Here is a 144179-nt window from a genome sequence, read left to right as displayed (position 1 = left end):
ATGAAAACTTTTTTTTTGTGGTCACCCATCCTATGACCGGCCTTTGCGAAAGTTGCTTAACTTCAACAATCGCAGACCGAGCGCGTTAACCGCTGCGCCACCGAGCTCCTCGATGTTATGAATATTATGTGCAAATATAATTATATTAAGTAATAATATTAGGTGCAGCTGAATATACTACTGTCACGGTACTTATCACAAACATACGCGTGCGACATTATGCTGCAACTTTATCGTTAGTAGAGAGAAAAACAATAACAACCAAACTGTTCCCCCATGCGCCACTCATTTCAACAAAAATTAAAATTTTGGTGCCATTTTCATTTATAAACGTAAAATAAACTTACAAATTACTTTTTTAAATTCGAAACTGCAATATTGTTTCACATCACTCGTGGAGTTAATGATTATCACATACTCAGCGGTGAAGGAAAACATGGTGAGGAAACCCACATTCCCGAGAAGCACATTGCCACAAAGGCATTAACTGCTTAGCCGAACAAATGGGGAACGCTGAGGGATGTTGCCTGGTACCAAATTTAATACAGGAGCGTCGTCTGAGAGGATTAAATATCTGAAACATTTAAGGGACTCTAGTGGGTCAATAGTGGTAAGCGCTTAATGAGGGAAGTTTTAAAATAAGGTGTAAACAGTGGCTACTGGAGGTTCAAAAAACCTCAAGCAATTGGAAATAACAACCTGATTTCCCCGAAAAGTACTTTCGTTTATTCCTCGCCAGTTGGTCGACCAAATTGCAGCATGGTTTATATTTATGTTTCCGTCTAAATTTTAATTTTAATTTCATAATAGTGTTGTTGTTTTGATAAAATGTTCTCGCGACGTCCAGTGTAGCGATTCAGTTGGTTATACAGGGGGGTGACTGAAAAGCAGCAGCAATGCTGAGGCTCATCCTTTTCGGCCACAACTGATAATGTGTTACATGTAATTAGGTTTAAGCAATTTTGTAAAATATTTGTGGTTGAAAAAACTTCTTTTATTATTTATTATTATTATGAAGACGTTGACCACGCCTGCGACCCGATAAGTAAATAGATTAATTTGGCTCTTGTTCTTACGTATCTATGTATATTATATCCACAAAACCCTCTCTTGTGGCACGTAAAAAGTTAGGTAAAAAGGTTGGGGACCACTGCCTTTTAGAAGCTGAACTAGAAACGAATTTTTTGCACTCGCCTGCTAGCTGCATTGTGAATATTCATTTTGGAGCTAGATGTGCCACAGGTGCCCCGCTCAAAATTGAAAACTTTTACAGGATTACCGTATCGGAAACCCTCCCTGGAGATGTTAGGCAAAGCAACGACAAAATTTCGAAGTTTTAAACCCAAACTTAATATACTCCTCTACGAGCTGTCGCTATATGATTTGTACTAACACCAACATACTCACGATTATATTTTAAAGAGGGACTGATCACCTGATTGTCCAAGTAAGGTGATCCGTGCTTCGCCGTTGGTCCCGGTTACTACTTACTTATTGATGTAAGTAAGTAGTCGTTACATGAGCCATGTCAGGGGCCTTTGGCGGCTCAATAATAACCCTGACACCAGGGTTTATGAGGTTGGTAATTCACCTCACAACCCACATGATAACAAGACTACTTACTGATGTAAGTAAGTAGTCGTTACATGAGCCATGTCAGGGGCCTTTGGCGGCTCAATAATAACCCTGACACCAGGGTTTATGAGGTTAGTAATTCACCTCACAACCCACATGATAAGAAGACTACTTACTGATGTAAGTAAGTAGTCGTTACATGAGCCATGTCAGGGGCCTTTGGCGGCTCAATAATAACCCTGACACCAGGGTTTATGAGGTTGGTAATTCACCTCACAACCCACATGATAAGAAGACTACTTACTGATATAAGTAAGTAGTCGTTACATGAGCCATGTCAGGGGCCTTTGGCGGCTCAATAATAACCCTGACACCAGGGTTGATGAGGTTGGTAATTCACCTCACAACCCACATGATAAGAAGACTACTTACTGATGTAAGTAAGTAGTCGTTACATGAGCCATGTCAGGGGCCTTTGGCGGCTCAATAATAACCCTGACACCAGGGTTTATGAGGTTGGTAATTCACCTCACAACCCACATGATAACAAGACTACTTACTGATGTAAGTAAGTAGTCGTTACATGAGCCATGTCAGGGGCCTTTGGCGGCTCAATAATAACCCTGACACCAGGGTTGATGAGGTTGGTATTTCACCTCACAACCCACACGATAGAAGAAGAATGAGGGACTTTTCAGGCTACGTTCACGAAAAACAATATAGATGGCGTTGTACAGCTTTAACGCGATAATTATCTATTTTCTCATTATTCGGATCATCATCAATTTAAGAGCCACGCTCTTGTCGGTGTAGCATTTTCCATTCCAGTCTATCAAAGGCCAATTCCTTAACTTCCCTATAAGACTCGACGTTAACCTTTTCTTTAATCTGTTCCATGTAAGCTCTTCTTGGTCTTCCCCTTCCTCTCTTTCCTTCTAGCTTTCCTTCTATGATGTTTTTAATGAATTCGTCGTGTCTTATTAGGTGTCCAATCATCTTGCCTCTTCTGTCCTCAATAATTCTCAGTATTTGTCTCTTTTCCCTTACTCTTACTAGCACTTCCTCATTTGTAACCCTTTCTGTCCAACTTATTCTTTCCATCCTCCTCCAACACCACATTTCAAAGGCCTCGAGTCTCTCTCTGTCCTTCTGTGTCAGTGTCCAAGTTTCACATCCATAGAGGGCTATACTCCATACGAAGGTTTTGACACATCTTTTTCTGATAGTTTTGGCAATCTTAGCCTTGAATATGCACCCTTTGTTATGGAAAGCTTGTTTTGCCATTGCTATTCTGGTTTTAACGTCTAAAGTACATCTTGAGTCATTCGTTATTATGCTGCCTAGATACTTAATTTATATTAATTATTCGGATATAATAATATACAGGGTGTAACGGAACGGGGGTATCAACCCGAAGTGTGCCTACTCTGTCACTATCTACAAATCACATGCGAGAGTATTGGCCGCCTAAATTCATATTTGCATTAGTTATGAGCAATTGAATTCCAGGTCTTCATGTAATAAATTCAAATTTGCACAACACTACGTAGCAATCAGCTGTTCAAGGTATTTAACTTTTGAGTGAACAGCTACCACCTCTTTTATTTATGCCTGCCCTAGTAAAGGGTAAACGTGCCAGTGATGGCCATATTAATCAATATTTTTTAAATTGTTTTGTTTCATCCTTCCAAGATTTCCAGACACAATAGTTAAAAAAACAATGGGCATTGGTCCCGGTTACTGCTTACTGATGTAATAAGTAGTCGTTACATGAGCCATGTCAGGGGCATTTGGCGGCTCAATAATAACCCTCGCACCAGGATTGACGAGGTTGGTTATCCACCTCACAACCAATAGGATAGAACAAGATGTGAACATACATAAATCACGGCTTTATCCCTAATGGACCAGACAGAGCTACAAGTAATTACACATATCTAATATCACACTTACTGCGCTACTGAGATGGGCAGAGTCACTTTGTTGTACAAGTTTTGTCCAAAAATGTAGTCGATTACCTACATTAATAGTTGATAAAGAAATGTACTTTACAATGCATCTCGTCTCCTTGTGTAGTATGCTTTATTTTATGATTACGTAATATCAGGCTCCCTTAACACCGTCATCCAGGTCAAATGGGCATCACACTAGCGGCGAATGCGTTCATGGCTAGCTAGGTACGGGACAGTTTCATTAGAATACTTTCAGAGTTTTGCAGGCCCTAAACAACTACTACTACTCATACACAGTTACCACCAATCACTGACTAAGGTGTGCAAATACTAACACCTCACTTTACAATGGATCAAAGGACACAGTGATTCAAGAGGTAACGACGCGGCGGACGAGTTGGCCAGAAGGGGAACGGGAGGTAACAGCCATCGGTCCGGAACCGATATTGCCGATCTCATTCGGACAGGTCCGCTCGCTGCTACGAACGAGAGCAGCCAACAAACACACCTTTTTTTGACGTGACTTATCGAAGTTTTGCCGCAAATGACATTAACTACTTGGCCGGACAAATGGGGAGCGCTGAAGGCTCTCACCCGGTACAACGTTTAAGACAACAGGCCTGAGGGTGCCCAGTTGGGCGCGAACCTCGGCTCAGGGCGTCGTCTGAGAGGAAAAATATTTGAAAGAATTAAACGACCCTAGTAAGTCGATAGCGATAAGCGCTGATTGAGGGAAGTCGTCGACCACGCCGGCGGTGTCGGTATCGGGGTCCTGAAATGTTTGTTGTCGCGAGCTGATTGGCTGATTCTATGGCTAGAGTAATCGGGTCGTCGGGATCGTATTACATACTTCGGACGCCGATGCTATTCAGTACCGTTCCTAAGCGGGATGTATTCGGAAGCCGCAACTACCAGGGGATTTGGTTGGTGCGGAGCAGAATCAAAAAAACTAATTTGAGCCATTGGGCAATGGTTGGCAGACTTAGGTCAATGTGCAGATTTTCATTGCGATGGAACCACGAACGATTTTGTATTTCCTGTAGACGGTGGATTTGAGAGAGACTCGCGTGAGCGAAAACTACCCCTGCATAGGTCATGATCGGACGGATGCAAGTCGTGTAGATTCCAAAGGGATAATTTACTACGCTTGTTAAGGAGACAATGAACACGGCCCATTACAAACGTGGCGCGATCGCGCACACGTTTGATATGGGCCTTGAAAGTAAGACGTCTATCTAAGACTACGCCGAGATATTTGACTTGCTCCTCCCAAGGGATCGGCTTGCCAGACATCTTGATGACTTAAGTTGACAGCGTGACCGTGACGTATTATAATAGCCCTTTGAAAAGTACACCGCTGCACTTTTCTCCGGGTTTACCTTGATTCTCCATTTGCGAAACTACTTGCCCAAGGCATTGGCGCGTTGGAGAATTCCGGTCATCATAACTCGACCACGGCACGAAGAATAGATGGCTGTATCATCCGCAAATAAAGCTAGTTCGGTATTAGGGTATTTGGGAATGAACAAACACACCAGACTATGAACCACCGTAAATAAATGCAGGCAGGCTAAGTTGGCACTACCCAACATCAATAGTTGTCTCTCCAAAAGAATTCTAAATGTGAAGAGGTCTCCACTAATACAGGTAACAGCTGCAGGTAGCAGGTGTAGCTGTGTGGTCACGGTGATATCAACAAACATCTGTTTACACTAGGTGTCACCGACAAGCCCCTGTGCAGAACCTGCATGGACGAGACAGCGGCCCATGTGCTACTGGAGTGTGAAGGAGCCGCCAACTACCGGGTCCGGCACCTTGGCCAGACGGGGTGCCTCCCTGAGGCGACCGGCAACGTCAGAGGCTTCTTAGAATTCCTTGGGGATTTACAACATAGTAAAAGCAAAATAAATTTCTCAAGTACCGTTGTGACTGCCTACCCCTTAGTGATACGGGCGTGATATTATGTTAGTATGTTCTGATTACTTATGGCTCTGCCCACCCCATTAGGGATACGAGCAGCTGCAAGTGATTGTGTATCTTATTAACGAGACATTAATGTTACGTTTACAACATAGTAAAGACAAAATCAATTTCTCAAGTAAAGTACCTACCTAACATAACTTTACTTTTACTATGACATGGTAAAAGTAATCTTAAAATAAGTACTTTCGTACAATACAATAATACTTTATTGCGTACAAGGAATTAAAAACACATAACAGTATTTTTTTAAATCTTTCTATCGTGTGGGTTGTGAGGTGGATTACCAACCTCATCAACCCTGGTGTCAGGGTAACTATTGAGCCGCCAGAGGCCCCTGACATGACTCATGTAATAACTACTTTCTTACATGAGTAAGTAGTCACCGGGACCAACCGTGCCTTCCGAAGCACGGAATTGCAAATTGCATTGGGACAGTTAATGGGATTTATACCCTGTACCAGGATGCCAGGGCTCGCGAATAGAAAAAGGCACGCTAGTGTTTCAAACTATCGATAGTTCAGTATCGATTATCGATCATAATCATTTTCAACTACGATTTTGATTGGTAGAAATTAAAAAATAGCTTTTCAAAAAATCTAAATCCATGGACTTTTGAGTTATTGAAATTCAGTTTAGACAATCAGCCCACTCAAAATAACCATACTATCGGAGTGTAGCAATACTACTGACTGAGGGCAAAATTATCGATAGTTTGTTATTAATCCGCAACGATACTATCGATTGTATTGCACTTAGGTAATAAAATCGAAAATGTTCCCACTTTCCGAGTTATCAATAGTCTTGCTATCGATCGACTCTCGGTCGGGATAGATTATCGATAGACATTTTTTGATCGGCAAGCCCTAGTGCACCCGAAATTCAAAATGGCGGTGCTGTTAAGGGGAAGTTATCATTAACCATGATAAAAAATATTTTTTTTTTTTGTATTTTTTTTCCTTCCTAAATTGTAGTCGTGTATTATCCAACAGTGAACAATAACATCACGCCTTTTTCCCATTGGAGTAGGCAGAGACTGCGGAATTTCACTTACCACTACACGCTCGTATCGCTACATGCCCGTACCAAACATACATACATAATATCACGCCTTTATCTCTTATGGGGCAGACAGAGCCACAAGTAATCATAACATAGGTACATAAATAATTATCATGCTCGTACCGCTAATGGGATGTTCTTGTGACTCTGCCCACCCCATTAGGGATACGGGCAGAGTGATAGTATGTCTTATTATTGACAGATTAATTTCGCCTTCTGCTATTGCGCGGGATATTTGCGAAGAAACGTGGCAATTCTGTGTTAGTGCCAGAGTGTGAGCGCGGGTGATCCTTATTAGATAAACGACTTTTTTACTTTTCTAGGTTCAAAGTAAAATACGTACCTACTTTCATAAAATACAATACATTCATTCATTCATTCAAACAATACCATAAAAATATTTTATTGCGCACAAAGAAATAACACACCCTTAAGTACCAGGATACTAGCATTCCAAAAGAGATAGAAACATGCACACGAAAGTAAACTGTCAAATTATTTGTCAGTGCTTGTTTACTATCTGTGGAGTGAAGTTCGAAATTTGGATTTGTTGTGATAACTGTGATCAGTGATAGTTCGAGGTGTCTTTGAGTAATGTAGGTTATTATGAAATGATGATGTGTGTGGGTGCCGGCGATGGCAACTTAAGTGAAGCACGGAACTTGTATCAGCGATTCATAGAAGGTAGACCAGCTGATGAAGCCAGGCAACTGCCTTCACTGCATTGCTTCAGGAAAATGGTCAATCGCCTACTGCATTTAACGGGCTCTTTCCACGCGTCATCCGAGACTGGCCGCTCGGCGACCCGTGATCCGGAGTTTGAAGAAGCCGTACTAGCCGTGCAGCCAACCCAAGGACTACCACGCGAACCTTACCACATGCAACGTACGCCCGAGCTAATTCCTGCTGATTATTTACCTCGTGTGGCATTCTGAGAATGGTACCGAGTTCAAGTGGAAAGCTCACCAGACTTTGCTTCGAAAGTGTTGTGGACAGATGAAGCGGCAGGTCTGTGCATCGAACGGGGATGACGACATTTCGAACCTTTCTTGTAAAACGTAAGTCTAATTATTAATTACCTACCTACTTACCCACACTTTCACACTTTTTTTCCTATTTACTATTAAATTAAATACCTTACCTAAACAAGTAGGTAATTTTAACTTATTTTACACGTCATAAAATAATGTGAGAATAGTTGTCAAAGCAAAATGACTCCAATTATTAGATGCTTTAGTGTCATTCTTGTTTGTTACAGTCGCCGACGTGCCGCCGACTCGGATTGTTCCAATCGGCCGCCGACTCCTTTTGACGTTGCCGCCAAAGCCGCCGCCCGCTCGAATTTCGTACCTATCGCGGCCGTGCGAGCGCCGCGAGTACCAGGCGACCAGGACGCGCTAGGAGATTTGTGTAGTGCCAATATTTGAGTGGATTAAGAACAGTGACCTCAATAGTGCTGTGCCGTGTTTTTTACATGCTGGAAATATTAAAATATTTTTTTAACTGAAATTGAAAAAAATATCAAAAGTGTTTTTTTTTAATTGAAATTTTGCAGATAAGATCTACATAAGGTATAGTTTTGTCCCCTTTCGGCTTGATACCCCCCTTCCGTTACACCCTGTATTGATTCGAAACGTACCCTGAGAAGTCCCTCATTGAGGTAGTCAGGTTATTTATATTATATTATTTACCTATTTCTCGCGATTTTGTCTCTGACAAAAGAAAAAATAACATTTTCTTTCAACCAGTGCTTTTATGGGCAAAAAACCCTAAGATATCATTCGCATTGAAAGGAGATCCGTTGTAATAACGGAAGTGCATACGAAAATGCACCCTCACGCACATTAGCTCACTCCATTTACAATATTATCATCCCTATATGTTGTATAATCATCTGCCATTAATACCTCGAAATATACAGGAAAGCTATTGTGCGAGAAAACGCAGCGTTTCTCGCGTTTGTTGTTGATGACTAGACCAAAAAATCAGGTATCTTTCCTTCTTTCCTTCCTTCCACCGACAGTAATTGGAATACCATTGTATTTTAGTACGTAATACAAACTGGATTAAAAAAAATAAATGAAAACATGAAACAGTAGGACTAGAGCCCTGTGCTGGGAGGTTTTCTAGCCACGTCTTTCCCTAAGCGTTACAGATTCCGATGTGGTAGTGCTTTTACAGTTACATAATAATGTAATTTAATTTTTGACGTTCAAAAAGCGCTAACTGTGTAAGTCAATTTTGAAAAATAAATATTTTTGAATTTTTTGAGGTAAGTAATCAGCTTAGAAAAATGGTAGAGTTATTCCATAAGGAAATAGTCGTGATGTGTATGTAGAGTCATTCTATAAATTGTCCTCATAAAAACACAAAATCTCCTTGTATGCCGATTTTTTAAAAAGCAACCGAACCCTGTATCTACGGTCTGTTTTTCTTCATTTTCCTAGGCGCTGTTCTGTGGAATGTTCCAAGGTGAATATAACAAAAGTTATGAAAACGGAGTTTTATTACCTAGCCTTTAGGCAGATAGAACAATTTAAATAAAAAATACAGACAGTGTCTTTACTATTAAAAATTACCAATTTGGGTAACATTCCCAGGCACATCACTGGGAGCATCCTAAACGCTGGGATTAAGAAGTTGATGCACAAAGTTTATGTATGTAGGACGCAAAGTTTGCCTGGAAGAATAGCTACAATAAGATCGCCTGTACTATTTTTCATAAATAAGTTACATTGAAAAAAGAAAATGTCCGTCAGTTTAAGATTTGTTTCTATTTAGTAATCAGAATTTCATAATTTATTTTGAACCTAGTACAGTCATGAGCAATATAATGTACCCACTTTAGGACTCTGTCGCACTAACACATTTGACATTTAGTGAGACTTCCAGTTCAATTTGTCAAAAAAGTTAACGTGACATGGTACCAAAGTGTAAACATATTAATTCTCGTGACCGTACACGGCCCAATTCTTACCGTGTGCGATACAGACAGTTTAGATAGACTAAAGCACACCCCGGACACTTCATACAAACAACCTCGTTTTACAAAGACACTACACATTGATTATCAACAAGCGCAGCTGTGTGTGTGACGTCTGAGGGCTGCCAATTACAATCCCTAATTTAATCGTCATTATGGTGCTAATTCCTGTAAATACCATCTCATTTTATTTTAAATTATATCTGTCATTTTCTTATTCGCCGAAAAGGAAAGGGACGGATAATCGATAAGCATAAAATTTATGGAACACACGTCAATTTTAAGCACAAATCTAAAACAACCGTCTAAAAATTTTACATTGCCCAATGACCCGACAGAATTATGTTGACAACACACGTCAAATGGTTTGCATACCAGCGAGATACCTTTTTGATTCGCCCGGGTTATTCATTCAATTACTCATTCTTCCTAAAATTAAGAGCTGTCAATCATCCGTCCCTTTCCTTTTCGGCGGATAAGAAAATGAAAGGTATAACTTAAAGTAAAATAAGGAGGTGTCTGCAGGAATCGGGGCCTATAGGTACTTAGGTTGGTAGTACTTTACAAAGGTTACCGTTCTATACCGTTCTATTCCTTATTCTACGACTAAAGTAAGACCAAGATTCTGTGACGTAAAAAACAAAACGCAGATGATCGGGCTATCCAAAATTTTTTTATCGATTATCCGAGCCATGCCAACGGGACCGCTTGCAATAACCTACCGTGTGTCCCCATATAGGGTAGGAAATCGTTTATAAATAAACACATTAGTGTGAAAGCCGGTTTGAGGGGCCGACAAAAGTTATGAGAATCACGCCTTGTGCTATTATAGATTAACAGTCTGCATTTTATTCTTGTCTTCTTATTGCCACATTTATATGAGGTTAATTAACCAAAGGTACCTAAGATATATTATTCGTATGGATTGATATCGTCAATTACTTCAAGATAATCAATCAATCCATAAATCCATTGATCTATTGATATCCATCAAACCACACTAATATTATATTCAAAAGGAACTCTGTCACTTTACACTTCACTTTTACACTTTTAAATTCTGTGTCGATGTAAAACTACATACATGATAATTATAATATCTTATACAGTGTACACCGTACCGAATACTGAGGGGAATGATTCACCTCATGATTCTGAGTTTTTCCGCTTGTTAACTTTTTTGAATTGAATTGGTGGGGGGGGCGGAGAGTTACAGTTCTTCATCATCATCACTTATTTAAGAGCCACGCTTTTATAGCATTCTTGTACTTAAACTCAAACTGAAAAATTGTTATTAATATTCTTTTTTCTACTCCTCTACTTTAATCTGGCATTTAAATAACCAAAAAGGCTAATATAAGTACATACATAATTAAACTCTTTGAAAAAGTGTACGCTCTATGGCCTATAAAAGCATTGTTTACAAAGTGTAACTGTACTATAATGTCGCCAAAAAAGCATTGTTGTTGTTTTTTTTTTTTGACCTTGAAACTGGCACCTTTACTTTGTTTGGTGCCATAGATATACTATAAAAAAAAGTATACATTTGCCGCCATTTTCCCATACCATTCAAAATTTACATCTTCATTTTTATAAATAAAATTTTTCTTTGTATAATTTTTGTTTCATTTAAAATTACGTCGTCGTAGAAAAAGTATTGTATGCAACGTTGTATAACTAGGTCAAAAAATGCTCGTGGCGTCTCTTATTGCGATGTTCGCCAAGGCTCACATCGCAACTCACGCCACTCGCATTTTTTGACCCTTCTTATACAACTGGAAGAGTTGCATAAAATACTATATTAATATTCTGTTTTCTTTCTTTTTCGCGTTTATTACTCAGTTTACTAACCATAATTATTCTATGTACAAACATACTCCCTAGTGTCCATATTTATTCTGGAGGTGGAGGCCTGGAGCCTATAGTACAGGGTAACCTAGTTTAGGCTCCAGCCTCTACAAACATAAGTTAATTAAGTCAAAATGTAACTTATTACTATTATGTTGTGGAGGTAATAAACGATTTTTATTTATCATTTTATTTATTTATTTTATTTTTTTATTTTTTTTTATTTGTCTAGAATATAGTCACATCACATCACTCTCCATGCTACTTTTTTTAGGGAAAAATAGGGCAGTGGTTCCCTCTTCCCTTTTCTCTTGCTTGCTGTTCTTACGTAGCATTATTCTTTATTCTATGATAATGCAGTGACAGTCGCCGATGCGACGGGAATTATGAGCAGTATTTCTATGTATAGAAAACTTATGTCAACCTGTCAAGCATTATGAACACGTGTGCCTTAATAAAGTTTTCCAATATATCCCGGACACAGACAGTTCACATCTGTCCTATAACAGGTGGGTAAATATGAAATATATTTCTGAACAATATCGGCACATCTACCGACTGCGTAAATGTTGTAAAACCCCTAGGGGTTATCATTATCTCGGTTTTCACAAGGTCCGCTTACCTAACCTGAAGATTTGACAGGACCGGTTTTTACAGAAGCGACTGCCTGTCTGACCTTTTAACCCGCGAAGGGAAAACCAGCCCAATACAGTATGGGAGGTCACATACCTCCGAAAATTCATTTCAAGAGGACCGTGAATGCATTACGTAGGCGTGATAGTAACTTATGAAACACCACCGTATTGGTGAGGCAATGAAAACGTTTATAATTTAAAATATTTTTACTTCTTATATAAGGACTGTAACCTGGAACCCGACAGAGTGCAGCAGTTACTGTCAGTACTATTCAGAGGCGGAGGACAGGAGTCCTAGTACGGCTTTGAAATAGACTAACTCTGGGCGCCATCCCACTCGCGTCAGACAGAGTACTGCGGGATGGAAGGCAAGAGGGAAACCACTGCTATATTTTATTTTTCTAAAAAAGTAGCATGAAGAATGCTACACCGACAAGAGCGTGGCTCTTGAATTAATGATGATATAAGTATAATATTTCTTCTCTCCTCATAAATATTCATTCAATTAATAATTAATTACTAGAAAAGTATTTAAGTAAAATCTTATTTCCCAGTATAATGAAGTGTGAAATTACCGCTTAAGTGCCGCTTACGAAATAACAAAACATACTTTATTGATATTCTTGGTGATGAAACGTTTGAAAAAACACAATGGATTCCAAAATTGATTATTCTACAATTATTTATTTATTGTTATTTTCTGTAACATATGTTATATGTGGGAGGGATTTCTATGTAGGTATGTTTAAGAAGAACGATTTCTTAGTTGGCACAGATCGTTTGTACAAAGAGAGAATACCGTTTCGAATGCAGTTTGCTAAGTATGGACGAGTTTTCAAATGTCCGGTATGTATTTAATTTTCTTTAACAAGTATAAAACCAGTGGCAACCCTGGGGCAGTGCTAGCGGTACGACCGCAATGGGCGCTGAAATAGGAAGCGCGGGGGGGGGGGGGGGGGGGGGAATCAACAAGACTGGCCCGCTCTGGCCAGCAGTCTCATAAGAAGGGAGCAACTGGGTTTTGTATTTTGAAGGGCTCACGGGCGCCACTTTGAGGTCTCGCACCGTGTGTCTTCTATCGTGTGGGTTGTGAGGTGGAGTACCAACCTCATCAACCCTGGTATCAGGGTTACTATTGAGCCGCCAAAGGCCCCTGACATGGCTCATGTAACGACTACTTACTTATATTACACCGGGAATCGAACCCGGGACCTCGGTATCGTGAGCCCAACGCTCAACCACTGGACCACGGAGGTCGTTCGGATTGTAGGAGAATATTTTGCTAGTACCACTACTATAAAACATACAAAGTCAGTGTCCAGCGGTTCATCTTCCCCACGGAAAACAGGTTGGAAGGGCCCAGGGAGCACGAAACGCGCGCCATACAAGTATGAGAAAAAGTTTATACTTCAACTTGCACTCCACTCCGCGAAGCTCCACGATAGTACATTAAAAGGTCTTCTTGTGCATTATAACTTGCAGGGCAAAACATCTAATATCGACTATCATTCAAGAAGGTCCCTCCTTAGGGAAGGAACGCTGAAAACCTTAGTGTGATCAGCTATTTATCAAAAACATACTTTTGTATGCAATGTCTTACGAATAGTAATGATAAAATTGCAGCGTATCATGTTAAATACAGGGTGTTAGTGGCATAGTAACGAAAACTTTGAGGGATGATTCAGGCCATGATTCTGAGTTGATATCAAGTGGAATTTTTCAAGTATAGAATTGAATATAATTTAAAAAAAAAAACTACGAATCACGAAAAAATCACGAATTTTCCATTTGATATTAACTCAGAATCATAGTCTGAATCATCCCCCTGAGTATTCGTTGTTATGTCACTAGCACCCTGTGTACATTGCCGATAAAGTGGCTATGGAATTTGAGAAGCAGTAGAACTATCATAGTTATCTGTTTTCAGTAGTAGTCGTAAAAGAGAGTGAGTTTGAAACGGCGACAGTGGTTCTCATACAAAATGCTCGTTAGAGCCTTTCCAATCTCTTTCTTCTTTTCCGTGGTCTTCTTTGACATGATGAGAGAACTGACAAAGGATTTGATGATGAGATGTGGCCAGTGGGTCGGTTATTTTGTACATTGGTTCATGATAATATCCAACTTAAGACTTCGCATCAAACATAACAAATAAGCTCACGACTATATCCCAATTGGGTTAGACAGAGCATCACAAGATGAACTCAATACCCACCCCTCACCGAACTTTCCGTTAGACCAACGAACGTGATAAGTGAGGTAACCTGAACCGTATCGCTGTCTATGGTGGTCGAGCCAGCTGTGTTAGTTAATAACCGCACTTAGATAAATTAATAACTCATTGGTGGAAGTCCAGTACCAGAGTTCGAACCGGGCGTTCCCGATGTTATCAGCCTGTCCATCACAGTGACTTTTAACCGGTGTGCGGGTGGACAACCACAGCACAGTGGCTATTTAACTGCGTACCAAAAGTGACTGCAAATTATCGTCTGTTTACTTGTGGGCGTTAGCTGTAGGTGTGCAGATAATTCCTCATTTATTTTTCCAGATAACCTACATACGTGTCGTCGACAGACTAAACTTCGGACGTCCACCAAAGACTCAAATAATCCGCGGTGGACTGCGCAAAAAATATGTCGTACTAAAAATTTCAACATATAACAGTCCCATATCTGTTAACATATACGTAGGCTGCGCTAACGATATTAAAACTACAAGACGGACTACCACTACTATGACTACTACTCCTACAGCTACTGGGGGAATTACAACCATAGCTGCGGAAGATGCAGGTGCCTCCACTGTTGCTGCAGAAGATGGTGCACCCGCAGGCAATGAATCCGCTGGAAATGACACAAATTCTACTAATACTATCACTGAAGCAGCCCCACAGAACGATATCTCTACGTAGCCCACCGCCGATAGTATTAGATCTTTAACTCTTCGACTCTTCTCGGTCACCTACCTTTACCTAACCAGAACCATAGCTAAATACACGCTATCTGCGGATTCTACTTTAATGCGCACTTAATTCAAATAAATTATTAAAAAATAAAAAGAAACCGTCCAAGTTATTCAGTATTAATCACAATCCAGAATACGTGGGTTTGTGGAAAGTGAACTGTATGTGTATTCCTGTTAACCAATATAATTATGTATACAATAAGAACGCCCAGCCAAGACTGAGTGAATCGATTGACAAGCAAATTATAATGAAGTTCAGATAACAATTAAACGTCTACCCGCAGCTTTTCCGTGTATTTACATTACGTTATAACAATTATGTTAATTAATCTCAAATATTAAACATAAAGTAATTAAAAAAAAATCTTAAAAAATAAGCCACGAAAATAATATGAATAGAAAAATAAGTTTTAAAACTAAAACCCGACTTCTGAAAAATTATGCTCTATAAAGTATAAATATAGTGTGAAACATAAAAATATTTTTCCGAAGTTCTTACCTACATACCTACACTTCCCACAGCTGGGCACAGGCGTTCCATCGATCGTCATCTCTGATACACCCTCGATGTATTCTCCGCCAAGAAAAGTAAATGGTCCCCTACATTTCTTAAAAAGAAAGGCGTGTGACCCGTATGTGACCTAAGCTGAATTAACTCAGGCTTTTCTTTTCTCTTGGAAAGTCAAAAGGCCACATTGAATTCATCTAAAAACCAATATTTCTATTTAACATTTGTTGAGATTGCATACTAAGTTTTATTTCATGTGCGCCAATGTCAAATTGGAATATTGCTTTTTAGATGAATTGCTTCAATGCTGCCTTTTTAGATTCTCTGATGACAGGCGTTTTTGGACAAAACAGATTCTGAATTAGTTACAGATTGATATTTTATTTTAAGTTAAACAAGGTTTAAAGAAAATCAGCTACAGTTTGTTAGGTTATTATTAGTCATAGACTTTAAATCGCTGGGTACCAGACAAAGTGTAATTTATTTTAAGGATGTTATGAAAATACATTCCCAGTGATACAATTCAATCATATATTAAAAATAAACTGGATCCAATCAGTATCAAATAATGTGGTATATATATATAACAAACTCCCGGTCAGATGATTCGAAAGTATCTATTGCAACACATCACAATGATAATTCAATTCACTGTGTCATTAGCACTTGTTTTAGTCAACGGCAAAATGTTATGTAACTTGCCAAGATTAGCTGAAGATTTTAAAATATTAACAGATGTAACCACACTGACGTCAGATATAACAGAAATTCCGGATCCAACAACAGAATCGACTGAAACCGACACTGAATCTACAGAAGTTAATGATACAGAAGAAACGGATGTGACACAATTCGATGAAACAACGGCCACAACACTTTCAAGCAAGTACTACACAAAAATTTTGTTTTCGAAGGTTACCAAATCAAATAAAGGATTCATATTTTCCAAGACAATAAAATCAGTTAAAGGTGAAAACAATGCCGCAACTGGACATGCTTTGTATTGCAAATCTTTTGACGATTGTGAAAAATGTGTTAGATCAGTGCTCTATGATTGTGGATGGTGTCACTACTATGGCTGTACACATATGCCTGAGAAATACTGCGGAGAAGCAAAATATAGGTACGAAGCAAATCTTAACGAGAGCTGCCCAATGATTATCAATGACGGACCAATTCTTGCTCATTCGGGTAAAATTAATATAAAAACGAAGATACAGATAGCAGATCCCATCATGTATAACAATGCATTAGTGTGTGAAATCAGATTCAGGGACGTTACGATGCATTTAAAAGGATGGATTCAAGATGACGAAATTTATTGTGAGACTCTAGTTGATCACCACCCTGAGCATGATATTGCGAGCGTACGAATAAACTGGGGAGGCGCAGGACCTCTTTCCAATGAGATTTCATTAGTTGTTTACAATTGTGAAGATATGGGTCAGAATTGTGAGAGTTGTCAACAAATCCTCCCGGAGTATGACTGCGGGTGGTGCATCAAATGGAACAAATGTACAACAGCAAATAGATGCAATCACGATCAATGGTTGAAAAATGATAAAGATGCTAGATATGTGTGTCCACAAACTGTTAAATCATCATTTAGGAAGGGCGTAAAGAAACTAGATACTAAAAGTTTGAAAAACAATCGAATGAAACAGTTGAAATAATGTGTACATAATAATCGAGAATGATTATTTGTATAAAATTACGTATATAAGTAGGTTTTTACCAGCAAGTAATTCAACTAGAAAGGCAATATTGCTATTTGACATAATTTGTTTACATTTCGCACTTACTTTTATATGCGCGAATTCCTTTGTTCCTTTTTAACCCCAGAAATAGCAAGATCGTTATCACTTGCTGAAATAATTAGCTCGCTAATAACAAGCGATTAACTAGGTAGGTGATTATTAATTATTTTAAACATTTTTAAGATAAGAAGAAGAATTATCAAAGGGCTTTTGACAACTTATTTAAGCTGCAAGCAATATTGGAATTTCATATTTGCGTTCAAAAGTAGCTTTGCGTTTTAGATGAATTGCTACAATGTAGCTTTTTAACCCCCGATTCATTCAAATCGTATGCACTGTCCGAATGTTCCGAAGTAAACAAACAAAAGTCGACATTATCTGTTGACAAAACTGGAAATGTCGACAGTGCCTACGATTCGAAAGAATCGGTATCTACGTTTAGGATGAAACAATATCGTTAGCTGTCTGTAATCCCAACTATAAACACATGAATCATCTAGTTGGTAACTTATATATGTATATGCGATGTAAGTACATTAATAAAGTCATACAGCCATTAATTTACAATTTTTGATCCTTGTTTATTTTAATAAACTTTAACAAAAATGATAATACAGGGTGTTAGTGACATCGTACGGGGAATGATTCAGACCAAGATTCTAAGATGTTATTAAGTAAGTGGCATTTTCCATCGCAAAATTCTATAATTTCCAATCCAATTCTATACTTTTGCGATGGAAATATTCACTTGACATTAACTCATTACGATATTACTTACACCATGTACAGTCATGAGCAATATCATGTACCCACTTTAGAACCCTGTTGCACTATCATATTTGACATTTAATGAGACTCACGGTTTAATTTGACAAAAAAGTGCATGTGACATGGTTTCAAACTGTATACATATTACCTAGTACTCGTGACCGTACAAGCACTTATAAGTAGCCATACGTATGAGTATTAGTGACACTGTAAAGAAAACTTCGGGGGATGATTCAGACCATGATTCTGAGTTGATATTAAGTGGAATTTCCTGACAAAATTAATGAAAATTTTAGTGTTTTTTGATATTATTTTCAGTTCCATATATTTGCGACGGATAATTCTACCTTATATCAACTCAGAAACATGATCCAGAAGTTTTCGATACGATTTCACTAACAACCTGTATATAAAACAATACTAATGAAACACGGGTAGTAAGAAATGAAGAAATGGTGGCAAGAAATGTTAAGATGATTTCTTTATGAGTCACTAAAAAACAAAATTAGACCAGGTGCTCGAAAATAATATACGTTCCTACATATTCATTCACTCCTTTTTTATTATATAAAATATCCAATCAAAAACATAAATGTGAAATGACAGCCAAGTTCAATATTATGTTAAATGCCTTGGTTGTCGACTTCAACGACAAAAGAAGTAAGATCTAAATGGGTGCCAAGTTCAATGGTCAGTCCTGAAATTTATTTATAAGTAACAGTATAACATATCATAACTTCTTATAACATAAGATAATGTATTGTAGCCTAAGGTCTGTCTTGGCTAGTTTTTATAAACCTACCAACGAATTATTATGTTCGATCGCTAGTTTCTACCAACAATCCATATTTTCGGAATTATAAAATAATAACCGACAAATACTTAAAGGTTTAGAACTTGCGAAGGCTATAATTCATAATTTTATGAAAACTAGCCAAGACAGACCTTAGGCTACAATACATTATCTTATGTTATAAGAAGTTATGATATGTTATACTGTTACTTATAAATAAATTTCAGGACTGACCATTGAACTTGGCACCCATTTAGATCTCACTTCTTTTGTCGTTGAAGTCGACAACCAAGGCATTTAACATAATATTGAACTTGGCTGTCATTTCACATTTATGTTTTTGATTGGATATCATTACTTTTTGTAGGTAAGTACATATCCTCGAAACGCCGTAGGTCCTTTTAAAAAGACAAATTCAAAACTAAAAGTACTTAGTGCTCTGCCTACCCCGATATAGGCGTGATTATATGTTATGTTATATGTTTAGTTAATCAACATACCTACCACATAAAGACCCGCTGTCATGAGTTTTGATTACTTACTGATTCTGAGATGTAAGAATTTACATCTTTAGTTAGGTACATACGAGAAGTACGAAGAAGGGAGACCCCACCATCAGATGGGAATAATAAATGCCAAGGAGAGAGAGAGAGAGAGAGTTCATAATAGAATCTAATTATTTAAAAATTGCCAGTTTTTTATTTTTTCCTTTGTATTCATCTAATTACCTATCAGCATACCAAATTTTAACTCTCTAGGTCATCTGGAACTGGGTTAGAATTTTGATCTATAGGTCAGTCAGTCAGTCAGTCAGTCAGTCAGTCAGTCAATGATAAAAATGAGGATTTTTGGACATTAATATCTAAATAACCGTTTGAGATAAGCTTGTGAAATTTAGAACACATATGTAAGTATCTCGCAAGTCTCAATGTATGAGCCAAATTTGATACGTTTATGTGAAATAGTTTTTGATTTATGAGGGGGTCAAAAGTGGCTCCAAATGGTTCGTGTAATATTACACACGGTGCGGCACGCCAGTTCTGTTTCTTTAACTTGGCTTGACACGCTACCGCGTGTCTAGATATATATCGATGCACTTTAGCCGTAAACAGACAATTTCCAAAACTAAAAACCATACACTGCCATAAATCGCGTTACGGCTCAGCGACCCCAGTAAAGATTGCAGGCGTAAGTCATATTAAAAAGAAAGAAAAAAAAGGGTTTTGAATATATAAACAAATGACGATGTTATATATGTAATGTCACGTCACTCGCGTGCGCGTTGTATTAGTCCATAATTATGATGATCATATTTGATTAGGTTTTTGTGTGTATTGTCTTTCTAGATAACAATAGGCTTGTTTACAAACTGAAAGAATTGGAAATGATAAATAAAAGGGCACTGCGACGATTGCTTCTATTAGTGGGTGGTGCTTCAGTGAACGAACATTTGCAGGTTAGAAAAGTCCGTAGTTATATCAGTAAGTGATCATAAATACATCTCAAATAAGTAAACATTTTGCATTATGACACGGTGCGTAGGACAGTTGTCAGATAGGTTCATTATTTTTCTCTTTCGCACTAGGCTGATCTCTATATGTCTATCCTGCTGTCATACCTACGCACCATGCTAGAGCGCAAGAACTTCACCGTTAAGTTTAAGTTTCTCATATTGAATACTACGGCTTGTTAGTCGTGGTTAATAACTATTTTGGTGTATTTTTTTAATTGACAGTTAAAAACCGTTGTGCACTTTAAGTCTTATGATATTTCTAAAGATTTCACACGTATAATACCAATCGTCCACCAACCTGCAGTAGAACAGCGGGGAGGAGTATGTTTGTACCCCCCTCCACTCCAGTTGAGGGGAAGTCTGTAGCCAGGATGGGGACGTATACAGGCTGATAGTATGTTATGTAATACCCATACCCACAGGTACACACACAGTACTACATACAGGTGTAGTTGGGCGTCCCCCTCAGTATTCGGTACGGTGTCATTGACACCGAATATTGTCACTGATATCCATACCCAGCTACGGTTACGAGTACTTTCTAATATGTATACATCACGATACCATGTCACATTAACTTTTTTTGACAAATTAAACCGTTAAATAACAAATATGATAGTGCGACAGGGTTCTAAAGTGGGTGCATGATATTACTCATGACTGAACAGGTGCATGCCCCGAATACTGAGGAGGATGATTCAGCTCATATTTGATAAACAAACTATATTTTTCAGGCAGGATAATGAAGTTCCCCAAGATGTATAGTGAAAAGCTTTCAAGAATTCTACTACTAGGCCTCGTCCTGTTGGTATGTTCTTCGCTAGCTCAGCATTACAACGAGAGAGCCGTGAGAAGACCAAGTCTGCACGCGTATTGTCGTTCCTTTAAGAGCTGCCACGACTGCATCAAGTCCTCCGTCCAGTGCGAGTGGTGCCACGACTTTGGATGCACAAACCATGCTCGCCTACATTGCCCTAAAAAGGCCTTCCTAGACAACGTGTGGCGCAAAGATAGCGTCGACCGACATTGTACTGAAATCGAAACCAAAAGCCCTCTATTTCTCCCGGCCAACATCCGACAGTACATCAAAGTGGAATTAAGAGTGTCAGACATGACTCTCTATGAACGTAACATCGTATGCGAAATCAACATTGAACAAAAAGTAGTCCAAGTAGCTGGATCCCTGGACCAGAACACTGTCTATTGCGACACCTTGGTCTTGAAGATTAACAAAAATATCGCTATCGGATCTCTGAGGCTTATATGGGGAGGAGCAGAACCGTATTCTAATACGGTACTTATTATAGTGTATAAATGCCAGCACATGGCGCAATCCTGTAAAGAATGTCAGTCTTTGAATAGAGAATTTAGATGTGGATGGTGCGACGATACGTCAGCCTGCACTATGGTTGAGGAATGTCCAAGACAGTTCGGGTCTTGGATTAATAGGAACTCTACGTGTGGCAGAACATCCCGTTCCACGCCCTATCAGAGAATGAAGAACCTCTGGTACAAATGGGACTAACTTTATCCTACAAGGAAGGTCCTACAAGAATTTATTTAACACATCCAGAAAATCATTATGATTATTTTCAAAGTATTCTTATTTGCACGATATTATACGATAAAGAAAATATAAAGAAATTAAGGAAGTGTTGTTTTACTTATATATGCAAAAGACGACCAAGGCTGGACACACTTAGTTTCTCTATTAGGGCTATAGATTTGTCTTCGGAGGTCCGTCAGAACTGCAGAATTAGTTGGCTCCGTTTGCTTCATACTATATCCTTTTCTACTCATTAAAAAGTTACAGCAACACGATTCGTGACGGAGTCTCATTTAGCACTTTCAAGAACAGAAAATCTATGACGTTCCGATCCCAAGGTGTCATATTACCTATTATGAACCATCAATGACCCATGATCTCTGTCCGTGAAAGAGTTAATCGGAGAACCACAATTGTTGTAAATTCTTAGGTATACATAAAATCCTTAGGCGCTCCACATGTAGTTAAATACCTTAATATTGTGCAATATGTACACATTACAACATTACATCCATCACAGTACTATTAAAATGTTTGCCACACGAATACGACGATGGAACCCTGACAGCCAAGTCACAAATTTTCCACTTCATTTGGAAATCAGTAAGTTTTGTGCTATGTTCCCGTATGCCCTATGTAACTATTATTTTACTGTCTTCTTCTCTCGTGTGGATTGAGAGGTGGATTACCAACCTCATCAACCCTGGTGTCATTGAACTGTAACTTGTTGCCAATAACTTATTTTTGGTTTACGAAATATCTGTGTTCTTACTATCAATAATATCAATGAACACAGCTGGAGACCTTAACGTTGAGACAAGAAAAAGACACCCACAGACAAACTTTTCACAATCTTTTTCAATCAAAGGACCGTGACCGTAACATATTCCAATTTCCAATTCAACAATACCTGCCAACATATTTATACGTGTTAGTGATTTCATTAGTATCTGTAAAAAGACAACCAATTACTTTGAACTTCAAATTCCATGGGTTTTAGAAATAAAATAAAAAAAGGTTTCTCGAAAATCTAAATTGGTTGAAACAACGATGTACCAGGCGGTTTCCAAAATCGTACTTAAAAACCGGAATTCCGGATAAACCCCGCGTAATTCGAGAAAGGCGCCATGGCACTAAAATATCAACTCAAGACGCTTCGAATGAGATATGTCTGGAATCTGCTGATGGAAGGGGACATTTTGACTCAACGTCCTTTTTCTTTACAGTAGGTACCTAAAGCGGTAAACATTTCCCGGACGATTCATAAATTTTCTGCTAATAACCCAATGCCATCTATTCGGATTGGTTACAAGCCTCTTTCGTATAAATCTATAATTTAAATTACATTGACCGGCTCGGACGGGAAGTTTACTTTTAAAAAAAAACTTTTAGGGCTGTCCCAACGGTTAAAATAACCGTAAAAATAAATGTAGTTATAATCGTCGTTGATATCGCGAATTAACGTATATCCAATTTTTGGTGGAACTGATTTGTACCTCTTGCAATTGTCAAAAAGACATAAATCACTTTAGCAAAAAATTACAGATACGTCAGTTAGCAAAGCCAGCCATGATATGTGTTGACAACGACAAGGATATTGTAGCACTTGGGTGTCTTAGACAGGAGAGGTTCTGGCATAGAGTAAAGAATAATACTACGTATAGAACGGTAACTCTCCGCTCCCCACCAGCGACTGAGCTAGTTTACCTCAGCCCCCTCAGTCTTACTTTAGTCTTCAATCGTACGGCCGTCAGACGTTACACACACAGATGCACGTGTACGATTACGTCAATGTGTAGTGTCTGTGTAAAACGAGGTGTTTTGTATAAACTATCCGGGATGTGGTTGCGGCTATGTAGTATTTATTGGACATTATTCTCTATAAACAAGTGTCTTTTCTATACTTGACTTTTAAAGAAAGATAGGTTTAATATTGAAGGACACACCCCATTGTCCGAAAGTAAGATGATCCGTGCTTTGGAACACACGTTAATCTGTTGGCCCCGGTTACTACTTGCTAATGTAAGTACGTAGTCATTTCATTACATGGCACTAGGGTTGATGAGGTTGGTAATCCCAACCCACACGATAGAAGAAGATAGTTATGTCATGTCCACATGGTAGGAAATATGTAATCTACAACCGTTCTAACATACTAATTTTCGGATTTCCTTAAAAAATCCGGTCCACATTAATTCGGGGGCAGACGCAATATGTCTTCCCGAACTTTCCAATTTACACAATCCCATCGTAAATCTGGGGGCTTTGTCTGAAAATTTAAAATATTGCCGGTGTTCGTAGGACCATCTCAGGGTTATTTTAAGGGTTGAATGATTTATATCGTTTAAAAGTTCAGAAATTTTGGGATTTACGAGTTTTAATAACGTTACGAAGTTAATTTTCGGTAAGTATTTTGTATCGGACATGGAAATGGGTATGTGGTAATAAAATTTGGCATTTGTGGGTAGAATGAATTTTTGCGGCGGGGCGGTCGAGAAAAAACAAATCAACCAACTTATCTCCTCTTACTCCGAATAAACTATGGACATAGAATTAGGAATATTCGTAGTATTCTACGTATGGAACAGTAACTCTCTGCTCCCCACCAGCAGCGGCTGACCTAATAAGATTACATTTTACAATCGTTTCAAATGCGCGGTAAGAATTAGATTACGTCAAAGTACGTAAGCTAGTTGGTTGGTTTTCCCCTCAGGTTTTCCCCGAAGGGCAAGGCAAAGGGAACTATGCCCATACAGCCATTTCTTATGTATTTTTTTTCTTGATGATGATTAATGAAATGATGAAAGGTGAATGATGAAACCTAGGCCCCCACCCTCGGAGCAAACTCCTACTCCGAACCCCCATCGAATTAACTTTCGAGTTATAAAGCGGCTTATTGGCACGAAGCGAAAATTAATGGGTCATCAGCCGTACGACGCCCACTGCTGGGCATAGGCCTTCCCCAAGGATCTCCACGACGATCGGTCCTACCAATTGATGGGTACATTTTGTTTATTGAATATTCCGATATAATAACACTATCGCAAATGTTTTCCAACTAGTTGTGACATTTAGCATAGTGACATATCAGTCGATATTAAGTCGAACGATTCTTTTCTATCTAAGACTGGTGATCATTTAAACTTGCCAGGTTTCGTATAATCCTAAGTGCTATGTTATGCACATGGTCATGTATTCTAGCATGCAATTACTTATTTCACTCATTACATCACAATATCAATTACTCTCTAGTTACATAATCATATAAACGTTCTCACGCAAAAAAAAAACAAAGAATATGAATGCTTATTTCCAGCGACTGCCTGTTTGACCTTCCAACCCGCAGAGGGAAAACCAGCCCAATACAGGTTAGGTCACATACGTGCGAAACGCATTTCTCGGGCATCCCGATAAACGCTGAAAAATATAATCTTCTTATACCATGCTCAGAGCCTAGGTTCGCACCCCACTTGGTCAAGCCTGATGTCTTAAATTATGTTCCAGGTGAGAGCCCTCAGCGCTCCGACTGTATAGTTAATTAATGCCATTTCCGTGAAATCTACAATTAGTCACGTCAAACAAGTGTTAAGTTTTTAGACATAATTTTGATTTACAATTCGCTATACCTACGCCATCGAGTGTAATGTAATAGCTCATAATTCTTCTGAGGTAATAAAACTTTTATATCTGAGTTTGTGGGTACTTCTGTACACGTATCGCTATGATGGCAAATAGAAATATGACGTATGGTTACATCACACTCCAACAATAATATTATTTACATGCTAATACAAAGGTATTATTTATAAATACGAAGTAGTTAAGTAGATAGTCGTGATTCCAGTACACATCATCCAATTTTAAGTTATACCTGTCATTTTCTTATCTGCTGAAAACGAAAGAGACGGGTAATCGACAGGCATACATTTTGTGGAACATACGTCAATTTTAGACAGATATTTAAAAATCCCTTCCAAAATTTTACTACTAATAACACCGCAGAATTAAGTTGACAGCACACCTATTTTATTCGCGTGGGTTATCAAGCATCTGTCCTTTTCCTTTTCGAAGAAAATGACAGGTTTAACTTAAAATAAAATTAGGATTCATCTGCAGAAATCGGGGCAGTCCCTTCTATAAAAAACCGGACCAGTCAATTCTTCAGGTTATGTAAGCGGACCCTGTGAAAAACGGGATAGTGCTAGGGAGATGATAATCTGCAGAAATCGGGGACATTATCTTATTAAAGCACTCGAATTCGAAGACTTATAAATAAAGGAAACTGTAGTAGGTATATATGATGAAATGGTATCATGACAAGCGAGTATCCAAGGGTAGTTTGATTAAAAACAGCTGAAAGTGACACACACACACACGCACAAGATTACGCCTATTGCCCATTGGAGAAGGCAGAGACTATGGAATTCCACTTACTATGATAATCCTGACACGTCACTTTCGCTTTTTGCTTGCTCATCAAAATCTTTATGATACTCGAGTGCTCTTGACAGTGACAGTCTCTCGTTTATAATCTTCTCTACCTCACCACCACGCCGAGTGATGCGTAGGTATCTAATTCATCTTGTCACGGACGTAGAAACATAAGTATCATTTAAAAAAAAAAACACACTTTAAAAACATTATTAATGTGTACGTATGTATGTACTTTCTTCGTCAAATGAAATGACAAGCCTTCTATGTGTTTCCAGATCCAATCCATAGAGAATCGTTATTAAACAAAACCAGCTTTAAAACGACATAATGCATTATAATTAAAAATTATTACACGAAATACCCCGGTATTTATTAATAAAACTTAAAGCGTTAAGGGCCCTTCAACGATTAGGGGCGCGCTTAGGCGCATATTAGGTCTCCTTTTCAAGATCCTTCAGATATTAATAAAATAATAATTGCGTTCCTCGAACGTCTTAGTAACATCGAGTCGGTGTAGTATTAATATTATATTATCTGTGACTCAGTGTAACCCGAGACAGAGAAACGTATACACAGAAATATTAAATAAAACTGCTAACTTCTGGGCCGGGCTAGTACGCTGGACTCTCACCGTGTGGTCGTAGGTTCGAATCCCAGCATGAATCTAAACCAATAATTTTCGAAATCATGTTTAGATCATAAATTATTATCACGTGCTGTGGTGAATGAAGACATGCTTCTATAAAAACTGGACCTGTCAAATCGTCACAAATGAGATAACGCTAGAGAGATAATGGTAGCTTCTGGGCTTAATTATGTTGAGCTGCTTATCATGCCGGATATGTCGTCTGTTTTTTGTTATACGAAGTACCATATTATATCAAAAGAGTATGTGTCACTTCGTGCAAACATAATGAACAACTTATTATTTTTTTTTTTTTTTCAAAATACCAATACACTCAAGTTTCTTCTATTCTGCTCCGCATTATCCAAATCCCTGGTTGATGCGGCTCTCCAAAAAATATCGGTACTGAAAAATAATAGGACGTAATAATTATACGAGCTTGACTACCCGACTACTCTAGCCATGGAAGTTAATCAGCTCGCGACACCAAACACTTCCAACGATACTGACCGACCTCGCCGGCGCGGCGTGATCAACGTTCTCTTTCAGCGCTTGTCGCTGTTGGTCCACTAATTCTTCAAAAATAATCCTCTCAAATGACGTCCTGAGCCGAGGTTTAAGGACATCTCAGACAAATTTAGGATAACTCACACCAAAAATATTGAAAACGTAGAGTAGTTATAACTAGGTATTTTATTTGCATGGGAATGTAAGTAACAAGTGAATAAATCCATAAAGTTTGGTTCAAACGATTTAATTTTGTCGGTACGGTTTCTTATTAAAACCCACTCCAGATTAATATGATTTAAACGTACCTTCACTCATACATTCACCACTTATGACATTATTAAAATTATATTACAAGTCTTTGTTATATTTTTGATATAAGTACCTACCTTTGCGTCGCTACCTATTTATAATAAGTAGGTACTGGCCCCGATTCCTGCAGACACCCTAAATTTATTTTAAGTTATACCTATCATTTCTTATCCGCCGAAAAGGAAAGGGACGGACGATTGACAACTGCTAATTTTAAATTGAATGAACAACCCGGGCGAATAAAATCGGTAACTTGGTCATATGTAATTCGTTTGACATGTGCTGTCTACTTAATTCTGTCGGGTTAATGACCAATATAAAGTTTTGAAAGGGTTTCCTTTCTTTTCTGACTTGACTCACGTAAGCAAAGGCAACGTATTGACTTTAGTAAATATTCTTCTCTTCTCATCGTGTCAAACTAAATAGTATCGGCCCAAAACTTGGCAACACGTATGGCGCTATCTGCGCACATCAGATCCTCGTGCGTGCAGGTGTTCGGGCACGATGTAAGATGTTTCATCGTTTAGGGAACAGTGCCGCCCTTGCACTTTAAGTCCGAGCTATCCGAGAAACCCCACCTGAACAAATTGTTCTTACTTCGACCCACCTGAATCCGAAGTCTATTTAGAGACTTCCACGCCACGGCAAATCAACCTGGCGGAGGTCTCTCTGGCGAATCTTTTGCGGCTTTTCCGCCTTTGCGGCACAGGATGACAGCTGTGGAGTGGATGCCGTGGGTCGTTTATCATTTTGACCTTCTCTACCGATCTTGCTACGATCTAGTAAATATTAACAGGATAGCTTAACGAGCCTTCTTGGACAGGGAACCATCTCTATATCAAACAGGTTATCAGGTTAATTCATAGGAATAAAGGCTCAATTGCATAGCTGCAATAACATTCCTGTTGAACTATTTGCTTGCAACGACCCAAGACAGAAGGCCATAATGTGTAGAAACGGCCTGTTTCATTAAGACAATGGGTTTAAATTGCAGCGGTTAGACAGACGGACGGAAAATGCGCTTGGGGTAAGCTATAGGGTAATGTCGGGAAAATTGAGCACTTATATTGAAGTTTTTTTTTTTGGCGACTATTATAATAGCGAGTTTATGTAACGTGTAGTCTTTATGGTCACTCATGCCTAGGGAAACTCCGGAGGTGTACTAGTTAACGCTCGTCCCGACTGCAGCTTGACCAGGGCTGCGGGTTCGAGTCCAGTCCGAGTCAGGCGTTGTCGATTTTTTTTTCTTTTTTTAAGTATTATCAACAAGGCACGACGAAACCCCATCTTGACCGTACTTATCGTACTCCATCATAACCCCACAAGTCAATTTGAATTTTAAAAAATACTGTGTAAAAGTAAAGACGACTTGGACGCTTGCCGGAGGGACTGGCCGGAGTACGCACAGGACCGCGAAAAATGGAAAGAGGAAGGGGAGGCCTTTGCCCAGCAGTGGGATCTTGTAGGCTAAATTAGTTAGGTAGTTAGTAAAAGTAATGAACACTGAAAAACAAGTTCTTATCTGTCTGTCTAAGAGTAAGACGCTTAGATGGCACATTATCCGTTGGTGCTGGCTATTAGCCGTAAAACACCTCACAGTGGAGCAGCGTGGTGGAGTGTGCTATGTGTTCCATACATCCTCCAGTTGAGGGGAGGCCTGTGCCACCAGTGGGACGTATATACACTGTTTATGTTGTATATGTTTATGTACCAGTCTTTGATATCTCCTCCTCACTTAGACCACAGCAAGACGGACAGACAGGCAAAACAGAGGCATAGTTAATTCGAGTGCGGAAATAATGTGCATTAGTCAACTGTAGGTTCACGTAATGAATCTGAGTGTGAGAATGATAATTATTGCCGGCTGTCACACTGCATGGGTTCTAGGCCTATATTCCTTTATACTACGGCAGTTTCATGTTGCTGTCTGGAAGAAATTGCATCAGAACAATAAGGTCGCCCTTTGTATACCTTCAAGGTTAGGTAGTAAGTAGGTACGTTTAAGTTATAACTTGTAAGTGCATCAAAAGAAAACCAGAATCTGTTAAAAAGGTTACTGCATTTTTTATCCGACTTCGGCGAAGCAACACGGAGGGTTATGTGTTTGACCGCTATGTATGTATAGTTGACGATAGGTCGACATGGCAATCGGGGCATGAGGTGAGCCGCGGAGGCGGGGTCGCCCCGCACACCCGCACAGTCCCCGCGGCGTCTTAGTCTTAGTGTCGCACGAGTCCGTATCGACCGCGTTTATCGATTATAATCTCGCTCACATAATTTATTACTATTGTGTTTTAAAACACAGGGAACACAACATAAAGAGCGATTTATGTTTGACAAAGCTTAAAGAGATAACAACGAATGCAATTTTGTCAGTCACGACAGAAAACTGGAGCAATTTCGAAAAACATGTCCAGAACCTTGAAAATGAATATTGGGAAAAAAGACATGGAAATGGAAAATTAAATGGAAGATTTTATTATAAAAGTCGGCGATACCAGTGACGAAGATTCTTTAAGTTTTTGTAGCGATACGTTAGATGATTCAGATGAATAAATATTAACTTAAATGAAAACGTGGTATTATTTTATTCACATTTTGTTACATACATAATAAAAATATATCGATATTGAAAACGTCACGTCACAGAGAATTGCCATGTCGACCTTATACGTCTCGTCTACATTATGCACGTGTGTTCCATAAACCAATTGTCAGAATATAACAAATGAGGTGTCACAAGTAGTGTCTTGATTGTCCGGTGGTTATATAAAATTGACAATTCATTTTTTACCAAATGAATAAAGATACTTTTCAATTCAAGTTTATATAGTGCAGTGAGTGTTTGTATAGAGAAGTGTGTCAGGATCGAAGCAAATGGAATTCTATAGTCTCTGCTTACCCCGGTAGGAAATAGGCGTGAGTTTATGTATGTATGTTATATAGTGCAGTTTTCACTAACACAGTTGACTTGACCATTATAGGCGGCGATACGGCTCACTATCTATCACGTTGGTCTAACAGAAAGCTCGGTGAAGTGTGGGTACTTAGTTCATTTTGCGATGGAAGTACATACCTCTGACTACCCTAATTGGGATATAGTCGTGAACTAATGTTAAGGTAAATTTGATGAAACACGCATAGATTTGAAACTTAGAAACACTTGACTCTACTATCATTGTATGTTGTCATTTTGCGATCAAGGAAACCTTGGTCATGTCAATACAAGATCTAGGTAAAATTATATCCAGTCGTTTTGCGATGTAGTCTCTTATGTAGTTAGTCATTTCGCTATCTAGACTACCTGACCCCGTCCCATATCTACTGCCGTGTGGGTTGTGAGATCAATGTCCGAGCTCATCAATACTGGTGTTAAGGTTACTATTGAGCCGCCATAGGTAGGAGACACGGCTCATGTAACAACCACATACTTACCCTCTGAAGAACGGATTGCGGATCTATACTGATACTAGCTTTTGCCCGCGACTTCGTCCGCGTGGTGAGTTATAAAACAGAGATCTTTGTGTGTGTGGGACTGCTTATCAAATTTCAAGCATTTAACTTATTCAGTTTAGATTTTTTCATACATTTTTTATTCCCGCTAACTCCCATTTTTCAAAATATAGCCATAACTAAACTTTTTATTTACTAAGGTATTCATGCATGCTAGATTGAAAACATCTGTCTTACGCGGTTTCGATTTTTTCATAAAAATGTTTTTTCCCGCTAACTCCCGTTCCAGTGGGAATTTTTCAATATCCTGTTGCAACTAAGCTTTAAGTTAACTAAGGTACCTGCATGCCAAATTTCAAGCGTCTATCTTAAGCGGTTTAGATTTTTCATACAAAAGAATTTTCCCGCTAATTCCCATTCCCTTGGGAATACCGGGAATTCGTTTCTTAGTGCACCTCTACGGTACCTAAGCTACGTCTCTTCCAAATTTCAAGTGCCGTTCGCCGTTTAGGCTGTGCGTTGATATGTCAGTCAGTCAGTTTCTCCTTTTATATATTTAGAAGATAACAAAAATAAAGATAGTCTCAACTGAGTTAGTTTCTGATAACACTAACTGGTGTCGTAAAATAATCTTTACGGGAAGCCGCGGCCCCCTCGCCATAAAACGTAAGACTTCGCGACTTTGTTCCGAGAAAACCCGTAAATTGCCGATGCTCCGATGTGTTCTTTCGAAAGCCGTAAAGAAGATTACGGGCAAAAGAACCTGCGATAAACTTTGCTAAGAAAAATCAAGTAGGCGTTTATCTGTCAGTAACGAGAAAGATCGAAGCAATAAAAATTCTCAGTCAATTTTTAGATAGGTCTAGTATTTTATCAATGGGGTTTGGATTGTAAAATAAAAGGACATCAAGTAGAATTTTATTATGCGTCGCAAAATAAATCAAAGATTAACTCAAAAATAAGCACAACTCACGCCAAATAACCAGAAAACAACCACTTTTGATACGAAGTTGATGAACCGAATGGTGACAGGTGATCAACCCATTACCCGTGCTCCATGTTATAACTGTCACCGTAAAATTGTAAATAACGTTAGATTATAATCTATCTCGCGAGATTGTGAACTGTCGAAAAATTGTGAAACGTAATATACTGCTTACAATTTAACGTATTATTATTCGTCAGATTATAATCTATCGAAGTAAAACTGTTAAATCACAATCTTACAATTGTCAAATTGTCAACTGTCCGACGGCTGTCCCTGATTGGTCGGCCTTACAGTAGACCGTTCTGTGTCCATAGAGTTAGGAATAAAACACAGGTGTCAGTCAAATAAAATAAATGCTCTTCAAGATTGTGAAATCAAGTACGTATTTATTAATTTTTTAGTAAGTAATCAATAATTCTGACATCACATGGTAAGAAAAAATGTATCAAAATTAAAAAATCTGAAACGTATCATTCAGTATACTTTTCGTGTGTAAGATAAACATGCTGGCGGCATAGGGGTGGCCCTAGGGCCACCCCCGCCGCACCCTAACCTACTGTTATGCCTTGTAAAAATTATGACAAAACACTATTATTCTAAAAAAGAATTATGGATATCTATTTATTAATCCCAAAAATAAGTTATACCTAACAAACCAGTATTCCTAGATGTTATTATGGGAAAGTAAAACTATTATGCTAAAAAACGTTATGCAAAAAGGATTATGATAACATAACATAACATAACAAATACTTTATTGCACAAACAGGAAAAAACAAAATACAAAACAAAAGAGAAATAGAATTAGAATTATTATTATTTTATTATGATAATTAAAATTATGACAAAAACATTTATGCATTTTAAGAGAATCCCAAATTAACATTATGCTCACTCTAATAGTTTTGTAACTCTATGGTATAGCACGCGAGGTGCGTTTCGTATCACAATTTGACGGTTTCACTTCGATAAATTATAATCTACCGAAAAATAATACGTTAAATTGTAAGCAATATGATACGATTCATAATTATTCGACAGTTCACAATCTCGCGAGATTCAAATCGATAGATTATAATCTAACGTTATTTACAATTTTACGGTGACATAACCACACTGAAAAACCTTGTATATCAGGGGGATTAGGAAAGTTGCAAACGATCCTGGTTGGTTGGTTGGAAGAAATTGCTGCTTAGCAATAAGGCCGCCAGATTGTACTGTATCTATCTTCATCTGTGTGAATCTGTTTTGTATGTTGTGTGCAATAAAGTATATTTGATTTGATTTGATTTGATTTGATCATGATAATCGACAGTAATAGTTATAAAAATATATGACATCATGGATGTATAATTATGTTATATACAGGGTGTTAGTGACATCGTAACGAATACTGAGGGGGATGATTCAGACCATGATTCTGAGTTGATATCAAGTGAAATTTTCCGTCGCAAAATTCATGATTTTTTTTTATTTTTTAAATTATTTTCAATTCTATACTTTTGCGATGAAAAATTCCACTTGATATTAACTCAGAATAATCAGCTGAATCATCCCCCTCAGTATTCGTTACGATGTCACTTACACCCCACAAGTACGTACTGTAGCCATACAAGTAGGTATGGGTGTTAGTGACACCGTAACGAATACTGAGGGGGATGATTCAGACCATAATTCTGAGTTGATATCAAGTGGAATTTTCAGTCGGAATATTCATGAAAATTTTTGTTATTTTTTTAAATTATTTTCTGTTTCATACTAACACCCTGTATACAGGTTGTTAGTGACATCGTACATGATATGCTTAAGAAAACACTAAAATTTTCATGAATCCACTTAATATTAACTCAGAATCATAGTCTCAATCATCCCCCTCAGTATTCGTTACGATGTCAGTAACACCCTGTATAGTATGTGTAATATGTTATTATAACCTCATGGTTATTGACATAAGGTAACATAACAATACATTATCTCATGTTATGGTATCATGTCATGTATTTTTATCACGGTCACTGTCGATTGTTATAATCGATTGCAACTTGACTAAGACCCTTAGCAAGATTAGAGATCATTTGCAAAAGCGAACTAATCTAAAATAAAAATACAAAAAAATTCTTGAAAACCATAACCCCCAAATAACTAAATAGACAACCATCTCTGTAAAAAACTGTCCACGCCGCATCTTGTCACGACGGCGTGTAACGACAGTGAACAACCAACATTACACTGTATTTAAACAGTCATAACATCTTAATTTATGGGAACGAACTTATACTATCTACATAACTTAATGTATACGTATTTACAAAACGGTTCGGGCGCTTTTTAAAAAAACTGCTTTGAGGATGTGAGTATTTTTGTTTATAGGATGTCAGTGTTTAAAACACCGTGAATTTCAAGCAATTCTACAAAATATTAGATCTCAAATTTAAAAAGAATGGTGCAATGATTGCCCTTCCAAGTGCACATTAAGTAGAATAGTCTAATTCGGAGGCGAGGCCAGTTACAACTCAGCACGTAATAATCATAAAACCCAACGTTCTAAAGTTTATTGACACTGAAAGCCTTCTTTATTGTTTTTCTTTACGAGGCCCTATATGAAAAAGATATTTAATAAAGCTTCCAAAAGTGAAAATATTTTGCCTATTTTCAATTAAAGATTTTCTTTTGCTTTTATAGCAGTCACCTGTGCCCAGGGAAAGTCACAAATAGAGAAAAAAATGTTGTCAAGCCGGGACGAACGTGTTAACCATTACACCACCGGGTCCTCCTCCTGTCCATACGAAATTCGCTTCATTTCATTTTCTCTTTATTATCTATTATTTCGCGTTATGACTAAGATCGATCCACAAAAAATATTTATTTATCCATTGGATACAATTGTATAGTGAAAAGGAATATACAAAGAAAAAAGACAGTACACTTATCTCTAACAAAGAGATTTCTTCCAGCTGGCTTACGTGATAGGATAGCTCTTTCTTGAATTTGTACACGTGAAGTTGCAACGGTAATCTCTAAATGGGTTGAACAGAGCTAGACACAGTCATCAAGAAATGAAATAAAACAACCCTGTAGGAATATTCCTCTCTTCAACTTCAGTTCCAGACCCTAGTAAGAGACTTGCTTCTCCTCGCTTTTTTTCTTCTTGGTTTGTTCTTCTTTTTTGTATTGGATCTTGCTTGAGTTGCATGAGTTTTATACATATGTTTTGCCGGATAGAAAAGAATCGATCGTCCTACTATCAACTGACACAGCACTATGCTAATAGACGTCACAACACTAGCTGACGTACTTTGACAGATCTAATTTTTACTGCGCATTGTGACTTGTAAAATGTTATCGTATTGAAGTATAATTACTAATTGTACTGATCTTCTTCTCTGGTGTGAGTGGTGAGGTGGATTACCAACCTCATCAACCCTAATGTCAGGGTTACTATTGAGCCGCCAAAGGCCCCTGACATGACTCGTCTAACGACTACGTACTTACATCAGTAAGTAGTAACCGGGACCAAATTGACTGACTGAACTTTTTGTTCTGTTTAAACCTCCACCAAAAATATATGTTGTTTACCCTTTGATATCTTCCCTACAATAGGATTGTGTGAATAGTTTGTTGAATATATAAATTTATATGCGTTATGGGAACAATTTTACTAAAACATTATCACGATAGAATCGTTGAATTTTTCATTTTTGAGTTGAATACAATACTTACCTGCAGATTTTGAATCCAATTAAAATATCTATCGCGCAGGCTGCAGAATTCATTTCCCGGCTTAGCCTAAGGCATCTCAATCAAATTGAACCTATTGGTTTCCCCTGAAACAAAAATTCGTTCCAATTTGAACAGTGCTGTATTCAGATCACCTTTGCCGTATTTTCAACCTTCAGCACATCCCTGACACTGCAAACAAAATCGCATTCTTACAGTATGCAGCGGCATACTGTAAGAATGCGATTTTGTTTGCAGTGTCAGGGATGTGCTGAAGGTTGAAAATACGGCAAAGGTGATCTGAATACAGCACTGTTCAAATTGGAACGAATACGATTCAATTTGAACAGTGCAGTAAAAAAATACGATTTTTAATGGCCGTAAGAAGCTAAAGAGGAGCGCCTCTTTAGCTTCTTACGGCCATTAAAAATCGTATTTTTTTTCGTCAAACCGAATGTCCTTTTAAAATACATAAATTCACGCCTTTTTCCCACCGGGGTAAGCAGAGACTATAGAATTCCTTTTGCTTCGATGCTGACACACTTCTTTTGCTTCCTCCTGTGATTTTTGTGATATGTCCCCATCGAGATTCAAACCCCGGACCTCCGGCTCGTGACCCCAATGGTCAATGATCACTGGACCACGGGGCCGTTATTTGTGATGTTACTAGATGAAACCCTGTACTGGATACAGTTTTCCATTGCACGCTACAATTTAGTTTCCAATTGATTTGCTGTTGCCAGACCAACTGCGGGCAAAAATTTTAAACGCGAAATGCGTTTTTTTTATAGTTAAATAATAATGTTTCATCACACATTAAACGGCCTCCGTGGTCCAGTGGTTGGGCGTTGGGCTCACGATCCGGAGGTCCCGGGTTCGATTCCCGGTAAGGACATATCACAAACAAAATTACTTTGTGGTCCCTAGTTTGGTTAGGACATTACTGGCTGATCACCAGATTGTCCGAAAGTAAGATGATCCGTGCTTCGGAAGGCACGTTAAGCCGTTGGTCCCGATTACTACTTAGTGATGTAAGTAAGTAGTCGTTACATGAGCCATGTCAGGGGTCTTTGGCGGCTCAATAGTAACCCTGACACCAGGGTTGATGAGGCTGGTACTCCACCTCACAACCCACACGATAGAAGAAGATCACACATTGTTTTTATGCATTTCAGTGGCAGTTTTACTTCAAAATAATTTATCTAAGGAATCTCATAACTTAACATAAATAATGGCCTATATAAGTAGTACTTCCTACTGCTGGGTACAGGCCTCCCCTAATTCAACCGGAAAACCCCTACATAGCACATACCTACTCCACGCTGCTCCACTGCGGGTTGGTGTAGGTCTTTTTAAGGCTAACCGGGACCAACAGCTTAACGTGCCCTCCGAAGCACAGCATCATCTTTCTTTTCCGGGCAGTCAAGTGATTCATCCCGCTGTGTATGTCCTTACCAAACAAAGGACAGTCTCACAAAGTGATTCCGACAGGATCCCCATCGGGATTTGAACCTGGGCCTCCAAATCGTGATCCCGTTATTCTAGTAGTTGTACATAATTTAAAAATGTGTTGTACATAATGTAAAATATAAAAAATATCAGAAGATGCGCAGTAATTAGTATTTGTGTTTTGGTTTGGGAAAAATAATTATTACCTCTATATTCCACGTCAAACAAGGGTTAAACTTAAAACCTGTTCAGTAGAACAGTGAAGTGAACAGTGGAGTGAATTTATAAATTCATAACAACATTAGATGATGTGTCGAGAGCGCTCGCTGCTAAAGCAGTTTCGCGGGTCTTGTATTTGTTCAAAAATGACCCACCTCTAACGGTTAACCAATTTCGGAACACTTTGTATGGCCGCCATGCGCCATCTTTTTTCAGCCATTTTGATTTTTCTCCACCCTTTTACCATACGTGTTCCATATTATATATCAATGGTTCTAAAACTATCGTCTCGTGTGTAATAATTCTTAATTTAAATAAAAAATAATTAATATAAATACAACTAAGTAGGTACAGGTTTAGTTTAAGACAAAGGTATTAAATGCAATTCAGCAATTCATTTACTCGTAGATTACAGACAAGAAATGTTTATGATGTCGCGTAGCATTGGGCTCCACTGGCGATGGTCTTCTCGCTGTCAAGTTTGTCACAGCAGTCGGGGTACAAAGCGTCTGAGTCGCCAGGAATAAGGATGCATTCTTCTGAATAATTGGGACAGCTGCAAATAAAGAAATATATTAGCCAGACAGCTCGAAAACTCACCTCGTCAAAATTAACCCTTACTCCTTGCTGCATGATTCAGTCCGATTTACAAGAATAGGTTCTATATCAAAGACAAATTATAAAATGTTCAAAATAGAAGCCACTCTAAAGTCTGATAGACTTTAGCATTCACTTGTAACAGAATATCGAGCATTCGCCGTTTTTATATTTGTCGAACTGAACAAGCCGAGCCAAGCATAGAGCCAAACATTGCTATGAACGTTTTCATGAGCAAGAGCGCTCGATAGGATGCTCGCAAAAATATTCTCGTATTTTTCTCGTACTGTAACATTCGCACAAATGCTCATTACAAGTGAATCAAGCAAGCTCATTACAAGTACAAGCTCAAGTTTATTTTCGAATTTTAATAATCAAATAAACCATACTGAGTCCAGTTCACTCAGTGAGTGAAGTGGAGTATGGTGTACTATTAACAACATTTATAGGACAGTATCAATAACAATGAATAATATTATGTTCTTCTCATCTTCTAATCTTATTATCGCCTGTTAGGGTGTAGGTTTCGAATAACAGATATCCACGCGGTCTTTTGTAGCCTTTGTAACTTGCTCCCTTGATATGTCGAAAGTGTTTAATTCTCGGTCAACTGAGTGACGTTACTATTACACCAGTAATTAATTCATCATCATCAGCCCATTAACGTCCCCACTGCTGGGGCACGGGCCTTCCCTATGGATGGATAGGGAGATCGGGCCTTAAACCACCACGCGGGCCCAGTGCGGATTGGTGGTTATTAACGACTGCTAATGCAGCCGGGACCAACGGCTTACCGTGCCTTCCGAAGCACGGAGGAGCTCGAGATGAAAACTTTTTTTTTTTTGTGGTCACCCATCCTATGACCGGCCTCTGCAAAAGTTGCTTTACGTCAACAATCGCAGACCGAGCGCGTTTACCGCTGCGCCACCGAGCTCCTCTACTACTGTATAGTAATTAATTACTTTAGCTTAATTTGAATCGAAGTTGTTGGTGAAGTTGGTTAATACTTACGTTACGATGTGGTATGCCTCATCCGATGAATCAGTTGGACAGATGTATTCCCGGCAAACTCCACTCTCATCAGGCGCTCTAACACCGAAGGCCAGGACACGACCCAGGTATGACACGTAACACCCAGGATAATTCTCTGTAATTGATTTAAAATCGTCAAAATTATCGGAGTCATCCCCTTCAGTATTCCTTACGGTGTCACTGACACCCATACGAAGGTAATTGTATGGCTACATATATGTACTTCTATGGGGTGTAAGTGACATCGTAACAAATATTGAGAGGGGGTGATTCAGCTGATTATTCTGAGTTAATATCAAGTGGAATTTTCCATCGCAAAAGTACAGAATTATAAATAATTTAAAAAAACATTAAAAAAACATGATTTTTGCGAAGGAAAATTCCACTTGATATCAACTCAGAGTCATGGTCTGAATCATTCCCCTCAGTATCCGTTGTCACTAACAACCTGTATACCAAAACCGAAACGCAGGTACAGACTTCCAATTTGACAGTTGTCATTGAGTAACAATCTTATAAAAAGGTTAACCTATAATGCGCACCGATTTACTATGAACGCCCCTAAAAGGACATAGTACAGAGAGCATGTAGTTTGTGGCAAAATATTTATAAAATTAAAATAAACCCAGTATTTCTTTCAAAATGGTGTTCTTCCTTCTTCTATCGACCCTGGAGTCAGGATTATTATTGAGCCGCCATAGGCCCCTGACATGACTGAGTAAGTAATAACTGGGACCAACGGATCGTCTTACTTTTGGACAATCAGGTGATCAGCCTGTAATTTCCTTACCACACTAGGGATCACAAAGTGTTTTTTGATAACCCTGACACCAGGGTTGCTGAGGTTGGTAATCAACCTCACAATCCACACGATACAAGATGAGTGATTTTTGTGATTTGTCCCCACCGGGATTCGAACTCGGGACCTCCGGATCGTGAGTACAACGGTGTTTAATTATTTTTTATAAAGTCCTAACGCGATATCTGAATATACTACAAAGATAATTATTGTTAAAAACATGATGGAAAGCAAAAGGGAGGTCAGACTCATAGACCGGATACTCCATACAAAAATTAAATTCTCACCGTCTGCGGCTTAACGCGTAAATGCGTGCGGGACACAGTCCGCGAGTAGGAAATGCAATCCTGACTCGAGATCGCTAATTCGAGATTATTCTTCAATATTACTAAGTAATTCAATAATTAAGTTTTCTTTGGCAATCAGCATAATCAAAACAATCAAAGTATAACTTAAGGAAATTCTCCCAATCCCGTCAATCTCGAATGCGGGAGAGATCGGGATTACATTCCCTATCCGCGAGCCTTCAGCGGCTAAATGTTCGTACCATTTAAAACTAAAGTAAAATCCAGAGGGAGTGAGGTCGACACGAATTAGTCGCCACTATTTTTATTAAAGCGTTGATGACGTGATTAATACGAACAAAACAAAATCTTTAAACAGGTGTGATGAATTGCACAGGGATAATCGGATAAATCGGATAGGTGATACACCCGCCTATGACGCAATACTGTCGGTTTTTCCGACATCTCTGGGAAGAAGATTTCTTCGCTCATAGAAGTACCAATAAATGAAGAACTTACTCAATACATCTGGCTTTTCGTCCTTTTGAACACTTTGAGCGCCATCGGCATACTGCCCGACCAGTGCCAAACAGAACACAAAAGCAAGAGACTTCAACATCATTATTCCTTGTGGCCACACAAAATGATAGACACCTCTTTTATACTGTACATTTATTTGATTTGTGACGTCAAACGAAATTAATCATAAATGTGTCTGTTTAATTCGTAAGGCAACAGACGAACAATTCGCACGATGTAATAATATAATTTTGGAGTGTTCAAGGCTAACAAAATAAGCGCATGCTAGGTAAAACTGTACCTAAGGTAACAATAGAGTTCAATTGGACGCGTTATTAAGAAATATACATTTAAGTATAATTATTAATAAAGAAGTTATATTACTTATTACAATTGAGTGAATATTCAGTATGATAATCATATTAAATACGTATAAATGTAATACGTATTTAATATGATTATTAATATGATTATTTTTTATTATTATGATTATTTGTTACTTTTAACAAAACATATTTGTGAGTAAAATTACTAACAGTAAAAAAAAAACTATATACAATTTTAATTTTAGTATTTATTATATTCCACTTGAATCATTTAAATGGTTGAATAGTGCTTATATTTCATCAAGTGAGTAAAACAAAACAAAATACGCCATCATTTCTTGATCGATGGAGCTGGCATAATAATCTATGTTAAAATCCCATAAGTATATAAAAGAGAAGAAAAGAATAATAATAAGTATATTTTAATTCATTAAATTTAATATTTATTATTATCCTGTCTTCGTCTTTCGAGATTTAATATGATTACCTGTAGTAGTTCCGCTACGCCTCGAACCACTCGCACATAGTTTAGCGCCATAAGAAAGAAAGAGATAGCACTATCTCCATAGGCGCCCGACTACCCAACTAACTCATTCGTGTTCGTGCGCGCGTAGCTACCGCACATAGTGAAAATAGTTTGTTTTTTACGTTTATTGAACATCATCAATTCTGTTTAAAGATATTTAAAATGCCGAAAAGGAAGTACGACGGCAAGAAAGAGGATAAATGGCGTCGAAAAATTAGAAAATACGAACAGAAATTAAACAGAGAAAATCGTCATCGATGTACCGATGATGAAGGTATGTAAACATTTTCTTTTTTTTTTGTCATCGAAGTGTATTTTGTTTATTGTGGCTGTTTTCTTACCTTAGATCTAACACGAGATGTTAGACGGTATATAAATATTTCGAGCCAATACGAGATATTGGCCTTATATATAAATTTTATTGGAGTTAATACGAGATATTAACCAATATATTATAATCTTCCAGTTTATCTGGAATCGGACGGAGGCGCATCTGTGTGGTCATCCCCAGACCGCTCGCCCGCGTCTGCTACGGCGGCCGCGGTGGCAATGGCGGAAGGTATATCTGCAGCCTCCGCAACGCCGATAGTTACACCAGGCAACTCGGCGCCCTCTGCGCTGCCATCGCCAGTGCCACCTGAGCTTTCAACGACGGGAGGACGACCACTGCAGCCAACCGACCCCACACTGATGTTAACCCCTAGGGAGGCAGATGCCAATGATAATTCAGAGGCTCTGGTTGCGGACCCCGAACTTTTAAAGGCATTAGGGGATTATGAGACCGAGACAGCCGAGTGGGGCCCTGATATAGTGGCGGACTTAGCAAAAAGATGGGATCCTATACTCAGGGACGGTCTGAAAAAAGAATCCCGAGAAAAGCTAATAAAGGGATACCTTCTTCCTAAAAATTGTCCTTTAACTAAAGCTCCGGTGTTGAACCCAGAGATAGCTGCTGTCTTAAATGAGTCGGCAAGAAATCGTGACGCAAGGGTTCAAAGGAAGCAGTCCCAAATAGGATGCGTCCTTGCTATTTTGGGAAAGACTATGTCAGGTATACTGACGAAGTCCAGTGATACTTCTGAAATACTTCGTCTTCTTACAGACGCGACAAAGCTTCTTTCAGACTCGCATCACTTGGAGACCGAAACGAGACGATTTCTCGTCACCCCAATGGTTGATAAGACTTTTATAGAGCCCTTCAAGGATCGAAAACGGGACTGTCATCTGTTTGGTGAAAAATTAGGCGAGTTTATTAAATCTTCGCGTGGAATACAGAATACAGGAAAGTTAATCCAATCTGCAGCTTCAGCGAGCACTTTAAACTACAAGGGCCCGCCGTCACGCCAGCAATATCACCGCAGCGCTCGTGCGCAGTCAAGACGCGGCGGCGGGAACAAGCCGATATCGAACTATCGCCGTCGCGGGGCAGCGCAGACGCCGGGGACGTCGCGCGCGCCGAATGTGGCGACCCACCACCCGCCCGCTGTACCACGCCACAAGCAAGCGGGAGCAGCAACCACAGCCAACACGAAGCAGTAGCCTCACAGGTACATGCAGGCCGCTTGAAGCATTTTATTCAAGCTTGGAGAAACATCACCGATGATAAGACGGTCCTTGAGACCATTTCTGGTTATAAAATTCCCTTTCTTAAATGTCCTACGCAGCGTCCAGGTACAATTCCAAAATCATCATTCTCGAAAGATGATCGATTATATATTGAAATGGAATTGAATCGGTTGGTACAAGCAAATGTCATACGTAAATGTAATCCATCTCGTGATCATTTTGTTTCTAGCATTTTTATTATACCCAAAAGTAATGGTGAAAAGAGATTAATATTAAACTTAAAGAAATTGAATAATTTTGTAGATGTAAGTCATTTTAAGATGGAAGATGTTAGGACTGCCATTAAATTAATTACACCTAATTGCTATATGGTAAACTTGGACTTGAAGGAAGCGTACTTTTTATTGCCTATCCACGAGAGTCATGTTAAATTTTTAAGATTTTATTTTGATAATATTCTATACGAATTTTTGGTTTTACCTTTTGGGTTGAGTTCGGCTCCTCACGCTTTCACAAAACTTATGAAACCAGTTTCAACTTTTTTGCGTTCTCGAGGTTTTAGGTCAGTGTTCTATTTAGATGACAGTTGTTATTTCGGGGACAGTTATGAAGAATGTTCTAATAACATAAATGAAAGCATTAGGTGCCTAATAAACTTAGGTTTTGTAATAAATTATGAGAAGAGTTCACTGGTGCCAAGTCAAACTTGTAAGTTTTTAGGTTTTATTTTGAACTCTCGGGACATGACACTGGAGCTTCCATCTAAGAAAAGACACGACATTTTGTCCCGGACCGAATATATATTAAATACAACGAGGCTTACTATTCGTGCTTTTGCTCGGTACTTAGGTACTCTTACTGCCGCATGCCCGGCCGTTGCGTATGGGTGGCTTTACACCAAATCTTTAGAGAGAGCCAAGTACCTTGCATTATTGGATAATGACGACTACGATAAAATTATGATCATTCCGAATAGTTTACATGATGATTTAGTTTGGTGGAAATCATCAATTTTAAATACAAGTAACCCCATTCGACCAATGTCGTTTGCGTTAGAGATATTTACTGATGCTTCAAAAATTGGCTGGGGTGCAGCTTCTGGTGGAGAAAGTATAGGTGGTTCGTGGACAGTAGATGAGCGTGCTCGTCATATTAATTATTTGGAGCTACTTGCAGCCTACTTTGGTCTAAAATCGTTCGCATATGAGATGAATAATTGTCATATACTTTTACGTATAGACAATACCACGGCGATTGCTTATATAAACAGAATGGGTGGAGTGCAATACCCACATCTCAATGAAGTTACTCGTAAAATTTGGACCTGGTGTGAAAAGCGACAATTATTCCTTTTTGCTTCATATATCGCATCGACTCAGAATATTGAAGCGGATGCAGAGTCAAGGAATATCGACATTGAGTGGGAATTACATTCCACCGCATTTGGTGCAATAGTTTCTAAGTTTGGTGAACCGGAGGTTGATATATTTGCTTCAAGGATGAATGCTAAGTGTAGACAATATATATCGTGGAAGCGTGACCCCTATGCAATCAATGTAGATGCTTTTACTGTAAAATGGGATATGTTTTTTTATGCATTTCCACCGTTTTCACTTATTTTAAAGGTTTTACAAAAGATAGTCGATAGGGCAACCGGTATCATAGTAGTACCAAACTGGCCATCTCAAGCATGGTTTCCAGTCTTCAAATCGCTTGTTGTAGGGGAAATTCTGACATTTCCCCCTGAAAAATATTTATTGTCGTCTAATTTCAGGGAAGTTCATCCGCTGCATCGACGCCTTTCCCTGGTGGCGACTATATTATCCGGGAAGCCTTCGCTCGAATAAAAGTCCCACGTTCGGCTTTGACTGTAATGCTCTCCTCCATTTCGGTGAGGACGAAGATACAATATACATCTAGCTTTAAACAGTGGTGGTTGTACTGTAGCGATAGGGGACTAGATCCATTCCTGATTGAAGTATATGATTTGTTAGATTTCTTATCACAATGTTTATCAAGGGGTTCCAATTATGGAACATTAAACAATCATCGTTCTGCTTTATCATTTATTTCCGGAAATAATATAGGACAAGACGAACGTGTCAAAAGATTCTTTAGGGGTGTGTTTAAATTGAAGCCATCCTTCCCTAGGTATAACTGTACGTGGAACCCTAATATTGTGCTCAATTATCTTTCTGATTTATATCCTAATGAGAATTTAACTTTGGAAAAATTAAGTAAAAAATTGGTTATGTTACTGGCTTTGTCTACTGGCCAACGATGTCAAACGCTTTCATTGATTAGAATACCGAATATTATGATAAATCAAAATGAAGTAAAGATCACTATTACAGATTTAATCAAGACATCAGGAATAGGTAAATCTCAACCAGTACTTGATCTGCCTTTTTTCCGCCAGCGCCCTGCAGTTTGTCCTGCAGAGACTTTAATAACCTACTTGAATGTTACATCTTCTAATAGAGGTCATGTCGATAACAAATTGATTTTAACTTTTAAAAAGCCGTTTCACGCTGCATCTCCTCAAACAATTGGGCGATGGATAAAACAGACTTTGACTGCTAGTGGCATCGACACTGCAATATTTTGTGCTCATAGCACTCGACATGCATCTTCTTCAGCTGCACATCAAGCAGGAATCAGTGTCGACGTCATTAGGAGAACTGCTGGTTGGTCAGACCAATCTGCCATATTTGCTAATTTTTACAATAGACCATTCACTGAAAGTAACTGTGAATTTGCTAATGCTGTACTAAATCAATAAGGAAGCTATGTACTTTGTTTGGTTAAGTTATAGAAGAAGTTGTTTTGTTGACTGATTAGAATAATAATATATTATTATTTATACCACAAAGATTTTAGTTTTGATCCTACCTATAACATTGCATATGTGTATCTCTGAACATCTACAGGTAATCATATTAAATCTCGAAAGACGAAGACAGGATAATTAGATGATCAAACGAACTTACCTGAAGTGAAGTTCGATCTTAATTATCCTGTCTTCGTCGGAGAGATTTAAGGTCCCCCCCAACCCTGGAATTCAGGTGAAACTCTTATTCCCCTAAACAATGTTATAGTTTGTCTAGTATAATTTGTGCTCTGAACTAAATGAGTTAGTTGGGTAGTCGGGCGCCTATGGAGATAGTGCTATCTCTTTCTTTCTTATGGCGCTAAACTATGTGCGAGTGGTTCGAGGCGTAGCGGAACTACTACAGGTAATCATATTAAATCTCTCCGACGAAGACAGGATAATTAAGATCGAACTTCACTTCAGGTAAGTTCGTTTGATCATCTAATTATATTTTATTACATAAAGAAGTAAACAGAAAAAAATACAGAGACGAACATAACAACATTAAATTAGTGGTGATGATGGAGATCCTTGGGGGAGGCTTATGCTCAGTATTGGGCGTCGTACGGCTGATGATGAAGTTGCAAACGATTCTGACTTCTTCTCTGGTATGGGTTGTGAGGGTGGATTACCAACCTCATCAACCCTGATGTCAGGGTTACTTTTGAGAAGGCAAAGGCCCCGACATGATTCACCTAACGACTACTTACTTACATCAGTAAGTAGTAACCGAGACTAACGGCTTAACGTGCACGAAGCACGGATCATCTTACTTACGGACAATGAGGTGATTAGGCTGTAATGTCGTAACCAAAGGTAGGGATCAAAAAGTATTTTTTGTAATATTTCCCAACGCTGATGACAATCGACTGTATTATAAAAACATATGGGATTGACATGAAGTGACATGTCAATCCCATATATTTTTACTAGCTTTTGCCCGCGACTTCGTCCGCGAGGCGTGTAATAAAAGAGAGATCTTTGTGTGGGAGAGCATATCAAATTTCAAGCATCTAACTTATGCAGCTTAGAACTTTTCATACAACATTTTTTTCCGCTAACTCCCATTTTAAACCTAGTAAGTGACTTGCTTCTCCTCACTTTTCTTCTTCTTTATATTGAATCTTGCTTGAGTTGCATTAGTTTTATACGTACGTTTTGCTGGATAGAAAAGAATCGATCAACCTACTTTCAACCGACGCAGCACTATGCTAATGAACGTCACAACACTAGATATCGTACTTTGACAGACCTAATTTTTCCCGCGCATTGTGATTATTGTAAAATGTTATCTTATTGAAATATAATTACTAATTATACTGAACTGATCTCTGATTTCTACAGGGTCCCTATCGGGATTTGAACTTCGGCCTCCATTCGTGATCCCGTTATTCTAGTATTGTGTTGTACATAATATAAAAGATAAAAAATATCAGAAGATGCGCAATAATTAGTTTTTTGTATTTTGGTTTGAGAAACATAATATATGTATTATATTCGACGTCAAACAAGGGTTAAACTCAAAAACCTGTTCTACTAATTCATAACAATACTGATGATGCGGAGTGCGCTCGCTGCCAAAGCAACTTCACGTGTCCTGTATTTGTTCGAAAATTACCCACCTCTAACGGTTAACTAATATCAGAACACTTTGTATGGCCGGCATGCGCCATCTCTTTCAGCCATTTTGATTTTTCTCCACCGTGTTACCATACGTGTTCCATATTATATAGCAGTCGTCTCTTGTGTAAAAATTCTTAATTTAAATAAAAAATAAACAATATAAATAAAATTAAGTAGTTTTACGGGTTTAGTTTCAGACAAATACATATAATGCAGTTCAGCAATTCATTTACTCGTAGATTACAAAGAGGAACATGATTTTGGTTATGAATGCATCCATCGATTAATTGAGGCGATGCATGTCACCAATAATGGGACGTATAAGGCTGTATATGTTCATGTTGTCACGTAGCATTGGACTCCACTGGCCTTCTCACTGGCGAAGGTCTTATCAGTGTCAAGTGTGTCACAGCAGTCGGGGAACAAAGCGTCTAAGTTGCCAGGTATAAGGATGCATTCTTCTGAATAAGTGGAACAGCTGCAAATGAAGAAATAAATTAGTCAGACAGCCAGAAAACTCACCTCATCAAAATTAACCCTTACTCCCTGCAGCAACAAATGATTCAGTCCGATTTACAAGAATAGGTTCTGTATCAAAGATAAATTATAAAATGTTCAAAATAGAAGCCACTCTAAAGGTGCTAGTAGACTTGAGCATTCACTTGTGACAGAACCTCGAGCATACGCCATTTCTATATTTGTCGAACTGAACAACGAGCCGAGCCAAACATAGAGCCGAACATTACTATGTACGTTTTCATGAGCAGAATGCTCGCTAAAATGTTCTCGTACTTTTCTCTAATTGTAACATTCGCACAAATGCTCATTACAAGTGAATTTAATGCTCAAGTTTATCAAAAATTAGGCACATTTTTCTGTTAGACTTACTGAATCCAATTTACTCAGTGAGTGAAGTGGAGTATGGTGTAACAATATTAATAGGACAGTATCAATAACAATTAATAATATTACGTTCTTCTCATCTTCTAATCTTATTATCGCCTGTTAAGGTGTAGGTTTCGAATAACAGATTTCCACGCGGTCTTTTGTAGCCTTCGTAACTTGCTCCCTTGATATGTCGAAAGTGTTTAATTCTCGGTCAACTGAGTGACGTTACTATTACTCCAGTAATTAATAACTTCAGCTTAATTTGAACCGAAGTTGTTAGTGAAGTTGGTTAATACTTACGTTAGGATTTGGTATGCCTCATCCGATGTATCAGTTGGACAGTGGTATTGCTGGCAAACTCCACTCTCATCAGACGCTCTATCACCGAAGGCCAGGACACGACCCAGGTATGACACGTAACACCCAGGTTGGTTCTCTGAAATTGATTTAAAAGTGTTAAAACACGAATATTGTAGTGGTGAACCAAACGCAGGGTGTTAGTGACATCGTAACGAAAACTTAAAAGGATGATTCAGACCATGATTCTGAGTTGATATCAAATGGAATTTTTCGTCGTAAAAGTATAGAATCGTAAATAATTTAAAAAAACATTAAAAAAACATGATTTTTGCGAAGGAAAATTCCACTTGATATCAACTCAGAGTCATGGTCTGAATCATTACCCTCAGTATCCGTTGTCACTAACAACCTGTAAACGCAAGTGATACAGACTTCCAATTTGACAGTTGTCATTGAGTAACAATCTTATAAAAAGGTCAATGTATAATGCGCGCGGATATACTACGGACGTCCCTAAAAGGACATAGTACAGAGAGCTTGTAGTTTGTGACAAAATATTTATAAAATTAAAACAAACCCAGTGTTTCTTTCAAAATGGTGTTCTTCCTTCTTCTATCGACCTTGGAGTCAGGATTATTATTTAGCCGCTATAGGGCCCTGACATGATTTAGTAAGTAATAACCGGGACCAACGGCTTAACGTGCCTTCCGAAGCACGGATCATCTTACTTTTGGACAATCAGGTGATCAGCCTGTAATTTCCTAACCAAACCAGGGATCACAAAGTGGTTTTTTGATAACCCTGACACCAGGGTTGCTGAGGTTGGTAATCAACCTCACAATCCACACGATACAGAAGAGTGATTTTTGTGATTTGTCCCCACCAGGATTCGAACTCGGGACCTCCAGATCGTGAGTACAACGGTGTTTTTTTTTTTTATAAAGGCCTAACGTGATATCTGAATATATTACAAAGATAATTATTGTTAAAAACATGATGGAAAGCAAAAGGGAGGTCAGACTCATAGACCGGATACTCCATACAAAAATTTCATTCTCACCGTCTGCGGCTTAATGCGTAAGTGCGTGCGGGACACAGTCCACGAGTAGGGAATGCAATCCCGACTCGAGATCGCTTATTACTAAGTAATTAAATAATTAAGTTTTCTTTGGCAATCAGCATAATCAAAACAATCAAAGTATAACTTAAGGAAATTCGCTCAATCCCGTCAATTTCGAATGCGATCTCGTCATATCATGCTTCGGGATTGATCGCGAAAAATTAGAAGAGATCTCGCGAGATCGGGATTGCGTTCCCTATCCGCGAGCCTTAAGCGGCTTACGACCGTTTAAAACTAAAATCCAGAGGGAGTGAGGTCGACACGAATTAGTCGCGACTAATTCTGACGTGATTAATACGAACGAAACGAAATCTTAAAACAGGTACGATGAAATGCACAGAGATTAGGTGATACACCCGCCTATGACGCAATCCTGTCGGTTTTTTCCGACATGTCTGGGAAGAAGTTTTCTTCGCTCATAGAAGTACCAATAAATGAAGAACTTACTCAATACATCTGGCTTTTCGTCCTTTTGAACACTTTGAGCGCCATCGGCATACTGCCCGACCAGTGCCAAACAGAACACAAAAGCTAGAGACTTCAACATCATTATTCCTTGTAGCCACATAAAATGATAGACACCTCTTTTATACTGTACATTTATTTGATTTGTGACGTCGAACGTAATTATTCATAAATGTGTCTGTCTAATTCGTAAGGCAACCGACGAAAAATTAGCACAATGTAATAAAATAATATTGGAGTTTTCAAGGCTAAAAAAAATAAGCGCTTGCTAGGTAAAACTGTACCTAAGGTAACAATAGAGTTCAATTAGACGCGTTATTAAGAAATATACATTTATAATTATTATAAAGAAGTTATATTACTTAATGACAATTGAGTGAATATTCAGTATGATAATCATATTAAATACGTATTACATTTATTTTTCATAGGAAAGTAACAAAACATATTTGTGAGTGTATTTGTGAGCTGTTTATTGCATTCATTAATAACAAAGATGTACAGTAAAATATACAGGTAAAACTACTAACAGTAAAAAAAACTATATACAATTTTAAACTTAGTATTTATTATATTCCACTTGAATCATTTAAATGGTTGAATAGTGCTTATATTTCATCAAGTGAGTAAAACAAAACAAAATACGCCATTTATTTCTTGATCGATGGAGCTGGCATAATAATCTATGTTAAAATCCCATAAGTATATAAAAGAGAAGAAAAGGATAATAATAAGCATATTTTAATTCATGAAATTTAGTATTTATTATATATTTTATTACATAAAGAAGTAAACAGAAAAAAATACAGAGACGAACATAACAACATTAAATTAGTGGTGATGATGAAAATCCTTGGGGGAGGCTTATGCCCAGCAGTGGGCGTCGTACGGCTGATGATGAAGTTGCAAACGATTCTGACTTCTTCTCTGGTGTGGGTTGTGAGGGTGGATTACCAACCTCCCTGATGTCAGGGTTACTACTGAGCCGGCAAAGGTCCCTGACATGATTCATTTAACGACTACTTACTTACATCAGTAAGTAGTAACCGACACTAACGGCTTAACGTGCACGAAGCACGGATCATCTTACTTACGGAAAATGAGGTGATTAGCCTGTAATGTCGTAACCAAGCTAGGGATCAAAAAGTAATTTTTGTAATATTTCCCCACCGGGGGTATTTCCCAACGATTATGACAAACGACTGTAATATAAAAACATATGGGATTGACATGTCACTTCATGTCAATCCCATATATTTTTACTAGCTTTTGCCCGCTACTTCGTCCGCGTGGCGTATTATAAAAGAGAGATCTTTGTGTATGTGGGAGTGCATGTCAAATTTCAAGCATCTAACTTATGCAGTTTAGATTTTTTCATACAACATTTTTTTTCCCGCTAACTCCCATTTTTCAAAATACAGCCATAACTAAACTTTATATTTATTAAGGCGTGCATGCATGCTAGACTGAAAACATCTACCCGTATCTTACGCAGTTTAGATTTTTTCATGGAAACGCTAACTCCCGTTCCCGTGGGAATTTCGGGAATTCCTTTCGTAGTGCACCTCTACGGTACCTAAGCTACGTCCCTTCCTAATTTCAAGTGCCTACGTTTAGCCGTTTAGGCTGTGCGTTGACATGTCAGTCAGTGAGTCAGTCAGTTTCTCCTCTTATATATTTAGATCACCGTCACTGTCGATTACCCAGACAAGTAGGTAATGACATTTGCAATGAGTCACGTCAAAAAAACTGTAGATTATCATAATCGTTTGCAACTTGGGTAAGGTATTATTTATGCTATGGCGGTACATTTGTTTCCACTGGCGCCAGTTTTCTCACTATCAAGACTGTCACAACAGTCAGGGTATAATGCTTTTGGGTTACCAGGAATAGTGACACAATCTTCAGAATAGGTGGGGCAGCTGTAAATGAGAAAAGAGAAATATATTAGACATACAGTCAAATAACCCTGCACAGCAACAAATAAAAAGGCCGTAAGTGGGGTATTTTACTTGGTCTTGATAAATTGGACCGACTTAGTTCTGGAGAAACGTTGCATTCACCAAGAAGGTCAAAATTGAGTTAATGTGTTCAGGCTATGTGTCTTGGACCCTTCTATCAAGTGCTGAAGACACCGGCTCTCAATTTTTAAAAACTTTATTTAATGAGCTTTGTCTCAAAAGTGACAATGCCGCTCAATACAGCCTCATAGAAAAAGAAATAAAAATAAAACAAGGCTTGAAACCCAGACGCAAGTATTCACTCACATCTCAATTTCAAACCCCGCTTGACCAAATTGTACAGCATCTTGGTCTCCTTAGATAACGGAAAAGCCAAAATGCTGTTACATGCACCGATCTGATAAAATTCAGGACACATAATCTGCATTGTAGATCTAAGGGATTCATTACCCACACATTCCATTATAATATGGTATACATTCTCAATTCGGTCACATTCCACACAATTAGGTGAATCAGATATCTTCATCAAATAAGCGAATTTATTAAGTGGAATGTGTCCGGATCGTAGTCTTAACTAAAGCCAATACTAAATCATTTCTTTTTAAACAATTATTGATCCAGGGTGTATTCAATGGCTCAGTTTGGATAGTCCTGTACCATATACCGACTTGTCTGGAACGTTCATCGAAATACTCTCTCCATATTTCATAACACCGTTTTTTAACTAAGTATATACAAATTTTCTGTATAAAAGGGAAGCCCACTAACAGAAATAGAAGAATAGAAGACTTAGACGATGTTAAATGTGGTGTGGTGTTAGATGTGGTGTAAAAGACGATATAGTGACTAAGATTGAGAAGGGGATGTTAGGTTGGTTTGACACGTAGAGCGGATGAAGGATAATAGAATTGCAAAAGCAGTATATAAAGCAAAAGTTGATAGTAGGGCTGGCAGAGGAAAACCGAGACGGACTTACGATGACCAAATTGGAGATGTCCTTAGAAAAGGTTTAATACGATCTACTCTGAACCGGCGTGCGTGTATGAAGCGATTGATGAATGTGGAGGAAGCAAGAGAAGTGTGTCAGGATCGAAGCAAATGGAATTCTATAGTCTCTGCTTACCCCGGTGGGAAATAGGCGTGAGTTTATGTATGTATGTATAATACCTATCACTGATCACTGATCATCATTATACTTACTTTACGATTTTGTAAGCCTCCGCCGATGTCCCAGTTGGACAGATGTATTGTTGGCAAACTCCACTCTCATCAGACGCTCTATCACCGAAGGCCAGGACACGACCTAGGTATGACACGTAACACCCAGGTTGATTCTCTGAAAATAAATTTAAAAATATTTTAGTGGTATGACGTGTGACACATAGGTACAGTGTTTTGTGAATTAGCGGAGCTTGAAGGCGGTGCACCAAACTCCGTCTGATTATGACCCATGCAGGTGTCGTTTTCGGCGAGTTCTTCTGAAATCCATCGCCTGTAGGTGACACAAAATCGTTTCATATGAAAAGCCACGGGACTCCCGTAGTTCCTTCATAGACCTAGGTCTCCCAATCATTGCCCAATAGGTCAAATTAGCATCTAAACGTTTCTTCGATTCTGCGCCGCACCAACCAAATGCTCTTGTAGTTGCGACTTCCGAATACATCCCGCTTTGGGATAGTAATGAAAAATATCGGCACCCAAAGAACGTAATATACCTACGTTTATGGCTACCCGATTACTCCAATCAATCAGTGCGACAACACACACTTCAGGACCTGGATACCATCTCCACCAACGTGGTGACGATTTCCATCATTCAGCGCTTATAGCTTTGGGCTCACTAGGGTCGATTGATTCTTTCAAAATCAATCTTCTCAGACTACGCCCTGAGCCGACGTTCGCGCCCAACGCGGCATCCGCAGGACTAATGTATTAAAATTAAAAAAAAAACATGGTTCACCAAACTAATTCAAAACTAACCATTATTGTAGCCACAACTAATAAATCAACAATGAAGAACTTACTCAATTCATCTGGCTTTTCGTCCTTTTGAATACTTTGAGCGCCATCGGCATACTGACCGACCAGTGCCAAACAGAACACAAAAGCTAGAGACTTCAACATCGTAACTTCTTTTTTTCTTATTGCAGATTTGCCGCACGTGGTATTATCTAAATATCGTAACTTCTAGTGAACTCAGAAAATAAGAGAATCCTCTTTTTATACTTCACCTTTGATTTGTGACGTCAAACGGAATTAATAAACATTAAATTCATAAGGAAACCAACGGAATAAATTTATAATAACAATATTATTAATATCATGTCGTTTTCAAGGCTAAAGCAATAGACACTTGCTAGGTAAGCTTCTCACAGCTTAAGCCGCATCATCACTTTGCCTTCAAATGTCTTAGGTGTCAAACGTGGACCATTTATTTGTTATGATTGGATACCTATCGCGTTATAAAAAAAAAATGTAACAAATCAGCGATTAAATCTCAAAAACTTTATTAACATAAACTTATTAATAACATAAATTATTAATAACATAAAATAACTTTTCCTTCTTCTTATCTTATCTAGCTTGAGATGTCCCACTGCTAGGCAAAGGCCTCCCTCTATTTCTTCCAGGATACTCTCTCCAGTGCTTCCTCCACCAGCCTTCCAGGAAAGCATCCAAGTCGTCGCGCCATCTCCGCCTCAGTCTGCCACACCTTAACTGCGCCGGCGTCGTATGTTTACCACCTAAGTGAAAAAATATCCAACCCTGATGCAATTTAAAAAAGGTCGTCCCTTACATTGACCTGATCGGGAATCGAACCTGGTATTGTCGACTTTGCTTTACCACCCATATCAGAGATCAATAGAATCAGTCGCTATAATAATAGTGTATGACTAATTTAGGCATGAGTAAACCGATTCGAATCCGAAATTTTTGAATTTGAAGACACCCGATCGCCACTAAAAAGGCCAAACCAAAAGAAAAAGAAAATAAACAACAGACAAATAAAAGACCAACTGCGTGACTGAATAAACAAAACAAAACATATAAAAGTAAAACTGCAGCTGTTTTTTAATGCATTCGTTCAATAACTACTTACATACTTACAAAGTATTTTTTTATGAAATATGATTAATTTAATAATATTTATTTTTTTAACTTTGGAATTTAAGAATTATGTTGATGCTGCAGCATGGATACTTCCTCCGCAAGAGAAACCTAAAAAATATGGTGAGCTCATTATAGACAGTAGTAATGGGAATCCAGTTTTTATAGTTCTTTGCCAGTGTTCATTTAACGTGGTAAAATTAACATAACATGATTATATTATTATGTTTTATGTAAATACCTTACATGATGATAATGGCCATAATGTTACTTAACAATAACAGACTTTTTTTATTATAGACATGGTTTACATTAAGCATTTACTTATCTCTAATCCACAAATTATAAAAACCCCAGTAACGGTGTACACAACTCTATCCATGTTTCTAAAAGCTTTTTTTTTAAATTAACATAATCACGAAATAAATCTATATGTAATATATTATTTGAAAAATATTTGTATTCCAAACGAATCCGGGCCAAAGGCAACCAAAACCCCAGATGGTCCGTGCATTTTTTTTTTACTTTTTTACCCATTATTTCAGCCAGATAGCAGTGTAAGAAATTCTTTTGAAATTGCACAGTTTTGGTCTAAGAATTTCTTATCCCGTGTTTTTTCAGCTCATTTAAAAGGATGTTACGTACCAGAATTAGACAAAGTGTTGCGATACGACAAACCTTATTCACCGTGCGATGGAGAGTCATGCATACAATACACATGTAACACGGACGGCAATACATACTTTTACAGGTAAATACATCCTGTAATCTCAGCCGAGTAGTGAGGGGCAAATCTACAAGTCAAAAAAGAAAGTCTATATACTGAAAAATCTTTATATTATAAGAAAAGTCTTCTTTATACCATCTCGGATAGATTAAGAGGTAACCTAAGCTTAGCATTTTTTCATCAGCCGTACGACGCCCACTGCTGGGCATAGGCCTCCCCCATGGATCTCCACGACGATCGGTCATTACCCAAGGCCTTAGTGCTCGCAATCTGTCTGGACAAGTTGAACCGAAATAAGCAAGTTTTAATCAAAAACGTTAATTAAAAACGTATTTTATTTCAGTTGTGGAGTAATAAGTGAAGGAGAAGGTTGCAAGATTATTCCTGGCAACAAATACTTACCTTACCCCAAATGCTGTGATTCAGTCGAGTGCAAGAAACGACCAGTACCTGTTGATATTCCTCCAAATGAACTGCCAATAGACAAACCCCCGGTTGAAAACCCTCCTGAAGATACACCACAAATTCAAAATCCTCCTGTAGTCACTCCAGTAGATGAAACCCCTACCGGCGAAACTCCACAAATTGAAAACCCAACACACGTTGAAACTTTCGACAATCCACAAGTTGGAAACGACCCAGATCCAGATAAAGAATCCTCAGTCGAAGAACCTCCTGCCAAAAGACCCATAGACCCTCCAAACTGCGACAAACCCCGTAGACCCATATGTCCCCGTGGATTCGTCTGCATAGATGATCCAGTTCAACCTGTATGTAAAAGTTGACAGTGTTTTTTTTCCCCTCACGAAATGTTTCATTTTATTGATTATTAAATAAATAAAAATAATCTATACATATAACTTGAGTATTTTTTCACGATTTTTCCCCTTCAAGGCAAGTCGAATTGTCTGACCGACATCAAACATACCAAATATGTAAAGTCCCCTAGAATATCGTGAAAATTTCAAACAAAGATTATGGCTAAGGTTAAACGATGAATCTATCGGGCGAGGCCACTGACTGTATAAATTCTTTTAAAAACGTTTCAAAAACAAGATAGATTTATATGGTTGTTCAGCTGTTCCTTTCAAGATTCTTAATAACAAGTTGAACATGTTTTATGTATAGTAATGGTGCTTATAATGTTCATGAACTAAAATTATGAAGAAAATAAAATAATTATTGAAGTTTGACGTGTCTTATTTGTTCTTGAGCGTCATTTAGCAAGAATGCTACATTGACCTTCAGAAAGAAAGGTCTGAGAACTCTAAGCAACTCACATTATTAATAATTACCAGACATAATTATTAGTAAATAAACTTATTTATTTACTGCATACGCAATTGCAACTAAATACACAATAAAAGATATAAAAGCAATAACTACTGCATTATTTGATTCAATATTTTTATCTTGTAAAGTATTATAATGACATTTGTATATAAATAATGTTGAAGTTGTTATTATTTATATAATTCAATTTTGGAAATCAATAAGACTGTTGATGTTGTTAGTGTCATAATAGTTTCTCCACGAAAGAAACCTGATAGATACAAATACAAATCTTTGTTGGTTCCGGTTACTACTTTCTGATGTAAGTACGTAGTCATGTCAGGGGCCTATGGCGGTATAGAAGAAAAAGACCTGAAACTCCTAGCCTCGTCATTCTACTAGTGAGAAATCAAGCCGTCGATATTCCTACTATTAAGAGCCCTCCTGACAATCTTGTAAATGAACTCTCTTTGAAAAACTACTTATTAAAGACTTACCCAACATTGATCCACCCATTGATAAACCCCCGGTTATAAACCCTCCTTCAGACACTTTACAACTTGATACTGCACTCATAGAAAGTTCAATTATGCGTAAATTAATAAGTGCTCTAGGAACGTATTTCTTAGCTCCTCATTTACCTAAACATCGTCGTAATTATTTATTATCTCAAGAATTCTTCTGTTGAGAACTCATCGCTCGATACTACAGCGAGAGATACATTTTCTTCGTCTAGTAAAAGATCTTCCACTTACTTTATAAAAGACTACGGAAACGTAGGTAGTTATACAATACCTCCACGTATACATACTTATCACCCTAGCATTATCCCTTTTGTCACAGGGCCACTTACCCTACCTAAAGATTTGACAGGTCCGGAGCGGAGGTCCGGTTTTTTACAGATTCTGTAAAAAACCGGACCTCCGCTCCGCTCCTCCGCTGTCGCTTCTGAAGCGACTGCCTGTCTGATCTTCCAACCCGCGGAGGGAAAACCACCAATTAGGTCACATACCTCCGAAAATGCATTTCTCGAGAATGTGGGTTTCCTCGCGGTGTTTTCTTTCACCGCTGAGCACGTGATAATTTTATGATCCAAACATGAATTCGAAAACAAATTCGGCCTGTGCTGGATTCAAACCTGCGACCTCAAAATGAGAGGCAAGCGTTCTACCAACTGGGCTACCACGGCGACTCAAATTTAAAAACCATCCCAAAATTTTACATTGGCCAATAATCTGACTGAATTTAGTCGACAGCACACGTCAAACGGGTTGCATATCAGCGAGATGCTATTTTATTCTCCCAGATTATTCATTTTAAAATTAACAGTTGTCAATCATCCGTCCCTTTCCTTTTCGGCGGATAAGAAAATGACGAGTATAACTCAAAATAATATTAAGAGGGGTCCGCAAGAATCGGGGCCATTGTGTGTGTTACGTTTTATTCAGAAATTCAAAAGTTCGAATATGGTCCCTGAATGGGCTTGCACATGAGGTACTTATATAAAACCTTAGTATCATAAACTTGAGTACTTATAGGTGTTAGTAGCAGAGGAGGTATGCTCCATACGTACCCGATACAATCGATGAGGGGAGGTCTGTGCCAAGCAGTGGGAAGTTCTCACTCTCTCTCTTTAAAGAGCTGTGCTCTTGTCGGTGGAGTAATCGCCATTACTCCATAGATAGGGCGTGTAGAACGGTGGTTGCCCCAATCGCCTTCCATAGTGGGAAGTTACATAACTTAAATACTGGCAAAAATGTTTCATGTTAAATTTTATGTATACACCCTCTGCAAGTTTACCAAATGACATAATTTATGACCGGTATGTATGTAAATAAAAGAAATTCATGCCGCCATTGTTAATTTACTCAGCTGTCGTTTAGAACACATTCATTACAATGTAAGTGCCTATATTGCATTGTTATAACGCTAAAACTTAGGTATTTAAAAATGTTGACACTCAACCTCCTGATGTGGAAGTGAAACTTGAAAAACAATCATTATTGTAGTTACTTGTTTAGACAAATGGGTTGTGTGATTCTTAACCAATTAAAAGTTAAAGACTACAGAGTGCGTAGGTGCCTACTACACGCCATCCAAATGCAGTATCCGAATGCATTCCGCTTAGGAACGTCAGGTACTGCAAAGTATAATGTCCCAAAGGACGTTATAATAAATATATTTCTGGTTTATTTCATTATGAAAAACTGATATCTAAATAGCAAACGTCAAGCTGAGTGGCCTTAGACCACACAAACAAAACAAAAAAATAACTTCATACGTCTTCAGTTATAATAACTACCAACAATAATTCCGTGAACACAATATCATGACATGATTATTAAATATACATTATTATTACATTGAATTGAATTTTTATTATATTGAACACAAAATGGGCAACAAAGCATAACGTAACATTTATTATTTATTATTGAATACCATTTTATTAAAACGCGCAATTACTCTTTACGTATATTTATTCAGTCTGCGATTTACAAAAGTAAGTAAGTATGAAAAACAGTTGAACACTACATTCAGGGGCATTGATGTAGTTTCATCCGCCTGTAGTCATCCAAAATATTGTCTCTCAATATGTGGAAATTCGTTTCTGTCTTTCTTTTGCTGGAGCTATGGAGGACGGCGGAAGGCGCAGTCGCCATACTCCCACCACAAGCAAAACCTGCTAAATACGGTTAGTTGTTTTTTTAAGTTCATAAACTCCTAGAAGGACGCGCGTCGACCACATTGGAGATATCCTTATAAAAGGTTCAGTACGATCTACTCTAAACCGGCGTGCGTGTATGAAACGCTTAATGAATGTGGAGGAAGCAAGAGAAGTGTGTCAGGATCGAAGCAAATGGAATTCCATAATCTCTGCCTACCCCGGTAGGAAATAGGCGTGGGTTATGTATATGTGTATGTACATAAACTCATTAATGTATAAATGTTACTAGGTATGGTAACTCCATAAACTCACGAAAAGACAACTTACAGTGTACACAATGCGCAGTAACATAATATGCTTGTCAACGGAATCTTGCCCTTGTCAAACTAACTTTACGTTTCCATACTAACTATACTAACATTTATACGTCAATGTTGCCACGGCAGTCCCTTAGCAACCGCTGCGGGTCCAAAAAGACTAGGCTATATTGAAGCAATTCATCCAAAAAAGCTATTTATTTATTGCAATTTGGCATTTGTGAAATGTCAACAAATAAATTAGCAATATTGCTTTTGAAGACGAATTACTTCAATTTGGCCTTTTGAGCAGCAGATCACAGAATGTCGGATTACACTTTGATTACTTAGACAGTCTTTTATAATACGTTGTTTTTTTGTTTTTTTCAGCCGATTTGAAAGGATGTTACATTCCTGACTTTGATTTAGTTTTACCTTATGATACACCGTACTCACCGCGAAATGGTATTGAGTGCACGCAATATACCTGCAAAACAAATGGATATACGAACATCTTTTCGTAAGTACATTTTATATGTGCAGTTTTCACTAACATACTTGGCTCGACCATTATCTAAACGGCGGCGATACGGCTCACCACCTATCACACACACATTGGTCATTGGACATTGGTCTAACAAAAAGCTCGGTGAGATATAGAATAGAATAAAACATTTATTTTAAACCTATTTTTCCCTAAAAAGTAGCATGGAAAATGCTGCACCGACAAGAGCGTGGCTCTTAAATTGATGATGATGATGATTTTAGATATAAGTAGGTATAGGTACACAGTAGGAGTGAACATAATAATTAAACCTTATTTCTAAAAAGGACGTCAGCTCAGCAAAATGTTATATAAGACAATATGGGTACTTAGATCATCTTGCGATGGATGTACCTCTGGCTACCCCAATTGGGATACAGTCGTGAGTTTATGTATGTATGTAAAATTGGTATCTATCATATCGCGCTCCTCCATTTTCTAGGAAGCATTACTAGTCACCATGTCGTTGAACCTAGTCGAAGGCGTCAAACAGTTTGAAAATTTCTAGGTTAGTTATAAAAAAAAACTCAGCAACTCAAAACACTCAGTTCAGTATTTTGAGTTAATATCAAGTGGAATTTTCCATCGCAAAAATAAATGAAAATAATATAAATACTTAATCCCCAAAAATCTGAATCATGGTCTGGATCATCCACCTCAGTATTCGTTACGATGCCACTAATACCCTGTATAAGACGTTGTATAAATATGAATATTTTAGTTGCGGCGCCATAGGTGTAGGCGAAGGCTGTACTAAGGTTCCTGGTGACAAAACATTAGCTTACCCCGACTGCTGTGACTCAATAAAATGCGACGAGACATCTCTTGTCGAAAGTATACCAGAAGACAACACACCAGAAGATAATACAACCGAGGAATGCACAAATGAGGACAGTGCACCGGAAAATATATCACCTGAAAATTCCCCTGTTGAAAGTACACCCGTGGAAAGTGCGCCTGTAGAAACTTCACCGGTGGAAACTTCACCGGTGGAGACGCCACCAGTAGAACCTTCACCGGTTGAAAATAAAGCCGTTGAAACTACACCTGATGAAAATAAAATCACTAAAGGGCCAATCAGAAAGTTGCCACCAATTAAAATACCTCTCAAAGACCCTTGTGCACCCATTAGACGTAAATGTCCACGAGGTCTCATCTGTATCGACGATCCTGTCGCCTCTGTATGTTGAATACAATTACAACTGCAACAAATAAATTCATATCTAAATTTTCTTTTATCGTAGTCAATAATTACAATTACAATTTCTTTGCAATAATAGCAACAAATTATTATAATTTGTCCGGCAAAATCAGGAAAAAAGTTAAGTACTTACTCCAAATTTTTAATTGTGCCTTTAGAGGATTACGACACGTATAAAATAATAAATGGCCACCGGAAAATGTATAAAATAACAAGGAAATAATTGTGTTTTAGCTGAAATAACAATAATAATTGTGTTTTAACAGCCTCCGTGGTCTAGTGGTTAGAGCGTTAGGCTCACGATCTGGAGGTCCGGGTTCGATTCCCGATGGGGACATTGTCGAAATCACTTTGTGAGACTGTCCTTTGTTTGGTAAGGACTTTTCAGGCTTGAATCACCTGATTGTCCGAAAATGTAAGATGATTCCGTGCTTCGGAGGGCACGTTAAGCCGTTGGTCCCGGCTATTAGCCGTAAAAACACCTCCACCTACCCGCAGTGGAGCAGCGTGGTGGAGTATGCTCCATACCCCCTCCGGTTGATTGAGGGGAGGCCTGTGCCCAGCAGTGGGACGTATATAGGCAGTTTATGTAGCTGAAATAAATATATCCTTTTTCGGAGAAGTTGTGGTTCTCCGTTGATTTGTATTTATTTTTGATCCCGAGAAAGGAAGAAGGGAGATCGTGTCTTTGATTAGACTTACAATAATGCTCGGGACCCATCCTATCCATTTTTTTGGATTGTTTTTTTTTTTATTTATTATTATTAAGCCTTAAATAACACTGGTATAAATGCAATGTCCTACAAAATTGCATTGCATTTTTGCTTATATGTATAAGAATATTTTTAGTAAAATAGACCTTACCGCCCAAATAAAAAATAATAAATAGATGAGATTATATCTATTAACATACCAAACTAGAAATTTTACACGCTCATGGAACCAACGTAAACCTAAATACTTATATTATAAATAATGCTTAAATTAAAGTATTTTCTCCTTCTCTTCGCAATTATTTTCTCTCTCTCTCTCTATTTAAGAGCTGCGCTCTTGTCGGTGGAGTAACCGCCATTCCTCTCTTCTTCCCGCCAAAACCTTCACCTCCCGATACGACACGACCTGCACCTTCTCTTTTATTTGTTTCATAAATGTTATCCTAGGTCTACCCCTTCCTCTCTTCCCTTCAATTTTTCCTTCTATAATGTTTGTTATAAATGAATCGTGTCGTATTAGGTGGCCAATCATATTTCCTCTCCGGTCCGGTCCGGTCCGGTCGCAATTATTTTAAGCCTCTTCATTTCAACCTTTTCAAATATAAAGAGCGAGAGATGCAATAGAGCTCAATTTTAGTTAGTTGGCTCGAGCATTATAGACAGTGACCGATTACCACCTATTACGTTGATCTAACAGAAAGCTCGTTGAGGTGTGGGTACTTGATTCATCTTATGATAATTGTACAATCAAAGAGCAAAAGTTCAGTCACTGATCCCAGCGAATTATATGTAAACAGTTGTGAAATTATGAGCCATTAGTTGTCATAATTATAAAAAAATATGTTTTTTGTAGGTGTTTTTGGTCTATTACAGAAACGACATGTAACTAGGAGGTCTTAAGTGCAACCAGTTAATTTATTACTTTGCAAGAAACTGATTGGACTTTTGCAGCTTATTGTACCTCTGACTATCCCAATTGGGATATAGTAGAAAGCTTATGTGTTCAATCAATCAATTAAAAACACCGTTAGTATTTCTATACCTAAAACATGACTCTCCAAGTACGTTTTGATCGGTTACATAATTAATCATGAACGTTTATTGACCGGAACGTTTATTACTAAGTTTTATCAGGTGTTTTTACTTTCGTAAATATTTCAGTAACCATCGTCTTTTGCGATATAACTTTAACAAAATGTTGAAGATTGGATTATTACTATACTTTATCAATTTCTTTAAAATATCTGACGCCGCACTGGGAATCATAATGCCTGCAGCTAAGCCATTGAAGTTTTGTAAGTACTTTAAAATTATTAATAAAATTAAAAAAACAGTTTAGTTAAAAATTATTACTCGTGTGCAATAAAGTGTTTTATTATTATTAAATCGATCATCATTCTTTAAAAGTATAATTACATGTCTAACAGTAAAACAACTGTTTTACATTCCAGCATCACAACCAGGTTGCTATTTGGCAGAATATGACATAGTCATGGGTTTTGGAGAATCATTCTACCCTACTGATTATTTGCGTTGCATGCAGTACACTTGTAACATGGATGGTTATATAAACGTAGCTACGTGAGTAACTTCTGGTTTTAAAAGTGTTTCATTTTTTAAGCCAACTTTTGTAACTGTACCTATTTCACTTGTAGTGGATGACAGGTGGTTTGACAATTGGATAACGCCAAAAACTCAAATGTACTTAATTAAATAATTAAACTTTTGAAATTAAAGAAAACTCCATCAAATTCCACTTTGGAAGATGATAAATAATTGGCTATTTGAAAGTTGTAACAATAAAATATGAAACATAACGGATATGGTAGTTTATCATTCAACGATATTCATCCAATAGTTTTTTTCTTTATTAAGATCATTTTTAAATATTTTTTTTTACAAGATGAGAATACGATTTTTTTATCTGTGTATTACAAGACCCGAAATAGGGACGGCCACGACGGCCATGATCGAGCTTCGTGTGACGACACATTTCACAAAATAAACAAAAACTATCTGTCCGGTTTCAAGTCACTTGAAGTGGCACGTTATTGTGACGTCACTGGGCAAAATGTCACGGTACCAACCTTTTTCGCGCGAAATTTGAAATTAATAACGAAAAATATGTTTTTTTTCTATTAAGTATATATAACTTTTTCGAGAAAATAAAATATTTTGAGAGGTAATAAATAGTAATATAAGCGTTTGTAATTTTTAAATTACGTATCCGAAAGCTGTCAAGTAACCAATTGTGTTTCTCTAATTTTAGCTGTGGTGAGCTAATGGAAGGAAATTGTGTCCGTGTAAAAGGTAACACGGGACTGCGGTACCCAAAATGTTGTGATAAAATAAAATGCAGTAAGACCAAAGTAAAGCAAAGTGAAAATAACACTAAGGAATATCCATCCGTCGATAACATCATGGGTGTAAAATATCCCCTGGTCGAAAATGCGCTTGTCGACAATAATTCTACAGCTGAAAATCCCGTTGAAGCTATAGATAAGAAAATACCAATGGGCAAAAATGCATCTAATGACAGTTCTGCTATTGAAAATACGGTCAAACCTCCTTCAGAAGAAAACAGGCCTGCAGAAAATGTATCTAACGATAATTCTAACGCTGAAAATTCTTCTAGTAAAAATGTAACTACTAATAGTTCTTCCAGCGAAAGTCCTAAGCCAACTGAGACAGTTGCAAAAAACTCAAAAATAGAAAAGGAATTAGAATAGTCAAAAACAACCACTGAAAGTGGTACAGCGAACGAGGCACTCGCTAAAGACGAAGTGACTAAAATAAAAAAATAAACGACGACACAACAAAACAGTATCATAATAGCTAATATTTTTGTTGGTGTTAGGTTGTGATTTCATACCCTTATTTCTCTTCTCTCTATCTTTTTGTAGATTATAAGTAATTGTTCATAATTTGAATTTGTTTTTGACTATCAAAATATAATGAATTAGGTTATATTATAACAAATAACTACTTGTCCTGTGTGATTCCACGTTACGTTGTATAATTGTGTTTTGATAAATTCTTATTCTAATAATTAATTTATTGGCAAAATGTGAGTCTCTTTCACTACTTTGAATTTTATGTTGGGTTTTAGAGCAACATAATTAAATAATATAATGTAAGTAAGTAAAAAACAAGTGTTACCAAAATAATCTTTAATTTTAATTTACTAAAATAAATAACTTTAACAATTTGGTGGCAAGATAGCTTCTTGAGTTAGACTAATGGACCATTAACTAACTCGTTTGTAAGGAACTCTATCCAAAAGTCTTTTGGAAACAATGGCAAAGTTGGCATTTGTCTACATTCAACATGATTCTATCTTCGTCACATCTTATTATTCTCTTCACTTTCAAAATATACAAAAAACGCACCGGAACGCCTCTAATCTTTGCTTTTAGCAATTTTCATCATTTTCCATTTCCACTCGATTCCATTCCAATTGTCCAAGAAAAAATCTTAAGCGCCTGCCGTTTCTTTATAGCAAAAGAATCTTGTGTCACTTTGCTAATTTTCTGCACTAGGCGCTTGTTGAATTTTTGTACTTGATTTTTTTTTCTGTTCTCTTCTCATAGAACAAAATGCCAATCGATCCAATGTACTTTCGAACGTACGCTAAATTAAGTTGTTATCGATGTCACAAACGATTGTCGGACAGCAGTCTGGGTAGGGTCTGCTGGTATCTTCTTCTGACACGTGACATTTGGGGTCTGACGTACTAACAGTTCCACATCTGTAAAGAGAAGAAAAGATATTATAATAAGTCATCCGGCTAATCAACATGCCTTAAGATTCCCAAGTCGCCTCAAACCTCGGCTCAGGGCATTCTCTCAACTTATATCAAAGAAGAAACGGCCCGGAGTGGGCAAATAGCATTAAGCTCTGAAGAAGCAAAAAGTATATTAATTTCTAATATTATAGACGAGATATAGAGACACTTACGAAGCATAGTATAAGTAGCGGGGTGAGCAGTCTATTCTGTAGCAGACGCCAATAGGTGCAACGGTTTCACCGAAGGGGATTACATCACTAACTTCCTTCACATAGCACCCCTCTTTGTGTGCTGAAACAAAGAATGAGAAGATTAGTAAAATGTTAACAAAATCCGTCTTTTTAATAATAAATAAGGTTGCCCACCAAAGTCCTAAACTAAATAATAGAATTACTAAAATTATTTTTTATAATAATATTTTAGTTTTAAATCTGACCGTTTTTATCGAAGTGGACAAAGCCATTGTTCGTCAAATAACAAATCTTGTATTGTAAATCGTTATTAATAATACATATTACTATTATTATACATATAAGTTATATCACATTATTATATCACACGACCGTATTAGCATATTTTATTAGATCAAAAACTCGGTTTCACGTATAATTCATGATTGTATAAGTAATTACATAAGTATATAAATAAGTTCATTATCCTAATGATATTATTTTGCAAATTAATCCTACGACTTTGGGTCCAGTCACGACTACATGAAATTTTCCACTAACAACATAGAAAACGAAGAGGTCTAAGCTAGTATTAAATAATATTAGTATATATGATCATAGCAAATAGAATCTAGTGGAAATAAGATATATTTTATATGGATTTATTTTTTACGGATATTATTAATATCATCTTAATAATCTGTGATAACAGTGTTCGCGATTAAGGGTGGTATTAATAAATTAATCTCAGCTGAGACTGCCCTTAAGATCATGCTCAAGTCTCTGTTTTTATATGAGAACTGTCACATTGACATGATCTTAAAGACAGTCTCGAAGCTGTTAATACCACCCTAAGTGACTTACATCGTGTGACGTATCACAGGTTAGATTCCCGACTCAAGCTCTAAATCACTTCTGAATACACTGAATATGTTTTGATCATAGATAATTGGGTCGTGTATTAGGTTCAAGATTAATTATGAAATTCTAATTACTAAATAAAGGCAGATCTATAACTAACGAAAAACATTTTCTTTTTTCTATTTAACTTATTTATGAATTTTAATCAAGAAAAACGTCCGTGTATAATAAGTCTGACATTTTATCACGTTTTTCTATGACGTCATAGTGTGCTTCATACAAATTTTATGTACAATTCCGTGTTTTGACGTTTAGTAAAAAGTCACTGATTTGACTAGTTGGAAAGTAGCCCATTCATATCACGTGGTTTCCAAAAAAATTGCGGGGCAGAGAGTTATCATCTACCATCATATCAAGTATTATTTTTATTTTATGCTACCGTGAAACGGAAACTAAAGTATGATTTCCATAACCAAGAATACAATACATTATGAAACGGTTATCACGAAATCATTGAACAAGCTTGACAAGCATGAAAGTTTACATATTTTTACTTCAAATATACACTTCTCATCAAAAAAATCGAAACACTTCCGTTTTCATTGTTTCTGTCCGAATTTAACACAAAAAAGAATTCATACGATGAAAAAAAATACATAAATGTATAGCTGGCAGTTTGGCCATTACAGTAATTAGCGAAAATTCTAAATTCAAAATTAGAATTTCATTTGTTTATCTTATAAACGAAATGAATCACTGTTTTGAGACAAATGTGTGTTTAGGGTTGGAGTACATTTAGCGTTTAAAAACTAAAAATTGGCGCCTATCCTTAAACTTTTTGTTTTTTATTTCAATACTGTGACTTTGGGACGCCTGAAAAAAGGTTTTTTTTCTAAAACGTATGGATACTTCGCCCACAGAAGCCGCCCAAGTTGTGGCATTGCTGGATTCTGGCCTTAGTCAGCGTGTTGTGGCTGCAAGACTGCATCTAAGCCTGTCATCTGTTCATAGAGTCTATAAACGTTATCGGGAGACTGGTTTGTTCACGCGCCGTTCAGGATCTGGCAAGAATCGGGTCACTTCTGAGCGAGATGATCGATTTATTGTAAGAACTTCTTTAAGAAATCGACGCCTTAACGCTTTTCAACTGCAGCAGCGGCTTCGTGTTGTACGAAGGGTGGCTGTAAGTGACTCTACAATTAGAAGAAGGTTGAAGGATCGTGGACTGGTACCGCATAAGCCAGCAAATGGGCCGAAATTAACTGCAGACCATCGAAGAGCGCGCCTTAACTTTGCACGTGAGCACCTAAATTGGTCATACCTACAGTGGAGCAAAGTTCTCTTTTCTGATGAGTGTAAAATTATGCTGTATGGTAACGACGGAAGGAACAAGGTCTACAGAAGAGACGGAGAACGCTATGCACAATGCTGCATTGAAGAAAAGGTCAGCTATGGTGGCGGTTCGTGGACGGTTTGGGGAGGAATCAGCGCCGACGGTAAGACAGAGCTTGCTTTCGTGTCTGGGCCACGTCTGCCTGCACTAAACTGTCATCGGTACGTCGAAGAGTGTCTCGAGCCTCATGTGATGCCCTATGCACATTTTATTGGCAACGGCTTCATATTCATGCACGACAATGCTAGGGCTCACACCGCGGGCGTCGTACGAGATTATCTTAACGAAGTCGATATCTCTATTATGGAATGGCCAGCAAGAAGCCCGGACATGAATCCCATTGAACATCTGTGGGATGAATTAAAGAGACGAATTCGAGCTAGAGATCCTGCCCCAAAAACACTTAGCCAGCTGCAAGATGCAATCCAAGAGGAATGGGACAATATACCACAGCATGTGATCGTGACTCTCATCCGATCGATGAAGAACCGTATGGAAGCAGTAATTAGAGCTCGGGGAGGGAATACAAGTTATTAAATAAACGTTTTTTAGCTTTTTTTTCATTTACGTGTGTTGTTTTATCCATTTCCTTTATACTCCATACGGAATAAAAATGACTCATTTAACAAAATACGAAACCTATGAAAAATTCATTTAAATTTAGAACATTAACATTAAGATTTGATAAGCTCATATTACTCACTATTAAACGACATTTAACATTTATTCCTAAATGTACACATTTTTCTGATAATCCTGACAAAACGTAAACTTGCAAGGTGTTTCGATTTTTTTGATGAGAAGTGTATATTTTTCCGTTGTGTACCGTTACAAATAGTTTTTTTTAGTAAATGATTACTTTTTTATTGTTGTTTTTTTTAATATTTAAATCCATCCGCTAATATTGGTTTGATTTTATTATGTTATTTCTGCTTAAATTAAATATTAATAGTCTTATCGTATAATAAATAAAAGGCTAAGTATATAATTAAAAATCCTGTTCTATGTTTTATAAGATTGTGCGAAAATAACGTTAAGCATTTAAAAAAAACAAAATGGCACATCGACTGGCGCCAGTAAAAATATATTAAAGTTTTAAAAAACATTAAGATGTGTACACAAAGGAATTTGACCTCCCTACGAGGATAAACCGTATTGTCAAAAAATATAAATTTTAAAAAATAACCTTGTACGGTATGTATCGTATTTTTTTTTTTTTGAGATACAAATACTCGTAGCAGACACAATCTTAACTTTCGGATATTTATAGACAAAATTAATACATTTTGTTTTTTTACTTCCGTCCAAGTTAATGCCATCTGAGGCATATAAATTATATGTGAGGCATATTAATTATATGTAACAAACAATGTGGTGTTATGTGTATGTTGTGTTTACAAACTTTAAAGATTTTTTGTGCTTATTTGTATTTGATGAATCGTAGTCATTAATTACGATTTAAATAATAATAATAATAAAAAAGTTTATTTAGGTAAAAAATCAAAAAATCTTGGTGGAATCAAATAAGAGCAGAAAATTACAGTAACTTTGACACGATCTTTTTCGTCTTTTTATTGTTTATACTTGATTCCAACTTTTCCACTTGGCTCATAAAAAAACTGGATGATTTTACCATAAAACCATTGAAGGCATATGGAGGAATGGCGTCCTAAGTACAGTTTAGGCACCAGCCTCTACAATTAATATTACTGTTAAATGTATAAAAAGATATTACAATAAGTCCTAATATGGCCTACTTTGCCCACATAATGTTCCATCATGTTAGGCAGAATTCCTTTATTCGGATTTTAAATATCTGGGATGAAAAGCAGCTGTGCGCATTTAATATTTTTTCTTAACTTCCTAGCACATAAGATGTATATTTTGCTGCTACATGTGAATATATACATTATATAGCCGTCGCTTTCCGTTGTTTTACCAGAATAACAAGGTAATAACAAGAACGTTTCTCCGTTTATTCGCCGTATTAGCTAATTCTTGGCGCACTCGTTAACTAAGTCAGAAGTCGGAAGTCGGGGCATGTTCCCGGTACAACTCTCTAACTTGTTGCTTAATTCGGCTTTTATCATGTTTTCCAAATGTCTAAGTTATAAGGAAGCTTAATCCAATATACGGGAATCCTTAGGGATGTTATAAATAGAAACTAAGTAATTTATATAAACGACGTTTTACCCTTATATACTCCCCTTATATAGATTTTACTAAATATACTGAACTCATTTTTTAACAAAGTTAAAATTTGTAAAAGGAATCATTTATTCAACCATTTATTACCATGGATAAACTTTTTGACGGCCAATTTAACATTTTTGAATATACGTCATTTCGCAAGGTGTTATAGCCGAGGAAAAGAAATGACAAGAAACTGCAACAGTAACACATATTTTAAATCAATGTAGGTATATACTACAAGCTATTTAATTACTAGAGGAACACATTTAATATCAGGCACTTTTACCATTTGGGTAATCATTAATCTTATAATAACCTTTTTTATATAAACTTCTTATGAGCTTTAAATTTATTTTTAATTTTGTATATAAATCGACAAATATTCGTGTAATGAGCAAGAAACCGTGTTATCCTCTCTATTGAACTAGGTATTTCTACAAAAGCGTTAACATAGGTACTTAAATAATATCTAGAAATTATTTTAGATATTTTAAATATAATATCACAAGTACTTTGTAAAAACACGTGTACAATTCTCATTTGGATAACCTTTTAGTTGAAAGGTCGTGGGGTTGTGTATATATAATATTTATCTAAAGTTGTCCTTTGATAAGTGAGATCACAATGACAATTGACACTTAGGTTAATAGAACGATACATTCAGGGACAAAAAGGTTCTGTTTATTATACCCGAAATCTACTAATTAACAGATAACTTAAGTCCGGTACCTAATAAGGCTCAGATTTCATGACACAACAGTAAGACAATGAGATTTGAATTGTAAAAGGAGGATCGATACAACTCTATTATTATACATACGACATATACACAGCACTAATGTGCAGTCATAGTCAAAATTTTGAATATATTTATACATTGTTAAAATGTTAATTTAACGTACTATATATTTTTGAGGTATTTGTATATTATATGAGCATAAGTTGCCCGAGTTAAATACATAAATAAAATATTTAAATTGCAAAAGTGACTAAATTTTGTACAAAACACTGAAAATTTAAAAGATAGTGACTGAATGGAATAAACATGAATGTATAATGTTCTACTCGATGTTTTGGTTTCTCCGATATTCAAATGATGTATAAAATCAGTGTATAATTTAATACATTGTAGGGAAATCCGAAGTGTACAGTTATACAGTACAAATTGTATGACTACCGGATCTAGGCCACTTCGAAAGCAGTTTGACAGGTGATAAACTTTTATGATCTTTTATGGAAGGTGAAACACGGTCAATTGGCTCGCAGATTTTTTTTTTTTTTGACTTCAATACGATTTTTAAATCTAGATCGAACGGATCTCAAACAAATGCAAATCAAAAATCCTCAGGCTTTTCCCCCACTCGTCAACAAAATCAGGATGTGATAACTTCGACTCCGGACTCAGTCTGAGAGAATAGTAAAGAAGAAAACTCCACATATGGTAAAAACTATTATAAATAAACAAAAAATATATTGAAAGATAAATAAATTCAATTACTTACAAGTATTATTAGTTTAAGATCCTATATTTTTTTTGTATGTGGGCTAAAACAATAATACTTAAATAAATAACTAAAACAACTTAAATATATAAAAACTTACCTAATTCTTTAGGTTTTTGCGGTAAATTTCCGATAAATGTCGCGGCACTCGCCACTGCCACCATCAGAGAAAAGCAGAGAATTCTGGACACCATTTTTAAATTAAATAAAATCGTAAACTTTAAAAGTATTTAATTTTAAACAGAAAGTTATATTCAGGGCAAGACGCGCTCGTATGAGAGTTGTCGTTGGACTGTGGCTAGTATGAGACGCGAGTTGTTTTTATGTAAAACCGGCCTGTTGACGATTTGCGACTATTTTCCCAAACTCGGTGACGCAGCCGACCACGTGGTAAACATGATGTTATAACATTTTTGATAAACAATAAATAACAACCGACTATTCCAGTTTTTGATTCATAAAGGACATCGTTTTGTTTATTGGCATTTTATCTTTAGACTTTTGGAACCCGGGTAAGAGCTCTCAGCGCTTTTCTAGCCAAGTAGATAAATTAATATACCATAAGCCACGTCAAAAAAAAAACAAAAAGAAAGACATTTGGAGGAGCACTTCTAGAATTCATAAAGGTTTGGAACATTTGTTATGGTATTTAGTTTTATATATCTGCTATTCAAATAATAGGCACTCCACTATCTTTTTCTCTCAGGCGTATTTTTAGCGTAAGCCTTTTTATAACGGCATGAGCCCTCAGGGCTCGGTCACTATATTTTATTCGGCCAAATAGTGCTTAAATTCTATCCGAGATAGACCTACAAAAAGTCACATAAAAAATCTACCGAGACTACCACGCCCCATTTGTCTTCCATCGAAACATAATTAAATGTTATCTAAACTCATAGATCACTAAGCATTCGAGAGATATGATCAGCTTTAATAGCTTTTGCTGAAGGAATGACATTGGTTTTTAAATTTTGGAACGCACCGTAGAATTTCTAAAACAATCGATCGCGTTCGAATCGAAGCATTCCAAACACTTAAGTACGTAAACATATTTGAACTTCGGCCACTGAACTAATTATAATAATTACGAATCATGTCATAACATTTTAAATATTCAACGGGTTTTTTTTTACCTGTGCTACCAAACACCGGTCGCACAATCGTATCATCTGTGGATGGCCTTAAAAGGACGTCAGAAGGAATGTGGTATTTTACGTATAATATTCTTGAGTGATTCATCTTCGGATGTAAACAAACTTTTTTATGGCGGATTCTAAAGGAGTTAGATCCGTGTGGACGTTTATATTGATACGATACTTTTTTGGTCACATTCTGCATATTTTCGTTCGGGTTTTCACGTCTGAATTGGTGCTGTGATATTGTGTTGGCGTGTGGCGTTTTGTGTGTAATACTGCTTATTTTGTTATACTGATAACAGAATTATAAGTACGTGTAGCTGCCTATGTCTATTGGATGTTGATGGTATGACGACTTTTAACCTTTGTGGATTAAGCGAGGCGCCGTGTGAAGGTAAGGTCGGATGAAGTAGCCGCGAATTTATATAAAAATAATTCTGTGGATTCGGTGGTATTATAGGTGACAAAACCGCGTCTAATTGTTACCCTGTAGTTTTCTCATTGGTTATTGCTTTATACCTACATGATATTATGACTGAGAGCCATGTCAGGGACCTTTCCCGACTCTGTAGTAGTTCTGACAAGTGGGTCAATGACCAACCGCATCAACCGACACGATAATAACTAACTTATTACACTATTTCGATACTGTGAATACTTAGTTTTTTTACAAGGTCCGTTTTTAAGTGATCTCCGAAAAGATTTCTATAATCCTTCATTAGTGTTTAGCTATATTATTAGTATTGCAAATAGTTGTCCAAATTAATTTTACACTTATTTTCCGGGAACGACTCTATAATTATAATGAATTATTATTTTTGGAATTTAATATTGCAATATTAGTTAATATTGCTAATTATTTTGGATCTTTATGAGTGTGTGATGTATGAAAAGCGATATTTTTCTCTTTCAACTATAGTTGTTATCTTTTTTATTTCATCTTGGACGCCTATAAATCCATATATCAAAAAAAAATAAGTACAAAAAAATAGGTAATTAGTACATATATGGGTCGTTCTTCTTTTTTATCGACAATAAAAAGACATTTTCTCGATTTATCGGATTTAACATCTTTAAAATTATAACGGCAATAAATATTTTAAAACATCATATAAAGATGTGTCTGTAGAGGACTATTTAGTGGTTCTCTTTATCTTGGTAACATACTTTTCTTTGCAGGCGCATTCCAAAAAATATTGTGACAGAGTGGCCCTTTTCATCGGAGACAGCATTTCAATTTACCACTCTGTCACATAATTTTGTGAAAAACGATCAAGCTACGTTAATAACTAATTGAGGAACCAATTAGTATTTTGCTTGTATTTTGAGTATAATAAGATAACTATATTTTTGGACAATCAAAACATGAAATAAAATTCTAAAACGTAACTTATCAGAAGCAGAACGAAGGACAGATCATTGTCGATAAAAAAGAAGAACAACCCATATACAATATTTAAACGTGGAATCAATTCGTTATAAAAAAATGTATTTATAATGAATGAATTATAATAAACTAACTTGTAGGTACGTACAGTATACATATCTGAAACTGTACATACTCATTTATTTATTACTCATAATTTACTGCTTTTTTATGGTGATTACGAATAAATACTTCTAAATATGACTCCAACAATGTGTTATGTTATTTTTAAATTATTATTGTTCGAAATTTATTGCCGATACACGAAGTAATTCCTAGCGACAGGTAATATATTATAATTTGACATTTTTATTTTTTTTATTTTATCTTTGGGTTCTTATTTTATCTTTGGTAATAAATAAAGCACTAAAATTTTCATGAATTTTCAGACAGGAAATTCCATTTGATATCAACTCAGAATAATAGTCTGAAACAATCCCTTAAAGTTTTTGTTACAGTGTCACTAACATCATGTATACTAAGCTGAACGTTCTCTTAATACTGTAGAAATTCAGCTGCAGGAAGTATTTTAGTAGTATTATCAATTCAGTTAAGTACCTAAACCTGGTAAGGTCCGGAGTATCAGATACAATAGTTATACAATAGAATAGAATAGGCTAGTTTCCAACTAGTCAAAACAGTTACTTTTTAATAAACGTCAAAACACAAAATTACTATGGATTTTGTATGCAAAAGCACACTGTGACGTCATAGAAAAACGTGGTAAAATGTCTGACTTATTGTTACGTTTTTCTTGATTAAAATTCATAAATAAGTTAAATAGAAAAAAGGAAATTATTTTCGTTAGTTTTAGATCTGTGTTTATTTAATAATCAGATTTTCATAATGTATCTTGAACCTACAGAGCCTACCTACCTTCTGTCAGAGTACTGCGGGGCGGAAGGCAAGAGGGAAACCACTGCCCTATTTTTCCCTAAAAAGTAGCATGGAGAATGCTACACCGACACGAGCGCGGCTCTTAAATTGATGATCTTGAACCTAGTACAGTCATGAGTAATATAATGTACCCACTTTAGGACTCTGTCGCACTAACATATTTGACGTTTAGTGAGACTTACATTTCAATTTGTCAAAAAAGTTAATGTGACATGGTACCAAAGTGTATACATATTAATGCTCGTGACCGTACACAACCCAATTAAAAAGGTATCTGCCTCACGAACTCAGTACGTAAAAAAGGTCTACTGCGTTCTTTTTTAATCTGAGAACATAAACAAATATAATAAAATCACAAATTGTAATTAAGTGAGTTTGAATGTCACCTCAATTTAAAATGTCCATTTCGAACTACTTCGAATCGTATTTATAAAATAAGAAATTAATCCGAACAGTGTTTCTCCGCTTTTTAGAAAAACCCACACGAATGTGTTAATGTAATTTGTTATATTCTAGGTAATACTTATATTTATCACTTCAACCATTAAGCTATTAACCATTAAGTTATGTCAGAGGCCTTTGGTGGCTCAATAGTAGCCCTCACAGGGTTGATAAGGTCGGTCATCGACCCCATAACTCATACGACTGAAGATCTCTTCAACACTGAAGTGGAAGTAGAAAAAAAACTCGAACTACTTAGCTTCTCGAGGATATTATACAAGTTTTCTTGTACACTACATCTATCTATCTAGTATCTTTAACCAATCTTATCTATATGAGTGGTGAATTGTCACCATATCATCACCTCTCTAGCGTTGTCCTGTTTCCCACAGGGTCCGCTTGCCTAACCTGCAGATTTGACAGGTCCGATTTGGTACAGAAGCGACTGCCTGACCTTCCACCTTGGAGGGAAACCCCCATTACAGATGTCACGAACCTCCGAAAACACATTTCTCAGGTATATGGGATTCCTCACGATGTTTTCCTTTACCTCTTAACGCATGATAATCATTAAAGATTCAAATATGAGTTCGAAACACGTACCTCGATTTGAACCGGCGACATCACAATGAGAGTCAAGCGTTCGTCCAATTAGGCTAACACAGCTACACATTAATTCCTTCTGACGACTTGTAGGTCTAAATGACCAGAGTATATTAATAAAATAAACCATACCCTACAATCCTGAATGACCTTCTTTCCACTGCCCAAATGATAATAATAAATAATAATAAGCTACAAAAATTGCCGCATAAAGTACCTTTTTTTTTGGAAGGGCGGGTAAAAGGCGAATGATGACAGTCGATCATACCTTTAACGTGTCTTTAGTGAGGCAACGCCGTCATTATTGACTTGCTATAATTATCTGCGAGGCGACGATTGTGTTGACAAGCTTGGTAGTGCTGTAAGTTATGAAACGCAGCGGGTTTGAGAAAATCTTGCATCAAACATAGCATCACATCTTTATCCCCGAAGGCAGAGGTGCACTCCTCGCCAGCTATGTTTTAAACCCATATATTACGGGGTGAGAGCCGTAGTAATCCAGTTGCTTGCCTCTCACTTTGACGTCACAGGTTCAAATCCAGCACAGTCGTAAACCAATGATTGTCGAATTTGTTTCCGAATTCATATTTGGATCATAAATGATTATCACGAGCTCAGGTGAGGAAACCCACATTCCCGAGAAATGCATTTTCGGAGGTATGTGACCTAACCTGCATTGGGCTGGTTTTGCCTTCGCGGGTTGGAAGGTCAGAGAGGCAGTCGCTTCTGTAAGAAACCGGACCTGTCAAATCTTCAGGTTACGTAAACGGACCCTGTGAAAAACGTGAAAACCATAGGGAGATGATGATAAGTGAAGGCAAGTGAGGTCGGTTTCCCACTTCACAGCTCTTTCGAGACAAGAAGAAGAGAGAGAAAGAGAGAGAGAGAGAAAATGTTTATTCAACAAATTGTGACACATTACATACGAAGTGTTACAAATAGAGTAAAAACAACAAAATATCATAAAACAATTTTTAAAACTCAGTACATATTGTGGCACAGCAGTGAATAGGACACGAACTCAGCATTGTGTCTATTTCCGAAGAAACAGACGCTGTTTTTCAGTCGCTCCGAAGAAGCATAACTAGATTCGCTTTCCGCTATTTACTTACATGGTATAAAAAACAATTATAACGTATTAAACCATCAGTATGCCATAGCAATGGGCGCAAGGAATCCAGTCTGACAAGTTACTCTCGCACAGTACGATTATTAATAAAAAAAAACACCTCGGTTTTGTTGTACCGCCGGCATAAGAATATTCAGTTGACGTACATACCAGAGGTCCGGGTTTGGATCCCGGTTGAGTACAGGAAATTAACTTTTGTTTGACTCGATTCTAACGGCCTCACAAATAAAAATTCCATCCTTATTTCAAGATTATACTAGGAATCGTTAAACCTGGTATAAGCCTAGGGACATACATGATAATAAGGAGATAATTTAAAAAATCCGAGAAGAAACCAAAAAATCACATCTGTCAATGTCAGTCAGTTTTAGGTTATTCCGAACTTAAACCTTATTGAAACATGTCTCATATGTGTTAGTAAACTTATTCTAGATGTTGGTAGCCTTATCTAATATTAGATGCTATGACATGCAAGTCACAGCATCTACGCAGATACGGGCAGTCGAGTCGCGCACCTATCATCGAGAGGGCGGGGTTGCCGCTGCCCCGCACCCTGCGCACCAGAGACGTGCATCGCTTCCTCATAGTCATATAAAAGCAGTCGACGCGAGCTTCAGCGAACATGCCCGAGGCGCTACAGAAGCGAGGCAGCCGCAATAACACCCTAAAAGCGTTGTTGAACTGGACGCGGATGGCGCTGTATGCTATTTGCTTATTTGTAGATCGTGCTTATTCTTAGGTTATGATCGGTATAAAAAGTTACACAGGGTTTATTTGTAAGGCCGTTAGACTTTATGCATCAAATAGAAGTAAGGACGCGTGATGGAGTATGCTCTACAGCAACGGCGGTGTCCTCTCTCGTGAGCTGGAATGGAGTTGGCTAAGCCAATATCATCCTGCAGATGATCGGTGATAGGCTGGACTGTCCTTATCTCCGGCATTGCGGCGACAGACATGTGCCTGTACCGATGCCAGTGAGAAGGTACTAATATAAATTTTAACCTATTTTGTGATCATTGAATAAAAGAAAGAAATAAATAAATAAATTGTTTTATATTATAATATTTTATTTTATTATTTTTTATTATATTTTATTTGATTTTATTTTGTATATTATTTAAATTTATTTGAATGTTTTATTATGTAAATTATGGATCATTGTCATCTGAAATAAAGCAATTTATTATTATTAAAGCCGAACTTTGTATTAAACAGCCGGCCACATTGAAGGCTGAATAGCTGTCCATCCGTGTAAAAAAAACATACTTATTTACTTCCCAAAAGAAGAGAAGTATAGAGAATAAAATTAGGTAACTTATCTAGAAACCCAGAGTGGTAAGCTCTGGCTCTCAATCTTGGAATAAATCTATACCTTGGTTAACAGTACAAGACTGTGGACAAAAGTTATGAACTAGAATTATGTCTAAGCCTTAAGTTTAAGCTGTTGTTAAAGGGCTTAGGATGTACCTTGCGTTTTTGGTGTTTTTAGTCGAGATCTAAGCAACTGAACTGAACGATTTGAATGCGCTTTTTTGTTTAATAGTTGAAGTAGAGTCAACCCTTAATACGTGCATAATATGAGTGATTGTACATGTACTTATGTGGAAATATCTTACAACTATTGTTAACATATGATGTATAATTGTTTGTTATCCCATGAAAATAAATAAATACATAATGCTCTTTGGTTGAAGTGACATTTCTCTCACACTATAACCGCAAGCTGACTGCCTCAGCAACAGAATTAAGAGACAGGGACATACATGATAAAATACTAAATAATAAATTCATAATCTATAAATTAATGATTTAAAATTAGCACAGAAAGTTAACAATATTAATGTTTGCATTTTATATCGATTTATTAAAAAAGCTTAATTTTAATACATACTTACTTGACAAATCTGACACTAACTAATTTAATCTATTTTTCTAATTTGATTTTAGTAGAAATCACCTATTTCCTTACAGAGCAAAAAGTATTAATGCTGTCATCTTACTGGATTACTACAAAACACATCCAAAGCATAAATGTGAAAAAAGCCAAGTTCGTATCTAAACGAAGTAAGACCTGACTGAACCTTTCGAGGCTCCTTAATACTTTTATATTATAATTGTTCTTTGATACCCATTCGTCCTCATACATCTTTTCTAGATTTCGTTAAGACTTTTCACTAACCTGGCCTCAAGAGGTATAGAGTCATCTTCTCTGCCCTCCACTGGGGAAATTCCTATTCGGCGCGACTTTGCCGCGGGGTTAAGCGCCTCTTAATTGAGTAGACCGGAGGGAGTTGGTGGGTGAGTCTGAGGCTGTAGGGTATAACGTAGAACCCTTGCCTAGGGATACGGGTGTAGATCTCAATGGTTGCAGAGGCGGCGATGGAAGCCATCAGTACGGCAATGCAGGACAGAAGGGGCAAATCACAGGGACTGTAACCTGACAGAAAAATGGTTCGTGTATTTTAACCGGTATGTTACGCGAACTTGGCTTGCACACCGCCGTGTGTCTAGATGTCAGCAAAGTGGTAATGAACTGTACTAAAGCCTTAGAATAACGTACTACGTATAGAACGGTAACTCTCCGCTTCCCACCAGTGGCTGAGCTAGGTTTACCTCACCCCCGCTGGTCTTACTTTACTTCGGAATTATATTGCGGAAGTAAAATTTTATCGGATATCAGTTTGACGAAATTCATGTTTTAACCCGTCTTCACTCAATCTAAACCGTTGTTTTTATTTTATTAGTATATTCGCCGCTGCTGAACCGCTGGGTGCGATTGCACGCTGTTACTCGTACATAGCTGCCCGCGGCTTCGGTGATTCGGGCCGGTCTCTTGTGTTTTATTTTTATGTTGTTCGTCTTTCGAATCTGTTACTAATACTAGGTTAAGCCTTTTGTTACTAACTAAATATGGACTATTCCGAAATAAATATTTTGAATTTGAATTTGAATATTATAGTATATGTTCGAATTTTGAAATTGAACATCAACGTTCTTTCGTCTGATTGGAATATTTTATCTGTCTGTTAACGCTAGTAGAACCGATGTTACCTATAACAAATAAATCAAATAATTATTATGCAATTATGTGTGACGTAATATTCACTGAATAGTGACGTTACAATAAAGTATCATTAAAATAGCACTTGTTTATATTAATATAAAGATGAACACAGATACTTCTTAGAATTACGTACATAATATTAGATCATCAACATATTTTTAAAGCGGATTTATAGATTATGTTTCCTCATGCTCCCTCATTGAGCGCTTATTGCCATCGTCCCACTAGGGTCGACTAATTCTTTCAAATGTAATCCTCTCAAACGATGCTCTGAGCCCAGTTTAGCGCCAAACTGGCCTGTTGCCTTAAATTTTGTACCGGGTGCGGTGAGACCCGTCAGCGCTCCCCATTTGTCCGGCCAAGTAGCTAATGCCATCTGCGGAAAATCTACCATAAGTCATAGAAAAAAAGTTTCCTCATGTCATGGAATTTTGCAATAGTGAGAATACTTATTTATTTCCAAATCAGACAGTTACAGTCTATAATTTTATAACACACATAATCACAATTAAAAATAGTGTATTTAGGTTACTATTGAGCCGCCAAAGTCCCTGACATGGTTCATATAACGACTACATCTTATCGTGAGAAGAGAAGAAGACGACTACATAATAATATATGTTTACTTAAGTAAATAGTACCTAGTAGCTTGGGCCGACTGCTTAACGTGCCCCCCGAAGCACGGATCATCTTACTTTCGGACAGTCGCCTGCAATGACCGAGAATCGAGCCCTGAGCTTCTAGACCGAGAGACCAACGCTTTTACCACTGGACCACAGAGGCCGTCATATAATATCCAGGTAATGACGATAGATTTGACAGTTAAAAATATTTTTTTAATTAAGTGTAAGGTAAACTGTTAAGTTGACGATTGTCTTTTTAACGACTTGTATCTCTGTGCACCCCATTAGTAGCTGCAAGCGTGACTTTGTTTATTACACCTTAATACCACGTGGGTGACTAAAAAAAACACATTGAAGCAATTCATCTAAAAAAAAATGCTATTTAAAAACCTGTTGACATTGCGCATTTACGTTTATATATCCGTAAATGTGAAATATCATTTTTGCTTTTTTTAAATGAATCGATTCAATGCGGCTTTTTTAAACCCCAGGTGTTGTTTGTCTCCTCGTGTAGTTTACGTAACTCCGGCCAAGTAGTTAATAATGCCATCTGCGGCAAATCTACAATATCACGTCAAAAAAAAAAGTTTACGTAATAATACATGCGTAACTCTAAATCCGGTTACTATGCATAAAACTTGTTCCGATATTCGTAAGAAGTAGCTTAAAAGTCTGATAATCTGGCCAGATACCATCCTCCAGTCGTACTTTGACCACAAAAAAAAAGTTTTCATCTCGAGCTCCTCCGCGCTTCGGAAGGCACGTTAAGCCGTTGGTCCCGGCTGCATTAGCAGTCGTTAATAACCATCAATCCGCACTGGGCCCGCGTGATGATTTAAGGCCCGATCTCCCTATCCATCCATAGGCAAGGCCCTTGCCCCAGCAATGGGGACGTTAACGGGCTGATGATGATGAATCTGGCCAGATACCATCCTCCAGTCGTACTTTCGTATCTATGATGCATGGGATTAGCTGTCTTGGAACTGATATTAGGCAGTCAAATTACTAAATTATAATGTATTGCAGTGGTTGAGCGTTGGGCTCACGATCCGGAGGTCCCGGGTTCGAATCCCGGTGGAGACATATCACAAAAATCACTTTATGATCCCTAGTTTGGTTAGGACTTTACAATCTGATCACCTGGTTGTCCGAAAGTAATACGATCCGTGTTTCGGAAGGCACGTCGAGACGTTTGGCGGCTCAATAGTGACCCTGACACCAGGTTTGATGAGTTGGTAATCCACCTCACAACCCACACGATAGAAGAAGAAGAAGACTCAATTGTATAACAGTGTTAATCAATCAATCAATCAATAATACTTTATTGCACAACAACATATATAAAGGACATAAACATACGAATAAAACATAAGCACAATAGGCGGCCTTATACCAGTGTTTTAGTGTTTTTGTTGTGTGTTGTGTGTGCTTAGTGTTTTATCTTTCTTTTAAAAAAAGAACGTCTAGGGCCCTGTGCCGAGGCGCCGAGGCTTTTCTAGCAGCTTCTTTTCCCCGGCTATACAGGTTGTGAGATGCTACGGTAGTTTTAGGCAGTTGAGACGACTAAAGATATTTTTGAATTTGAATGCGATCCAAATTTAGCCAGAGTTCTTGATTCTTCTCTGTTCCATCTTCCTGTGGTCCGCTCCACTTACATAACAGGGGCCTTAGCTAAGTTGCGAACGATTACGAAAAGCGACAGTGTAATCAAAATTTTACGAGATTGACAATTCACCTTATGTTTGATGGAACCTATCACGGGGTCCACTTACCTAACCTCAAGATCGGACAGATCCGGTTTTTTTTACAGAAGCGACTGCTTGTCAGCTTTCCAACCCTGGAAGGGAATATCAGCCCAATACAGGTAAGGTCACTACCTCCGAGACGAATTTTTCGAGAATGTCGGTTTCACGCTGAGCACGCGATAATCATTTTTATGATTGGTTTAGGCCCGTGTTGGGATTCAAAACTGCGACCTCAAAGTGAGATTTCTTCCAACTGTAATGTCACGGCTTCAATACAATACAATTTGATTTACTCTTAAGTCCGTTTTATATTTATGACTTAAATAAATTAATTGTTAAAAATAATTCGTTGTTATGATATCGCCGTAACCGGCGGGGTCAACGGAGGTTATGACGTCACAATGTCCAATGTTATGCGGATAACAGGTCAAGATAACAAGAAGTTGACCTTCGCTTGAGTCACTAGTGGCTACATCTGTCGGTGACTGATTCCCTGAAATGGTTGTTGGTTTGTAAACATTGGAGCCACAGTACTACTTACTACATAGTGATTTAAGTGAGTAATCGTTACATGAGCCATGTCATGGGCCTTTGGCGGCTCAATAATAACCTTGACACCAGGGTTGATGAGGTTGGTAATTCACCTCACAACCCACACGATAGAAGAAGAGATATCTTTTGGGATACTTCTGCCGACGAGCAAGCTGGACACCTTTATAAGGAAGCATTTTTGGCCGAAGGGTGTTGTATACCAACGCTTCCAAGGTAGTCCGCCAACGTGCACCACCAAAAGAGCACAAGAAATGGCAACACAGTGTTTTAGTTTTATATTTTATTTTATGTATTATTACGTTAAGGTAGACATTGGCCCCGATTCCTGCAGAAACCTCCTAATTTTACTTTAAGTTATACCTATCATTTTCTTACCCCCCAAATGGAAAGGGACGGATGATTGACAGCTCTTAATTTTAGCAAGAATGAGTTAATGAATGAATAACGCGGGCGAATCAAAAAGATATCTCGCTGGTATGCAAACCGTTTGACGTGTGCTGTCAACTTAATTCTGTCGGGTTATTAGTCAATGCAAAATTTTAGTAGGGTTGTTATTGTTTTTTTTGCTTAAAATTGACGTGTGTTCCATAAATTTTATGCTTGTCGATTACCCGTCCCTTTCCTTTTCGACGGATAAGAAAATAAGAGATATAACTTAAAATAAAATTAGATGGTGTTTGTGCCCGATAAACAATGACATTGCTTATGTTTATACAAAAACACATAATTACGTATATTGTTTACTATATGCCCCGTAAATCAGATTTATAGCTCAGGGAAAAACGATACAGGATGCGGGGAAATCCAAATACTTATCAGACTCACAATGACATTAGGTACCTACTATTACACGAATAAATAAAAAGTGGCGCCACACGAAGAACGTGGCGTGAATTTATTAATAATGTATTATTAAATGGATTTAAATTATTAACTCTGTTTATTCGTAGTAACTCTGTCATACTTACACATTCATTGAGAATGTGTCCGTTTAACACAACAACGTAAATAATAATTAAATTGATATTATTGGTTATTAATGAATGTCTGTAGGGAGCGCTGGTAAATTATAATAAAACCCCACACAAATAATTGAATGAACTGTATTACTTAGGATATTAATTAAATTACAAGATCCAAACATTGAGACGCGTTGGCTTGCTCGCGCTAAAGATGTGACTGGTAGACTATTAGGTATGTCCCATACAATGTCTAATGGAGTAAATTAAATGTAAATCCGTTGGAATTATTTGACTTGACGAGCTCTCTCTCTCTCTCTCCTTAGCATTTATTACCTTATTATTATACCTTTACCCTTCTTAAAGAAGAAGGTAGTAACGCCTATAAGTTAAACAAAAATTTAGGTAGCTTTACTGGCTGCCATGGTTACGCGATGCCTCTCCCCCCCCCCCCTCAAATACCGCACTGAGATTTAGACCCAACTTCACATTCAAGGTAATTGTTCAAATTATACCCGGATACCTACCAGCGACTCTGCTGTAGAGCACTCTAGCACACGGTTCTTCATGTCATCCAAACTTCGTATGTAGAGTGCCTGCAAATTATTCTATCTCTGGGGAGTTTAAACGGCTACATCAAGCAAGTTATACCTTTCTGAATCTGTTGTCGTTATTTCTGTATCTTGTGTCCATAGTGCTATTTGACATTACTTGGCATTTACTACGCATTTACGCAAATGTCGAATAGCAATATTGCTTTTTAGATGAATTGCTTCTATGGGTTCTTTTTTACCCCCACTGTTTACCCAAATTTAAATATCTGGCAGATATACTTTCAGCCAGCGTTGAAGCGGGCCATAAATAATGATTAACCAACTTTGGACCACATTTGATTACGTATTAAGACGGATATGGCCATAACGAAGCATCTGCTGTCAATGACGTACCAAGTCGTGTATGGCACGTGGGAAGGTCCAGTGCCACGTGTCGAGGCCGCTTTCTGGTTTGGCAATAAACAACATGGCAACATGAAGCATAGCTACACAAACTCCCAGCAGAGCACAAGTTGGCAATCAGAGAAACACTTACGGCCGCTCTTGATTCTAAGTTCAAAAAAGTAGAAGTAAAACGGGTATGATATGTCGTACGGTTACTATTCAACCCCCCTCTGTAATCATCAAGGAACATCAGTAGCGACGACTTCCTTCAGCTGGAACCAAAAGCAAGGAATGATCTTAATTTAGGACAATCATATCAAATATACTTTATTGCACACATACAGGATATTAGTGACATCATAACCGAAAATTCCACTTGATATTAACTCAGAATCATGGTCAAAATCGTCCCCTCAGTATTCGTTACGATGTCACTAACACCCTGTCTATATACAACTAAAGTCAGGTGATTCAGTCAGCAATTTCCCCTGTATGACTCGTGGTACAACCGCCACGGGTCACGCAGACAATTTCCTGATCAAACCAGGAGGCAGTCTTAAAAGTGATTCTTGACAATGGTCCCACCATGAATCGAACTCGAAGACAACATGCCAGAGCGTTGTTGCAACCAAGTTGCAACCAGTGGTCGTAGTGGACATGTCATCTGACAACTGGGCCGAGCTGGTCTGCCCACTGGCCTTTTCCCTTCTTGCTTATTTTTTTGGTGTGACTTATTGTAGATTTGCCGCAGATGGCATTAACTACTTGACCGGACAAATGGGGAGCGCTGAGGGCTCTCACCCGGTAATCCCTTCTTGCAGCCACCATCCTGTGACGGCTTTGATGCACCGACCCTTCTCTCAACTAGCCATGTGAGTACACTAGCCATGTATACCCAGCCAAGTGGTGAATATCAGTAGCATAGCTGGCATAGCAATCTGCAATATGTCATGAAAAAAGCCAAATGTCCGGCCCATTTCCATTTGAAACTTCCACCTCTCCAAGAAGGCGACAATCATTAAAACTGTTTCTTAAATCACGAACTGGTTCAAAGCGGATTTCATGTTTATGCGTTCAAAACTATCAGATTAGATGCTAATAAGGTCGGGGTTTTTGTAAAAGTCCAACTATTTAGTTCCGGGCAGACGCAAATGAACGTTTTATATACCTGTTTCGTTATTCTGTGGCGTCGGTTTTATGATTTTATTACCATTCAAACTGGTTGGCGACGAAAACATGGTCTTTGAGAAATTCCTTCGGTTTTATTGAGTTATTTACAAGCTTACTAAAGACGTAATTCTGTTCAAAACAATAGATAATATTCGAGTTATCAGTTATCGTCGCTGCTTTTTACAAAAATCACTTAGAAATAGACATTATTTACATAATTTTCCGATGTCTTGTGATGTTTTCTCGGGAAAGTATCTCCCGAATACCTTAGAATGGACAATCCCTATAAATATACCTGCTATAAAGTTTTAAAGGTTTGTTTACTAGTTTTTTTTATTCAAAATTTTAAAATATTTATTTTTTCGAAATTGGTTTACATAGTCAGCGCTTTTTGAACGTCAAAAATTAAATTACCTAAGCTGTAAAACTACTACCACATCAGAATTTGTAACGCTGAGGGAAAGACGTGGCCAGAAAACTTCCCAGCACAGGGCCCTAGTCCTACTGTTTCATTTAAATATTATATATAAAGGATATATAAAGGATCAAGGCAGTCGCTTGACATTTAAATGTGGTATTTTTGAAGATAGCTCAGAAATAGTAATAGATTTGCATACGCATGCCGCGCGAAAAGAATGAAACCAACTTTTAGACCAGTCAATTATGTACCTAATGGGCAGCTGGTTATTTTCCGAAATATCAAGATCTTGGGCCTGCGAAATTATTATTTTTTATTGCTGGACTGGGAGCCAATAAAAAAACATAGCATAAATCTGACAGAAAGATTGTATCATTTGTAACATCATGGGCTGGCCATTTGTCAGTTTGTTGCTATATGATCCATCAGTCCTACAGGACTTCGTGGACCCTAACACCAGGTTTATGAAGTTGGTTATCCGTCTCACAACCCACACGATAGAAGAAGATGGAAATCAAAAAAATCGAGACACTTTCGAATATAACTCGAGTTCAATTTGTTTTTTGTTTATTTGAATTATATACATAATATAGTGATGCAAGAAACAAGCAACAAGTATTTTTATACCTCTACTGTATATGCCTCTACTATTCAATTATATTTTTGAATAATTATGTGCCTCGAGCAATAAGAAAATAGGTAATTATCACATTAAATCTGGACAGCGCCATCTATATTATTTTTGGGGAATGTAGTCTGGAAAGTCCCACTCCCACTCCCACTGCTGGACACAGGCCTCCCTTCAATCAACCGGAAAAACTCCATACACCTTAAACCAAAATTGTTGGTTTTCTTGCAACTTCCAGTATAAACTAAATTTATATCAAATGACAAAACAAACAAGTTCGTAGTATTACAAATTTGTTTAAATTATTAATTGATATTGATATAAAAAACCTACTTGGCATATCTATGTGGTCTTGTGGATCCACGCAGTTCATTGTTGACCAAGAGGTCAATGTCAATGTCGGAACCCACACGATAAAACATCAGACGATCGGATTTGGTATGCTATTTAAGTTCAGGGCGTGTTTTGTTTTTCAACAAAACAATATTGTTTTTCTCTTGTCGATAAGGTCTGATAGCAATACGATTATCTTCCAGATAAGTTGTCGGAAGGTATCAGCAAGTGTCAGGGACCTCTGGCTGCTCAATAATCCCTCCTTTATACCCGGTGGCCCCGACTGTTTGTCCCCGCTGGAAGATCCTCCTGAAACCGGGTTGGTTATCCACTACACAACCCACACTGAAACAATCAACCAACCGTTTATTTTAATTTTACAAGAGATGCGGTAAACCTCATCAATGGTATTGTCTTTGCGGGATGGAAGGTCAGACAGGCAGTCGCTTCTGTAAAAAACCGGACCTATCAAATCTTCAGGTCAGGTAAGGGGACCCTGTGAAAAAATGTGGAGATGATGATGAGTTAAACCTCATCAATAAAGAGAATTAGGCAATGTTTATGGCGCAATCAAAAGTTTATGTCACTGTTTTTAATAAAGGAAACTGAGGTTCATCAACAATCTCACAACCCACATGATAGAAGAAGAATAAAAAGACGTAACTACATATAATATAAATATCTGTGAGGCCTGATAAATATTAGTTATTATTAAGTATCCAAAAGCGGAACTACATCACAAAACACTATTATCTTATCATAAACCAGCCTGTTGGACTACCTTTCTAATTATAATAATATATTTTCAATATATGTTTTAAGTGCAATAAAGAGTTTTGTATTGTATTGTAAACCAGATCCTACCGTTTGTAAAACCCTGTTGTTGTAATCCCAATAAGGAGCCGCCTATTTTTCATCTCCTTGTTTTCTGACAATATCACTTAAATCCAAAACGAGAAATACCACAATAACACTTTGAATAAATTTATGCTACTTTAAAATACCTATGAGGAATTCCGTAGAACTCTGTCGCGGATTATGGCGCCAACAGAAAATTGGCGCCATCGCGAACTCTTTTTTATTCGTTTTATTTTACATGGCCATTTTTGTGGTCAATTTAAATTTTATCACGTTGTTTTGAATAGTTTGCGAATAGAATAGATGTGTGGCAATTTTAAATTTGTCTACGGTCAGCGAACGCGAGTGGTAATTACGAGTAATATTAAAATTCCGTTCAGAAATAGCTAATAGAAACAACATCGGGCTTGCCGGATGTCTGATGGATCTGAGGATCGAGAATTTCAATCACCTGTTTTGGTTTTTACTGATGAAATTCTTCTTCAGGTCACAAAAAAAGCTCATAAAAAGTTTGACAATTTTTGAAAATTTCGTGAATTTTCCTAAAATATCGGCCGGTACTTAATAGATGCATCTATCTATTTTTGACAGTGCATGAAAGATCTTCAAGATCTCATCCGGTATTGTTATTTAATACAAAGAACTAAATGCACAACGAGATTTCATCCAGGAATGGACTTCTTCTTTTTAGTGAACCATGCCTGAACAAATATCAACACAACATCGTGAGAAAACCCACATTCCCGAAAAATGCATTTTCGGAGGTATGTGACCTAAGCTGTATCGGGCTGGTTTTCCCTTCGCGGTTTGAAAGATCATACAAGCAGTCGCTTCTGTAAAAAACCGGACCTGTGAAATCTTCAGGTTACGTAATTGGACACCTGCAAAAAACGGGATAATGCTAGGGAGATGATAATGATGATGCCTGAAGAAATATGTTTACAGGTTAGAAAAGGCTCCTTTAAACTATAATTAATGGACATTTAAAGGCAAACTTGGTCTATTCTCGACCGCTTGTCTTAATCATATTACTAAGTAAAAGGTCAATTCAATTTTAGAAATAAGTACATTTCTAATGGAGTCAACTCCTAAATTTAACTCGGTAGCATTTCTCTCTTTTACGGTTGCTAAAGAGTAGTTAGGCCCCCGGGAATTCTGGTGGTTATGTTACTGTCTATTTTGGCATCACACGGAAATATTGCCAAGTTGGTAACTCATACAGAATTGTTATTATAAAACAACCTTAGATTTGGACCTTAACATACCAAATAATACACAAGTATCATAAATCATTCGCTAAACAAATGAAGGGAACAACCATGAAGGTTACTCATGATAAATGAATAAAACTGTTGATTTTTGACTGATAACTTCCGAGATTGATCTATGGAATGTTTGTCAAAAACCACTTGGTTTGAAAACATTTATTTGTTTACAATATGTTATTGTGTAATGTTTGTTTACTGTGATTTTGGAAGGTCACGCAAATCCTGTTTTGTTGATAATATTATGTAGGTATTTAGTAGATAAGTACCTATTTTGTTATCATCACCCGTATAGAGGGGTATTTGTAAAGAAAAATTTTAACGATAAATAGAAGAAGAATTTTGAATATGTGGTGGTGAATTGAGTGGCCTAAATATACATCAACAACACATGACTAGTTGCTATAATGCCAGTATGAGTTATTAATGTAATATTGTATGGTATGATAGAAAGAGGAACAAAAAATATGCTGCGAAAAGTGTATTCCTTTTTTAAAACTAAACTACAATATTACATTATTTTCATACAAATAAGCGAGAAGGAAAAGTGTATGAAAATTGATTACTTACTTCCCACTTTTTCCTTTTTCTGTTTGTGGAAGAAGAAATAAATATTTTTATTTTCGAAAACATGTCAAAACACGAAATGTTTTGATATCCAAGCATGCATTTGTTGTGAGGGTGGCGTAACGTGGCTGTATATAAAAAAAAAAAGAAAACAGAATAGAAAATAAAATGCGCGCAACTCGCCATCATGTTTCATATTGAATATTGAATACAAAAAAAAATACACAAAGTCTACCACCGAAAAATAATAATGGTGTACCATCACCTTTAGATTAACATGTTTTAAGGGGCCTCTAAAGTTGACTTCGGCCCCACGCACACCTTCCAAAGGTCTGGAACTCTAGTCCCGACATATGGAACGAAGAGTTCCAATAATAATAAATAATAATTTATTTCAGACGAAACCATGTAGTAATAATGTCCACCGACAAAATTGGTATGAAGGACATTATGTACCGAGATATGATGACATTTAAACTTAGAGATAAAATTATCCATTTACCTACTTAGATCTCTGAAGGTCAATCGAAACAAACTTAATACGAATGATAGGTTACATTCACAAACAATTCTCGTTATTTACTCAATTAAATATTATTGCTGTTTTAGTGTCAGATGATAAAAATAATTAAATGTCAGTTTAAATATCGGACATGATCATGAACCCTGTTTTTCTAGGCGGAGAATATGCCCGGATGGCTCAAGGTTATAATAACCTGGGGGTTAAAAACGCCACATCAATACAATTCAGGCTTTTTGGCGGGAAACGGGAACGGGACAGTTGCTTTCTTCATTGAATAATCTAAATAATTAATACGAAGTGGTGTTTTGTGGTTAATGATCGCATTAAGTTAGTCGGAAGACATTCACGAGTGTTATTATATTGGAGTATTCAATAAACAAAGTGTATCTGCCTATTTTCGCTTCGTGTCAGGAAGCCGCTTCATAACTCAAAAGTTTATGCGGACTTTTGAGTTAATTCGTTTGGGGTTCGGAGTAGGAGTCTACTCCGAGGGTGGGGGCTTAGGTTTCATCATCATCACCTTTCATCATTTCATTAATCATCAAGAAAAAAAATACGTCAGACATGGCTGTATGGGCATAGTTCCCTTTGCCTTACCCTTCGGGGAAAACAAAAACAAAAAAAAAAATCAATACAATTCATCTAAATAAGCAATATTGCCATTTGACATTTGTTTGCATTGCGCACTTACTTTTATATTCGCAAACGTCAAATGTTTCGATGACGCCTTTTTTACCCCCTGATATCCTCTGTAGCTCATTGATCAACTGAAATCTGTCAATAAACAAAAACAAATTATTTCGAGTTTAGAACAAAAGCAATGTAAAATAAACATAACATGATATAAAGAGCCTATATACGTCCCACTGCTGGGCACAGGCCTCCTCTCAATCAACCGGAGGGCGAAGGGAGGGAGGGTACCCACGCTAGTTGCGGGTAGGTGGAGGTGTTTTTTACGGCTAGTAGCCAGGATCAACGGCTTAGCGTGCCCTCCGAAACAAGACAATCAGATGATTCAAGCTTACAATGTCCTTAGTCCTCACCAAACAAAGGACAGATGAAAAAAAAAACCTATGTGTGCGTCAAGCTAGCGGCCTCAAAAAAAAAATGGGCACGAAAAAATAATTTGACCATACCAAAAAATAGTACTCTTATTGAAAAAAATAGTACCTGTTGTAAAAAAAATAGTACCATCACGGTTCTGGATTTATAGCCATGTTTTATTGCACTTGCTAGCTTGACGGTGAGCGAAATTTGGCGAGAGTTAACGACAAGGTCTTTCGCTTGGATTTAAACGCCAAAAAATAGTACCAAAATAGTACTCACCCCCTGCAAAATACCGAAATGAGTACTTCAACGGTTCCAAAGTTATAAAGGCAGTTCTTTGATCCCGCTAGCTTGACGTTTTGAAAATACCTATTATCTAGGGAACGCTTGCATACTTCAGTTTGTAACTAATGTCAATAAACTCGTATGAAATAGTACTCCCTACCATCATAATTTGGACCTGATTCTCTTTGTAGAAATATGTCAAAAAGTCATTATAACCTATGTCATACATTTATCAAGACAGGTACCGTCGCGAACAAAATTATTACACATGCTCAAGAAGGATGTTGTCAGATTTTAGTATTTTTTCCCCATTTTTGGGTAAAAAAGTGTTTCTTTCTGTGTACTATTGTGTACAAATAAATAAATAAATAAAAATGGTGAAGTGCCAGGGTTGTCAGATGAAAGTATTATCATTGTTGAAACTCTTTGAGTTATTCTACAAATACTGCAAATTGTTTATTAACAAACACTTCGATCCGTAACAAATTGAACATGAAGGTATAAATTATAAAATAAAACAGTAGATTAAAAATGAATTATGATGTATTAAAATCACAGATTGTTTTCAATAAGAACTAGACCCATGCAGCCATTTTCTATTAAAATTAGTGCATATGGGTGTATGAAATAGCATTTTTTTGTAATAGCAACACTCTGAAGTGCAAAGAAATGGTAGGGTAGACCTCCAAAATGGCAATACTGGCGATGGCAATACTTACGAATAAATTGTGAGGTTATGTAATTGTCTAAGTGACTGTATCAACAACAAATGTATGGCATAGGTTATGATGATTTTTTAACATATTTCTACAAAGGGAATCGGATCAAAATTATGATGGTAGGAAGTACTATTTCATACGAGTTTATTGATATTAGTTACATACCCCTTTACAACCGGACGATCGAAAGTTTGCGGCGACTCATAAAATTTATATCAGTTCATTAATAGGACTTATTGAACACAGGAAAAATAATAAAAAAAATCAGGAGTATGCTGGTCTTCAGCAATCAGACCCTCACGATCGTGAGGTTCAGGAAATAAAGTTAAGTGGCACGTAAATGAGGGTTATATTTTACTTAAACGTTTGGTTATATTATCGGGAAATAAAACAAGTAAATTAACTCAAATCTAAACTTTTGGTATTTATTCAACTTACAAGCAAAAGAAAACATAAGAAAAGATATTTTAACTAGTAATATTTAGGAACTTAGTCAGATTACATCAGTCAAGAAATTTCTTTACTAAAATAAGAACGTAATGTAGATGTAGTTATTACATAGTAAACAATCTAATTATTTTTTATGATAATGTACAAAACAATCTTTAACACGAGAAAGACACAAATATACAGGGTGTTAGTGGCATCGTAACGAAAACTTTGAGGGATGATTCAGGCCATGATTCTAAGTTTATCTCAAGTAGAATTTTCCGTCGCAAAGGTATGGAACTGAATTTAATTAAAAAAAATACAATTTTCATGAATTTTCCGGCAAGAAATACACTAATATCAACTCAGAATCATGGTCTTCATCATCCCCCTCGGTACGGTCGTTTGCTACGGTGTCACTAACACCCATACCTACTTGTATGGCTACCTGTATGTACTTGTACGGGGTGTAAGTGACACCGTAACGAATACTAAGGAGGATGATTCAGCTCATTAGTTTGAATTAATATCAAGTGGAATTTTCGGTCGTAAAAGTATACAATTAAAAATAAAAAAAAAACTAAATAAAATCATGAATTTTGCGACGGAAATTTTGATCGGCCACGTACAGATCGGCTTTGTCGTGACCGTGAAGCCGTAGGACTACCAGTAGGTGAGTCAAGTGGTGGCGGAGATGGTGGAGGCAATCGTGACGGTGAGGCAAGCGGCTCTTTTACTGTGTCCTCGGCTGATAATTCCTCGTCATCACTGTTTTCTAAGTAATCGAACACCTGAGGCACAAATTCTGCATTTTCGTCATCCAAATCTTCGATTTCTGATAAGGTTCCATCTCCGAGAATGTCTTGTATACTTGGTCTGGCAAAGGAATCCCTAAAATAAGAAAAATAAGCCATAATTGAAGCAATATCAAGCAAAAATTTTGATTGAACCCCAAAATCTTTTTTGTTAGCGACAACCGGTATAACACGATCGTGCGTGTCAACATTTCGAATATTGCTGTGCAAAACCTATTAAATACATTCAATAAATATAAATTCATATAGGTAAATAGATCAATATTCTACCAATATAAATAAAAAACTATAGTGAAATTCATCAAAACCAGTAAAAAAAATACGTAGTTACCTGAGCGGGTACGACGATCAAAAAATGCAGCCATCCCTCCGGCAGGTTTTGGACGACTGGCGAAACCAAACGTGTACCGACATGTTCAAAGTATTTTTTTCTATACTCTAGAATACCCGCACGATCAATCGGCGCCGGTTGCGTCCGCTAAAGGTAATTTAAATTCAGCCTAGAATTTTTCAAACTTTAACAAACTTAACCCGCACGATCGTATAGGCTCGGGTGTAAAGGGATACTGAAGTATGCAAGCGTTCCCCAGATAATAGGTATTTTCAAAACGTCAAGCTAGCGGGATCAAAGAACTGCCTTTATAACTTTGGAACCGTTGAAGTACTCATTTCGGTATTTTGCAGGGGGTGAGTACTATTTTGGTACTATTTTTTGGCGTTTAAATCAAAGCGAAAGACCTTGTCGTTAACTCTCGCCAAATTTCGCTCACCGTCAAGCTAGCAAGTGCAATAAAACATGGCTATAAATCCAGAACCGTGATGGTACTATTTTTTTTACAACAGGTACTATTTTTTTCAATAAGAGTACAATTTTTTGGTATGGTCAAATTATTTTTTCGTGCCCATTTTTTTTTTTAGGCAGTATTATTCTCATCAAAATAAATAGAAGCTATATAGGTAACAACGTAACGGACATAATGTGATCCAAATATCAAGCAACAATTATTTTTATATATGCTTCTGCCATAACATTGTATTTTTGAATAAATTATGTACCCGAGTAATGAGAAAATAGGTAATTATCACGTTAAACCTCGACAGAGCTATCTATATTATTTTTGGGGATGCATTCTCATTGGTACAAATGAATATTATGATAACAATCACTTAATTAGTAGCGGTGTTATATTTTGGTACCATGGTTTATAGACTTTGAGAGATTTTGCGTCACTTTGCAAAAAAACTCTTCAACAGTGCAATCTAATATGAAAACAAATAAATAAGTCACAGTAATAGCGTTTTTTGTCCCGTATATAACACAACAAAATTCGTGTATAAATTGTGTGATGTTTGGCTCTAGTACGTGAAATATATTGTTATCTAGTTGCTACTAGCAAGTTATGGCAACGTTGTTATGTACAAAAAGTTATGTATAAGTATAATGTTATGGGATGTAAGTATAATCGACTGAGTCACTGTAAATAAAAGTGTATTTTCAAATATTATTGTTATTGTTATAAAAAAAAAATACAAAAATATATTATTTTTACAGTTGTATTGTATGGTATAATTATTTTTTATTGAATATTGTACATTACATCGGAATATATGGAAGTAAATGATAAAGAATAATGTTAAAACCTGTATACATTAGTAAGTAAGCCGACGTATATAGTGTATATAATATTTTTGTATGATTATATTAAAAAATATATTTGGTGACGTTATTTTTGATTTTATTTTTGTGTACAGTGTGAGAAAAGCCAGGGGTATAGCAGATACCTGCTATTAGTCAGTCTTGAGTCTAACCTAATCTGAAGCTTATATTCTAAGAAAGATTTGATTGCTTTTCATTCTAATTTCTCGTCTTAGAACCGGACGCCATGAAAGTGATACAATAAGGCATTTCTTTAACACGAGATACGAGTGTGACTTGGTCTACTTCCATCATGTGGGTTATGAGGTGGATTACCAACCTCATCAACCCGACGATGTAGCCGAGGTTAGCGGCCAACTGGGCACCCTACCTCTTGGCCTGTTACCTTAAGTTTTGTACCGGGTGCGGTGAGACCCCATTTGTCCGGCTATGTAGTTAATGCCATCTGCGGCAAATCTACCATAAGTCATATAAAAAAAAAGTTTCCCCATGTCGCGATGATCTTCTCCTATCGTGCGGGTTGTGAGGGGAACTACCAACCTCATCAACCCGTCAGGGTTAATATTGAGCCGTCAAGGGCCGTGAAATGGCTCATGAAACCACTACGTACTTATATTAGTAAGTAGTAACCAGGACCAACGGCTTAACGTGCCTTCCGAAGCACGGATCATCATACTTTCAGACAATCAGGTGAACAGCCTATAAAGTCCTAACCAGATCAGGGTCACGAAGTGTTTTTGTGATATGTCTCCACAACAAAAAATAAAAGTTGAACCTCCGGATAAATAGATGAAACTCGAACAAAGTATACCTACTACCTATAAATATTTACTCTAAACGAGGTCCTTTATTCCGCACGCTCCTGCAGATGATCGGGCCGTCAGTGCGTTGCATTTTTAAATTAAACTTGTTATTACTTATTATTTATTTTTGTGACCTAACCTGTATTGGGCTGGTTTTCCCTTCGCGGGTTGGAAGGTCAGACAGGGAGTCGCTTCTGTAAAAAACCGGACCTGTCAAATCTTCAGGTTATGTAAGCGGACCCTGTGGAAAACGGGATAATGCTAGGGGAGATGATTTTTTTTTGGTTTATTTTGCTTAGGTACTTTAATGTATTGTCTGTCTGTCAGTCTGTGTCAGTGTGTGTAAGTTTTGGGCCGATACTATTTAGTTTGCCATCGACACGATAAGAAGAAGATTCTGTGTCTGTGGTGTCCGAAAATAATAAATGTTTCTGTCTTTCTTTCTTTAAATAAATCTATTTTAATATACTTAGAGAAAATTACTATGATACTTATATCAATACCTATAACAAAGTTGGCATATCGGAGCTCGATTTATGGTCAAGCTATACATAGAAATGACTATTAGTAAGCAATTAAAACCTTAGATCATCAACTAAGTGCGTCAGAGCCACGACAGAGTTCAATGATTCAACAGTACCTAAAAAGGTAATCACTGTTTATTTATCTCTTACCTAATATGACGAGAAAGAGGTGTGAATTGGGAATTTTGACGAATGACGAAATTTGCCGGTTTAGGAAACTAAAATAGAACTTCACGGAGTGAGTGGGCAAGACAGTCACTAAGGAATAGGTGACATTTTTTTTTTATTTATTAAAAAATATAAGAAACCATAATCGTTAACTTTCAGCAGTGTTGCATATGAGCTAGTGAATATTTTTTGTAACGTAAATTAACAACGATTTTATAGAAAGGTGTGCGTCAAGCTAGCGGCCTCAAAAAAAAAATGGGCACGAAAAAATAATTTGACCATACCAAAAAATAGTACTCTTATTGAAAAAAATAGTACCTGTTGTAAAAAAATTAGTACCATCACGGTTCTGGATTTATAGCCATGTTTTATTGCACTTGCTAGCTTGACGGTGAGCGAAATTTGGCGAGAGTTAACGACAAGGTCTTTCGCTTGGATTTAAACGCCAAAAAATAGTACCAAAATAGTACTCACCCCCTGCAAAATACCGAAATGAGTACTTCAACGGTTCCAAAGTTATAAAGGCAGTTCTTTGATCCCGCTAGCTTGACGTTTTGAAAATACCTATTATCTAGGGAACGCTTGCATACTTCAGTTTGTAACTAATGTCAATAAACTCGTATGAAATAGTACTCCCTACCATCATAATTTGGACCTGATTCTCTTTGTAGAAATATGTCAAAAAGTCATTATAACCTATGTCATACATTTATCAAGACAGGTACCGTCGCGAACAAAATTATTACACATGCTCAAGAAGGATGTTGTCAGATTTTAGTATTTTTTCCCCATTTTTGGGTAAAAAAGTGTTTCTTTCTGTGTACTATTGTGTACAAATAAATAAATAAATAAAAATGGTGAAGTGCCAGGGTTGTCAGATGAAAGTATTATCATTGTTGAAACTCTTTGAGTTATTCTACAAATACTGCAAATTGTTTATTAACAAACACTTCGATCCGTAACAAATTGAACATGAAGGTATAAATTATAAAATAAAACAGTAGATTAAAAATGAATTATGATGTATTAAAATCACAGATTGTTTTCAATAAGAACTAGACCCATGCAGCCATTTTCTATTAAAATTAGTGCATATGGGTGTATGAAATAGCATTTTTTTGTAATAGCAACACTCTGAAGTGCAAAGAAATGGTAGGGTAGACCTCCAAAATGGCAATACTGGCGATGGCAATACTTACGAATAAATTGTGAGGTTATGTAATTGTCTAAGTGACTGTATCAACAACAAATGTATGGCATAGGTTATGATGATTTTTTAACATATTTCTACAAAGGGAATCGGATCAAAATTATGATGGTAGGAAGTACTATTTCATACGAGTTTATTGATATTAGTTACATACTGAAGTATGCAAGCGTTCCCCAGATAATAGGTATTTTCAAAACGTCAAGCTAGCGGGATCAAAGAACTGCCTTTATAACTTTGGAACCGTTGAAGTACTCATTTCGGTATTTTGCAGGGGGTGAGTACTATTTTGGTACTATTTTTTGGCGTTTAAATCAAAGCGAAAGACCTTGTCGTTAACTCTCGCCAAATTTCGCTCACCGTCAAGCTAGCAAGTGCAATAAAACATGGCTATAAATCCAGAACCGTGATGGTACTAATTTTTTTACAACAGGTACTATTTTTTTCAATAAGAGTACTATTTTTTGGTATGGTCAAATTATTTTTTCGTGCCCATTTTTTTTTTGAGGCCGCTAGCTTGACGCACACCTTTCTATAAAATCGTTGTTAATTTACGTTACAAAAAATATTCACTAGCTCATATGCAACACTGCTGAAAGTTAACGATTATGGTTTCTTATATTTTTTAATAAATAAAAAAAAATGTCACCTATTCCTTAGTGACTGTCTTGCCCACTCACTCCGTGAAGTTCTATTTTAGTTTCCTAAACCGGCAAATTTCGTCATTCGTCAAAATTCCCAATTCACACCTCTTTCTCGTCATATTAGGTAAGAGATAAATAAACAGTGATTACCTTTTTAGGTACTGTTGAATCATTGAACTCTGTCGTGGCTCTGACGCACTTAGTTGATGATCTAAGGTTTTAATTGCTTACTAATAGTCATTTCTATGTATAGCTTGACCATAAATCGAGCTACGATATGCCAACTTTGTTATAGGTATTGATATAAGTATCATAGTAATTTTCTCTAAGTATATTAAAATAGATTTATTTAAAGAAAGAAAGACAGAAACATTTATTATTTTCGGACACCACAGACACAGAATCTTCTTCTTATCGTGTCGATGGCAAACTAAATAGTATCGGCCCAAAACTTACACACACTGACTCAGACTGACAGACAGACAATACATTAAAGTACCTAAGCAAAATAAACCAAAAAAAAAATCATCTCCCCTAGCATTATCCCGTTTTCCACAGGATCCGCTTACCTAACCTGAAGATTTGACAGGTCCTGTTTTTTACAGAAGCGACTCCCTGTCTGACCTTCCAACCCGCGAAGGGAAAACCAGCCCAATACAGGTTAGGTCACAAAAATAAATAATAAGTAATAACAAATTTAATTTAAAAATGCAACGCACTGACGGCCCGATCATCTGCAGGAGCGTGCGGAATAAAGGACCTCGTTTAGAGTACTTAAATATTTATAGGTAGTAGGTATACTTTGTTCGAGTTTCATCTATTTATCCGGAGGTTCAACTTTTAGTTTTTGTTGTGGAGACATATCACAAAAACACTTCGTGACCCTGATCTGGTTAGGACTTTATAGGCTGTTCACCTGATTGTCTGAAAGTATGATGATCCGTGCTTCGGAAGGCACGTTAAGCCGTTGGTCCTGGTTACTACTTACTAATATAAGTACGTAGTGGTTACATGAGCCAATTCACGGCCCTTGACGGATCAATATTAACCCTGACGGGTTGATGAGGTTGGTAGTTCCCCTCACAACCCGCACGATAGGAGAAGATCATTGCGACATGGGGAAACTTTTTTTTTTATATAACTTATGGTAGATTTGCCGCAGATGGCATTAACTACTTAGCCGGACAAATGGGGTCTCACCGCACCCGGTACAAAACTTAAGGTAACAGGCCAAGAGGTAGAGTGCCCAGTTGGCCGCTAACCTCGGCTACATCGTCGGGTTGATGAGGTTGGTAATCCACCTCATAACCCACATGATGGAAGTAGATCAAGACACACTAGTGTCTCGTGTTAAAGAAATGCCTTATTATGTATCACTTTCATGGCGTCCGGTTCTAAGACGAGAAATTAGAATGAAAAGAATCAAATCTTTCTTAGAATATACGCTTCAGATTAGGTTAGACTCAAGACTGACTAATAGCAGGTATCTGCTATACCCCTGGCTTCACTCACACTGTACACAAAAATAAAATAAAAAATAACGTCACCAAATATATTTTTAATATAATCATACAAAAATATTATACATACTATAGACGTCGGCTTACTTACTAAATTATACAGATTTTAACATTATTCTTTATCATTTACTTCCATATATTCCGATGTAATGTACAATATTCAATAAAAAATAATTATACCATACAATACAACTGTAAAAATAATATATTTTTGTATTTTTTTTTTATAACAATAACAATAATATTTGAAAATACACTTTTATTTACAGTGATTATACTCACTCAGTCGATTATACTTACATCCCATAACATTATACTTATTCATAACTTTTTGTACATAACAACGTTGCCATAACTTGCATGTATCAACTAGATAACAATATATTTCACGTACTAGAGCCAAACATCACACAATTTATACACGAATTTTGTTGTGTTATATACGGGACAAAAAACGCTATTACTGTGACTTACTTATTTGTTTTCATATTAGATTGCACTGTTGAAGAGTTTTTTGCAAAGTGACGCAAAATCTCTCAAAGTCTATAAACCATGGTACCAAAACATAACACCGCTACTATTTAAGTGATTGTTATCATATTAATTTGTACCAATGAGAATGCATCCCCAAAAATAATATAGATGGCTCTGTCGAGGTTTAACGTGATAATTACCTACTTTCTCATTACTCGGGTACATAATTTATTCAAAAATACAATGTTATGGCAGAAGCATATATAAAAATAATTGTTGCTTGATATTTGGATCACATTATGTCCGTTACGTTGTTACCTATATAGCTTCTATTTATTTTGATGAGAATAATACTGGGTGGAAGATGTATTGTGATTGTGCCTGGGAGTAATAAAAATGGTCATCATTTATAACCAAAACCAAAGATAAAAAATGCATAATATAATTATGTCTGTTATCCATGAAATTAGAAAGTTAAACGAAGGAAAATATTACATACAGCGCCATCTATATTATTTTTGAGGAACGTCGCATAGAAAGTCTCTCATAAGCGGCTTAAACTGTCTCTCCTTTGTTCAATGGGATCTTATGAAATAATAACTACCTGCATTTAGTAACTCATTAATAGGATTTACTATTAGCACACTTATAAGTTCCTTTGGCCTATACACGCCATATAAATTGGGCTATGCTTTTACGATGATAATTTGACTTTATAATTATGAAATAATTATCTATTAAGTATCATGATTCCGCAACCAACTGTAAAGCAACTGTTGCCTAGTGCGATCAGTGCCTTAACACAATGCATCATTTGTAGTGCCCTGACTGTGCCTTCTACTTCTGTACTAGTACGTGAACGATATACTACAATAACATCTAATTACAATACTTTTCTTTCAATTCCTTCCTCATTATCTTCCCTGAAGAATTCTTAGGAATGCTCTCTAAGAACGTTACGTTCTCTATTCTTTTAAACGGTGCTACTCTTTCTTTGACAAATTCTGTGATATCGTTCTCTTGGACTTTCTGTCCTTGTTTCAAGACCACGAATGCTTTGGGAACCTCTCCGGTCTTCGGATGTGGAACTCCGACCACTGCTGCATCACAAACTGCGGGATGTTCACGAAGAACTCCTTCTAATTCTGCTGGAGGCACCTGGTAGCCTTTCACCTGGAATTTAAAAGGGAACAAGGTGCTGAAACTGGCATACTCAACTGACTTAAACATGCCTTTAGTTTTGTGGCGATTTTTTTTTTAGAAAATGAGGTAGTTATGATTACAATGTATTATTTATGGTGCCCCATTCAATATAAGTAGTCTACTGTTTCCTTCTTTTTCTATTTATAGCTAATCATTCAATACCTTACAAAAGGTACAACGTTATGCAAATCACGATTTTTTAATTATGAATAGTTACAATCCATTTCCTGAACAAAATTTCAATTTATTTATTTTAGCATCCTTCTAGACATTCACTAATCCCTTTTCTATCATACTTTGTAATAAAATACTGTTAAAGAACAAAAACATACGTATAGTTAAAAATCAAACCTTGATAAGCTCCTTCAGTCTGTCAGCAATAGTCACAAAGCCGTCATCATCAATGACTGCCAAATCCCCGGTTCTGAACCATCCATCCACTGTAAACACTTCGGCATTAGCTTGAGGGTTGTCACTATAACCTCGCATCACCTGGGGACCTCTCACCAGAAGTTCACCAGTCTGAAAGAAGAATTGACTTTGAATAAAAACTATTTCGTATTTAGGCTACTTTTGAAATCATCATAGCGATTCACAGAAGTCCGACATCAGTATATTGCATAATACTGAAGTTCCACACCTCAACAACTTTAACATTAAATACTTTCCAGAGAGAGACTCGATGCATGCTAACTGGAATCCTTGAAAACTAGCAATTAAGTAATTGTAATATCTAATCCTTGCCAACATGGTCTAAGCACTTGACCAATGGACTCAGCAATGCTGTCTACTTGATCCCACTGGTGAGCAAAGGCCTACCCATGATTCATCCACTCTTCTCGACTTTTCGCAATATAAGCACCTGGTCATTTATTAGTCGAAGCCTGCAACATTAATCACTTCGAAAAAAGAATTCAGTATTTGATGAGGGCTGTACTCCACACCAAACTACGTGTGTCAATCTATACTGAAGAAGTTATCATACAAACCTCATTAGGTCCTAAGTTCTTCAAGTTTCCGTCAACGATCTTGAGCTCAGTACTGGGTAGAGCTGGTCCCACGCTACCGTAGCGCTCCAAGCCTTTTGGCGACAGCGCCACAACTGGCGACGTTTCCGTAAGACCATAGCCTTGCCTGAAGTCTATTTTACGCTGGAAGTTGTAAAGGAAAGATTTAAAGGACTTTGCTTCTACCACGGAAGTAGATGGACTATCAGATCTATTTGAGTGTTAGACTGACCACCTGGCACCACAGATAAATGAGAAATCTGCGCCTGATACCATACGGTTCGTCATCTCCATCTTAGAACGAATATAGCGGGTGGCTGGGTTGCCCCATTGATTTCTTGTGACTCTGCCCATAATTATAGATGTAATTTATTTATTGCAACGGGCCTTTACGAGGTATAACTGCAATATATCACCTTATTATTTTGTTCACCGACGTTTCAGTCGTTCTTGGAATTTTATGTATATAAAAAGTACCTGCGCTTTAGCCAAGAATTTCTCAGCATCGGCAGCGGTCAGAGGGGCAGCTCCGTTGATGACCAGCTCCAGGTGTCTGTAAGTCTCCGGCGTCGCGGCCGGGTGTGTTGCCATCAGCAATACTGGAAATATCATCGATATTCAAGTATTTATTTAGTTTCCAATCATCATCTCACTAGCGTTAATCTGTTTTTGACAGGGTCGGCTTACCTAAACTGAAAATTCAACTGGTCCGGTTTTTCATAGAAACGACAGCCTGTCTGACCTTCCAACTCGCAAAGGGAAAACCATCCCAATACGGGTTAAATCACATACTTTCAAGACGAATTTCTTGGGAATGTGGGTTTTCTCACGATGTTTCCTTCACCTAGGTATTTATTTACTTTTCAATCCTATTCTTGTCGTTTTTCGAAATGTTTCAAACTTAGATCTCCAGGAGAGAAGTAAATAAAATAATACATAACATAGCATAGAAATACGCCTGTACCCCCGATGGGGTAAGTTATTAAGTCAGTGGTTGCACAATCAACATCAATGTACAGCAGTTAGTGTCCAAGTTGTATATTTCAATTATGAACGGGTCACGGAAGAGTTAAACATCGTATTGTGTGTAAATTGCTATGATAAACATCAGAATACATGGTACCAACTTTGCGGATTAAGTTAATTGATAATAAAAACCATGATAGCTGCTATGGTAGCAGTTATTGTATACGTATTATTAGACTGAATGACTCATCATCATCATCATCAGCCCATTAACGTCCCCACTGCTGGGGCACGGGCCTTCCCTATGGATGGATAGGGAGATCGGGCCTTAAACCATCACGCGGGCCCAGTGCGGATTGATGGTTATTAACGACTGCTAATGTAGACTGAATGACTAGTTCAGTACAATTAGTGATTATATTTCAATATATTTAGATTTTTTGTTTTACGCAATCATCACATTTAAAAAATGAGAGGATTAAACTACTGCGTCTAGTCGTTCAATATTTGGAGGTCCGGGTTCGATTCGCGATGGAGACACTTCGAAAATCACCTAGTGAGTATGTCATCTATGACACAGTCAAAAAAAATGAAAATCTAATAACATACCTAGTGGTGGAGCAACGAACAGGACATTGGTCTTGTGCTTCTCCAACCCCTGGAGGAAGACATCGGGCTGCAATTTCGGCAGGGTTACCAGCTTTACACCCTGCGACATCTTGTGGAACATGATGACTGTTGCCCCGTAGATGTGGTAGAATGGCAACACTGACATTACCGCGTCTTGGTGAGTCGCTGAAAGTAATATTTTTACGAATTATCATTTCATTCCGATGCATAGTTATCTGCGTGAAAATTTCAGATGGTGACTTAATTTTCTATTAGGTACTTTGAATAGATAATGGTGCTAATTCCTGTAAATACCATCTAATTTTATTTTAAGTTATATCTGTCATTTTCTTATCCGCCGAAAAGGAAAGGGACGGGTAATCAACAAGCATAAAATTTATGGAACACACGTCAATTTTAAGCACAAATCTAAACTAACCGTCTAAAAATTTTACATCCGTCAATAACCCGACACAGTTAAGTAGACAGCACGTCAAACGGATTGCATACCAGCGACGTACCTTTTGATTCGCCCGGGTTATTCATTCATTTACTCATTCTTCCTAAAATTAAGAGCTGTGAATCATCCGTCCCTTTCCTTTTCGACGGATATGAAAATGACGGATATAACTTAAAATAAAATTAGGCGGTGTCTGCAGGAATCGGGGCCATCAGGTATATAAACACGCTGATGCCGCTCAACTGTGTCAATTAAAGCCTCGTGATCACTAGTCGACGTTTCGCCAAATATCGCTAGTGGAGATCTGGCTTTAATGTCAACTCGTTACACAGTCATCGATTCATAACCGCAATTACTGCCCCTAGTCATCAGCATGATGTAGTAAATTTTGATTCGATGATATCGCTTTTCTCGCTTTTTATCTAAAGATTATTCTCCTGATTATTTTCAATAAATACTAATCTAAGGATAAATACAATAAGCCTTTCCAAAAAACCCTTATAAATCTAGAAACTCACCTGTCGTTTCGTTATGACTCCTAATTTCGTTCTCGTTAATCTGCTCACAGTTCGCAATAATGTTTTTATTAGACAGTTCCACGCCTTTAGGAAGACCAGTGGTGCCACTAGAATATGGTAGAAAGCTGATGTCATTAGGACTTCTTCTAACTTCTTTTAGGCAAGATTTGTCAATATGTACATCTTCACTCAATTCACTAAAGAGTACAGTGCCTTCGGGAGCTGATTCTCCATTGGTTCTCACCACGATAATTTTAAGGTCTAATTTGGCGAGCTTCAAGGCTTCTTTAACGACTTTAGCAAGTTCTGGAGTCGTCACTACGATTTTTGCTTTGCTCATCAATAGTTGACGCTGGATTTCATCTGAAATTTGGAAAAGGTACGATTTAGTATCACGAATGCAAGGCATGTAATGAAACTTGACTAGCTTATTAGCTTTTGCTATAAAATCTGCTTTATTTGCAGATTTTTACGAATAAACGTCGACTGATGTTGCAAATCAGAAAGTTAGATGCTGTATTAAAAATCGACTAATAGTACGTATACAAATATACAAAACAAATATATTTTATCAATAGAGATTATAATTCTGAAAGCGCATTTGATGCGGAAGGCTCCTGGGGGTTAATAACTTTCTGAAATAAAATAAAATGTCTCATTGCAACAATTCATCCACTGACATATGTAAATAATATAAAAGTTAGTTCGCAATGTTAAAAACGATATAGCTATTTTTAGATAAATTGCTTCCATGTGGCCTTTTGAACCCCCTGGATCTGCTATAACCTGTAAGTGACTATCATGGTTCGCTATAAGTTATCTTTTCGCGAGTTTTGATTTGTAACTCGTCACGAGTAGAATCTTTCTGTGGTGATTGTTTCGTTAAATTTCCAGTGTCATTAACATTTTATTGTCTCAATGTTTTAAGCAGTTAGTCAATTAACATCAATTTGTCCCACTCGTTTCAATGTTTACAGTAAGTAGTCACGTAGTCGTACCTTTTGACAAACTCTTGCATCATATTTTTTCTCAATTTAAAATAGTTAACTTCAAATTCTGTTTTTGAAATTCTTTCGATATCAATAAATTTCAATTTTCTTTTCAAATCAATGTATGGTCCATGAAGTACTAAAACAGTTAAGGAATATTGGGGAACTCCAGATCGACTCGAGATAAAAATATCGGAAAATATTCTAGATAATACTCTAGCTTAAGTTAAATAAAACATAACTCTGAAATAAATCATAATTTAGACGATGGAGGCTTAAGTATAGTATCCTGCTTTCTCAATATATTACACGATCAAGATATGTACATAATGCATAGCTAATCATGGTTTGCCAACTATGAGAATCGACGAGATTATGACATCTGACATGCTAAAAGTGCTAATCGTTCTTGTGGGTGTGTCCTAACATAACAGTACGTCAGATGTACAAATATACACTGCAAATATTATGTGGATAAATCGTGTCTGATCGATAAAAATCGCATAGATTTTATTATATTATATACCAATTTAGACCAATTTGAGAAAGAAATTGGTCTAAATTGGTAAATAATATAATCCTAAATATACATAACGACATAACACTTATAAGTGTGGTCCGTGTCTTTGAAACGTCAGTAAGTATATCTAAATAAATTTTGTGTGAAAAAGTAGTAAATGATTTACAAATCAATATGTACATAAATTCTAAGATAAAATTATCTCGTCAAATAGATGACATCGAGTATGACGTAAAACCGAAATAACATGTTTACCTAATTGAGCTGCCATAGTGGTAGTTCATGTATCTTCTTAAAGGTATTCATTTACCTGTTGTTGGGTAAGTAATTAGCTAACTAACTAAATGACCATCCTGATTGTACCAGTAAGTTAGGACCTGTGCCCTAAGTATGATATTAAACATTTGTAGAGTTGAATACTAAGTATGCTTTTATTCACATACGTATTCATTTTATTCACCCATTTCACAAAATCAAGTAAATATTTCATTGACTTGATCTTTGGAAAACAGTCCAAATGTTTATAACTATAATATGACAAGAAACATTTTCAAGTGCGTCGGATTTGGATAAGCTTTAGTAAACAACAAGTTTGACAAATGATTTGTCAAAACACAGATGGGTTAGCAACAAAACCGTTTCTTCTCTTACTTTGTTTTGATATTTCTTTGTAGTAATTTAGTCGTAATCTTTTTTTAAGGATTTCTAGCATCAACACGTACATGCATAATGTTTCTGACACCCGCGAGTCATAATGCCGACTTGATAAAAGACAACTTGCAGCCACTGTCAATAAGAAGTCTTCTCTCTCTCTATTTAAGAGCTACGCTCTTGTCGGTGGAGTAATCGCCGTTCCTCTCTTCTTCCCGCCAAAACCTTCACCTCCCGATACGACACGACCTGCACCTTCTCTTTTATTTGTTTCATAAATGTTATCCTAGGTCTACCCCTTCCTCTCTTCTCTTCAATTTTTCCTTCTATAATGTTTGTTATAAATGAATCGTGTCGTATCAGGTGGCCAATCATATTTCCTCTCCGGTTCTCTATAGTCTTCAATATGGTTCTCTTTTCTTCAACTCTTTCCAGCACTTTTTTATTTGACACCATTTCAGTTCAGCTTATACCATCCGTATCCAAGAAGAAGAACGATCTTAGAAGTCTTAAGATGGATATAATGAACTTTATCGTTATAAGGGATCAGCCTATCGCTCATAACATCAACATACATACATACATAAACTCACGCTTATTCTCCACCGTTACCCAGGTCTATGGAATTACATTTGCTTCGATCCTGACACACTTCTCTTGGTTCCTCCACATTCATCAATCATTTCATACACGAACGCCTGTTTAGAGTAAACCGTACTAAACCTTTTCTAAGGACATCTCCAATTTGGTCAATATGCGTCCTTCTAAGGTCTTCCTCTGCCAGCCCTACCATCAACCTTCGCTTTATATATCGCTTTCGTAATCCTATTATCCTTCATCCGCTCTACGTGTCCAAACCAACTTAACATTCCCTTCTCAATCACTTTCACTATATCGTCTTTTCCACCACATCTCTCTCCTACTCTATCACTTAACACAGCAGATGCTACGTAAAGACCTAATTTCTACGGCATTAATCCTACTTTCATGCTTCTTCTGCCATACCCAACATTCACTATCCATAACATGAAATAACTTTTTGATCTAAATATGTTCAAGTAAATCTACAACTTTGTTTGACAATTAAAACACTAGCGCCTAATTTCTTATCGTTTTGACTCATTGTTGAATCAATATTGTGTTATATAATATTATATAATCAATATTGTTATTGTTTTTCACTATGTACAGGTTAGGTATTCGCGTCATGATTAGGATCAAGTGTTTTTACTTTTATCGTTTTCAATGTTACATTTCGACATGGTGTTTTTAGTTTTTATCTGTCTGTTGACACATGCAGCTTGTTCCACTATCTATTCTGTCCTAAATAAACTTCTATTTTTAACTTCCACCTACAGCATAACTGCAAATACACAAACCGCTATTTAGTTTCTGTCCATGCTTATTTTGCCCGCTTCTACTCTTTTCTATTGTATGGCTTGTGAGGTAGTTAACCAAACTCAACAACCCTGGTGTCAATGTTATTATTGATACCCCTGACATGGCTCATGTAACGACTACGTACTTACATCAGTATATATAACTATAACTGAAACCAACGGCTTAACGTGCCTTCCGAAGCACGGGGCATCTTACTTTCGAACAATCGTGTGATCAGCCTGTAATGTCCTGACCAAACCACCGGGATTCGAACTTGGGACCTTAGGGTCGTGAGCCCAACGCTGAACCACTGGACTATGGAGGCCGATTTTTCCCGGTATGTAATAAGATAGACAGAGTATCTGAGCATAGGATTCGTCTTCTTCATATCAATTAAGATAGATTTCATACGAAAAGTGGATGTTTTTACCTGACCAGAAAATATTGAATCGATTCTTCTGTTTAATTTAGCAGCCATTCACAACGTGTTATGAAACCAGTAGGTATTTTGATAACAACCTCGATAAGCAAGTGACAATACACATGAGAGTGGGGTCAATATGTGAATGAGACACGCATGAATGATGAATGCACGCTTGTCTCGGTCAACGTAGGTTATAAGTAAGTATAACTAACTTATTAATAACGGCCTCCGTGGTCCAGTGGTTGAGCGTTGGGCTCTGGAGGTGCCGGGTTCAAATCCCGGTGGGGACATATCACGAAAATCACTTTGTGATCCCTAGTTTGGTTAGGACAATACAGTCTGATCACGTGATTATCCGAAAGTAAGATGATCCGTGCTTCGGAAGGCACGTTAAGCCGTTGGTCCCGGTTACTACTTACTGATGCAAGTTAGTAGTCGTTACATAAGCCATGTAACGACAGGGACCTTTTGCGGTTCAATAGTAACCCTGACACCAGGGTTGACGGGGTTGGTAATCCACCTCACAACCCACACGATAGAAGAAGATTAATAACAACACATAACATGGCATTAGCCTGCCTATACAGAGTGTTAGTGACATCGTAACGAAAACTTTGAGGTTAATTCAGACCATGATTCTGAGTTTATATCAAGTGGAATTTTGGGTCGCAAAAGTATGGAATTGAAATAAATAAAAAAAAAACATGAATTTTCTGACAAGAAATTCCACTTGATATCAACTCAGAATCATGGTCTGAATCATCTCCCTCAGTATTTTTTATATTGTCACTAACACTATATGTAAGGGGTGTTAGTGACATGGTAACGAATACTGAGAGGGATGATTCCGCTCATTATTCTGAGTATTTCTGAGTTAATATCAAGTGGAATTATCATTTAATAAAAACTAAAAAAAACATGAATTTTGCGACAGAAAATTCCATTTGATATTGTATAGCTATATACGCGTGATGCTTATTAATAACAAAGATTAAATTATATATAAGGTGTAATTTTCCTTGTTAGTTTGTAATGCTGAAAATACGCTAATGACGGTTATCATCTTATTTACTTAAAAAATACCGTGATAGATATCTCAGTTGGGTGAACGCGTGACTTGCATCTTAAGGTCACAGGCTCGAATTTTAACAGGTAAACCATTGAATCCGAATTTACTACAATTGGGTAGTTTCTTAGGTCAAAGATAAATTATTAAATTCTGATTACTAAATAAAGACTGATCTAAAGGTGCCAAAAAACGTTTTCTTTCTAAAAATTTATTTTTTAACTTATTTATAATTTTTAATAAAGAAAAATGTAATACGTCACAGTGTACTTTTTAATAGGAATTTCGTGCTTTGACGTTTAGTAAAAAGTAACTGATTGGACTAGTTCTTCTATGGTGTGGGTTGTGAAGTGGATTACCAACCCCATCAGTCCTGGTGTCAGGGTTACTATTAAGCCGCCAAAGGCCCCTGACATGGCTCAATTGGACTAGTTGGAAACTAGCCTATTAATTTTTTTTTAATCTTTATTTAAAGAGCTTAGTCACTACTGACTATGTCGCTCTGTAACAACTACATATAGAAAAAGATAGCAGGTTGAGCCGATAAATTATCGCAGTTTTAAACCCCCCTAACTAATCGATATAGTGCTTTAGCTTCCCTGGACAAAGGAAAAGCCAAAACACTGTTATATACTCCAACCTCCTTAATACTACAACGTACAATTTGAGTAACATTCATATTTTTGGGTCATAAATATTCCATACTCATGCCTTTCTATACGTAGTAACTATTATTCGAAATTCAAAATCAGATTCCAAATATGAACTTACTTGCAGTGTAAACTGGATTGATGGTGGAGATGACGCCACCAGCCTCCAGGATCCCGGTTGCCACCAGTGGGAAGTCTGGAATGTTGGGCAGCATGACAGAGACCGTGTCTCCGTCCCGGATCTTGAACTTCTTCCGAAGATTCGCCGCAAAGGCACTGGATAGTGTGAACGCCTGCTCGTAGGTGTACCCTCGGCCTGTCACTGCGCACACCTTTAACAAGTTAGATTATTTTTCTATTTATTACTACATTTTCGAGTTATACCACGACGCCTATACTCGTCATGAGGCAAACCCAATGCGTGACGAGGGGAGGGACCAGGGATCTTATAGGCTATATTAGATTAATTTTAGATTACCATATTTTAATTTGCAAATGCTTCCTCGTCCTGATCCAGTTGAGCGTTGTGCTCACAATCCGAAGGTCCCGGGTTCTAATCCCTGTGGGGACATATCACAAAAATCACTCTGTGATCCCTAGTTTAGTTAGGACATTACAGGCTGATGACCTGATTGTCCAAAAAGTAAGATGATCCGTGCTTCGGAAGGCACGTTAAGCCGTTGGTCCCGGTTACTACTTACTGATATAGTCATGTCAGGGGCCTTTCGCGGCTCAGTAGTAACCCTGACACCAGGGTTGACGGGGTTGGTAATCCACCTCACAATCCACACGATAGAGGAAGAAGAAGATGAATGTGTAGTGCAACCAGAATGGACAAGATTAGGAATGAATATACCATGAATATATATTTAAGAGGAGCAGCCTCAGGAACAGCCTGACAGAGACTGGTGACTGGTCTAGTGGTTAGAGTGGTTAGGCTCACGATCTGGACGTCCGGGTTCGATTCCCGATGGGGACATTGTCGAAATCACTTTGTGAGACTGTCCTTTGTTTGGTAAGGACAATACAGGCATGAATCACCTGATTGTCTGAAAAATAAGTTGATTCCCTGCTTCGGAGGGCACGTTAAGCCGTTGGTCCCGGCTATTAGCCGTAAAAATACCTACACCAACCCGCACTGGAGGAGCGTGGTGGAGTATGCTCCATACCCCCTCCGGTTGATTGAGGGGAGGCCTGTGCCCAGCAGTGGGACATATATAGGCTAGTTATGTTTTATGTTATGTATATAAGAGGAAGTCTGAAAGTAGCGCCGGTTAGTGAGCAATTAAGAAGCAACAGGTTAGCATGGTATGTAATGAGGAGAGATGAAAAGCATATTATGAGGAAAGTTTTGACTAGGTATTAATGTGGATGGATAAAGAGGTAGGGAACGCCCGAAAAAGTGTGGATGGATTATGCAAAAGGTGTGAGTACTGAGATGACAACTGACAGAAGCGAATGAAAGAGGAAGAAATAATCAAGAAGAAAACCACTCAGAAGCAAGAAGAAGCAAAAGGCAAGAGGGAAACCTCTGCTCTATTTTTCAATCAATCAATCAAATCAATCAAATATACTTTATTGCACAGAACTAGAATTTCAACAATCAGACATAACACATGAATACAGTACAATTTGGGCGGCCTTATTGCTCTAGAGCAATTTCTTCCAGGCAACCAACAAGAGGAAACAAACATTTACAACTTGGATGCGGGATGGTGCAACAAAAAATAAATAAATAAATACCTAAAAGTAAAACTAAAGTTAATATAATAAATACTCTATACTATACGTACATATATTAATAAATACTCAATTTAATATAATCCATATATACTAAAAATATTTTTATTTATTATTTTTCCCTAAAAAGTAGCAAGAAGGATGCTACACCTACAAGAGCGTGCTCTTAAATTAGTGATGATGTTATAAATACATTTTGTGCCGACCCGATTTAGAGTGGGATAAACGCAGGAAGATAATTGTGCTAATTCCTGTAAACACCATCTAATTTGATTTTAAGTTATATCTGTCATTTTCTTATCCGCCGAAAAGGAAAGGGACGGGTAATCGACAAGCATAACATTTATGGAACACACGTCAATTTTAAGAACAAATCTAAAACAACCGTCTAAAAATTTTACATTGCCCAATGACCCGACAGAATTATGTTGACAGCACACGTCAAATGGTTTGCATACCAGCGAGATACCTTTTTGATTCGCCCGGGTTATTCATTCATTTGCTCATTCTTCCTAAAATTAAGAGCTGTGAATGATCCGTCCCTTTCTTTTTCGCCGGATAAGAAAATGACAGGTATAATCTGGTATAACTTGAAGTACAATTAGGAGGTGTCTGCAGGAATCGGGACCAATGACTATATTTTCGTTTAATCATAAATAATTGGTAAGTGACGATATAGCCGAAGGTTAGACAAGCTCTCCTAACAATGTCTTTTTATCCTGACTTTGAAATCACCAAGTTAGATATTCGCGTGGCAACGCTCCTGCATGAACGCTCTTATACACCGCAGAATGTTTGAATTCGCCGCACGAAGCGTATTCTTTTAGGCTGGCTTTAGACGCAAACTTAGCTCTTCAGAAAACTTTATCGATGTTTACGATCACATGTATAATGTCTCCATGTTACACCTTGAAGCACACACCCTGCAAGCTGATAGAAAGGTAAGTATGTACTTACAGATAGCGTTCGTTCCGGCCATCTTTCCAAATTCTGCCACACATAATCAAACAAAGTACAGTTTGGTATTTCAATATTCTTAAATGGCGACTTCACTATCTTATCCTGGGTCCAATTACTGTTCTTTCTAACTTGCACGCTAGTACACTTTGTAGTACTTTGTAAAGTTTTCAAAGTTCTTTGTAAAGTGATGAGATTTTTTGACGCCATTGTGTAGTGTTGTCTTGTTGCACCGCGACACTTGATTGAGGTAATACCTGTAATTAAAATAAAGTCTCAGATAAGATTATTGTTACACAATCACAAGAATAAATTGTGATAAAAACAGCTCTTTAAAAGTCGGCTAATTGCAATAGATAATGTAAATGCGACACGGCATCTAAAAACAAAGCTAGTTAGTATTCAGCCAATCCCGATAAAATATTTTCAATAATGGACAATAGGTACGATAGAGATAGATAATACTGTTTTTGGTACTATTATCTTCTAAATATATAAAAGGAGAAACTGACTGACTGACATATCAACGCACAGCTTAAACGGCTAAACGTAGGCACTTGATATTTGGAAGGGACGTAGCTTAGGTACAGTAGAGGTGCACTAAGAAAGGAATTCCCGAAATTCCCACGGGAACGGGAATTAGCGGGAAAATCCTTTTGTATGAAAAATCTAAACCGCTTAAGTTAGACGCTTGAAATTTGGCATGCAGGTACCTTAGTTAACTTAAAGCTTAGTTGCAACAGGATATTGCAAAATTCCCACGGAAACGGGAGTTAGCGGGAAAAAACATTTGTATGAAAAAATCGAAACCGCGTAAGATAGATGTTTTCAATCTAGCATGCATGCATACCTTGGTAAATATAAAGTTTACTGTTATGGCTGTATTTTGAAAAATGGGAGTTAGCGGGAAAAAAAATTGTATGAAAAAATCTAAACTGCATAAGTTAGATGCTTGAAATTTGATATACACACACAAAGATCTCTCTTTCATAACACGCCACGCGGACGAAGTCGCGGGCAAAAGCTAGTTTAATAAATATGAAAAAAACTGGCAGCATTTTTTTACGCCGGTAACATTGGCCAGAATCACATACTTTGCGTGAATTTGTCAAATATCCGTACAAAACTGAATAACTTTTAGGGTGCAGAATTATGGTTTAAAATATTAATCTTATAACTTCAAGAAACACATTAAATAGCGACGACAAACCTTGAAAACAAACAAATATTGTTATGAAATTGTCCACAGCCTGACCTAGTCCGATATTTTGCAAAATATTGTATATTAATTCTATATCTGACTTGACTGTTACTTAACCAAACAAAATATATTTTATTTTATGTATTATCTAGACTTCATTTAGTGTTTAGAGCATTGGGCTCACGATCTGGAAATCCGGGTTCGGTCCAAGACACTCTTCTTCTCTCTTCTTATCGTGTGGGTCGTGAGGTGGAATACCAACCACCGTTTATGTTGATGAGGTTGGTCCAAGACACTGACTTCCTGAGATTGTCCTTTGTTTGACTAGAACCATAGATGAATAATACTACGTATAGAACGGTCACTTTACTTAAGCCCCCTTCTTAATTTAGTCTTCAATCGTAGGGAGACAGATGTCACATACACAGATGCGCGTGTACGATAACGTCAATGTGTAGTGGCTGTGTAAAACGAGGGTTTTTTTGGATGAAGTGTCCGGGGTGCGCTAGAACATTGCTAGCTTGAGTCACCAGATTGTCTGGCAAAGTACAGATGAGCCTGTACTCCAATGTTTCGTGGGACCAAATGCAGTAACGAGAGAACCGTATGGACCACCATACCCTGTCCGGTTAATCGAGGGGAGGCCTGTGGCCAGCAGAGGAACGTATAGGCTGTTTACATATCGGAACCACAGATCATCATCAGCCCATTAACGTCCCCACTGCTGGGGCACGGGCCTTCCCTATGGATGGATAGGGAGATCGAGCCTTAAACCATCACGCGGGCCCAGTGCGGATTGATGGTTATTAACGACTGCTAATGCAGCCGCGACCAACGGCTTAACGTGCCTTCCGAAGCACGGAGGAGCTCGAGATGAAAACTTTTTTTTTTGTGGTCACCCATCCTATGACCGGCCTTTGCGAAAGTTGCTATACTTCAACAATCGCAGACCGAGCGCGATTACCGCTGCGCCACCGGGCTCCTCAATTTAATTTAATTTAAGATCGGAACCACAGATCATATAATAATATAATACATTTGGACATGAGAGGCGTGTTTATCAATTAATCAATAATACTTTATTGCACAACGACATATACAAAGGACATAAATATACGAATACAAATAAACCCAATATGTGGCCTTATTGCTAAACAGCAAAGAGTATCAAGTGTCTTTTTATCATGAGTAAGGAGTTTATAAATAGCCATAAAAGGCCCTTGGACTCAGTAGCATACATGACGGGTGCAACAACCGGTAAATCGCAATGTACGCAGTTTATAAGTACAACAGCAGTTTTAAATACATTTTGGAATGATTCCTTAATAGTTATCTTTATCTCACCTTTCTTTACGGCGATTTAATTCCGTAATGAAGGACTTTCCAGGCTTCGTTCCCCACAAATAATATAGATGGCGCTGTAGAGATTTAACGTGATAATTACCTATTTTCTCATTACTCGGGTAGGTACATAATTATTCACCCACACGATACAAAACTAGTGGTTACCTGCGAGATCCCACACGATAGGAAGAAGAAGATTTAAGAGCCACGCTCTTGTTATGCTGCTTTTTAGGGAAATATAGAGTAGTGGTTTCCCTCTTGCCTTCTGCCCCTAGTTCTTCCTCTACCTAGTTAGGTACCTCTAAAAATGTGTCTAAAGTCACGTAGCAAAGTACCTACCTATATTAAATAGGTTTACGTTAACTAAAATCAAGTATTTATAAAACAAGTATTGTTCGATCAAAGTTCAATAGTTTAGTCCATGAGTACCTAATTTCTTATCAGTCATAACACGATTCTGATAGTGAAGATAATTTGTTAACAATCCTACATATTTGGTACGTATAACCGCCTTTTACAATAACAGTAGGTGTTAAAAAATTAGACTCTCATATTTATTTTTTATGGGCCTGTTTCATAAAACTTACAATTGTAAATTACAATGACAATTTGATGTACATTGCGGAGAGTGTGATCACGAATATTTTGCAGTTGCATATTAGCTACGTAATGAACACCAAATTGTCATTGTAATTTACAATTGTAAGTTTTATAAAACAGGCATTCTTATACCATGGTTTTTACTACAAGGTGACGATATGCATATGGAGTCGCAGGTAACCACTAGTTTTGTACCTACATAAATGAAGCCCAGTACCTAAAAAAAACGCGCGAATGAATTGCTAAAATGAATGTAAACAGCAGCAGCAGTCTTTCAAGCGTGTGACGTACAGACGTACCAACAATGTAATAAAAAAAACTTGTTTTATTTGAGCACACCGCAGTGAGACGGACAAGTTCTTTGACAAATAAACAAGATACCTACCTACTTAAAATCTATTCTTCTATCGTGTGGGTTGTGAGCTGGATTACCAACCCCATCAACCCTGGTGTCAGGGTTACTATTGAGCCGCCAAAGGCCCCTGACATCTCATGAAACGACTACTAACTTACATCAGTTAGTAGTAACCGGGACCAACGGTTTAACGTGCCTTCCGAAGCACAGATCTTTCTTTCGAACAATGAGGTGATCAGCCTGTAATGTCCTATAACCAAACTTTTTTTGATTTTCGTGATGTGTCCCTACCGGGATTTGAATCCGGGACCTCCGGATCGTGAGCACAACGCTCAAACCACTGGTCCACGGAGGCCGTTGTCCAGTGGCTTGAGCGTTGGCCTTAAAATCTATTTAAAGAGGACAGTTGATAAAAGTTATTCCAACTTTTATACCTAGTTTATTAGTAAGTAATACTGACAAGTGTAGTTTTGCTTTTATTTAAATTAATAGTGAGTATTTTTGTGTGTAAATAGACTTTATATTCTTCTTCATCAAAAACAATTTATTAGACAGATTTCAACAATAACCAAATAAAATCAATAAAATCAACAGGTACCTACAAATTAGTAGAAACACATCATCGTAATTAAAAATATCCGATTGATCACCTGATTGTCCGAATCCGTGCTACGGAAGGCACGTTAAGCCGTTGGTTGAGTCATGTCAGGGGCCTTTGGCGGCTCCATAATAACCCTGATACCAGGGTTGCTGAGGTTGGTAATCCAACTCACAACCCACACGATAGAAGAAGAAGACCGATTTCTGTACGTATAACCAAGTCAAATGCAAACAAACTTAGCTCAATTTACGCAATATCCAACTTGTTTGAGGGCTTGGCACATTCACACAATTTACAACTTTGTTATGATACAACGTTTCAAGGACTAAGCAATCGCCGGCTTTACGTCATAATCAAAACAAAACATCACGTACCCGTAGAAACATGCTGGAAGAATAATAATTAAAGGATATAGTATATACTTATATACATACACTGACGCCGACTATCTAACTATATCACGTAATCAAGTACCAGCTGTGTGTTGACATAATAGTTCTCCTTAATTTTAAATACGAAGCTTTATAAAACTGTTTGGCATAATCATAAAACATTCAAAGGCAACTTACTTTTAAAAACAAAACACTTTTAAAAGTTATAAAGACAAAAAACAACACGGATATTTGAAAACAGACCGTCAATGCGAGCGTGCGACCGCGTCGCTTGTCGAACCGACACTAAATAAAGTCAAATATAAACAACCACTACCAAATGAATTACAATCTTATCAGAACATCGTACTTAATAAATACGACTGCATCCATCGATGAATTAAATGTAATCCTCAGCTAAGTTGAAGCTCCAAAGAACGCAATGTATGTGACCTTTTGTGGTTGTAACGAGAAGAGTTCACATAGTGGAAAATGTAGAGGTAGAGACAAGTGCGTTTACGGAAAATTCTGTACATTGCATTGTTTTGGTTTTCAAACGCCGGCTGTGCTCAACTTAGGTATACGTTCTTTGGTACGATTGGAGTAAACTAAATGTGTTCTTGGTACACAGGTTTTTTTTTTTTTTTTTTATTTATTCATTCATTACAAAAGATATTGTAGAGGGGTTCTGATATGATAAAGTTGTGCTTCGTCTGTTCCGTAAAAAGTACTTGTCACAAAAACACTCTTTAAATCATCTGCCAAAGATGATGATACTTGAGATGATTTGTGTGTCATGTAACATATTTTATCTTTAGATACCAATAACTCTCTAAAGGGGCCTGTTTCATAAAACACTTTTTGGTGTTCATTACGTAGCTAATATGAAACTGCAAAATATTAGTGATCACACACTCCGCAATGTACTTCAAATTGTCATTGTAATTTACAATTGTAAGTTTTATTAAACAGGCCCCAGATCGTGATCCCAATGCTCAAACCACTGGATCACGGAGACTGATCACCTGATTGTCCGAAAGAAAGATGATCCCTGCATCGGAAGGCACGTTAAACCGTTGGTCCCGGTTACTACTTACTGATGTATATAAGTAAGTAGTCGTTACATGAGCCATGTCAGGGGCCTTTGGCGGCTCAATAGTAACCCTGACACCAGGGTTGATGGGGTTGGCAATCCACCTCATAACCCACACGATAGGAGAAGAATAACTCTACCCTTTTAGCACACAGAACCAGGAAAGCGGAACAAGCGAGCCGCCCTGCATATTTTGTTTCTAGTTCTATGACTGACACAGCCCAGAGAAGTTACAAAGGCCACATTGAAACAATTCATCCAAACAAGCAATATTGCTGAAACAATTCATTTAAACAAGCTTTTTGACATTTGTTTGCATTGCGCACTTACTTTTATATGCGCCAATGTCAAATTGCAATATTGCTTTTGTAGATGAATTGCTTCGATGTGGCCGTTTTAGTCCCCCAGTATTGTTTTGTTAAATTGCTTCAATGTGGCTTTTTTAGACTCACAGGTATAATCCTTTTCCTCTTAGATAAGCATCATAGGAAAAGTTTATGTTTTGTATGGAATATATTACAACCTATTCATACAGAGAAAAGGTTAAGCAATGTTAAAATATTCAAATATTTGTATAGCTGAGGTGCGCATTGCGTACTATTCCTTCAAACAAAAACAGCAAGTGAAATACATTACATAATATGTTTACTTTCACGTAATCTGTATCATAGAATAAGGAATAATACTACCTTCTTGCATTCCAAAATAAATATTCAAAATATTCAAATGCAACAGTCTACCAACATTAATACTAGAGTATTTTGTCAGAAACACTACTATCTCGAATGTATCCGGCTATAACTATGTAGGTAATTATTCGTTTTAGTGCGTAGGTAGCTACGAAACGAGTGATATTTATTATGATATAGATTACTTTGCATTATTTTAAGTTATTAATATATGTGAGCTACAAAGCATCTAAATATATAAAAGGAGAAACTGACTGACTGACATATCAACGCACTGCCTTAACGGCTAAACGTAGGCACTTGAAATTTGGAAGGGACGTAGCTTAGGTACCGTAGAGGTGGGAATTAGCGGGAAAATCCTTTTGTATGAAAAATCTAAACCACTTAAGTTAGACGCTTGGAATTTGGCATGCAAGTACCTTAGTAAACTTAAAGCTTAGTTGCAACAGGATTTCCCACGGGAACGGGAGTTAACAGGAAAAAACATTTGTATGAAAAAATCTAAACTGCGTAAGATACGAGTAGATATTTTCAATCTAGCATGCATGCATACCTTAGTAAATACATATATTATAAAGTTTAGTTATGGCTGTATTTTGAATAATGGGAGTTAGCGGGAAAAAAATGTTGTATCAAAAAAATCTAAACTGCATAAGTTAGATGCACTCCCACACACACAAAGATCTCTATTTTATAACACGCCACGCGGACGAAGTCGCGGGCAAAAGCTAGTAAACTATAAATACCTACTTTACCACTTAGGGCATTGGCTTTTCCCCAATTATTGTCTGCGGAAGGATACGCTAAAATTCGAAAGGACTTTGTCACCCCAAAAAAACAAAGTAAGTAAGTATATCTACTATATTATTCTACAATATCTATTTATTTAAAAGCGGTTACCTTCCGCTTGAATGCGGACCTCTTGTACTTACCAACCTAAAAGTGATAGCTTGGGTTTTTCACTCGGGATTTGTTTCGGGATTTGTCACAATTTGGCCAAATTGTGATTCGGTCAAACAAATCCGTGTACAGTCATGAGCAATATAATATACCCACTTTAGGACTCTGTCGCACTAACATATTTGACATTTAGTGAGACTTACAGTTCAATTTGTCAAAAAAGTTAATGTGACATGGTACCGAAGTGTATACATATTAATGCTCGTGACCGTATAGGTTCAGTTTACTCTGTGCACTAGAAACTGAACAGTCATAGTATCCCCATTAAGTGCGTAGGCAACGCACTATGATCACAAACGACACAAAGTGATAAGTTTTCGATTTTACCCTGCACCAACCAAATCCCCTGGTAGTTGCGGCTTCCGAATACATTCCGCTCAGGGACGGTACTGAACAGTATCGGCGTCCGAAGGACGTAATATATGATCCCGACGACCCGATTACTCCAGCTATAGAGACGGCCAATCAGCTCGCGACACCAAACACTTCAGAACCCAGATACCGACCCGCTGGCGTGGTCGACGATTTTCTTCGTTCAGCACTTATCGCTATCGACCCACTAGGTCGATTAATTCTTTCAAATATTCTTCCTCTCAGACAATGCCCTGAGTCGAGGTTCGCGCCCAACTGGGCACCCTCAGGCCTGTTGTCTTAAATTATGTACCGGGTGAGAGCCCTCATCGCTCCCCATTAGTCCGGCCAAGTAGTTAATGTCATCCGTGGCAAATCTACAATAAACCACGCCAAAAAAAAGAAGTGATAAGTGACAACAGTTGTATGATAGTCGGTTCGTTGCGTAGTTCCACATGGCTGCCCATCTCTCCTGCTTGCATACAAACACAATACATACGCACCATTAACATACTAGAAAGGGAGAGAGTGAAGGCCCTACTACATGATGCGATTCATCAAGCACGATGCGTCGGAATCAGGCGGTGTAAGGTCAGCCGCGCACTACGAGTTTTTCGCCGCGCGGCAGAAAAAAACAGCGGCATAATGTCGCACTGTAATTCTGTACCAAACAGTTTTAAATTGTATTGCGCGCACTTGACGGCAGAGATGTGCCGCTGCTCTTTTCTGCCGCGCGGCGAAAAACTCGTAGTGCGCGCCTGGGCTAAATGATATATCGTGCCTCACGAATCGAGTAATGTAACAAGGCCCTTACTTGTGTGGTTTGTATATTATCGCCAACGTTACTATACTAACTAAATAAGCATGCGAAATGTTCGTTACATCTATACTAATATTATAAAGCTGAAGAGTTTGTTTGTTTGTTTGTTTGTTTGAACGCGCTAATCTCCGAAACTACTGGTGCGATTTGAATAATTCTTTTTTTGTTGGATAGTCCATTTATCGAGGAAGGCTATAGGCTAAATAACATTACGCTATGGCCAATAGGAGCAAAGACAGAGCGGTAAATGTGTAAAAAACGGGGAAAATTATTCATTTTTGAAGGCTTTCTTTGCGTGCGCTGCGAAAACGGTTCAAGATACACAAAAAATATGTATGAAAGAATTATTCCTCTATACATGATCTAAAAAAAAGTCCGCGACGGCATATGTCTATCTTTTAAGGTTTAGTCACAATGACCGTTTTTATGGTACCAAATTTGGTCGAAATAATTTGCTTAAGTTGTATCAACATAATAATATTAATCTTTATTCAAATATAAATATAAATATGTTGTTGGTTAAGAGTACTTCATCTATACTTATAATAAATCTGTAGAGAGGTCAATTCTGTACATTAAATATTTTTTCAAAATAACTATCAGGGGGTGATAAGTGGTCGATACTGATGCCAAAAATGCAATCAGTAAAATTTTTGTCTGTCTGTCTGTCTGTCTGTCTGTCTGTATGTTCCTTATAGAAACAAAAACTACTGGACGGATTTTAATGAAACTTGGTACAATTATTCTTCACACTCCTGGACAGGTTATAGTATACTTTTCATCACGCTACAATCAATAGGAGCAGAGTAGTGAAGGGAAATCCTTTTGTATGAAAAATCTAAACCGCTCAAGTTAGACGTTTGAAATTTGGCATGCAGGTACCTTAGATACCGTAGAGGTGCACTAAGAAAGGAATTCCCGAAATTCCTACGGGAACGGGAATTAGCGGGAAAATCCTTTTGTATGAAAAATCTAAAACACTCAAGTTAGATGTTTGAAATTTGGCATGCAGGTACCTTAGATACCGTAGAGGTACACTAAGAAAGGAATTCCCGAAATTCCCACGGGAACGGGAATTAGCGGGAAAATCCTTTTGTATGAAAAATCTAAACCACTCAAGTTAGACGTTTGAAATTTGGCATGCAGATACCTTAGATACCGTAGAGGTGCACTAAGAAAGGAATTCCCGAAATTCCCACGGGAACGGCAATTAGCGGGAAAATCCTTTTGTATGAAAAATCTAAACCACTCAAGTTAGACGTTTGAAATTTGGCATGCAGGTACCATAGGTACCGTAGAGGTGCACTAAGAAAGGAATTCCCAAAATTCTCACGGGAACGGGAATTAACGGGAAAATCCTTTTGTATGAAAAATCTAAACCATTCAAGTTAGATGTTTGAAATTTGGCTCGCAGGTACCTTAGATACCGTAGAGGTGCACTAAGAAAGGAATTCCCGAAATTCCCACGGAAACGGGAATTAGCGGGAAAATCTTTTTGTATGAAAAATCTAAACCATTCAAGTTAGACGTTTGAAATTTGTCATGCAGGTACCTTAGATACCGTAGAGGTACACTAAGAAAGGAATTCCCGAAATTCCCACGGGAACGGGAATTAGCGGGAAAATCCTTTTGTATGAAAAATCTAAACCACTCAAGTTAGACGTTTGAAATTTGGCATGCAGATACCTTAGATACCGTAGAGGTGCACTAAGAAAGGAATTCCCGAAATTCCCACGGGAACGGCAATTAGCGGGAAAATCCTTTTGTATGAAAAATCTAAACCACTCAAGTTAGACGTTTGAAATTTGGCATGCAGGTACCATAGGTACCGTAGAGGTGCACTAAGAAAGGAATTCCCGAAATTCCCACGAGAACGGGAATTAGCGGGAAAATCCTTTTGTATGAAAAATCTAAACCACTCAAGTTAGACGTTTGAAATTTGGCATGCAGGTACCATAGGTACCGTAGAGGTGCACTAAGAAAGGAATTCCCGAAATTCCCACGGGAACGGGAATTAGCGGGAAAATCCTTTTGTATGAAAAATCTAAACCACTCAAGTTAGACGTTTGAAATTTGGCATGCAGGTACTTTAGTAAACTTAAAGCTTAGTTTCAACAGGATATTACAAAATTCCCACGGGAACGGTAGTTAGCGGGAAAAACATTTGTATGAAAAAATCAAATCTAAATAAAAGGAGAAACTGACTGACTCAGTGACTGACATATCAACGCATAGCCTGAACGGCTAAACGTAGGCATTTGAAATTTGGAAGGGACATAGCTTAGGTACCGTAGAGGTGCACTAAGAAAGGAATTTCCGGAATTCCCACGGAAACGGAAATTTGCGGGAAAATCCTTTTGTATGAAAAATCTAAACCGCTTAAGTTAGACGCTTGAAATTTGGCATGCAGGTACCTTAGTTAACTTAAAGCTTAGTTGCAACAGGATATTGCAAAATTCCCACGGAAACGGGAGTAAGCGGGAAAAAAACATTTGTATGAAAAAATCGAAACCGCGTAAGATAGATGTTTTCAATTCAATTCAATTAAATTATTTATTGCATTCCATGTAGTACAATGGGGTGTTACATAGGCATAGGAACTAAAACATGGACCCTGTAGGGCACAGCAACGTTGAAGGGAAGAGAGGAAGTGTGTATTAAAATTAAAACTCAATGAACAATCAATAAAAAAAAAATCAATTCAATCAATTGATTCAATCTAGCATGCATGCATACCTTAGTAAATATAAAGTTTATTTTTGGCTGTATTTTGAAAAATGGGAGTTATTGGGAAAAAAAAAATATGAAAAAATCTAAACTGCATAAGTATGCACTCCCACACACACAAAGATCTCTCTCTTATATAACACGCCACGCGGACGAAGTCGCGGGCAAAAGCTAGTACTCAAATATGACGCAGTTAATCGTCCATTTGAGCTTCTAACAGATCTCTCTTCACTGCTTCGATTGGCCAAAAGAAGTAGCAATTAAGAGTATCGAAGAGAGTTATAGATAACGGTACAATTACTTTATTTAACACGTTAACAGACCCCATACAAAATGCTTTGACTTCCTTTTAAGTCCCGCATACCTATTACTTATTTTTTTATACATCCTGTTTAAAACGTAAATAATAATACATGTATTCGTGCGTACCTGGTCGTTTTTTAGTGACCCATGTATGGGTCACGGACGTATGGAGCTAGTCCGTAATGACCCGTATATGGATCACTGGATTGTCAACGTGTTAATGAGAGACTTTCCAGACTACCTCATACACATTCACCACATAATTAGCTTATATTTTATTTTATTTTTTCTTCTTTTCTATTTTATTTTTCTTGTATAAAATGTTGTTTCTCGTTTAAAGTATTAGCTCGCTGTATAAGCATATCATCTATTCCGTAATGTCCGAAGGTTGGGGCCTGGTGATCTGTAACACAGGCTTACGCCTATCACAGACACCAGTCTCTCGCCTACTTTATTAATCTGTACCCGTATTCATTGTATATTGTACTCAAGTTCTAAGCTAGTGAGAGAAATAAACATTATTTTTATTTTTTATTTTATTTTATTTTATTTACTACGTTCCTCAAAATCAACATAGATGGCGTTGTACGACCTAATACAACAACCATAGTCAACATTAGTTTCTTTTTAAATACTTACTTCTATCTACATCCACAACAGTCGATCACCGAACAACTTGTGTAACAATATAATATTTAACTTAATGATCATATTTGTATGCTCAACTGGACGAACCGGTTGCATAACGGCCTTGGACATTCGAAAGTTTCCCAGGTTTAATCCTGTTTGTAAACAAACCAAATATGGACCTGTAGTGTGTGTATGTGATCATTAGGCGTAGGAAGTAGAAATCTATCGAAAAATAAGAAATATCACGAAATATGCATACATACATACGTAAACAGCCTATATACGTTCACTGCTGGGCACAGGCCTCCCCTCAATCAACCGGAGGGGTATGGAGCATACTCCACCACGCTGCTCCAATGCGGGTTGGTGGAGGTAAGCTACTTACATCAGTATGTAGTAACCGGGACTAACGGCTTAACGTGCCTTCTGAAACACGGATCATCTTACTTTCGGACAATCTGGTGGTCAGCCAGTAATGTGCTAACCAAGTTTGGCGTTTGGTCCCTAGTTAGAGACCGCAAAGTATTTTTTGTGATATGTCCCCACCGGGAAACGAACCCAGAACCTCCGGATCGTGAGCCCAACGTTCAACCACTGGACCACAGAGGTTGTTACATAATGTACATTAAGCTACATTATATATTATATGTATATTGGTCTCTGATATTGCTCAACCATCACTATTTTATCATCGTATAAAAACAATAATAAATACTTATGATAATGTTATCTATCATAATCTTTTTATCTCTCTAGATAAATTATCTCCAAAACTGTTCAATGTTAATAGTAATAAAGTCGTGATAGCCGAGTGATAGAACTCGCCTCTCACATGCAAAGGTCGATGTTCGAGTCACTCAGACCGTATGTTATATCACGTGTTTTGAGGATGAAGGAAAATATCGCGAGGAAAATTGCGCCCAAGATAAAATATTTCATGCATATAATTATACACCGACCGACCGACTGAGGGATTGCGTCCTCTAACATGATGGACTAATGTTATGGGCGATAGGCTGATCCCTTATCACCATAAGGTTCATCATATCCATCTTTGGACTTCGTATCAACAGTGGCTGCAAGTTGTCTTTGATTACTTGTAGCTCTGCTCACCCCATTAGGGATTACGGGCGTGAGTTTATGTATGTATGTGTATAATTATACAGGGTGTTAGTGACGTCATCGTAACGAAAACTTTGAGGGATGATATATCAAGTGGAATTTCCCGTCGCAAAAGTATATAACTGAAAATAATTAAAAAAATAAAAAACATTAATTTTCCGGCAGGAAATTCCACTTGATATCAACTCAGAAGCATGGTCTGAATCATACTCCTTAGTATTCGTTACGATGTCACTAACACCTTGTTATATTATTAATTTACAAAATCATAATGCAATCATTTTTATTATTATTTAATTCCAAATGTTGCGTAATCTTAAGATGGATATAATTATCATTAAGAAACTTACCATCTTCATTCAACAGTTCGATCATTCTTCATTTTAAATAAGACATTTTCATACAGGAAACTCTACCATTGCAAGATAATTTACCCTGGATATATATTGCACAAGATTTAACACATCACTTAGGTACATAATCAATTAAGAAAGTCACTAGTACATACCTATTCCATTTATTTATACTTATACTCCAAAACTTTACATGCCCTTGCCTTAAGAAACATTATGGTCTCTCGTTTTAAAAACAATTTAGATCAAAAAAATTCTAGCTAAAGATTCTCTTGTAATAAATAAATATAATCACACCTTTTTGCTTATACAAAAACATAAGCTAAGCGTTTGACAAACTAACTCGACACAAATAACGTTCACGCGTACATCTTCTTCAAATCTTTTCTCAATATCTTTCCAGAACTAGTCTTCGGAATGTCATCAACAAATATGACTTCGTCAATTTTCTTAAATGTCGCTACTTTAGCCGCTACAAAGTCCTGGAGTTCCTCAGGGGAAATCTTGAGCCCGTTCTTTTTAATAACAAACGCTTTTGGCGTTTCTCCGTAGAATTCGTGAGGGACGCCTATAACCGCTGCATCTTGGACTGCTGGGTGGGAGCGGAGGATGCTTTCTAATTCTGCTGGAGCGACTTGCATACCTTTTACCTGAAATTTATCACTAGTTAAGGAAAATGTATGTAATTATGATTGTATTTTTTCAATTCAGTTCAAATCATAATTAATAATAGCTACTAAAATAATTTGTCCTGATTACACAAAATTAAATAACAGCTGTACAAAATTGTCTGAAAACCAAACGTCCTATTCCTAACCTAGTTGTTTGAGACTGCTTCACTTAATATTAAATAAGTTTTCAATAATATTATACTAAGTAATCATTGACATTCGTTGGGTTTCTTAAATCAAATCAAATCAAATATACTTTATTGCACAGAACTACATTTAAACAATCAGACATAACACATGAATACAGTACAATTTGGGCGGCCTTATTGCTCTAGAGCAATTTCTTCCAGGAAACCACCAAAAGGAAATAAACATTTACAAACAACTTGGATGCGGGATGGTGCAACAAAAAAAATAGTAATTAAATATGCTCGCATAACTTATAATTAATAATGTGCTGTATGACGTTAATGGGCTGTTGATGATGATGATGATGTGCTGTATTTATGTCTACTAATGTTTCCTTTCTGTTCGAGTCTTACCTTAATAAGTTCTTTTATTCTATCAGTGATGTAGAGTCCTTTCCCAGGCGTGTAGTAACCCAAATCTCCAGTTTTGAAAAAGCCATCTTCTGTCAAACTCTCCTTTGTAGCTTTTTCATTCTTATGGTAGCCTTTCATTATTGTTGGGCTCTTTATGTATAGTTCTCCTGACTGAAATCACAGATATGATAAGTTTCATCATCTCCCTAGCGTTATCCCATTTCTCACTGGGTCCCCGTATCTAACCTGATTTGACAGGTCTGATTTTACAGAAGCGACTACTTGTCTGTTAGATTAACGTGTTAGATGATGAGCTGAGCCATATCTCTGTCTGTAATGGTGGAGACAACTGTATGCACGAGCAAACACTTAAGATAAATTACTCATTGGTGCAAGTTCGGTAGCAGGGATGGAACTGGCACTCCCCGTTAGAGGAGCAAGCCGGTGACACACAGGACCACAGTGATTTCATAATATTGTGTCAACATAACATAAACATAAGCTCACTACTATATACTAATTAGAATAGTCAGAGGAACATCCATCGCAAGATGAACTAAGTACAAGGGTACTGGTCTGTAACGTCTGTGTCTGTGGTGTCCGAAAATAATAAATGTTTCTTTCTTTCTTTCCTTCTTTCTTTATTTAGTTAGTTTCTGCTAGACCAACGTGATGTCTGAACATAAACTTATAGAACAGAATAGAATATTGATTAAAAGTAAATCTGATCCTATGCATATTTTGCCTAAAGGGTCTTTTAGAAATAAATAAGTAAACCCTAGTAACCCTGATACCAGAGTTGATGGGGTCCACCTCACATCCCACACGATAGAAGAAGAATAAGTAAACGGCAGTATAACCTACCTCTCCAATGGGAACATCTTTGCCAGTCACGGGGTCCACAAATTTCAGTACATTGTTAGCCATAGGCACACCACTAGCAGAGTAGTCCAGGTCTTTAGACCCTATGAGGGTTGCGGTCCCTAGAGATGTGGTCTCCGTGGCTCCAAAACCTTGGTTGAACTCTATTTGTTTCTGAAAATATACAAGTTTTTCGATGAAAAAATGATGTTTTCATCCGATCACCGCAAGATTTATAAAAATTACAAAATACCTCAAGTAGAAATAGATAAATGTATAGCTACCATAACGTAAGGCTTTATTAGAATATCTATCTAAATTAATGAAAATTTTAAAAAGTCGAGATTCTGCTTTTGTTTTGACACTAAAGTAAGTGCCTTGGAAACTTTACGTTTCGGATTAGCTATCAGCCTTTTATCAGGCGTTTTTTGACTCGTCTCTTTATTTCAAAAATACCCAAAAAAAATCCAATTACAAATAAGTTCAATCAGCGGCCTTATTGTAAAAAAACATTTTTTCCAGGCAACCATAGGTGAATTTGTCTCTAAGGATAAAAGGATAATCGATCGTCCGAATGAAGTAGTACGATGCAAGATACTATCATGACAAAAACAGGATTTAAGTCCCACTACTGGGCAGAGGCGTCCACTCAATCCGTCAATCGGAGGAGGTTAGAAATATACACAAGCACACTCCTCCAAATAAATTACTATGGGCGATAGTTTGATCCCTTGTCACCATAAGTTTCATCATATCCATCTTTGGACTTCGTATCAACTGTGGCTGTAATTGTCTTTGATTAAGTACTTGTGGCTCTGCTCAGAAAGGTTCAGAAAGGTTCTCGAATGGCGACCACGTGTCGGACGACGCTCAGTGGGTAGGCCCGCTACAAGGTGGACCGACGATCTGATGAAGGTCGCGGAAAGCCGCTGGATGCGGGCAGCGCAGGACCGATCGTCGTGGAGATCCTTGAGGGAGGCCTATGCCCAGCAGTGGGCGTCGTACGGCTGATAATGATGATGATGATGGCTCTGCTCACCCCATGAAGGATTATGGGCGTGAGTTTATGTATGTATAAACGGCGCCACCTACTTGACTCTTCTCCAGAACAGCTTCAGCGTCAGAGGCTGCGAGCGGCGCTGCCCCGCACACGATGTGTCGGACGTGGGTGAAGAACTCCGGCTTCACGTCAGGGTGCTTGCCCAGGAGTATCGCTGGAAGTGGATGACATATTCATTGTCATAGAAGCGACCATAAAGCTCATTATATTGTGCAATCTATCTATACCGCGGTTCAAACCGGCGTTTCCCGTTTGAGAAGTAAGCCGGTGTACCTACAGAAGATCCACGGTGACAATACAATACAATACAGTATAGTACAATACAATATAAATACACTTTATTGCACCAAAATAAAAAAGAAATAATTAGGTACAAAAAGACTTTGACGACGTTGAAAGATGTCTTCTGATTACTTATGACAATGCGTAGAACATTAGGAAACGCAAGATTACATTATATGAGTACCTACTTACCTATTGGTGGTACAATGTACAGCAGACTCGCCTTATTATTCTTCAAAACGTCGAAGTAGAGTCCAGCGGAAAACTTGTTCATTGTCACCAATTTGCAACCCTTCGCCAAGTGTCCGATTAGAGTGACCACCAGCCCATAGATGTGAAAAAACGGCAGGATGCAGGGGACCACGTCTTGGAAGTCTCCTGGAAGTAAACGAAGTAAAGAAGACGATTATTTTGATACGTTTTTATAATAGGTATTATTACCTGTTTTTTTATATAAGTTATTTAACTATATTCACATTCCAGGCTACGATCCCCGAAAACAATATAGATGGCGGTGTACAGATTTAAAAAAAAATCCCAGAACACACAACAGAACTAGCGGGGTAAACAAAAATTTATAGAACACGAAAACGAATCATATTTAATAGTCCCCTGTCTGAGCAAGTGTATGCGAGTAATTTTCAAAATTCAGGATTTTTTCCAATCAGTTTTGTACTTATTGGTGCTAATTCCTGTAAATACCATCTAATTTTATTTTAAGTTATATCTGTCATTTTCTTATCCGCCGAAAAGGAAAGGGACGGGTAATCGACAAGCATAAAATTTATGGAACACACGTCAATTTTAAGCACAAATCTAAACCAACCGTCTAAAAATTTTACATCCGTCAATAACCCGACACAGTTAAGTAGACAGCACGTCAAACGGATTGCATACCAGCGACGTACCTTTTGATTCGCCCGGGTTATTCATTCATTTACTCATTCTTCCTAAAATTCAGAGCTGTGAATCATCCGTCCCTTTCCTTTTCGACGGATATGAAAATGACGGATATAACTTAAAATAAAATTAGGCGGTGTCTGCAGGAATCGGGGCCATTTGCAATGTTTTTTTTAGACGCGACTTATTCTCTGCCGCAAACGGCTTTAACTACTTGGCCGGATTAGATTGGGCAATAAGTACTCAATCGCTATGAAACTCAAATAGAATCAATCTGTCGTGGAAATTATCGCGTAATTTTCTCAACGAAAATCTAAATGACAAAATTGAGATTTAATGTTAGAAATTCATTCACGCAAACTCACACCAGAGAAAGAGATAGTCCTCTACACCTACACCTTAAAGCGATTTCTCCCAGACAACCATAAGGTGAGGAAAATGTAAAAAATTGAAATTGAAAGATTGCGGGTACAAACTACGTATAAGTACAACTTACCAAAAAATACATGCAAATAAATATATAACATACGTACAAATATGTCATCATCATCATCACCAGCCCATTAACGTCCCCACTACTGGGGCACGGGCCTTCCCTATGGATGGAAAGGGAGATCGGGCCTTGAACCACCACGCAGGCCCAGTGCGGATTGGTGGGTATTAACGACTGCTAATGCAGCCGGGACCAACGGCTTAACGTGCCTTCCGAAGCACGGAGGAGCTCAAGATGAAAACTTTTTTTTTGTGGTCACCCATCCTATGACCGGCCTTCGCGAAAGTTGCTTAACTTCAACAATCGCAGACCGAGCGCGTTTACCGCTGCGCCACCGAGCTCCTACAAATATATGTACCTAACCTATATATTTATATATATACCCACTTATATAAATAGCGTGTGTATGTGTGTGCGTGTGTGTGGGTATAAGTAGCATGAAGAATGCGACACCGACAAGAGCGTGGCTCTTAAATTAGTGATTAGTGATGATCCGGAATGTGCCGCGCGGTAAGTTGGCCAGATAATGTCCCCAATGAGAGAGACCAGGGCATAAAAAACAAGATACTTATGCTCAAAAGTGACAGCTAACATTTCAAAGTTAGCCGCGCTGACGCCCCACCCTCCGTTGCAATTTTGTAAAAAATAAATTACTCACGACTAATGTTTTAACTTTGAAAGACAATTTTGAACTATTAGTAAAAGATTTACTTATAGTTTTAATGATTTTTATATATGTGTCAAGTGCTAATAATTAGGTACGTTAGTCACTAATTCCCTTAATTTTCAATATACTTAAATAAAATTTAAGTCCTTGGAATGTTGGAGATAGGTACCAATTTAATGGCAACACTCATGTAACACTTACGTCATCAAACAGCAATGGCGGCTTTTCGATTGAGCATACCTTGTTTTATTATACCATGGGAGAGAGGATCCTGTGTACGGTCACGACCCTTAATATGTATACACTTTAGTACCATATCACTTTATGTTTTTGGACAAATTGAACTTTAAGTCTCACTAAATATCAAATAGGTATGCTAACGCGACTTGGTTCTAAAGTGGGTACATGATATTACTCATGACTGTACGATGATCAAAATCAGTTTACTTGCCGTTAGTAAACTTCGCGAAGCAGGTTTCCTTCGCCGCCATGATCTCGCTGGCAGCCAACAAGTTTGCATGCGTGATCTCTACTCCTTTAGGCAATCCTGTTGTTCCACTCGAAAACGGAATAAACGCCACATCATCTTTCTTATTCTCAATTTTGTCTAACAAACCGTAATCTGGCTCACAATTTTCAGCTATATCCGAATATTTTACCACATCACTTGGTATATTTACACCTGGTTTGTCAATAAGTACTATTTTAGTATTACATTTTGCAGCCTTCAGGCCTTTTCGTACGACTTCTAAACACTCTGGGATTGTTATCATCACTTTTGGTTCAGTCGTTCCCGTTTGATGTGCTATTTCAACTGTAATTAGAAAATAATGTAATATTAGCCATCTCACTTCACGTTACCTATTCTGTAGTATTTTTTTGAAGTTTCAACACTTGCTCATTACTCTCGATAGCCTATCCAGACCTTATCGGGTACATAGTATTGCTATCAGTTAGTAATTTTGCTATCAGACAGTTTATCAGCAGTCAGTAAAATAGGCATTATTTGGCATCATCATAGGGTAGTTTCCAACTACTTAGTCAACTACTTCAACTTCAATGGTTTCTTATGGTTTATGGCAACCGGTCGTCAACTACTTAGTCAAATCAGTTTCTTGTTACTAAACGTCAAAACACGAAATTACTATGGAATTTGTATGAAAAAGCAACCTGTGACGTCATAGAAAAACTTGACAAAATGTCGCATTCATTATTACATTTTTCTTTATTAAAATTCATAAATAAGTTAAATAGAAGAAAGAAAACATTTTTGTCACCTTTAGACCTGTCTTTATTTAGTAATCAGAATTTCATAATTTATCTTTGACCTAGGAAACTAGCCAATTATTAGCGTAGGTTGAAGTATTAAGTATAAATAGGTAGGTTAAGACATAAGTAATGTAGGTACATTATTTTATATCATAATTTTACTACCACGACCGTGGGGTCAAGAAACTGTTCGGGGAGTGGTCCCGGAATAGTTTCTCCGAACTAGTGGTGTTCATGTTTGGAGGAACTATTCCACTTTTACAAAACTATTCTCAACATCAAACTACAATATCAACCAGGATCTACTTACATTCTTTATAAATAGGATTAATAGTTGTAAGCACACATCCAGCCTGCAGAGTGCCGAAAGCCACAACTATGAACTCTGGGCTGTTAGGCAGCATAGCAGCCACCACGTCTCCTTGCTTCAGCCCCAACTTTTTCCTGAGGGAAGTGGCGAAGCTCGCCATGTTCCTCTGGACTTCTCTGTATGTGTATGACTTCTTGGTCTCCGCACATTCCTGGAAAGATAAAAAGTTTTTTTTTTACTTTATTTTTTTTTTTACTCTAGACACTAGAGACGAAAGGAAGAACTTTGGGCAAAGCCGGTAATTAGTGGTGGCTTAGAAATGTAAATAGAGTGTTAAGAAAAGCTTAAGACTATATCCCAATTGGGGTAGTCAGAGGTACATCCATTGTAAGATAAACTAAGTACCCACACCGCTCGTGTTAGCGAAAACTACTTACACTTAAGATAAAATAATAATAACATTAACATTATTTTTTTATTACGGGGCCAAACACTTGGCTAGACACGAGGAACACAAAGGCCTTCACAGAATGATGGTCACGGGAATGGAAAAGGTCAACAGGTAGACCAGCGGCGCGTTGGTCGGATGACATTGTTGCAACGGCGGGAAAGTTGTGGATGAGGTTACCCCAGGACCGGAAAAAGCGGTGCAAGGAAGCTTATACCTGACAGTAATGATTGATGACTTATTACTGGCCTTGTACTGTTTTAGTTGTACTACACTGTTCGTATACTTGATTAGAGCAATTTCAAAATAAAACAAAATCAAGGTACCTGATCAAAAAGGTAACCTTATACCTGGTAAATAAGTGTTATATGAAATCAGTCAATCTAGCAACGTCTTGGGTATGTCCGCGCTAATCTGCGGGCTCGAAGCCACTGAATTAATTTACACGTATTTTTTTTTTACTGTAAAAATTTCCTTTTTCACAAAACTTACAATGGTAAATTACAACGACTTTCAGAGCGTGCGATTGGAAATATTTTTTTATTACTTACGCAATGAATACCAAATTGAAATTGTAATTTGCAATTGTAAGTTTTATGAAATAGGCGAGACGGTCGAGACGCTAAATACTTTGAAATTTAAAATGCGAAAACGCCTATTGAAAGATATTAGCAAATGCGCACAATGACATCTCAAAATCTTAGCTAAATGTATAGAATAAGGAATATTACTACGTACTAGACTAGATGGTAACATTTCACTGTTGTGAAATGTATTAGGGGATGACTACATTTTTTTACCCCTGTTTATGTACGTCCCTACCTACTTTTATGCCAGTGAAATAATAATAATATCCTGACGTCATTCACTGCCCACTATCAACAGTCAACAGGATAGCACTGATAACTTCAATTGTCTTCTATAAACAATGTAATTGGGCTCGTTGAATACCTACTGAAGTGAATTTAGTAGGTTCATAATGGGTATCAAAGGTGAATGTACTCAAGAGACATGTGTAGGGTGACCACAACTATAGTGACAAATACATTAATGAATTCGTCATTTGAATTTTATTGATGAACGTGGTCGAAGCAAGAGAAGTGTGTCAGAGCGAAGCAATAGGAATTCCATAGTCTCTATTTAGTCCGGTGGGAAATAGGCGTGAGTTTATATTATATAATGTAGTGGGTCTAGTGCAGGGGTGTCCAAATGGTGGACTCAGGTCCGGATCCGGACAGCTGACTAACTTTTTGCGGACCCCGATTTAAGAATAAGTACCAATATAAAAGTTTGGGGTTGCTCAAATTTTGTCTCTGCCAAGGAACAACAAACAGGCGACGTCAACAAGACAACAGGGGGGTTAAAATGGCCACATCGAAGCAATTCATCTAAGAAAGCAATATTGCAATTTGACATTTGCGCATATAAAATTAAGTGCGCAATGCAAACAAATGTCAAACAGCATTTATTGCGTTCTTAGATGAATTGCTTCGATGTGACCATTTTAACCCCCCCAGGACGAACAGCAATTCATATAAAAAAGCAAATTTACTATAACGAGTAAGTACGATAACAATGTGTAGTATCTGTGTTGAACGAGGTGTTTTGTATGAAGTGTCCGGTTTGATGAAGTGGCCAACGTTTAGGCGTAAAAGGTAATAGGCGGATAGAGTTACTTCCCCATTTGCATCTCACGCCTATTTCCCACCGGGGTAAGCAGAGACACATTACCTACCTACGTATACAGAATATCAGCGTCGTGGCTCACGCCGCGACTTATGCTGAGCGAGGTCCTTTTATTCCGGACTCCACCGCAGATGATCGAGCCGTCAGTGCGTTGCATTTAGAATACTTAGTTTTATTATTATTGTTTTTATGATTTTGGTTTGTTTTTCTTTTTGTTTTGGATATATATAATATATTTTTTTATCTGTGTACTTATTGATTTCCGTGTGGTTTCTATCCTGTGTTAAATGTAATGTACCTGTCTGTCTGTGTCTGTGGTGTTCGGAAGTAATAAATGTTTCTTTTCTTCTTTATACTTAAAGGATGTAGATAGATACCTGAAAAATCCCCCTTAGTATTCGTTACGATGTCACTAACACCCTGTATAGGCTACAGCCTAAGTAACTAATTCAGTCGTACCTTAGTATTGACCTCAATGTTTCTAGTGTACATTCCATTTTAAGACCTAACCTAGCTAAACTCTGCAATTAGCACCATTCAACTAATGTACTAACTACCTACCGATTTATGTACTTACACACTTTATTCATGGTCATATCATAGATGCCACGCTAGGGGCAAAAAACATAGTTCAGGTTCCTTATCGATGTTTTCGCTACGGGTTCGCTATCTTCCCAGACATGTCGTAAAAACCGACAAAAAATATTGTATTCTTTCTAACTACTTGCTAGAACTAGTTGGTTCGTTGTGTTAGGTCAGTAGTACCCAAAAATGACGTCTTGTAGTCTAAAAAGTCCAGTAGGTCATTAGCGAATAAATATTTTCCAGAAGAAGGCATATTGAGAAGGGTTAAAGACTACATCAAAGCAATATTGCTATTTGACGTTTGTTTGAATTGTGCACTTACTTTTTATGCGCAAATGTGAAATTGCAATATTGCTTTTTAGATGAATTGCTTCGATGTGGCCTTTTTAGCCTGTCAGGTCTTTTTAAGAATAAGTCATTGTGCGAATGGGGCATCTTCTTCGGGGTAAGATGTTTTGCGAAAAGTTTATTTACTACTAAACCATCGACAAACTGATCATCTCTCACCTCACCATATTCATTATATCCATCGTACGATAATTAGCTGCAAGTTGTCTTCTGATTACTTCTGGCTCTATCCACTCCATTAGAAATTACTGGCGTGAGTGATATGAAATACAACCGTATGTTTGTGTGTCCCTTTCGTGGTAATTTAACCTTGTCATATATTACGAGGTGCAAAGGTTGAATTTTGTAGGCCAAATGTAGTGTCTGATTGACGGGAATGCGAACGTAATTCATTACCAATTCTCGGTTATGTGAACACGTTATGTGTAGGTTCGGTACATTTACTAGGTAGGTACCCTTATGCCATAGGTATCGCTTTAGAGGCAGCCAAAAAAGTCAGCGTTTTGTACTCGTATCGGCAACGAAATACTTAAATCCCATAAAAACACCCAAACTTTCCAGGCTCACACACTAATTTAAGAGCCGCGCTCTTGTCGGTGTGGCATTCTCCATGCTACTTTTTTAGGGAAAAATAGAGGCAGTTGTTTACAACAACTATCGAGCCAAACCATTAATTAATTAAAAAATAAAAATAATATGTATATGGTAACATTCGTTCCAATCATTCACTCTCTTCGATTTTAAATTTCTGTCGAATCAACACGTTCTCTCTGTAATAATTTTGCTAAAAAGGTAATAAACCCTAAAATTGCCGTCACAAACTCTTTTATTTATGTCTTTCCTAGACATCATAAATTTGGTGTCTGACGCGAGTAGGATGGCGCCCAGAGTAGTCTATTTCAAAGCCGTACTAGGACTCCTGTCCTCCGCCTCTGAATAGTATTGACAGTTAACAGCAGGTTAGGTTAGGTTCAGGTCAGTCTCTGTGACTTGCTCATTCCGTCCTGCATTACCATACCGATGGCTCCCGTCTCCGCCTCTGCAACCGTGGAGGTCAACTTTCCAGGCTCCGTTTTCAAATAAAATGTAGTTAGATGGCGCTGTACTGATTGGCCTTCGTTTAACCTTCTAATTTCATGGATGAGACTTAAGCAACTTTTATCTTTGCTTTTGGGTATAAATGATGACCCTTGTTATTACACCCAGGCACAACACATGGCCCGTCTTCCACCCATTATTAAATATTCTTATCAAAATAAAGTGAAGCAATAGGTAGCTACATAATTGTATGCGTATCTGATCCAAATATCAAACAACAATTATATATATGCCTCTGCCATTAGGTACATTCAATTTTTTAATAATTATGTACCCCGAGCAATGACAAAATAGATAGCTAGGTAATTATCACGTTAAATCTGAACAGCGCCATCTATATTTTTACAAGGGCACGCAGCCTGGAAAGTCCTTCATTACCTAGATTGGTAAGTGTAATTATTATTGCAATTCGAATTAGGTAAATGCTCTGCTCTAAGTACCTACCTACTTAGAAAAGGAAGGCTATTATGCATTGTTATTATGCTCGTAAAAATATTATTAATGCGAAAAAAGTGTAAAACAGTGTTAACTTTGAGTAAGTTTTAAACACACAAAAAAACAAAACAATATACTTAATTAGACACCAAGCAATATAAGTATGTAAAGGTTATTTTAAATGACACCGCTAGGAAATTATACAAGTTTTTAGACACACAAACCTTGCTAAATTAAATAGATGAATTGAGAACCAAAACATGCATGTTTTGCGCACAAAATCACGGTCATTTTATAAGGACATACACGGACATATATTATTATAATACTTAATAGTTCCATAATTGATGTCTACAGTTCTAGAATTGAATAAAGAATTAGCTACATTTACGTAGTTTCACCTCACAATATACGTAATAGGTACGTTATACCTAAACAAAGCAAATAAGTAAGTAGGCACGTCGATAAAAGTACCTATTTTATCTACCACTTTTCAATTCTATTTGCAAATTATTTGACATACATAGGTATCTATATAAACAAACGCGATTCAAGTTGAACGTCATAGGTAAGTCATAATAATGAGGAATGTAAACAACATGTTAAGTAAAACAAAAACTGAGTTACTATGTAAGATAAATAGATTTAAACTTTAACATTAGATTATTTAACTTACCTACTAAATAGGTATTGGTGCATATTGATGAGAAACTACAGAGCTAAGTTCTACAGTAACAATTACACTGGTCTTTCTATGGCCTGCTTATACATCTTAGAACTTAATATCAAAAGCGGCTGCAAGTGGTCTTTTTGTCGCCTACTAATGACTCTACCCATCCTATTAGGCATCACACGTGTGAGTGTACTTGTGTAAGTTTAAATACTTACAACAGCCGTATAATCCAAAAAGCCAGAAGAATCTCTCCATAATCGATCCATAAATCTCATTTCAGGGATCACAACGTCACTTATCGGAGAACGAATTAAAAACTCATTTCTCACAGTGGCACTACAAGCAAATTTCCTTTGCCATTTTTGCTGGTTTATTGAACGAAGAAACAATTTTCGCGCCGAATTCATTTTTGTTTTTTTTTCTACTAGATGCAGGCGCGCGTTTTCCGCCGTGCCTAGAAGAAGACTGGTTTGCAATTCATACTGACGGTTCAGTCGAGTGAATAAACTTGGTGATAAAAAGTTGTTAATTTTAATTGTGAATTTATCGCAACAGTGGTAGCGAGATGCCGCAGTCTTGCGTGGGCAATCTGTTACCCAACTTTTATTTCCCGTTTTTGCAACAATAAAACTGTTGCTATAGGTACGCTATTAGATACCTACTTACGGCTCCTTCCGTGTTTACATCATTAGATCATTAACAGCGAGTGTACCTACTTAAGTTTACAAAGTAGATAGCTACAGCTACCTACTTGATAGTAAATTACTTAGACACTTTCTGACGCCGGATTGTAATGGATGAGACTTGCACAGGACCGGAGAGGATGGCGTGAAAGAGAAGAGGCCTATACCCAGCAGTCGGTTGATACAGGCTGAGTAGATAGATACTTTACACCATAGAGAGAAAAAGATACGAGATCGATTAATTTAAACACAGTTTTCACTCGTGATTCTTCTCTCCAGCAGTGAAGCTGAAAATACCTACTTACTATATAAAAACAATAGGCGATTTTCACACGACATTGCGCACCGACGCTGTTGGCGGTGTAGCGGTTCTGAGGTCATAAATATAATAACTATAAATCATAAAGACAATAAACATTTCAGTGATCGATCATACATACATGAATGCCATTACTTTGAAATAGGTATCTACTTCGTTAGTTCGCTTTATATCCGTAGTGCCGCTATTTCTACAACCCTCTACAATATTACAAGATACAACAGTCATAATCCATCTTACCCGACTCCCCTTTGTAATGTTTTAAGTTAAAACTGTGTTAAAACTTTTAACACATTAAAAATAAATTAACTACTTACCGAAGATAAATAAACAGTGATAAGTATTGAGTTCACAAGAAGGATGTGTTTCAGATAAGTTCAAGTTTATAGGGGGTTTATTATCCAGATAAAAACTAGATATGTAATTACATACCTAAAGCTAATCCTACTGCCATAAAGTCATTTTTGGTAAACTCTTATCATTTTATTTGTATGATTATAATTACCTAATATTTTGTCACAATCTTGACAGTTTTATAAGCTCTTGTATTACGATAAAGGATGACAATTCTTTTTTAACCGACTTCAAAAAGGAAGGAGGTTATTGTAATGCTGTTTCCGGTCCGTGGAGTCTCGTGTTGCTCTATGGCTTCATCGCATGATGGATTTGGAAAAGTACGATTGCATTGCACGTCGAAAATCCACCTTATGAGCCGAGGCTTATGGGGCGAGCCCCATAGCAGCCTTCTAAACTAATGCGAATAGTTTAAGGACAATTATCTTTAAAGGTGTCCAACAGTTAGGCGAAATAAGAATTTTAGGCCAAAAGGGTTCACTGACTATACGTCTAAATAAAATTAGGATAAAAGATCACACATTGGATCTAAATCACACTCAATTGTTATACTCGCGATGCCGAAACATGAATTTTATGCGGATGTTTCATAAAAAAATATTTATTTATTTTTACACAATGATGAATGAAAACACAAGCAAATAACATTGTGTGTAAATATTTTTATTGCAATTCTGTTAATAAACTTAGTTGAATAAATGTTAAAAATTTTACAAATATAAAATGCATAGTAACATTAATTGTATACTTTCTTAAATAATTTGATAAATTTAAATACAAATGTAAATAAAACATATAATAGTAAATAATTTTAGACTAGCCAATTGCATTGATTTGTAGTTTTTGTAGGTAATTACATTTTTTTGTTTTTTGAACCTACTCATATTATTATGTACAATACAATATGTATTTTGTAACGTGTATATCGGAAAATATTATTATTACAGGCTTAACTCCATAATTATAACAATACGAATACAAAAACAATATAAAAGTGTTTGGTAATAACAAATGTTCAGGACCTCTGCGATACAGGGTTTCCCTAGTGCGGGGTCCGCCAGTAATGTATACATGTTTAAGTTTTTTGATAAATAAACATATTCTATTCTATTGTATTCTAATATCTTACGGAAAAATAAACTTCGTAAATTATCTTTAGATATACTTACCTATTCTAAATGTAGTCTAAATAGATGAATGAACACTTTTTTTTGCACGTACATTTACGAATTCGACAAACACGTTAGAGTGAATCTCAGAACACCGGAAGTCAATGCCATTCTCGTGAACGCAAAAATATTCTAAAATCTTTCTGCAAATATCCTGTTAGAACTTATGTACGTAGGCATTTTTGCGTTGGCGCGAAT

The 144179-nt window shown here is 37.3% G+C and overlaps 8 protein-coding genes and 3 long non-coding RNA genes across 15 annotated transcripts; 5 read left to right on the top strand and 6 right to left on the bottom strand.

Annotated features, from left to right (window-relative positions):
• Positions 1-37965: 37965 nt before the first annotated feature.
• Positions 37966-50602, bottom strand: LOC126373395 (uncharacterized). Its single transcript, XM_050019563.1, has 3 exons — positions 50485-50602; positions 39194-39329; positions 37966-38141 (listed from the first exon to the last, which is right to left on the bottom strand). The coding sequence occupies exons 1-3, from the start codon at positions 50585-50587 to the stop codon at positions 38012-38014; spliced, it is 369 nt and encodes a 122-aa protein (XP_049875520.1). The 5' UTR covers positions 50588-50602; the 3' UTR covers positions 37966-38011.
• LOC126373345 (uncharacterized) lies at positions 42616-46052 on the top strand. Its single transcript, XM_050019484.1, has 2 exons — positions 42616-43215; positions 45009-46052. Exon 2 carries the CDS (start codon positions 45108-45110, stop codon positions 46014-46016), a length of 909 nt encoding a protein of 302 aa, XP_049875441.1. The 5' UTR covers positions 42616-43215; positions 45009-45107; the 3' UTR covers positions 46017-46052.
• A 639-nt stretch (positions 50603-51241) lies between the features above and the next one.
• On the bottom strand, positions 51242-54669 carry LOC126373396 (uncharacterized). Its single transcript, XM_050019564.1, has 3 exons — positions 54491-54669; positions 53667-53802; positions 51242-52424 (listed from the first exon to the last, which is right to left on the bottom strand). Exons 1-3 carry the CDS (start codon positions 54588-54590, stop codon positions 52295-52297), a joined length of 366 nt encoding a protein of 121 aa, XP_049875521.1. The 5' UTR covers positions 54591-54669; the 3' UTR covers positions 51242-52294.
• An 867-nt stretch (positions 54670-55536) lies between these two features.
• On the top strand, positions 55537-57097 carry LOC126373368 (uncharacterized). Its single transcript, XM_050019520.1, has 3 exons — positions 55537-55697; positions 56196-56325; positions 56645-57097. The coding sequence occupies exons 1-3, from the start codon at positions 55595-55597 to the stop codon at positions 57084-57086; spliced, it is 675 nt and encodes a 224-aa protein (XP_049875477.1). The 5' UTR covers positions 55537-55594; the 3' UTR covers positions 57087-57097.
• Positions 57098-59307: 2210 nt separating this feature from the next.
• Positions 59308-65944, top strand: LOC126373340 (uncharacterized). Of its 4 annotated transcripts, none has more exons than XM_050019479.1 (6): positions 59308-60268; positions 60928-61057; positions 61803-62402; positions 64157-64290; positions 64447-64576; positions 65265-65944. In XM_050019479.1, exons 4-6 carry the CDS (start codon positions 64191-64193, stop codon positions 65722-65724), a joined length of 690 nt encoding a protein of 229 aa, XP_049875436.1. In that variant the 5' UTR covers positions 59308-60268; positions 60928-61057; positions 61803-62402; positions 64157-64190; the 3' UTR covers positions 65725-65944. The 4 variants fall into 4 exon arrangements, with proteins under 4 accessions (XP_049875436.1, XP_049875433.1, XP_049875435.1 ...); XM_050019478.1 differs by having other exon boundaries at positions 59967-60268; positions 61803-62262; positions 65265-65917; XM_050019476.1 differs by lacking the exon at positions 61803-62402 and having other exon boundaries at positions 65265-65938.
• A 206-nt stretch (positions 65945-66150) lies between these two features.
• Positions 66151-73218, bottom strand: LOC126373398 (uncharacterized). The gene is made up of 3 exons (XM_050019566.1): positions 73002-73218; positions 66953-67073; positions 66151-66743 (listed from the first exon to the last, which is right to left on the bottom strand). The coding sequence occupies exons 1-3, from the start codon at positions 73093-73095 to the stop codon at positions 66626-66628; spliced, it is 333 nt and encodes a 110-aa protein (XP_049875523.1). The 5' UTR covers positions 73096-73218; the 3' UTR covers positions 66151-66625.
• Positions 73219-75769: 2551 nt separating this feature from the next.
• On the top strand, positions 75770-80230 carry LOC126373411 (uncharacterized). The gene is made up of 2 exons (XR_007567312.1): positions 75770-76186; positions 76329-80230. It is a non-coding gene; the product is annotated as an uncharacterized LOC126373411 (long non-coding RNA).
• Positions 80231-85604: 5374 nt separating this feature from the next.
• On the bottom strand, positions 85605-87570 carry LOC126373409 (uncharacterized). The gene is made up of 2 exons (XR_007567310.1): positions 87216-87570; positions 85605-86686 (listed from the first exon to the last, which is right to left on the bottom strand). It is a non-coding gene; the product is annotated as an uncharacterized LOC126373409 (long non-coding RNA).
• Positions 87571-87582: 12 nt separating this feature from the next.
• Positions 87583-100355, top strand: LOC126373403 (uncharacterized). The gene is made up of 3 exons (XR_007567304.1): positions 87583-87898; positions 89167-96314; positions 100264-100355. It is a non-coding gene; the product is annotated as an uncharacterized LOC126373403 (long non-coding RNA).
• Positions 100356-102012: 1657 nt separating this feature from the next.
• Positions 102013-120395, bottom strand: LOC126373308 (uncharacterized). Of its 2 annotated transcripts, none has more exons than XM_050019413.1 (9): positions 120279-120395; positions 115609-115865; positions 113033-113243; positions 107232-107594; positions 106254-106439; positions 105156-105277; positions 104661-104822; positions 104023-104193; positions 102013-103641 (listed from the first exon to the last, which is right to left on the bottom strand). In XM_050019413.1, exons 2-9 carry the CDS (start codon positions 115816-115818, stop codon positions 103348-103350), a joined length of 1719 nt encoding a protein of 572 aa, XP_049875370.1. In that variant the 5' UTR covers positions 115819-115865; positions 120279-120395; the 3' UTR covers positions 102013-103347. The 2 variants fall into 2 exon arrangements, with proteins under 2 accessions (XP_049875370.1, XP_049875369.1); XM_050019412.1 differs by lacking the exon at positions 120279-120395 and adding an exon at positions 120144-120167.
• Positions 120396-129276: 8881 nt separating this feature from the next.
• Positions 129277-141931, bottom strand: LOC126373309 (uncharacterized). Its single transcript, XM_050019414.1, has 8 exons — positions 141672-141931; positions 136184-136394; positions 135056-135418; positions 132737-132922; positions 132295-132416; positions 131206-131376; positions 130342-130512; positions 129277-129778 (listed from the first exon to the last, which is right to left on the bottom strand). Exons 1-8 carry the CDS (start codon positions 141861-141863, stop codon positions 129488-129490), a joined length of 1707 nt encoding a protein of 568 aa, XP_049875371.1. The 5' UTR covers positions 141864-141931; the 3' UTR covers positions 129277-129487.
• Between the last annotated feature and the right edge of the window lie 2248 nt (positions 141932-144179).

Source organism: Pectinophora gossypiella, chromosome 15 (assembly GCF_024362695.1).
Source record: "Pectinophora gossypiella chromosome 15, ilPecGoss1.1, whole genome shotgun sequence".
NCBI classification, from domain to species: Eukaryota; Metazoa; Arthropoda; class Insecta; order Lepidoptera; family Gelechiidae; genus Pectinophora; species Pectinophora gossypiella.
This window is presented reverse-complemented; position numbering and strand designations above follow the sequence as displayed.

Bases quoted from the DNA above. Each gene is read 5' to 3' on its own strand.
- LOC126373345 (XM_050019484.1), top strand. From the start codon at position 45,108: ATGCTCTCCTCCATTTCGGTGAGGACGAAGATACAATATACATCTAGC.
- LOC126373395 (XM_050019563.1), bottom strand. From the start codon at position 50,587: ATGATGTTGAAGTCTCTAGCTTTTGTGTTCTGTTTGGCACTGGTCGGG. The intron at 39,330-50,484 runs GTAAGTTCTTCA...AATCAATTACAG, and splicing joins CGAAAAGCCAGATGTATTGA to AGAATTATCCTGGGTGTTAC. The intron at 38,142-39,193 runs GTAAGTATTAAC...CTTTATTTGCAG, and splicing joins GAGGCATACCACATCGTAAC to CTGTCCCAATTATTCAGAAG.
- LOC126373396 (XM_050019564.1), bottom strand. From the start codon at position 54,590: ATGTTGAAGTCTCTAGCTTTTGTGTTCTGTTTGGCACTGGTCGGTCAG. The intron at 53,803-54,490 runs GTAAGTTCTTCA...ATTTATTTTCAG, and splicing joins CGAAAAGCCAGATGAATTGA to AGAATCAACCTGGGTGTTAC. The intron at 52,425-53,666 runs GTAAGTATAATG...TCTCATTTACAG, and splicing joins GAGGCTTACAAAATCGTAAA to CTGCCCCACCTATTCTGAAG.
- LOC126373368 (XM_050019520.1), top strand. From the start codon at position 55,595: ATGATTAATTTAATAATATTTATTTTTTTAACTTTGGAATTTAAGAAT. The intron at 55,698-56,195 runs GTGAGCTCATTA...GTGTTTTTTCAG, and splicing joins AGAGAAACCTAAAAAATATG to CTCATTTAAAAGGATGTTAC. The intron at 56,326-56,644 runs GTAAATACATCC...ATTTTATTTCAG, and splicing joins GGCAATACATACTTTTACAG to TTGTGGAGTAATAAGTGAAG.
- LOC126373340 (XM_050019476.1), top strand. From the start codon at position 60,169: ATGTGGAAATTCGTTTCTGTCTTTCTTTTGCTGGAGCTATGGAGGACG. The intron at 60,269-60,927 runs GTTAGTTGTTTT...TGTTTTTTTCAG, and splicing joins AGCAAAACCTGCTAAATACG to CCGATTTGAAAGGATGTTAC. The intron at 64,577-65,264 runs GTGAGTAACTTC...CTCTAATTTTAG, and splicing joins GGTTATATAAACGTAGCTAC to CTGTGGTGAGCTAATGGAAG.
- LOC126373398 (XM_050019566.1), bottom strand. From the start codon at position 73,095: ATGGTGTCCAGAATTCTCTGCTTTTCTCTGATGGTGGCAGTGGCGAGT. The intron at 67,074-73,001 runs GTAAGTTTTTAT...TCTTTGTTTCAG, and splicing joins GCAAAAACCTAAAGAATTAG to CACACAAAGAGGGGTGCTAT. The intron at 66,744-66,952 runs GTAAGTGTCTCT...TTCTCTTTACAG, and splicing joins CGCTACTTATACTATGCTTC to ATGTGGAACTGTTAGTACGT.
- LOC126373308 (XM_050019413.1), bottom strand. From the start codon at position 115,818: ATGGCGTCAAAAAATCTCATCACTTTACAAAGAACTTTGAAAACTTTA. The intron at 106,440-107,231 runs GTGAGTTTCTAG...TATTACTTTCAG, and splicing joins GAGTCATAACGAAACGACAG to CGACTCACCAAGACGCGGTA. The intron at 104,823-105,155 runs GTACTTTTTATA...TACAACTTCCAG, and splicing joins AATTCTTGGCTAAAGCGCAG to CGTAAAATAGACTTCAGGCA.
- LOC126373309 (XM_050019414.1), bottom strand. From the start codon at position 141,863: ATGAATTCGGCGCGAAAATTGTTTCTTCGTTCAATAAACCAGCAAAAA. The intron at 136,395-141,671 runs GTAAGTATTTAA...TTATCTTTCCAG, and splicing joins TTTTGGATTATACGGCTGTT to GAATGTGCGGAGACCAAGAA. The intron at 132,923-135,055 runs GCAAGTAAACTG...GTTTACTTCCAG, and splicing joins CTTCGCGAAGTTTACTAACG to GAGACTTCCAAGACGTGGTC.